Source organism: Pteropus medius, unplaced genomic scaffold (assembly GCF_902729225.1).
Source record: "Pteropus medius unplaced genomic scaffold, Ma_sr-lr_union100, whole genome shotgun sequence".
NCBI classification, from domain to species: domain Eukaryota; kingdom Metazoa; phylum Chordata; class Mammalia; order Chiroptera; family Pteropodidae; genus Pteropus; species Pteropus medius.
In genome coordinates, this window is record NW_024352786.1 from 70021 (window position 1) to 214199 (window position 144179).

General features: G+C 37.9%; 2 protein-coding genes, 1 non-coding gene and 1 pseudogene across 4 annotated transcripts; 3 read left to right on the forward strand and 1 right to left on the reverse strand.

The window, feature by feature from the left end:
- The first annotated feature begins 759 nt into the window (after positions 1-759).
- MTTP (microsomal triglyceride transfer protein) lies at positions 760-44909 on the forward strand. The gene is made up of 18 exons (XM_039848708.1): positions 760-922; positions 6231-6418; positions 7711-7854; positions 13541-13648; positions 14846-14962; positions 15284-15423; positions 17096-17246; positions 19628-19785; positions 22670-22838; positions 23689-23796; positions 28981-29193; positions 30704-30915; positions 33142-33239; positions 33345-33466; positions 34854-35081; positions 40585-40709; positions 42729-42899; positions 44286-44909. Exons 1-18 carry the CDS (start codon positions 862-864, stop codon positions 44455-44457), a joined length of 2685 nt encoding a protein of 894 aa, XP_039704642.1. The 5' UTR covers positions 760-861; the 3' UTR covers positions 44458-44909.
- A 7515-nt stretch (positions 44910-52424) lies between these two features.
- CUNH4orf54 (chromosome unknown C4orf54 homolog) lies at positions 52425-72784 on the reverse strand. 2 transcript variants are annotated; one of them, XM_039848703.1, is made up of 3 exons: positions 72358-72784; positions 64594-70039; positions 52425-57079 (listed from the first exon to the last, which is right to left on the reverse strand). In XM_039848703.1, the coding sequence occupies exon 2, from the start codon at positions 70006-70008 to the stop codon at positions 64630-64632; it is 5379 nt and encodes a 1792-aa protein (XP_039704637.1). In that variant the 5' UTR covers positions 70009-70039; positions 72358-72784; the 3' UTR covers positions 52425-57079; positions 64594-64629. The 2 variants fall into 2 exon arrangements, with proteins under 2 accessions (XP_039704637.1, XP_039704636.1); XM_039848702.1 differs by lacking the exon at positions 72358-72784 and adding an exon at positions 70695-71142.
- Positions 72785-130961: 58177 nt separating this feature from the next.
- Positions 130962-131077, forward strand: LOC120591277 (5S ribosomal RNA). Its single transcript, XR_005649873.1, has one exon. It is a non-coding gene; the product is annotated as a 5S ribosomal RNA (ribosomal RNA).
- Positions 131078-134235: 3158 nt separating this feature from the next.
- LOC120591393 (uncharacterized) lies at positions 134236-134354 on the forward strand (annotated as a pseudogene).
- The last annotated feature ends 9825 nt before the right edge of the window (positions 134355-144179 follow it).

The window sequence follows — 144179 nt, forward strand, 5'->3', positions numbered from 1 at the left end:
TTCCACCTTTGAATCTCTTCCTAGAAATGGGATTCAGAAAACACAGGGCACTCCATCCAGCCAGTTTGGGGAGTCTGACAAGTGTTTCTTGTCATTGACATAGCTAGACGTCTACTACGAGGTATATATATATATATATATATATATATATATATATATACACTCAATTGGCCTGCTAGCAGGTTAATAATAGACAGCGCTGATTTGCTACAAACTCACATAGTCTCACACATAAGGAGAATCATCTAGGTTTCAGAAATGAAAGTTCTATTCTAACATTAATTTGAACTGATTGGTGATGATACAACTTAAAATTTTTAAATTTAAGCCTGAAATTCACAGTGACTTTTTCTAATAGCATATACATAGTAAAAAAAAAATTTGAGGATGAGCGTTTAAGATATAGTGAAATTTAATTAATTTTAGCTGAGTTTGAGAATCCTCACCACCTCCCACATAAAGTGATAAAATATGAAGACAGGCATTTAATATCACAGACATGATTATTATTATTGAGCAAAAAACCATCACCACCAGTTTTCCTCAAATGTTCCTCAGTACTTCTGAATTTACAAGAAGGTAGATTGGTTTAGTTTTCCTCTCAAAGGTGAAAATTTTCTTGATTGAGTAAAAAAAAAAGTTAAAGACTGAAAATTACAGCCCACCTATGTTTAATCATTAATAAAGATCTCTTTGGTGAACTTAGTCCTGATTTTGGAGTTTGGAATCTGACCTTTCCTCAAAGATAAACATTACTGTAGCAGGTTCTAAGAAGGGTTATTCCCTCACTGCCATAAGAAGAGTCCACTTCTCAGTGACTCCTTGCTAGGAACTGGATGCGTTAGAGGGTGGTTAGTCAATATGATTCTTCTTGCTGTGCTTTTTCTCTGCTTTATTTCCTCATATTCAGCTTCTGTTAAAGGTAAGTTTGTATTGCCTTTTGCTAAACTTTAATTTTAATTGCTGTGGGAAAATTGCGTGTGTCTCTAGTGAAAAAGTTTCCAACTAAACCATCGTCAAAACCGTGTATATGAAGTGTTTGTGAAGGCATGACTTCACAAACGTTCCTTTTAGTTACAGTCCCTCAGACTAGTGTGCTTCCTGCTTCATTTTCTCATTCATGGTCTATTTTTCAAAGGGAGAAAAAAGATGCCGGTTATTGTTACCTGCTGCTATTGGTCACTCACTGAATGCAGCTCCTTCATTTGAATTGTAAAACAGGATAAAAAAAACAGCTCTTAAATTTCCTTCTAGTTGCTTAGCAATGTGACATCAAGAAGATTTAGACCCAATGAAAAAAGCATTTGATTTGCTAAAGAATTATGAATGAAATGGTAAAGCATGTATTTAATTCCATTACTATTTAAAAGTGATGGAATCATCACAGTTGGTGAATTACAGAAAATAAAACTATAGGTTTAAGAAAGAAGATTTATTATCTTTGGAAAAATAGTGTTGCTAGCTAAATGTTTCACCAGTAAAATTATCGCTTTTTAGAGTTTCTTAAAAGAGTGCACTATGAAAGCCAATCGATCAAACAGATAACTTAGCATGATAAGGTCCAATTTTAATAATGGTGTACTCTAAGTAATCGATATAAAACAATTCATTTGTAAACTTCTAAAAGTCTTTTTGAATAACTGTGACTTTTGATCATAAAGTGAAGTTTTTCTCAAGATTTTTTGCATGGAAAATTTTCACATGAGGGAAAAAGACAATCTTGGTTATTGGAACAATAAATGGAGGTTTAAAATTGTATTATTTCACCTAAGTAAATGGCACTTTAGGTTCTCAAACTAAAGACAGTATTTTTTTTTTTAACCAGTTTCTAAATTGTTTAGTATTTAAAGATATAGTCCCTACTTGGATGAAAAAACATTTTAATGAGAACAAAGTAAAGGTTTATAAATTATAGCTGACTGAGAATTATTATATAGAAAGCTTACCGTTTTGTTATCTGTCAAATAAACTGTTGTATATTTGAAATATGAGTGATTTGTACACCATAATATCAAACCAATACTGTGATTATTTTGAGAAAAATATTTGAAATGTAGTAGTTAATGTAGGTTTCTCTTTTTTCCCACCCTACAAATGAGAAAATTGGATAACTTGATATTTTCAACTACATGCACTTAGAAAGATTTAAAGATACACACTTGCACTTGCACTCACACCAATGACATACAGGTTTAGAAGATGACAGATAGCTACAGTTTGTTGTGTACAAGCTCAGTGGTAAATCCAGATATTGAGAACCCGAAGCTTATGCAATTTAGGGGCCATCTTTGAGAAAAGATTACAAAATATCTTACTTTTGCGAATATCATTGAAAAAAAGATATGGCATATGCCCACATTGCTAGGGCCCCTTCTAAACCTTGAAATGAGCCTGGGCAAGTGAGGGCCCCAAAGCTTAAGTGTCATTAGCTTCACAGTACAAGCTGTTTATACCAAATGTCATAAATAAAAAGTATAGGACTTGACAACTCTCTCTCTACTTAGATGCGATAACCTTTTGTATTATAATACCATGATGTAATTATAGATTCCTTGCCCTCTGTAATAATCGACATTTAACAAACAAACTACTTGTAAAAAGTTTACTTCAAAATCAGGCCATTATAAATTAGGGGATCCCGTGTATCACCTCAAAACTCATCTAAAATTTAATTGTCAATGCAATTTCTTAGAAAATTTTTGTTTTGGATGGATTTTGAGTGCAGGTTGGACTATGAAAAGAATGGAGGAGATTAGGAATAGTACAGAAGAGGTTCTATTTAGAAGAGATATGAGTGCGAACATTCTAAAGACTCAAGTATTCCCTGCTTTTTCTGAATTGTATTTTATGATGATGGATCTATTCTCATGGCCTTTTTAGGGTTTTCTTTATAGTAATTTTATTTTTGATAATCCACACTTAAAATTTCCATTTAATTTGTCACCTCTAAACTTGAACTGTTTCTTCACTTCCACTCTTTCTCTCAGTCCCTGGCCCTGCCCATATTTTTCAGTTCATTCATATTAATCATCTTTTTTTTTTTTTACATCCCTTATCCTTTATCCTACTCTTTTACTTCCAGCCTTATTGTTTTTTGTTGGAATCCTAAATTTAATTACGTATTATTCTTATCATGGTTACATGTTTTTTCAAACTTCACTTTTAATTTATCTTTGTCTTCTTGCTTAAGCCAATTAACTGTGCTATTGTACTCATCTAAGTTTGATAAATTAGTATTTTAAGATGTTTCTTAAATGGTTGGAAACTAAGAGTTTGTTGCTTTTCAGTCACTTAAAAATTCTGGATGCACTTGAAAGGGCACATTGAAGAGATACTTACTCCTTTTTCGGTTAAAATTGATCTCTCCTGCTTTTCTCTAATATCTACTTCAAAAAATATCATTCTGCCTACTCTAAAGAGTAACACCCTGAGAAAGAAAGTCAACAATGTCAATAGAACATGCCCCCATTGTCCATTGTTGCCAGATCTCTCAACACATAAACAAAGAAATATTTATCAAACAGGAAAGGATAGCAGGGAAAACACTACAGCATAATCCACTTATTTGAACCACTTTAGGCTTTATCTCCTGTTGAAAGTAGTAACAAAAAGTTTTAGGAGAACAAGGCTCATTCTTTCTTGTACTCTATCACTTGCAAGTCAATTAAAAACTGATCTACTCTTTTCACATTCTTATGACTACTAGTAAAGTGAAAGTAAGAAAAAAATGATCAACATGATAGTTTGGAAAGCTCTGAAATTTGAGAGCCTACCTTCCTACAAACTTTTCATAGTTATTTTAATCAGAAGACACATTTGTGTAGTCCACAAAATTTGGACCTCAATAAATTTAAATGTCAGATTCTGCATTATATCTGCTATGTTGAGTTGAACACAAAGTCAGCTTTTATCACATAATGCTTACCTTTTAGAATTACTATGAGGATTAGTTAAGAGAAGATGTATTTCCTTTATGCCTTGCGTGGAATTTGATAGGTGTCATTAAAAAAAGGCCTCTCTAGCCAAAATATCTTTCCTGGCTAGAAGGCCAATTTTTGAACCTGTAGCAGTGTCCCCAGTTAAAATGTGGAAGAGATAGAGGTAGAGAAAGCTAGAGGGAGTCACAGACTTCATCTCCTTCAAGGTTTTTCCTGACTTTTTCTGCCTTCTATATCTCATATCTGAAGTTCTACCTGACTTTGTGCTCAGACATAGTCTGTTTTTTTCTGTGTCTATGCACTTGGATACCTACTCCCACACTTTGTCAGATTATGTAATTTCACTACACATCTCACTCAGAATCAAATTCTAAGTCTATACAAAGGTCCCTCCAAGTCTTCATGCCATTCATAAGAACCTATTTGACCTTATCTCCTTCTGCTGTGTCTTTCACTTAATTTCAGCCTCTTTGGCCTCCCTGCTGTTCCTCCATTACACCTTCATGAACTCTCCTCAGGGCCTTTGAATCTGTTATTTCCTCTGTGGAGAGGATGTAGGGATAGTAGTGTGGGAGGGAATGCTCTTCCCACAGATATAAATGTGGCTAGCCTAAAGCCTTTGTCCAGAATATTACCTTTTCACAAAGGTCTTTATCCCCAATCCCTTTTCTGTTTCATTTTTCTTCATATATTTATATAATTTATAAGTATATATAAGCTTATTGCCCATCTCCTCCTCATTCAAATATAAACTCCACAAAGGTAGACATTTTGTCTGCTCATTAACTGGTATAGCCCCTGACCTAGAAAGGTGCCAACCACCTAGTGGGTGCTCAATACATCTCTATTGAATGAATGGATGAGTGAATGAATGAATGAATGAATGAATGTATTCCCTGCTCACGTCTTAGGAATGGAAACATGTTCAACCTAAAGATTTAGATGTGTATAGTATAGGTTAGAGCATGATCTCTAGAGCTTGACAGCCTGGGTTCACATTCTGATTCCACTACTATCTGAATGATCTTAGATAAAATGTATAATTTCCGTGTCTCTCGATTTCCTTATCTATGAAATGAGATTAATAATGGTACCCATCCCTTTAGGTTTTGGGGAGGATTAAATAAGGAAATGCACATAAAGCACTTAGTTTACTAGAGACACTGTGTTATGACCATTTTTCCTCAGGGCAGTAGGTGCCATAGTAGGTGGTAATGGAGACAATAGATGGTAAAGATTTTTCAAAGTTTTTCTTAATTTTTTGTCTTTGCAAAGTGATTTTACTCCCTTTCTCAGCTTCCTCACTTCTAGCTCAGTCATCTCAACCTCTTTTCCTGTCCTTCTGCTCATACGCATATTTCCTGAAGGGGGAAAAATGTTATAGTTCTCTGTTATAGTTAACTAGGCAATGCAATCTCATTAGCACTAAGGAAAAATGTATACTGAAAACTTTTTTTTACTACTTCCTGAGGGCTATAGGTAGAAAATATATTTTAAAAAGTTTGTATGACCATGAACTTCAAGTCATCTCTAGGAAATTCTTTGAATTAAGTCAAATTGAATTGAAAAGTGTGTGAACTATTCCATATATAATTTTTTTGGCTCACAATACTGACTTTTATACTATTTTAGCCTTTGCTAAAATTTTATGTAATGAAACATTTTATTTAGAAACAGCTGATTTAAATTTACATATGTATGGCCTTGAAATGTACTTTTGTACTAAAACTTTACTAATTAAATTAACAGAGTAAGTTACATTGGAGGGATATTTTTGAAATATTCAAAATATATGATTTAAGGAACTGCCTTTTAATTCCTAAAATTACTTTGGAATGATCCATTGCATTTAAATGATATGTTAATTACAAATGATTTTTATTAATTTTACAAAGCAATTCTAGGCTGAACCTCTTCTCAAAATCATATTCATTATACCATAATAAAGCTGGGGTAGGGGGAAGAAATAATATACTTAAAGGCAATAAAATGTTTCTTTAAAGAATATTTTGTAGTTCAACCAGAACACTATTTAGATAATCTGATTATTGATTAGGGATACAAACTAATGTTTCCAGAATAGAAGCTTATTTGTTTGTTTTTGTTGTTGCTCAAGCCAATTATTTTAGCACTTGGAGAAGTAGAACCATATTTTATTTAGCAAATATTTATTCAGCTCCCACTGGGCATCATTGAGCTGGATGAGGAATGCATTGATGGCAAGATAGCATAGTCCCTGGCCTTTTGTATGCCTTACAACTAAGACTTCACTTGTGTCATATTTTTATGTAGGTCACACAACTGGTCTCTCATTAAATAATGACCGACTGTACAAACTCACATACTCCACTGAAGTTTTTCTTAATCGGGGCAAAGAAAAACTTCAAGACAGTGTGGGTTACCGAATTTCATCCAATGTGGACGTCGTCCTACTGTGGAGAAATCCTGATGGTGATGATGACCAACTGATCCAAATCACGGTGGGCATTTTCTAACCAGAAATGCAAACATTAGATGTCAGCAAAGTCTCTGAGAAGTATACCATTCAACAGCACTCGTTTTGTATTCTTGGTTATATGTTCATTTAGTTTGTTATCTATCACAAAAATAAGTAGATCTATAGTCTTGAAGTTTTTGCTAAAGTGATCTGATCTTTCCAAATTGTTGAAACAGGCAAAAGAAGGCATATCCTGGTAAGTAACTGGAATATGATGTCCAGTTCTATATGTCATATTAATAGGCACATTTGCTAGAATCTCTTTGAAATGTTCTGGGTGTGAGGAGCCTAGAATCCATGTCATGTGAAAAATGATTGAGGCCACTCTAGCTGAAAGAAGATATAAATTGAGACCTCCCAATTTTCTTGAGTTCCTTAAAATAAAAGGTGAAATTGCCAGTGAAGGAGTAAACTTTTTCTGTATTCTTCCTCAGGAAAGAACCAGGTATTCCTCTACATGGCAATATTTGGTCAGTAATGATGCTTTAGATTTATGGATTGAGAAAGAAAGTCAAATTGGATGGTTTTTGTGGCCTCTTCCAGGTTTACTTTATAGTGTTTCATGTTTGTTTTTGAAGGATCTAAAAGCAATAGATTTCTTTAGTAAAGTTTTTCTTCTTCTACATGTCAGTGTGAAACAGGTATACAGGACCAAAATTTGCTCCACTGTAACTGAGAAATAGTTGCGGTTATACTTTATAATGAGGTGTCATTGAAATACATTTATCAAGTGATCCTTGCTTTTTTGGATGTCTCTAACAGGTGTTGTGTTTTCCAAGTTGAATCAAAATTTTATTTTCCACCTCTCTGAGCCATTTATCAATAGAACAGTATTCTGCAAAAAACATTATGTATCTGCAAAAAACATTATGAATTCTGCAGTATTCTGCAAAAAACATTATGAATCAGACTGTTCATCTTTAATTTTATATATACAGATAAAGTACAATGAGGCAGGATTTCTTTCAAACAAATTGTATGGAAAGTGAATATTATCAGGCAGATAGCAACAGCTATTTTCTACTCACAATTATTATAAACCTGAAGTCACAGATTCCTTTATCAGTATTTCAGCCTAATTCAGAAACCTAATTGTTGAATACCTTTTCCATTCTTTTAAAGTTAATAGCTAGATCCCATGAATTATGAATTGAAAAAACAGCAGAAGAAATTATGGCTAACACTGTTTATTGCTTTACCATTTTTTTTTCTAAGAAACTCTGATGGAAACAGATATAGACAGTTTTTCTAATAGATTTCTTTCCTCAATTCCAGATAAAGGATGTAAATGTTGAAAATGTGAATCTGAAGAGAGGAGAGAAGAGCATTTTCAAAGGAAAAAATCCATCCAAAATTATAAGAAAAAAAAATTTACAGGCTTTACAAAGACCTGTACTCCTTCATCTAATCCATGGAAAGGTAAAAGTAACTTTTTTCTCCAACTTCATATTTTTCTTTTCTTCAGGAGCTCTTATTTTTAGGTGATCATGGTATCACTACTTTTTTGGTAAATGGAATTTTTTCAAGAACTAATAAACAGAGGTCGCAAATTAAATGTTTCAGAAGTGAATCAAGGCATTGAATTCACATATTTTCTAACTATTTATGTTCCTTATTTTAATGAAAATCTTTATAGTACTTGTTTATTGTTGAGAGGAATTATTAAAAGGTTTATTTTTTATTAAATTAGGAAGGGTTACAAAGATATTGTAATGTAAACGTTCATCACAGATGATTGGATAAATTCAGGAAAGTAGACGAATTATGAGAATGAAATTATCTAACGTAGATAAGTGATATTAACTTGTTATGAGAATATCAATATCTGGCTAAAGTACAAAATTGAAGCTTTTGAAAGGATATGGCATTTTTAAAGTAGAGTTGATTTTTTAAAAAAGCATTTAGATATTATTTTAAAACTATGACTTTGAAAAGCATTTTATATATTAAAGTAATGAATAAATACAGTAATATCCATTTGAGAATTTGCTCAGACATTCCTATAAGTGCATTTCTTATGGTTTGATTCTAGTCTATTAAAATAGTCTTAATGTGTTTGGAATTGAGAAGCAATTGTGATCAGTGAATTATTTGGCATTATATATGTGGATTTATTAAAATCCACATATTGATATGAATAAAAATGCATTAGTAAAGGTGAATTTTAGGAACTAAAATAGAAATTTTAGAAACTAAAGTAGAAAAACAGAAAGGGACCCTTATAGTTAAAATTCCACATGTCTCAAATTTCTCTAGATTCAAAATAAAAGTGAAAACAAATAGTTTAAAATATAAATTTCAGACATGTAACATATTTCTCATCATTATGCATGTTTTTATGTAAAGTACTAAAAGAAGGATTATTGCGTAGTCACCTCTCCTACAACCAAATATGAAATTACCATCTCGAGAATGCTCCTCTTCCTTCTCCACTTGTCAAAATACTTACCATACTTCAGGTGTTGCTCACAGGCCTTTTCGTCTATGAAGTTCACACATTTCTAGAAATAGCTAGCCCTCTTTATAACCCTCTTAGCATTTTGTAGCTCACTCATAGCCTTATCATTTTCCTTTTGGTCATTTGTGTTCGTTGTTAGGTTATTGGTTTCAGTAGAGAAAATTCCCATTCCTTTTCATAGTCCAGCCCTCCACTCACCATCATGCCCTTCTGCTCTCTTTGTCCCCAAAGCACCCAGAACTATATCTTGCACTGACTGATTTGGTGTTGGAAGCCTTTTCCAACATTCTCTCATATTCCTGTGGACTTATTTCTATCTAAACATTTATCACAGTGTATTATAATCTTCTCTTTATTTGTCTGCCATCCACATTCAGAGTAAGCTTCTAATGAGCATCAGTGGTGTCTTTATCTCTATACATTCAGTGCCTTGCTCACAGTGTGAGCACAATAAATGTTTATAAACTAAAGGAATGAACAAATAAGGTTATATGTTAAAATGAGTTAGACTTTGAGAAAGGCTTTGCTTATTGTTTGCTTAATAATAACTAAATGGACTGAGTACTCAATGCCTGCATTGACTGAAAGCATTACATGAATTATCTCTTTTATCTTCAGGATAGGCCTAGGAAGCAGGTGTCGCTTAATCATCCTCTTGTGATAGATGTTGAAACAAAAGTTAAGAGAAGTAAAGAAATTGCCTAGGGTCTTACAACTGGCAAGTGGTAGAATTGGGATTTAAAACAGAGTCTAAATTCAGGGTCTTTGCTGGAAACCATTGTTATACTGTCTTCTATCTGGAAAGCATTTGGAAAAATATCACTTCAGTTGACTTTCAGCATGCCTATTTCATTCTTCACCATATCCATGAACTCATTTGATTTTCATATGTCACAACTTTGTGAACAACACGACATATTGCTATTTTCTCTGGCTTTCCAACGTGGCAAAATACTTGAGCCCGTAAAATATTAATTGCATTTGTAGTTTTAATGACAACCAGTCATTTTACAGCCTCTTAGATATCAGTTGAGTACAAAGTCTGTTACACACAGACAACAAAAGATTCAGTGTCCTCACTGTTCAAAGGCTGGGATGGAGCTGCCACATCATTATTTCAGTGACTCCAACAATTCTAAAGGAGCTATGACTTGTGATGGTTTACTGTAGCCTCAGGTTAAAGTACATTGTGCTACCTTTCAATTACACGATAGAGTTCTTGGAAAAACATGACCCTGGAGACTAAAAAACTATGTGGACTTTTCAGCCACATCACTCTTAGAAAAGATCATTATTGAAACCCTCACTTCAGTTTATTATGAGAGAAATTATGAAAGGAAAGACTGAACTTCTGATTGACAATTTTCTTAAAGAGTATTTTCTACTCTAGGCTCAAACCGAGTTTTATTCCCTGAAATTTCTGTGATTTCAGGTATGCTCATCAGCATGTATTTTTTCTTTCCTAAGCCCCTTGTTTTAAGCCCCCATATTTACATTATAAAAGAGAGTCCATTAAAATACTTAGATACATCTTTTTTCCATGTTCACTCATCTCCCCCACATAAGTGTTTGGGCATGACTCTAATTTTGTCTACAAATCATAAATGAAGTTGGAAACATAACAGATTTCTGGTTAAGTTGATTAACACTGACAAGCAAAAGATGCTTCAAGTTACACCCTGGGACGCTTTCTTGGCCTGAAATGCTAATCCAGTTAACTGGATAATTACTAGATTTCCATTTTTGGCTTTCATTGTCAGTATTGATAAAATTAACCATGTGGCTGCTGAGTTGGCCCTTTGTTTTGTGTTGTTTCTAGGCATTGATTTGCTCTGTCAGTCTGGCAGTATGGTTTCTGTACACACACTGAACCTTCAAAAGAAATGTGACACCTTAAAAATCTAATTCTTCATATATTTCTTTACTTGTCTGTTTTTTAATGCGCTGTTTCCCAGCTATGCTCTGACTTAAATACATACCAAAAACATATTGAAAAGGTATAACTCTAGCTAAGTAAATGAAATAAAATGACTAATCTCCGTTTGCTGGAATCCGTTTTGTTCATTTTTGCAGTTTGGCCAGTTAATGGAATTTTGCTTTCTGTTAATCTTAAAGAATGTATAAATTAAGGGAATCTATAGCAGCATTTTTTCCCTAAGGAAAAAATATGAATAATCCTTACCGGTTCCAAGGGGAAACTGACCTTCCAAATTTGGCCAGAAGAGGCCCTTCGTCTCCTTTCCACAATCTACCCATCTCTCTCTGTTTGTTTCCTCAGGTTAAAGGCTTAGTTTGTAACTAGGTTGTGCCACTGCTGCTCTCCAGAAGCTCTAGGGACTGTGAATTTAGTTAAGAGTTTTGTGCTCTCAGATGTTCAGAGCTCATTTTGAACTGAAAGAAGAAATCAGTTTTATGGCTTGAATGTAATAAAACTTACTCAGTTCCTGTTGTGAAATAATAAATTTAAGATTACTATTGTGACAGCCATATAGATGGAACCACAAAGTTCTGACTTAATTATTATTTTTTTAATTACCGAAAGTCTGCTCAATTCTAACAGCTTTGGCAGTTAGCTAATCTGGATACCAGTGCTGTATTCACTTTCGATCTCAGTGGTCTGCACTAAGGGGACAGAATTTAGGCCCCAAAGGCAGCAGTCATACAAAGGAAAAAGAGACTTGTCCAGTTTTCTGGTTCCGGGGAAATAATAAAAACTAATAGAAAGAATGAAAAAGAAATTCTCTGTATGTCTCACAGTTTACGTTGTTTAGCCTGCCAGGAAAAAAAAAAAAATCCCCAACCCCATTTTCTTACAGACCTAACTGTAAAGACCAAAACTTGATCTATGGAAGTGGACCAGAAAAAAATAGATGAGCACTTAGCCTTATGCATAGTCCAAAGATCAAATCTGAGAACTGGGTACTTGAAATTTTAGGTAAAACTTTATAAATAGTTCAGGCACATTTTGTAGCCTAGAAGGAAAGTGAGAATACCGAAGATAGTACAAGTAGTTTTCTCATTTAATGGTTCCCCTTGCTTTTTTAAGTATTTAAGACTCAGGCCAAAATAGTCACGGACCAGAGGCATGTAAGCATCACCACCAAGTGAGGCCTTCTGAATGTATCTGGGCTCAAGTCATCTAGTTATGAATTTCAGATAGTCATGATATCTTGAGATATCATACTCCCAAATATTCGAAAAGGAAGATACACTGTAATGCCTAAAAAGTAAGAAGACCCAGTTTACAAAATAGAACATCAGAAACTCAGCCTCGGATCTGAGAAATTTCCAGTGATTTGTTTGAGAATATGATACCACGAATTTTCAGACGCTGAGGTCACTATTTCAGTTCCCTCTTAACCTGGACAAACACAATTCCAACATTTATAGGTTTGTCCAATGTAATGACTGAAATTGATTGCAGGCCGGATAAAGTACCTAGTAAATCTGTCACTAGGCAGAGTATGTGTAGAAAATAAAAATAGGGATTTGAGGCACTCGTTTGGATAATTCAGGAAAAACATCTTTTTCTGAGGTACAAAATTTCATCTAGGCTGAATCATTCAGATTGATATTAATTGAATTCATTGCATAATTAATAAAATTTCTGTTTTACTTGAGAAGTCATGGTTGGCTTTAAAGAAAAATAGAAAGGCATTCAGGATATTTCTGGTAGACGTGCTCAGCTATAATTACCATAGATCTTGGGAAGTTGTACAGGGAAGCTCTGTCTGTCCGTCCCCTATTTCTAAGTCATGTGTTGTGTTTGAAGTTAATACAGGGCGAAAACGATAGACTGCTTTTCAGAAAATGCTCCCTGTATTTTTGTCCTTGTTTCTTAAATATGAGCTAAATTATCAGAATGGTATGAGACATTGTTATCACTACCGTACCTATAATATCAAGGATGAAATGAAACTAACATAAGCCATTTACTATTGCAGTCTAATTGCAGTCACTTTCCTCATTCCAGCCTCTTTTTCCTGCCTTCTAAAGGGAAGCTCAGAGTAGTGCCTGGAGCAGGCTATGCAATGGTAGCAGTCTCAACCTAAAACCTTCCAATCTTCTACATCTTTGTCTACTGAACACCAGCATGAACGCTCTGAGGGCCATAGAAAGTCCCTCCTGTGGAATTTTGTCCGTAGGAGTTACAGCCATGTTTGGGCCCTTATCATAGCCCTTGGTGGCTGTGCTATCTCAGTAGTCTCAAGAGTGTTGAGCCTTTCTCTTCCAAAAACTTATTTCTTTGCTGTTATTTTTAAATTTGGTTAGTTTTTATTTCAAGCAGTTATAGGTAGAGAAACATGTTGACATATTCAAAGAGAATGTTCCTGATTTTTCTTCTCTTCCTTGAGTAATCCTTGCTTTCACAGAAATCCCAGCCTGTTTCTTTTCTTCTTTATATTATGCCCATCATGTTCAGAGCCTTCATTATCAGTCTCCTGAAATATCATATTCTGATGGTCTAGTTTCTTAGAAATTTAGATAGCTTCTTATCACAACAAAAGGTATCCCAGCTTTGAAATAATAGATTTCTTTCTCCCAAAATTCATAGGGGCAATAATCTGATCTTTCCTGCCACTTATTCGACCAAATATGATGTGATCTATTTTTGCTCCATTTATGTCTGTTCTTTTTTCCCCCTAGGTCAAAAACTTCTACTCATATGAAAATGAGCCAGCGGCCATAGAAAATCTTAAGAGAGGCCTCGCCAGCCTATTTCAGATGCAGTTAAGCTCTGGAACCACCAATGAGGTACTTAGTAATATTATTAAAAATCCAAAGTCTTATTTGTCAATAGAGTTGTCAAAATTATTTGTATAGATTTCTATTTGTAGAAATTCAGTTAAAAAGTTACTACTACAGTAATGCTCAGAAAAGGTGGGTGGAGTAGTAAAATCTCATTTACATATGAAAATACTATTTATACCAATGCGTACTCAAATACTGGGTAAAGAGAATTTGACTTAGCTTTACTAAGGAGACCTATTGATAGAGATGCAGAAAATCTTGGGGAGTGTTCCAGTGGCTTCACTGTGTATGACTAGCCCAATGGAGTGCTTATTAAAAATATAGATTCTCAGGATTCACTGCAAAGATTCTGATTCAATATACTAGGGAGGACCTAATCATCTCTATTTTAACAGTTCTCTCAGATAATTTGAATGAGTTTTCAGTTTAGGGACCCATTGGTCAACACCAACCCCTTTTCTTTTTACAGACAAAGAAACTGGGGTTAAATTAGGGAAGTTCAGTGGCTCCCTCAGTACTACACCTGGAATCAAAGGCAGAGCTGAGTCTAAGTTTCTTAGTCTGAATTTAGATAGCCCAGGAGTGAGTGAGAAAATCTGATACAAGGGCTGGGCCAAGGGAATGTTAGTTAGCTTGCTAGAGTGGAGGCTGGGTGTGGTGCTGGCAGAGGCCCATAGAAAGGCTGAGGTAGCTAAACAGAGTCCATATTGGGGTACACTTGCTTACACTCAATTTGTTGATGTGACATAATGAGTTGAATTAATCCAACAGCTTTTTAAAGATTTATAATCATACTCAGCTAGTCAAAGTGCATGAGCGTGCACATACATACACACAGCCTAGATATAGCATTAAAAGTCAACTCCTTTTGCCACATAATTACCCATTTACCAGAAGTTTTGATTATGACCAGGCCATTGGTTCGATTATTCTTATTAGACATTAGAAAGAAGTAGGAAATCTTTTATTATTCCTTGGGCAATAAGAAGGCACTGGTAAGACTCAACCAAAGAGGATGGAAAAGAATCCACATGCTGCAGGCATCAATGAGTTAATCCTGTCTTCCTATTTTGTCAGCCTGGACAAAAAGAAGGCCTCCCATGATATATTAAGAGCCTCAATTTTTAAGCCATTTTCCACTGGAATTCTAGTGGTCCATGTGAGAATCCCCAAAATTATATTTTTTACTTTTATTTTTAGGTAGATATCTCCGGGGATTGTAAAGTGACCTACCAGGCTCATCAAGACAAAGTGACCAAAATTAAGGCCTTGGATTCATGCAAAATAGTAAGGTCTGGATTTACAACACCAAATCAGGTATGATTCATATCATTTTCTTTGAAGCATCCAAATAATTATTTTGTAGAGATTAGTTTAAATAATAGAAGAATAAGGTAAAGATATTTTTGAGAAACATTTATAATTTGTAGTTTAGGGTATAGTTTCACATCATATCAAATGATTAGATTTATTTTAATGTGCTATAGGGTTAAATGATGGGGGATGGTGTAAAGGGGAAGCTCCTTTGAAGATTAAAAGATAGTTTGATATTTGACTTAATTCAAAGATAGAAAGCTGATCGCATGTTACAACTACACATATTTATTTATTTATTTATTTATTTATTTATTTATTTAGGTCTTTGGTGTCACTTTGAAAGCCACCTCTGTCACTACCTATAAAATAGAAGACAGCTTTGTTATAGCTGTGCTCTCAGAAGAGACACATGCTTTTGGGGTGAATTTTCTACGAAACATTGCAGGCAAAATAGTATCAAAGTAAGACAATGCTGAAATTTTAATTTTTTTTATTCCTACATATTATATTTGATTTTTAAATATATATAGTTCTTCCTCATTTGACTGTGAGCTGCTTGAAAACAGTGACGATATCTTGTTCATCTTTTATTTTTCATATTATATACAATAATAGTGGCATATATTAAATACTTAGTGTTTTTTAATCAAATTTCATTAAAAATTGTTATTGAATAGAATTTAAATTTTAAAAAGACGATCAATTTGATTCATTTTGGTTTATTTTCTAATTTTTCTGTCAAACGTTTTCAATATTATGGTTAAAAGTTGTGGCATTTTCATGTTCTCTTCATGAGACTTTTTTGCTTTTGTTTTTGTTGTTAAGAAACACATACAAATTTTCACAGTAAATGCTTTGACAGATTTTTTATATGATTATAGTGCTTACATATTTGAGCTTGATATTTCAATTTGAAAAAGTTCTCTGATCAGAATAGTTCTCACAGGCTTAATAACTGGAATTTCAAATCTAATAATATGTGTTATTTTCAGATTTTAATTTAGAAGAACATCTTCTAGCATTAAATGTTTTATATCTTATGCCATTGTTTTGCAAACGTTTCCCCTGAAGTAATCATTATGTCGGAGGTGAAATGATGCAAAATCTCGGGAGAAGTGCCTCAAACCATAAATTCTTGAAATTTTATCGAAGTCTCATCTGGAGTAGAATTTCGTATTGTACTATTTTTTTCATATATTTTATATAAATTAATATTTTTAATTATTTATCAAGTTTATTAGGTTTCCGTTGCTCTTTAACAAACCATTCTAAATTTAGTGGTGTAAATAGCATTCCTTTCATAATTCTGGGGCTTGCCTTGGCCCACTAGGCATGCCTTGCTTGATGTCTATTATGCAGTTGCAGATAGTCACTGACCAGAGCTGATTCAAAGGTTCCGCCCTCACTTCTCTGGTGTCTGAGTTGAGAAGACGCCAACTACTGAGGCTCTTCATGTCTCTCTCTTTATCCCCATATGGCCTCTCAACATGGCAGCTTTAGGTAGCCAGACTTCTAACATGGCTATTCAAGTCTCCAAAGGTACACGTGCTTGAAAACACATGTACCCTTTCTTTTATGACTTAGCCTTAGAGGTCACATAGTGTCACTTCTGCCATTCGTTAGTCAGGACAGTCACAGAGTCCTGCCTGGGCTTAAGGAAAGGAATGTAGACTCTACTTGCTGGCGGGAGAGAGGCAAGTTTCTGAAAGAGCATATTAGACAAAAATATCATTGAGGCCATTTTTGGAAAATAAGATTTCCTAATTGTCTTAGCGAGTGACATGTGGTTGTATTAGAGATATCATTTTCAGAAAGCTGGGCTAAATTTAAAAAAGATGACATTACATACCTTGTTCAGCATCCAGCCAAATTTTCTTTTCTGTACTCTCTCATCATTATATTTTGAAAATCTAGACTCAAATTTTCAATCTTTAAATAAAATTGTTGCTTCAGAAAGATATCATAAATTACCTTGAGGTTTCCATTACTGCTGGAGATATAGCTTGAAACACATACAAAGACTAACACAACTTGAGTAAATTATTATCTTGTTTGCCAAAGAAATGGCAATTAGTAACTCTTTCACTCAACAGAATGCTGCTAATGTGATATTTCTCTTCCTTGGTTATACAGACAGAAATTAGAGCTGAAGACAACTGAAGCAGGCCCAAGACTGATGTCTGGAAAGCAAGTTGCAGCCATAATTAAAGCAGTTGATTCAAAGTACAAAGCTCTTTCCATCGTGGGGCAGGTCTTCCAGAGCGAGTGTAAAGGATGCCCTTCTGTATGTGTGAACAACTGCGTTGTGTGGCCAAATATGGGAATAATCGTGGCTTAAAATTCTGCTCTTTCTCTCTCCAAAGGAAGATTCGGTTAATTCTGTGAAGAAAGTTTTTAAAGAACTATTAGCCATCACCGAGTTAGGACAGTAGCCTAAAATATACACTCGAGAGGATGCATGACACGATAATGAACAAATAATTACCATCTATTCATCTCAGACCAAAAATGTTGTGACTTAAGGACAGCTTCTTAAAAGTAGTAGCTAGAATGCAGGGAGACAATGGCCTAATGAAATGAGCAGGAAATATACTATCAAGAGTATGGGCAGAGGTCTAAATCCTGAAAGTTCTGCCACTTAATAGCAATATGTCCTCTGGTGAAATGTATCATTGAGCTCAGTGTTCTGAGTATTGCTGTGAGGACTCAAAAAGGATACCAAGCTCTCTGCCTAAAGTAGGGAACACTTCCTTACCACATCCCAATCTTTCCTACAATTGTAGCCAGAAATGAGATAGCATGTCCCCTAAAGCAAAGGGTAGATCATCTTATAACATTTTTAATCCAACAAAGAGAAATTTCACTTTTGGCCTGAATCCGTTTTGATGTGTGACCACAGAAATGACTTCAGGGTCCAGCATTTACTAATAATTAACCCCTGTCAGGAGTGCAGACCCTTGGCTTCATGCTCAGTTTGTAACTACCAAGAAGGTGCTCTTCCCTTGGGTATTATTAGTGTTCAGAAAAGTGGAATCATTGAGAATGCAATAATTTGCTTAAAGTACAAGGCACTAATTCCATACTAGTTTCTCAAATATACTAAAACTGAATTAAGGGAAAACCAAAATGAAACATAAAATTATCACTCTCAAATTTTGTTTTTCCTTTTATTATTTATTTTTTTTCTATATATTATTTAATGTTCCAGTTAATTTTCTAATGTCATATGACATGGAAATTATTTAGGAAAATGACTAACGAAACCAATCATCTTTTCTTATATTGCGAACTATAATTCCTCTCCCCAGTTTTCAAATATTATGAACCATCTAAGATTTTGATAACTATTTCTTCATTATTGTAGGAAGGGTTTATGTCTTTGAAGAATTTGCTTTTCCAACTTCGGTGTAATATCATCATTACGAAGCTTTAAAGAAAAAAAAAAATCTGACTTTACATTGATGTGCTCTCTCAGAAATGACCCAGTAATTCTTTAGCTAAGTACAGTTGGAATTTTTCTTTGCAATATCCTCTTAAGATTAGATAACCAACAGGGATTTGAAAAAGAACAAGATATGTCTATTGCTTATTAGAAAGAATGAATAATTTAAAACCTGGTAGCATGCTGATTATCCCATAGTCAAAGAGTTGGAGGTCAATAACGGGATTTAATAAATTCTTTACAACCAGGGGAAAAGTGGCAAACTATGAAAAATAAGTTTTTTAACTTATTTCAAAACCAAATGGTGTCATTAATTAAAACTATTTACCATTTTTAAAACTATAGTAGCAAAACAATAGTGCATGTGAAAATTACCTTTATCTAAATACTGTTCTACTTAATATAGATATATATATATCTATATTATGAAAAGGTAATTTTCACATGCACTATTGTGCTTAAAGGTAATTTTCACATGCACTATTGTGCTTAAAGGTAATTTTCACATGCACTATTGCACTTAATATAGATATATATATATCTGTATTAAGTAGAATAGTCTTTAGATAAAGGTAATTTTCACATGCACTATTGTTATATATATATAGTTATATCTATCTATCTATATATATATCTATATTAAGTAGAATAGTATTTAGATAAAGGTAATTTATCTAAATACAGTTCAGACCTTGGCAATAGTAAAACATGGTATTTCATACAAACAATAAAATAGAGAGATAGATTAGGGAGGTCAAATTATTACGAAAGTTGATTTTTAGTGAGGTCCCAGTACATATGAAACCTACCACAATTCTTCAGCAGTTCTAATTTTATTCCCTCCAAAATATCCTGCTGTTAATGAAAATCCTGCATAATTTCACTATGGTAGTCAAAGCTTGGCCTCAGATATAATTTCCTTGGTGTAACCATAAAATAACCTATACGCCTAGAAGCCCAAGGTCTTTTGAGCTAAATACTAATAGACAAAATGGTCCTACTACAGAAGAGTCATACACAAGGTCAGCAGGCTCCTGTTTTTGCCTCTGAGAGGCACAGGAGTGTGATATGGGCAGGTGGTGATCAAGTATATTGAGGTAAGGCACCAAAAGTTTCTTTTGCCTGTCAGATACAAGGAAAAAATTATTTCTGGAGAGAGCATTCCTTGTAATTGTGGATGTTCAGCATTATAAATGGGGTATGAGCCTGCAGCTGTTTTGCAGCTCTCGGAGCACTGGCAGTCCATCAGAAAACACCTGCTGCCTGACAACCTCTCCAAGGCTGAGTCCACCAGGAGCTTCCTGGTCTTTATTCACCACCTCAGGACTGCGGAGAAAGAAGAGATCCTCCAAATCTTAAAGGCTGAAAACAAGGAAATTCTGTAAGTGCCTTGAACATTCTGTGAGGTTGTCTATAGGAAAGCATTTTGGTTATTTTTTTCGAGCAAGAAAGACCTACCTTTTTTTTTTTTTTTCAACTGCTCCTCCTCCAAATCAATTATTTTGTTGTCTCGCATTTTTATTGAACAGTTATACTGCAATGCAGTAATTTAATGATGACTTGGCCAGAAATGCAATAAAAAGTTTTCAGCAGTGTCTCAGAATGAACATTTTTTGAGCATTTATGAGTTTAAATAGGGTCTAGATTGGTGTACAGACAGAGGAGGGCAGGGCTTTATTATAATACAATGATACATGTGATGTCTCACTGTTTTAGAAAATGTATTCCAAGAGCTATTAATTTATACTTGAAAAGATTTCAGAGGTGATTATAAAAACAAAAAAAGTGTATGATTTTTTTTTCAATTGAAAAATGAGCTTCTATTAAAGATCCAGTGATCCTCCCCATCAAAGCCTTGTTTTACATAGAAAAGTGAGAACTGAGATAAATAGCCAAAAGAATCTAGAGAAAAGAAATATGTACACCATTTGGATATTTGATGAAAGAGTGATTTATTTTGCATGCATAATTAATAGAGTTGACTTAATTCTCAAATTTACTTTGTAAATACAAGCGTTTTTGGTCTGTAATACAGAAATTTATCTATAAATACAAATTCAGCTATATGATACTAATTATTCTAATTGATGAGGTAGAACATGACTCAATTAATTTGACATTGAAAACTAGCCATTAACATAATCAAAAGTGGAAATTGGCCACACACACACACACACATACACAGAGCAGCTGTAGTTACTGATTTCAAAGTACTCAGTTACCCAAAGAGAAGAGAATTCAGCACTTTTCTTCTGAGAAGTCTGTTTATTTTTGATTGTATATGTTATTTACATGCCTTGAGGACATTAAAAAATTGAAAAAAATTTAAAAATGACTAAAAATAACTATTTAAACATGAAGTTAAAAGATATACAAAATCATAAATTTTCAGACTCCATTTTAATTATAGAACTTTAAAATATATCCATTGGTAGGGTGACTTGTCTTTATATCAAAGATGAAAATACTAACAAGAAAAATGCAAAAACTAGCTATAATTTAGAATAGGGATTACACTAACCTTATTTGTATCCTAAAAATCTTAAGGTAGCAATAGTTTGGATGACTTCATTATTTATTTTCTAAGTCAGATTATTTACACAATATTGTACCATATCATATATAACATATATATAGCACAGTGTAGAAGAAAAGATATGAGGATGAACTGAAATCAAAAGACCTAGTTTTAAATTCTGACCCATCAGTGTATATAGCCTTCAAGCAAGTCATTTACATTTGGCCTCTCTGAGCCTCACTTTCAACATCTGTAAAATACAGAGAATAATTCCTTTTATTTATTGTACGAAAGGCAGGGTAGTAGAATGTAACATTTCCCAGAATGTTTGTGGTGTGTATGCTGTAATTTGTAGAATATTAACAATTATGGCAAGAGGAAACTGAGCAACTGAGTTTGCAAAACACTGGATAAAACCAAGCCAAATAGTTCTCTCCGCAGCTGAAATTTTTAACATCTTTAATATGATAATTCGTGTATAAATTTCCTTAAGCATTTTCTAAACTTACATGACCTTAAAATTACCTTTTCTTAAAGCATTTTGTAGGACTAGTGTTGTATGGAAAACACTTTGGGAAATATTGATGTAATTGAAAGACCGTAGACTCCAGAGTCAGAAAAACCTGAGTTCCAATCCTAGCTATACTCTTATCAGCTATGGGACCTTGAACAAATGATGACTCGATATCTTTGAGTCTGTTTCCTCATATGTAAGGGGGGATATTAGTATTTAGCTGACAAAGATGTTTAGTGAGGTGATCATATTAATAATGGCATATATTTATATAGCATTTATAATGTGCCAAACACTATTCTCAGTGTTTTACATACATTATGTAATTTAATCCTCTCACTAAGTCTAAAGTAACTACTATTTTTAGCCCCATGTTACAGATGAAGAAATTAAAGCAAAGAGAGTTTGCAAACCTAAAATTTCTAGCGCAGAGCTTCTATAATAGACACTTAAATATCTCTCAGCTTCTGCTTCATTCACGGGGTTTTTGTTAGGATCAAAATTACATAGTATAAGTATATCTTTTTTAAGTATAAAGCAGTAAATACATGTATGGTGTGTTTATGTGGATGTGGAATAAAATATTTACATACATAATATGTTCATTAGTATGAAAATTAGTTTCAGAAGTTTTAGCATCCCAGACTCAACCAATCAAAGATTCTTGATGAGTAGAATATGTAACTAGAACTTTCCTGTAGGAGTTCTGCTCTGCTCACACGTAATCGTGTGGTTGAACATTTTTTTTTTTTTTAAAAGAACAAAAACTCTCCCTTGGATATAAATTAATGTTAAGAGAATTTTCCATCTTTCCATTAAATAATACTGCCCTAGTTAAGCATTGTATATGCATATATTTGCAAAGCTAATTAGAAAAAGAGAATCAATTTTTGGAACCATAGTTTTTGCATTACTTATACAGAAAGGAATTTGAATCTAATTTATCATTTTATTTATATAATTTTTACTTACAAATCTCCAAATTATATTTGGCTTATGGTAATATATTAAAATTGGTTTGTATATTCTGAGTACACATTGAATGAGAGAAGTTTGAAATTAAACGAGGGGAGGATCTTTTTGAGAAAGTCATTCTTTTTTTGTTGTTCACACAAAAATGATTTCACCTCTTTAGAGAACTCAAACCAATGTAGAATCTGTAAATGGTAGAGATTTTAAATAATTCCTTAAGGACCCTAAATATTTCTATCCATTATTATGCCTTTTTTGTAGACCTCAGCTGGTGGATGCTGTCACCTCTGCTCAGACCCCAGACTCATTAGATGCTATTTTGGACTTTTTGGATTTCAAAAGTGACAGTAGCATTATCCTCCAGGAGAGGTTTCTCTATGCCTGTGGATTTGCCTCCCATCCCAATGAAGAACTCCTGAGAGCCCTCATTGTAAGTCGAATGGACACTGGGAATGTAAAGGCTCTCAGATGCTGAAAAGCTCTTAAGAATCTAGTAATTAGAAGTTGTTCATATCAGAATGAAGGCAGAACTAGAGCATTCCCATTATTCATATTCAAATTATATTGAACTATTTTCTATCCATTAATCATTAACTCTTCAGTAAATAGTCTTTGCAATTCCTCTAAATAACATAAACTCTACTCTGTAGAAATTTAAAGATTGTGTTCCCCTATCATATAATGTGATGTTGGATAAAATTTCAGAGGGAAAAGTCTTGGTTATGCTTCAAAATTTGATTTTAAAAGATTTGTTTTGACTTCAAAAATCTTCATGATATGTAATACACAATATGTTGAAAAGATACAATTCTTTCAATATTTAAAAATTTATGTTGGAAACACAAACTAGACTTCTCTAGGGTCCAAGATATTTTTTGAGTACATTAGTCCACTTATAATTTAGTCAAATAGTTCATAATCTTTTTGGAAAGAAAATGGGCCTATTTGAGAATCTGATAAAAGCAATGAAGCCCCTTTTTACCCATCCATAAAATTTTACAGACTATTTTTTTTTTGGTTCACTGACCCAGTGAATTCAATCCATAAACCTCTAGGGATTCTTACTTATGTTAAGAATATCTAGAAAGGGGATATTCTATTAACTGTTTCTTTCAGACTTATATAGTGAATTTGTAAGTGTCTCCAAAGCAAAATTCTGAGTTTGAAGTCTAGGAACATAACAACAGTTTTCTCAGGCATTGATTATTTCTTAACTAAAAATGTCCCTTGGAAATGTTTAAATGTTTTGTTAACCTATTTTCTCCCTGTTTGGCTAATAGAGTAAGTTCAAAGGTTCCTTTGCAAGCAATGACATCAGAGAAACTGTTATGATTGTCATTGGGGCCCTCGTCAGGAAGCTGTGTCAGAATGAAGGCTGCAAACTCAAAGTAAGTGTGATCCACCCTCATGTACTATATATAGAGTTGCAGATCATCCTATTTAACACTCACCATGCTGCCTACCACTGGCACTCCTAATCCCCCTTATCCTACTCTACTTTCCCTATTTGCATAGCCATTATTGCCATCCAACATACTTTATAATTCAGTTATTTATTATATTTTTTGTTTACTTCTGTCTCCCAATAACATGTAAGCTCCATCAAGTATTGGATCTTTCTTTGTTCAACACCAATTGCTTAAAATGGTGCCTGGTATATAGATAATGTTCAATTAATATTTGGTAAAAGTGAATAGTCCATTAATCCCCCATCAACATATACTTATTGAGTGCCCACTATGTATTCAGTTTGAATGGTATGTATGGTATAGTTCTTGCTCTTAGAAAAATACTAGACTCTAGAGCTACCTCCTAGAGCAGAACTTTATCTATAGTAATTGTGGTTTGCAGTTTTGAGTTCTGATGGTAGGAATTATTTACTTCTAATTACTTAAGACTTTACATTTTATTTCTAATTTTATTTTCTCAAAGCTTCTCTACTTTTCTGAGTGGACTATCAATTTTAACATCGTTCTCATTAAAACAAAACAAAAGAAAACTTCACTTTGTAAGCATTACTAAATATGGAAAATTCAAATGAGTTAATATACAACACAGCCCATCTTTCTATAATGCAAATAGATTAAAGATGTTGAATATATAAAGTTTTTTCTGTCTACATTTATCATATAGCCAGCTTCCAGTAGCATTTTTCTTCTATTTTAAAAAGACATCACTACATTGTTGTCCTTACTGAGTGCTTGCTGTTAAAAACTATAGAGAACATTCTTGAAACCAAATAGTTCTAAAAGAGGCAATTCCTATGTAGAATGTGAACTAAATATAAAAAAGATTAATCGCTAAAAAAACGAAGGCATCGAAAATTTTGAGTATCAGTTTATTAAGATCTGGCAGAAATCAAATGTGTATAATTTTATGATGTTCAAAAACTGACTTCTTATATTTTTCAATTTCCATGGTTATTTAAGTAGCTGGTTTATTTCAGCAATCATATATCAAATATCTTGGCTAAAGACAAAACTCACATATAAAAACATTCAGCAGTATTTGATGAGCATTTACTCTGTGCTAGGTATGATGCTAATACCTTAATATAAAGATACATAAAATATTCTACCATCCTCAATGAACTCCTAGTTTGTTTATCAAATGCAAACAGATAAATACAATAATATTAAAACATAAAAAGAGTGCTTTGAGAATACAGAATATGTAACAAATGATTCTGTTTGGGGTGCTGGGGAAGTTTTCACCAAAATGGTAATACTTGAGCTTAGTCTAGAAGAGCTTTGTAGGTGAAGAGATAGTGGTATAGAATGAAGAACAGTCTGTGAAAAGGATTAAAGTCAAAGTGTTCCTGGTATGCTTGGGAATAGTGAGAAATTCTGTGGGACTGGAGCACAAAATATATATGTTTGTGGGGCAGATAAGTGGGAGTGGAGATGTAGAAAAGGGGAGAAGAGAGGTAGACTGCATCTCTTTGAGCACAAGCTAGGGAGTTTGGCCTTCAATCTATATGGAAAAGGGAGAACAGTGTGATTTTTAGGCAGGTGAATGATGTGCTCAGGTGTTTTATTTAGAAAGAAGCAAAATGGTGTATTGCCTGGGTGTTGGCTAGATTAGAGCCAGTGATATCTGATTGGAAAATCCCTTGCAACAACCTGAGAAAGAATGAGTAAAGCTGTGATTAATGTAGGAACAGTAAGGTTAGAAAAGGAGGCAGATTCAAGAGCCATTTAGGAAGTAGAGTCAATATAGTATTTTATACTGACAGGATGTGGAGAATGAGAAGGAAATAAGAATCTAGATGACTATTAAGTTTTTATGTTAGAATAATAGATGTATGATGATGTCAACCACTTAAGCCAAGGTTATAGAACCTAGTTTGGGGGTGGGAAGAAGGTAGAGCTATTAATTTTGGGGGGCCATGTTAAACTTGAAATCCTTTGGGCTACCAGGTAGAGTTGTCCAACGGGCAGATTGCCCTACCCATCTGCAGCCCAGAGAACTGTTAACACCAAGAAAGGAGAGTGGCTGAAATTTGGGGAGAGAATAGGATTACTCAGAGGTGGCATATAGAATGAGGAGGAAACTAGCAAAGGATTAACTTTATTGTTATTTATTTATTTACTTAGTTGTTTTTATTTTTTAATTGTTATTTTTCAATTAGAGTTGACATTCAATATTATTTTATATTATTTTCAGTTATACAGCATAATGGTTAGACATTTATGTAATATATATTTCCCCTAGTACCTGCCTGGCACTCACTACACATAGTTATTATACTGTTACTGATTATATTCCCTATGCTATACTTCACACCTCTATGACTATTTTGTAACCACCAATTTGTATTTTTAACCCCTTCGCCTTTTCCACCCAGTTCCTCAATTGCTCTCGCATCTGGCAATCACCAGTCTGCTCTTTTTATCCATGAGTTTGTTTCTGTTCTGTTTGTTATTTTGTTCTTTAGATTCCACATATAAGTGAAATCATATGGTATTTTTCTTTCTCAATCTGACTTATTTCACTTAGCATAATACCCTCTAAGTCCATCCATGTTGTTGCAAATGGTAATATTTTATTATTTTTTTTTTTATGGCTGAGTAATATAACAAAGGATTAAATTTAAAGTTCTTTTGATAATGGGGCAGCCTAGTTCTCATCACATCTTTAAAGTTTCCTTGTAGGTAGCTGTAAACTATTTACTATCTCTGTCATTCAATTTTGTTGAAGTTTTTGAGCAACCTTTTTTTAAAATGTATCTTTGAAGATAATGAGACGTGGCCACAAGGTGGACTGTAATAGGTATTCAAATTTTCTTTTTAACTTTTTGCTGTGGAATACTCATCGACCTTTTGCCCAAATCAAAGACATAGAAAGAAAATGATGTATTCTATGTACAAATTTATGATATCTACTGAGCACGCAATACTCACACTGCCCAAAAGGTGCCTGCCATCTTGTCATGTGCTATAAAGCTTTTCAGCATTTACTAGCATGGAAGCTATTGCCCTATGACAGTCCGAATGGCAGCTAGACAAGTTCACAATGAGTACGAAGGCTCTGAGGTTTTTCTTACCTTTTTTTTTGCTTGCATTTTGATTTCCCTGCATCCTAATTTCCCACCTCCAAATTTGTATTTGGAAAAATTCAAACCTACAGAAAAGTTGTAAGAGTAGTGCAATTTCACGAAACCTGATTCATCTAGATTCACCAGTTGTTAACATACTACCATATTTGCATGATCTCATTCTGTTTCATTTCACTTTATTTTCTTTTCTTGGAACCATTTGAGAGTGAGTTGTAGACATCTGACATTTACTCCTAAATACTTTTACCTCTTACTACTTGAGTACCATTGCCTGTAGACTCTTACAATGGACAAAAATACTGCTACCTCTAATTCTGATCAAACATTGTAGGGTTCTCTCTCTGCTTCTCCCATTTCAAAATTATATCTTCCTTCTGCCAACAATGAGCTGGTTTTCAAGAACTTCAATCTATCATTCATTTGCTCAATCCTAAAACACACCTAAATTAGTTTTGGAATTGCTACACCAATATCATTATAAAAAATAAAGTTTAAAACTTCATCACTGTTATTTTTGCCCATAGAGTATATTCCAATAAAGCTATACAGTCAGAGTTCTGTATTCAAAAACTACTTGGATTAATTCTTTTTCATTCTCTCCTATTTAGTTATGTTGTAAATTTGATATACATTTATGTTCATTTGTTTCTGTTTGAATTCAGTTTTAGTAATCTTTCATCTCTGTTGATTTTAGTTTTTGAATATGTGAAACAGTAACATGGTTCAAAAGGCAAAACTCTATTTTAGAAGTATTCTCAAAGAAGTCTCATTCTCTTCCACATATTGTCACCTACCTCCTCTACATAAGCTTGGTCATTTGGTGGTTTCTATGATTTTGCTATTACAAATAAAACTGAAACTAATAAAAAAAACTAATTTTTTTTCTTATTGTTGGAGATGTAGCTTCAGGGCTAGGGTTGCTGGATCAAAATGCAGATTTGTTAGCTTTTGCTAAATTATCTTCCATAGGAATCATACAATTTTATGGTTCCACCAGCAGTGTATGAGAATACCTATTTCCCCATAACTTCAATAATAAAGCGCATTATCAAACTTTTGAATTTTCATATCAATCTGATAGTTGGCATAGATAATTGGCATAGTTAGAGAAAAAGACATTTGATTATACATGAAGGTTAGCATCTTTCCTTCTATTCGGAAGCCTTTTATATCTTCCTCAACCCTCATCCCTCCTTTCCTCCACCCCTACCCGCAACTGTGTGTGTGGGTTTGTATATGTATGCACCTGCAGCCTATTTTCAAATCCTATAGATAAATTGTATCTCAGGAATCTTTATTTTAAAGATAAAACTGAAGCCCCTGAAACATACATAGTGGCAAAGACCCGAACCTAATTGTCCTTATTTCTAATTTGTTTTTCCATTAGACTATGAACTTGTACTCAATTCTTATTTTTCTAGGCCAGGAAAAAAAGGCCTTTTCTGATTAAAAAGCATATTTGAAAAGTACTTAGCAAAGTATATGCTATATAGCAAGCATTCAGTAAATATTTTCTAACTATATGGCAGCATTAATAAAATTTGAAATCAAGTGGAAACAATCACTTTTTAAACATTTATTACAACAAGACCCTATGGTCAATTTGTAAGTACTTTCACCAGAGTTATTACTTTAGAAAAGATGTATGGTACCACTTAGACATCATCTAATTGTTGCTTTAGACATTCAATGAATGGGCAGTTTTATGAATAATCAACCACAAGAGAATTTTTAAAATGACTTTATATGTTCAGAATATATTCAAAAGTAAATATATCCACTATTATACTCATTGCTTAAGAACATGTTAATGTATGTATTTTTTTAAAAAAAGAAAATTACCTTTATCAAGCTTTATTTGTTCATTTCCACTGTGTGCCTCAGTCAAGCAACCAATGCAAAACTTTATAAAACTTTAGGTTGTTTTCTCGGTCCCAGGAGTGAAGCCAATCTTGCCCAAGACTTGTTTAATGTATCGCTATGAATATGTCTGAGGTAGTATGTGATTTTTTAGGCAGTGGTAGAAGCTGAGAAGTTAATCCTGGGAGGACTTGGGAAAGCAGAGAGAAAAGAGGACATCACGATGTACCTGCTGGCTCTGAAGAATGCCCTGATTCCGGAAGGCATCCCACTCCTCTTGAAGTATGCAGAGGCAGGAGAAGGGCCCATCAGCCACCTCGCCATCACCAGTCTCCAGAGATACGATGTCTCTTTCATAACAGATGAGGTAATTTCCCCAAGAATATTTGCAAAATTCCCAAAGGAAAAAAAGCATGCCTAAACTTGAGTCAAATGTAAACACCTTGGAAGTTATTCTCTCCCGCCACCTCCCCCTGCACACACACCAAACTATCAATCTCTCTTTCCTGTTTAAAAATAACTTTTAGATTGGATTTAAAGCTATTCTGAAGCAGACTCATCTTTTGAATAGAAGATATCCTATATCCTCAAGCATAAATATTAAGGCATATTCTCTTATTTTAAGAAACAAAGTATCTTCAGAAATACCTTATTTTCCCCATAAGTTTTAAGATGCTTTTAACACTGAAATATTCTGGCTTAAGTATTAATGTGTTGGTTCCAAAAGCTACATTTTCAGGAAGCTATCTATATTAAACTTATATTATGGTAGAGAATGTTTGCAAAACTCAAGAAAAACTGCCTGCTGAGAATGTTTTCGGTTTGCAGCTAAACACCTTCCACCAATTTTGTGTCAAAGCTGGTAGGCTGCAAAACACGATGGTTAGGGACATACAGATAAACCTACATATACATCCTGGCTTTGTTCATTCCTAGTTGTTTGTGCTTCAGTGAGTCACTTAACTCCTATACATCTGAAAACAAGGCCAACATTTAGGGGAGTAGAAAAAGGCAGAGGGAGGTAGAAATGAAAGAAATATTTATAAATGCTTAGTACAGAACACCACACACAACCTATTATTAGGCAATCTTAGTAACCAATGGAATTATTTGTTGCCACAAACTGCAGTTATTTCAACAAATTTTCTTTGGCATTAATGTTTTATTTTTTAAAAATCCCCTAATGTAACCTCTGGATTTTCAGTGATAATGATGTGCCAATATAGATTCATTGGATGCAACAAATGACCACTGTGATACAGGGTGTTGATAGAGGGGGAGGTTGTGTGTGTGTTTGTCAGGATGAGGAGCAGGGGTATATAGGAACTCTTTGTATCTTCAGCTCAATTTTGCTACGAATCTAAAATTGCTCTAAAAAGAAAGTCTATTAATTTAAAAAAGGAGAAGGGAAGATTCTGAAGTACTTCATTGTAAGAGTACAGTGGTTCATATAGCCATCTCTCTTCAGAACCCCATTGCCACATGGCAGTAGTGGCTTTAAAAATCTATATTAGTGAGGTAACGCCATGATATGCTATGATAACTAACAAGTGAACCTCAAAATTTCAGCTTATCAAAAATTTATTTCTCATTCATGCTATGTCTTATATAGGTAAAGAAAAATGTGACCCTAAGTTCACTACAGTAGTGGAAGAAAGAGACAGAGAAGGCATAGCATCTCTTAACTATCTCAGCTCAGAAATTACCTGAAGTGATTCTGTTCATAAGCCATTAGCGAGAACTTTGGCCCCAATCTAATTGCAAAGGAACCTGGGAAATGTAGGAATGCATGTGTATTTTAAGAGCACCACTATGCCTGCCACAATATCAGTTTAAAAAGTCTAGATATGCACTAAGTTTGAACGTCTTATGAACAGGTGAAGAAGACTTTAAACAGGATATACCATCAGAATCGTAAAGTTCATGAAAAAACTGTGCGCACGACTGCAGCTGCTATCATTTTAAATAACAACCCATCCTACATGGAAGTTAAAAACATCCTGCTCTCTATTGGGGAGCTTCCAAAAGAAATGAATAAGTATATGCTTGCCATTATTCAAGACATCATACGTTTTGAAATGCCTGCAAGGTATGATATAGTGCACCTTTCTCTCAGCTTATTTAAGCTTATTTGTGTATTTGTGTGGTACACATGTGGATAATAATAATGGCGTCATCATTATGCTGGGTTGTGTTGCATAGTCAGAGTTTGTCAAGTTTCTCATAAGAGAATTATTTAGTGGAATAGATGAAACAAGATCACTTTGGCACTGTGATTTGGAATTCTGGATATGGTTTTTACTCTAGGTCTCCTGTTTAGTCTGGTAAATATATATTACCAAATATTAGTCATGTTTTAAAATCCAACTACATTTTTAATACGACTATTTTTATAAATAGCACAACAAAATGATGTTAAGTTCTCACCTAATGGTCTGTTATCTTAACTTTCCAAATGTCAGTAATCTTTGAAGCCACATTTATCACAGCTCAAATGAACTTACCATTTAAGTTTAAAACCTTAGTCATGGCCCATGTTTAAGGACTAGTCGAGGTATGAAGAATGCAGACTTCATTGCTCTAAGTTACTCTCACTGGATTCATCTTCCTGGCAGTTCCCAAGTCTCTTCTGAATTCACTGATGTCCATCTTTGAAGTGGCTCTCCCAGAGCTCTCTTTACCTCCTCCCTGAAACAGAGGTCCAGAAAAGGAATTTTCATTTCCCCTGAGTTACAGGCAGAGCACTAACCCAGGAAAAATTAAATCTGAGCATTACCAATTGAAAAGGAAAACAGACATGGAGGAGGGTGGAAAATAAAGAGAAATGGAAAAAATAAAAAGACAGTAAAAGATTGAAAGAAAGAGCAACAAGGAATAAGAAGGATGAAGGAAAAAAGAAACTGGGAGAGCTAGTAGAAAAGAGAAAAGAGCAGGACAAAAGATAAAAATGGATGGAGCATGAGTGAGTGAGAAAAGAAGCAGAGTCCATCTGTAGCCATGTATTGCTAGTCAAGGATCTGACTTCTCTTTCTTTGTTTGCTCTTATAAGACTCTGTGAAGGAGATCTTGGGTGAATTTGCTGCCCTTGTCTTTGAACCTAGTGATTCAGGGGCAGTAAAGGGAAGGCAGTGGGGTAGAGAGCAGCCTAGGAAAGGCGTGGAAGCCATCACAAACGCTGCAGGTCAGATTCTCAGAACGAAAATTGTTAGAATTGGAAGGGACAGTAAGGGCCAGCCCACCTTCCATTGTGGGGGGTCTAGTCTCCTGGCAGGTGGTGTCCAGACTTTGCTTATATCTCTCCAGTGGCAGGAGGCTCACCTCTGAGGGAACTTGGGTCACTGTTTGGGCTCACCATTACTTCTTTGTATAACTGAAATCTTCCCATAGGTTCTGGTTTTATCCCTGGAGCAAAACAGAATAAGGCTAATCATTGATCCACATGCAGGCCCTTTGAATATTTGAGGACAGCTGTCATAGCCCTCCTCTTTTCTTCTCCAGGCTAAAATCTTATAACGTAGTGATACTAGGGGGGTGGAAACTGTAAGGTAACCATTCCCTCCTCTCGATAATTTTCTACTTCAGACCTAAGTCTGATTTCTTTGGTTGATTTAAAAAATGTTTTTGGTGCACTAGTATAATTTTATAATTACTGGTATGATTAGTGTTAAGTAGGAATGGAAAGATCTCAACACTGATTAGATAGGAAGACAAGCTAGAGGCATGGGTTAAAGTTCAAGATTTACTTTAGAGGACATGGTTTACATATGGGTGTAATTGAGATGTTTCTTTAATTGAAAACTGCATAAACATAGAAGAAATTTCTGGAAATCTACTGTCATGTATCATTAGCCAGCGATAACATTAGAGGTTGTAGGAAAATGTTTAAAGAAATATTGGCAACTTCCCCTGTTTGGTACAGCTTTTCTTAAAAGTATATCCTATTTAAGAGTAGAACCATGATGATTCGAAGAACATATGTTTTCTACTCCTGAGGTGTTTCCATCAGCCAACTTATGCCATCTCACAGCTGGGCATCCTCACCTCGCTGTCATTTTGATACCAAACTAAATTTCAAATATCTGAGGAATGAAGGGGGAAGCCCTAATCCTGATGTTGGCACTCCAGCTGACACCTCCCTAGTCTTGGGGCAGCATGAGGAAAATTGAGCTTCCTCTTTTCTTCCACTGAGGATTTGGGTGTTTTGTTTTGTTTTGTTTTGTTTTGTTTTGTTTTGTTTTGTTTTGTTTTCTCCAAATCTAACTTGGGAAACAACAATTACAATGAATGTGCAGCTTTTTCCTTTTACATGTTTCAGCAAAATGGTCCGTCGAGTTCTGAAGGAAATGGTTGCTCATAATTATGACCGTTTCGCCAAGACTGGATCCTCTTCTGCCTATACTGGCTACATAGAACGTATGTAACTCAAAAACGGGTTCCCCTCCGCGCCCCTCCCCGGTGTGGTATTGCTGAAACTATTATTAAATTACAGGGTTGTTTTGTGTGTGTGTGTGTCATTAGGTAGTCCCCATTCGGCATCTACTTACAGCCTTGACATTCTTTACTCTGGTTCTGGCATTCTAAGGAGAAGCAACCTGAACATCTTTCAGTACATTGGGAACGCTCATGTTCATGGTAGCCAGGTAATTCATTTTCTATTAATTTTTCTGAATAAAGTATATAAGAAATTAGTCCGAGGTAAAATAAAATATATAGTGATGGTAACACTATAGAATGTGTAAGTTAACAGTGGCTTCTGTCATACATCACCCATGATTCCATCACCTGCAAGAGACTATATGGTTTAGTCACAGAGACAGTTCCAAATATGAACTTGAAACCTAATTAATTTGATTCACTGGACTTGCCAAACATCTATCGGTCTTTTCAAAGATATACATATTCAAAAAATTGAAATCTTGTCAGTATTTCTCACATATTTAAAAAAATATTTTATTTTTATTCTCAGAGCTCCAGATATTTAATTCTGGAATCTGTTTCCCTTCTCTTGGTGTTTCTATGAAGAGATTGAGTCCCCATAATAAAAACTTTCATAATAGAATATGGCTCTCTAAAGAGTCAATCTATGTTTTTCCAGTACCGCTAGGAGAGAAAAGAATAAAGTGCAGGCATTTGACAGTTGGCTGACTTTCATTCCTTTCATTTTATCTAAAATTTGTGACACTCTTTAAAGGCTTCCTAATTTGAAATATGCTTTCTTTTTAGGTTTTATGTATATCAAATTATAACCTTCTAAATAAACTCATTTAAGCTTTAGAAATTATCCAGTGCTACATAAACTTTAGTTTCTATCAATATTATATTTACTACACCCTTTGATAGGACTCTAGTCAGAATATCATGCCCTTCTCTCCTGAGGAATCACCATCTGTTTTCTGATATGCACTCTGAAATGCCACACGCCCAGTGGTTAAGAGGCTGGGTATAGAGGACAAAGCGTATGTAGGATTCCTATGTATAGTAGAAAGCAGGCTGAGAGTCACCTCATGGTGTTGATCGTCTTTTCAGGGAAAGGTGTGAGTCATGGCTTAGAGAGTTCTACACCTTCTCATAGCAGCAGCCTTAGTGTGACTTTCCCTGAACCTCTCCATCTCCTTTTAGGGGTTCTACACAATAACTGATGCATTATGTATGACAACCTGGAGAGACTCAGAGTCTCTAGGATAATACCATGAAATGGAAAGTTCGTGGCCTTTGTATTTAGACAGAGAGATTTGAATCCTGCCTCTGCCATTTGAGCTTTTTTTTTTTTTTTTTTGCCTCACATACAAAATATATAAAATCACATGTACCTCAGAGTGTGGTTGTGGGGATTAAATGAAGAAAACTAACTCAGGCATATGTATTCAGGTATAGGGTTGTTCTTTTTTTGTTTTGTTTTTGCCTAGACTTTCTACACTACAGACTTTCAAGTTTTTGATCCCTAGGAAAGTTCTGGCTGTGGCTCCACATGTCTTACAGAACAGGCAGGGAGCTTATATCATGAATGTTATATCCTTTTCTCCCTAGGTGGTCATTGAAGCCCAAGGACTAGAGGCCTTAATTGCCGCCACTCCCGATGAGGGGGAGGAGAACCTTGACTCCTATGGTGGGCTGTCCGCCATCCTCTTTGATGTTCAGCTCAGACCTGTCACTTTTTTCAGCGGATACAGTGATTTGATGTCCAAAATGCTGTCGGCATCTAGTGACCCTGTTAGTGTGGTGAAAGGACTTATTCTACTAATAGACCACTCTCAGGTAATTCATTCATTCTGCAAGTATTTATAGAACTCTTAAAATGTGCCATCCACATTTTAAATATGCTCTGTGCTTGGAGGCTGTAAGACAAAGTTCCAGCCATCTTGGAGCTCACATTCTAAGCATTCAGCTTCTTGTTTGGTATTGTCGCCCTGTCCCCCTTTCTCTCTTGCTATAGGTAAGCAGGGAATTTCTTTTGCTCTAGAAATTTTTACACAGACACACATATGCAGATACTCATGCATTTACGCCAGCCTGGATGTCCACACACACACACACACACACACACACACAAACACACACACATGGGTTCCAAGTACACTCAGTCAGTTGCTCCTTTGAACTCAGTGTCTCAGACACTTAGAAACATGGCATAGCTACACAACACCCACAGCAGATAGTAGATAATAAAGCCAACTCCTCACTGTTGAAGCAAAAGAGAAAATATTCAATATAATATGACTATAATATAATCTCAATTATATCTCAGTACAACTGGAAAAAAAAGAATACTAATACTAACATAAACAAGAGATTATGGAGAAAATAACCTAAGATACAACAGAGCAGAGATGACATTTCCTGTTCACTTGGCCTTCCGGGGCAAAAGGTCCTAGATAATATTTATTCTGAAGGCAAGAGCTAAACCACATGGCTTAATTAGTTACTGATGACAATTATCATGACAATGATGATGAAGATCCATATAGTATATCAATTTGGCCCTGTCAAATTAGTAGAGGTACACACAACCACTGACACCAACTACATGTTTCATGGAGACATTTTGCCCCAAACTCACGTTCACAGAATCTTAGAAAGGTCCATTCGTTAGTGGAGAATAGGAGAATTTTGATTCACTTGAACTTTATTCTTTAGAATGGCTTTCAATTTTCCTCACCCTTAAATCTTACTATACTAAAGTATGACAATGCTATCTTCTGTGTAGTAAGATTTAGGTGACCAAGATACAATAGGATGGGAGTCCCAATGTATCTGCCTCAGTGGATTTTCTGAGAAACAGAAGAAGGTCAATCTGAATAATCTTTGAGTCTGAATACTTGAAGCTTAAAAAATTTTTAATGGCTTGACTTATTTCCTGCTTTACTAAGCAAAACAATATAAAAATGAAATTTTTGCTAGATAAGGATCCTAAAGGGAAATCCTTAAAGTGATCACTGTATACTCCAATTCATACTTGTGATATTAGAGATATATGAGAAGATTGGATTAAAATTTACAGACTATAGGACTCACTTTGGAACTTTGACTTTATGGTTTAATAAATTCATGAGTAATAATCTAGGCTTGAATTTTGCCCCCACTAGTTACTTTCTATATGCTCTTCGTCGGTTACTAAATAGCTTTAAACCAAGATTTCCTACTAACGAAGTGAGACATTTGGAAGAGGTGATCCAAAGTCTTTATCAGCTTTGTTCCTTGCCACATAATTTGAGGATTTGGATTTGTTGAGTTCTGGTTATGACAGCATAGATTTTAAGAGCTGGGAGAGAACTTAAATATCAGATTTTACTAAAACTCCTCCAAAAACATCATTGGTTGGAACCAAATGCTAATTCCTTATCTTTATGATTCTTCATAACAAACAATTCAGGATTGTTACTATATATAATAACTATATATAATAACTATAACAAAAAACCAAATAGTTTGACTCTTATCGTGTAATAAATATTCAGAAATAGGTAATCTAGTATTTATGTAGAAATCCTAAGATATTGTCAGGCTCTTTTTCTGTCAGCCTAGACATTTTCCCTTGTGGCTTTAACCTCATGCTTGTCGCCTCCTGATGGCTGCTGCACTTTCAGCACTAATTCCTCATTCTAAGAAGGAACAAGGGAAGGGTCAGGGGCAGGAGAGTCTAGCTCTTTTTCAAGGATGTCCCTGGAAGCCCTATCTATTCCTACTAAAGTAAGCATCTACAAAAGGAAGCTATTTGGTTATTGACCAATACTGTATCATATGGATATCTCTAGCTACAAGAGAAACTGGTAAATATAATTTTTCAATGGTTGAATTGACACTCTAGAAAAAACTGTGTTTCTGTTAATATGAATGAAAAGAAGGACACTGAGCAGTGTCTCTCATATCCCTTAATCCTCAAGGTCACATGTGGAAAAAAAAAACAGTTTTCAAATTATATCAGAATTATACATTGTACATTTCTTTTGCTGTGTTACCTTTGGGGAGGTTCATTCTTAATGAGAGAATCTCTGAAGGCATGAGAATGCTGAGGATGTAGTTCACATTTTAAGACACAGGAATAATAAAAGTTCAGTATCATCTGTATATGCTCAATTGTCTATCAATAATGCCTTAATGGCATGAATCCAGCTATAAAACTTGATGGAAACATAAGTAGTAATCTAGATGATGGCTGGCAAACTTTTTATGTCAAGGGCAGAAAGTAAGTATTTTAGGCTTTGTAGCACACATAGTCTCTATTGCAGCTATTAAACTCTGCAATTATAGAATGAAAATAGCCATGAGCAAGATATTAACAAATGAGTGTGGCACTGTTCCAAAAAAAATTTATTTACAAAAATGGCCAGTGGGATAGATTTGCCTGCAGGCCATAACTTGCCAATCTCTGATCTAGCTTATCTTACAAGATTTTTCTATTCATTAAGCTAGGGCACCTGAGGCATAGTCTAAGAAGATTGTCTCCAAGCTATTAAATATAACAATGTCCATATATTTCATATTGGAGTACTTGGCAGATCTTGGGTTATTATACAAATAAGCTGTTTGAGGCTCTCAGCTCTGCAGAGCACTCCAGTAATGTCGTCTCAGCTTCAGAGGCAAATACCACTCTAGGTCAAGTGCTGACGTTGAAGGAAATTTTGGCAGTGGGTGGCCTGTCACAGCCACCAGTGCAGATGGAATTACTCTGTGCTTACTCTCTCTGTGTTTTCAGCTAATTGTATTACTCTTCAGAGAAGGATGTCCAATAAAGTCAGCTTAATAGGGGGATCCTCGTTAGTCAGCAAAGAACATATTTTCCTGAATGGAAACGATGGGATGAGTTATGAAAATAGCAGTGTCTGAGTTGTAAGAAACACCTTTGGGACCAAAACTAAAAGGTCAAAGGGGTCACATTAGCTACAAATATAAAGCTCCAGTTTCTTATTCCTCTAATTCATAGGCAAGAATTTAAATAAATATGCACTCTGGGTCAAACAAAGACATAAACCTATGCTCTATCTTTGTTGCACTATTTCTCAGAACAGTATTCCTTGCACACCAAGAGACAAAAGACAGTTATGATTTTGTGATAGTCATGGATGGAAGTAGCATAGTCTCTCTCCCCCACTGGAGACAGTCTGCGTGCTCATTCTGACTCCACATGTAGCCTCCCATTTGATTTTTCTTTTGATTTTTCTTTTCAATTTTCAGATATAATGCCTACCATGGAAGATTAGCATGAAAATTACATGAGATATCAAATGTAGAGCTTTTAGGATGCAGTTGGTGCTCAGAAACTGTTAGCTTCATTTATTTTATACCCGTCAAAAGTTAGAACCACTGCACTATGTAGTTTAGTTCTGTTCACGAAGTAAAGTGTGGTTTGTGCTTCTACAGGAGTCAGTGGTCTCTCTGTCTTTGGGGGTCCAGAAAATCCTTCTGTGACTACACATGGAGTTCTTCCATGATCCCTTTGCATGAAGGAAATGGAATCTTCCCCGAAAGCCAAGGCACTCCTTAACACCCACACTGCAATGGAAAATGCTCCTTCCACAAAAGGCTCTTCATCTAGTCACCATGAAATGTTCCTTTCCATGGCACTTGGTGTGTTTTGACATCCACCTAGTATGTGGTCAGCAGGAAGGCCAAAGTCCACACCACAGATCTCTGCTGGGTTGGGTGGACTAACAATTAGATTATTATAATTTTTCAATTTGAGAACAGAGAAGATACAAAGAAAGAAATACTTTTAAGGCAGGGCACACAGTAGGGCTCATTTGGGAACAATCACAATTACAATGCAAATGTGAAGCTCTGATATCTCAGTTCTACAGTTCATAAGCATAGGTTAAAATTTCGACAAGATTATTGTAGTTTTCCTGGGATAATTTGTGTTCCTTCATATTAGCTATGATGCATGGGACAAACCCTGCGTGACATCACAACCACACTTGTTCTAGACTGAATGTAGCTGTAAATATCCTTAGGGCTCTCACCTAATGTGTCTTGAGCTCTGTGTCAAGAATCTCATGCTTTCCTTTAACTGTCTTTCAGACAGAAGGAGCTTCAGACCACAACCAGACTTTTTTTAGTATACCTGGTTGTAACTCAAGTCTTTTGACTGACATCCTTTGCCACATTTTTTGGAAAGTAGAGATAATTCATGAAGATCAACAATATCCTTTCTAGAAATTAAAATCATGACATTTATAGTTGGCAAAAACATGGCTTGTTTGGTCTGAGTAGAGCAGTTACATAAAGTTAGTCATGCTGCCAGGGCCATGAACCTAAGATCTTTGAAAAAATTTCAAAATTAAGGATACAGAGCCTTTCTCCCCAAACCATTATCATTTCCAACACTGTCCCCAGGCAATTTGATTCCAATCCAGCTGAAGAAGTTTTCAGCCAACAATACCAGAGCTAATGTACATAGAAACTTCAAGGCTTAAAGGTGAAATGCTGGCAAACAGCACAAAACAATGAATTTCAGACAACTATAAAATTGCTTAGGAGGGACTATGTTTGTAAATGAGTACTGTCCCTCTGGAATATGCTGTCAAGTTCATGCTGGACTCAACATGTTAACTCGATGTCATTCCAAATGTCAAACAGCAAGGTGGTGAGAGTTGGATTGCCTTGCCTTCCTTTCCGAGCTTGGTCTGGGCAGTTCCTGGAACTTTCATAGTGCACTGGCAGTTTTTATCACGCATTTCATTTGCCAGAAGGATGCAGTTGTCTATATTGGACACTACATATAACTGGAAAAGTGTGAAAGCATTTCAAGAAGTCATCATGCCCAACCCCTCACTCTCATCCCAAAGCCACAGTTGGATTCCTGATGAAGATGCTTTCATTTTTCCTAGTCTAATGGTTCTCAAATTTGAGTGCATCAGCATCACAAAAGGGCTTATTACAACGCAGATTGCTGGACCCCGCCTCACAGTTTCTAATTCAGTAGGTATGAGACTTGCATTTCTAACAAGTTTCCAGGATGATGATGTTATTTATCAGGGGACAACACTGAGAACCATTTCCCCTCCCAAAGTGAGGCAAAGATTGAAAGAAAACACCTTCTTAGTTGTCACTGACTTTTCTAGTATTTTAACTGGCTATATAATTTAGCAAATCAATAATCTTCCAGTGATTAAGATTAGGATGTGTTTCTGAGCCTAGAGAAAGACTTCAACATTAACACAACTCAAATGGCGTTATTTACAGTAGGAAGTTGAGTGTATCTTTGGAAATGAGTTGGCTGATTGTGATTATTATTACTATTATTATATATTTTTGCTTCTAGGAGCTTCAGTTGCAATCAGGACTGAAGGCCAATATAGAGATCCAGGGTGCTCTGGCCATTGATATTTCTGGTGCAATGGAGTTTAGTCTGTGGTATCGTGAATCAAAAACCCGAGTGAAAAATCGGTAAGCATATGTATAATACTTTATGCAAATAACTATAGACATATGTTTTTGGAATTGTTTAACCTTCTGACTTTTCAAAATCTATGCTTCCTATTTGTAATCATTAAGTAATAGAGTAGGAAGTAACCACAAGAAGTCATTCTTTCCATAGCTTCTTTTGAACTGGTCATACCTAATACAACTCAGGCAAAAATCTTGCTTTTAAAGACATCAATTGACAGCTTTCCTAGTAGATGAAAGGTTCATCTTCTCTTGGTATGTTACTTTAGCAGTTGACAATGCTATCAGGAAGTTTTACTTAGAAGCAAACTTTTTTAGCTTAACCCTCTTGTTGGGATTTCAAATCTTTCCTCTTTTGCTGTCTTCAGCGGATAAAAAAAAAAAAAGAGGATCACTTTCATTCAGAATCTAAGTATTAAACATTAAGAGTCTTTAAGGTTTTTTTTGTTAGTATTTATTTTTCTAAAAAATAATATCTCAAGTCCTTTAGTTTTTCTAATCTACTTATCAGATCAAATGAAAGTATCTTATTTTGAACCTTAAACAATGTTTCTGGACCAATGCAATAATCAAAAGAATTATTCTTTTGTTTGTTATAACATTGAAGAAAAGGAAATGGAAGTACAATTGATTTTTGCTCTTCGGATATTTAAAAAAATGTATGTTGAGGCAGAAGTGACATAGGAGTGATAAAATTATATTTTTAATTTTGAACTACAGTTGAAGGAGTTAAGAACAGTCAAAAGGTGGCACATATAATGTGAAAAGTGGCCCATGTTGTTACTAAAGGAACTGTAGGATGAGAAGTGGAGCAGGCCATAAGAGGGATCAGCGTACAATTTCGGGCTTCTCATTGAATCAGTCATCTGTTTCCTCTTTCTGAAGTTTTTTTCTGGATAAAAGTATCCCCAAATTAAACTGAACTGAACTCTTTGCAGAAAGAAATCAGCAACAGCAACAACGACCAAAATCTGGATTTTTAAAAAGGACACAGTATCCCTAAGAATCTCCCAGCATCTGCATTGTAGCCCATTTATCTTCAATTTTCCATTTGTTTATTTAAAAAACACCTCTTAAGCCTTTGTTGAGTGTAAGGTATGAGAAGGTACAATGAGATATTCAGGGAGTTAAACAATACCACCTCTGACCTTCGTTTACAGTGACAACAGTAGCTGATGTCCTTTAAGTTGCACAACAAAAATGAGTACCCCTATCAAAAAAGCACGGACATACAACTCTGATTTAATTGTGGGAGTAACTTCCCACAATTTCATTTAAAGTCTACAATTAAACTAGAGTGGTCCTAGAGGTAAGCCTTCCACTGGGATTGTTTATCCTCTTCATTTTCATCCATTTCAATCTCCCTAGTCAATTCAATCCGTCTATCTGGTCCTCTGAGCAATTGTTGGAGAATCCACCATATCTGTTGTTCCTGGAGCACCCATGTACATGTGTCACTGTAGGAATGGTTCTTCGTGACACAATATTTTTTCAAATATCTTGGCAACCATAGAGTTACGTCTCTAGAGACCATATGGAGAAAGTAATAAAATGGAATTGAAATAGCTACATAGAAGCCCACAGAGTAACCAAGAAACTAAGAAAATGGTTATAAACATCAGCTGTCTTCTTGTGGAGTTTAGACTTCTCTTTAAGATAACTCAGGTATTTCTGACTTCATGAAAAGGTCTGGCTATAGGTATATCTTCATCTTGGCCCTTGGTATGCCCATTCCAAACAGTAATACCTGATAGACTTTCATTCCCGCATCTAGAATTGAAGGCTGGGCGAGGGTTCAGGGGAAAAAACAAACCGTCATTGCCCAAACCCTGAGGCTAACCTAGCCCTAATTAACAAAAGAACTCTAAGCACATTTAGGTCATATATTAGTCATTTAAGTATTTCCTTCTAATCATCAGCATCATGAGTTCAGATCCTATGAAATTATAGCTGTTAGTCTAGTTCAGTTAAATGTGATATTAATAGGTTTTCCACCCCCCCCGCCCCAAAAATCTTTAGGTTGGCTGTGGTAATAACTGGTGACATCACTGTGGACTCTTCCTTTGTGAAAGCTGGCCTGGAAATCAGTACAGAAACAGAAGCAGGCATGGAGTTTATCTCCACAGTGCAATTTTCTCAGTACCCATTCTTTGTTTGCCTGCAGATGGACAAAGATGAAGCACCACTCAGGTAAGAAGCAATGCTCATGTAATGTTCCATGGCCATCCCCAGTTCACCAGGAACTCGCACCCAATTTGAGCATTCACTTTTCAGAATTAAAAGAGTGGTTGATTTGATTCAGGAGATAATATCATATTCTTTCTAGAAGTAATTTATCAAGAAAAAAAAAAGATTTGATTTACTATAAGAGTTGCCGTGTAGTTTCAGCAAAAATACTGAATGCATATTTACTATTGGCTATCTTCACAATTGTCTCCTGGACAGAAAGTTCAAAACAAAACATCTTCCAATCATTTACCATGGTTTAAGAGCCCAGATAAATTCACAGCTTCTAGGTAATTCATACAACAGCAACTTGACCTTATTTGAGTTTTGGCTCAAACTTGAGAGTTTGGGATTTTTAATTAAAAAAAAAAAAATGTTTTCAGTAGAATTCTTAGTGTCTCAAAAACCAAATATATAATTGTCCATGTAACTTTCCCAATACCTCCTCTACTCCAGAACATCTCATTTAGACCATGTCCTCTGAGTCTTGTAACCATATTTATAACAATACGATCATGTGGAGGTAGAATGCTTTTGGTCTAGCTAGTGCTGACTCTCCTGTTAGATGTAAAGGTTTTCTTGACACACTATTAACCATGAATGCAATTCGTATACTTAAAACAGCAAGCCATATCTTACATCATCTCCTTTGATAAGCAGGCCAGAGTTGAGTGTCTTCTTTACATTACTGACATTTCATGATCCACATAAAGATTATATAAATGATATAAGTACAAATATGAGTTGGTTATATTTTTACAGAATAAAATATAGTAAATTATAATCAGAATGTTAAGCCGTTTCTAATTTATATTAATTTATGTGTAGAACAAATCTCCATTAATGCATTTTAAAAATCAACCTTCCAATGGTCAAAATGCAGTGACCACCAACCTAAGCACATGGCTAATTGTTTGCCTTCACATTTCACGTGGGCCAGAGCTCTGGGAATGTTTCCTTGTCAGCATTCTCATCTTAAATACAGCTGGACTTGCTGCTTACTCAAAACGGGTGTGTGCCCCAGGTGGGGCTCCTGGAATGATGAGTGGGTAACATAGCAAGGCTTGCAAGGCTTAATAGCATCTCCAAAAAGCTGAGAGGAATTTAGTTCATTCCAGAAACATGTATAGCACACTTCCATATTCCAAGCATTTGAAGTATATCTGTTGTATAAAAAGAGGAAAATTAAAAAATCACCCCATTCATGAGAATGGAAGCTGAGGCACTCATATCCTACCTCAAATTGCTTGGAAACAGAGGCTTTGAGTATACACTAATAACTTGGCTCTGACGGGCGTGAAACGACTCTAATATGCGTGTAATTTTGTTATCGTTGTTGTTGTTATGCAGGCAATTTGAGACAAAGTATGAAAGACTGTCCACTGGCAGAGGATATGTCTTACGGAAAAGAAAAGAAAAGCTGGTGGCAGGATCTGAATTCCCTCTCCACCAAGAGAACTCTGAGATGTGCAAGATGGTGTTCGCCCCGCAACCTGAGAGCACTTCCGGTGGTTGGTTTTGAAACTGGTGTAGTTTCACTTGAATTCGTCTCCTCAGAAGGGATACGATGTGACATGTCTAAGTCCTTGCTCTCTGAGAGCACAGTGTTTACATATTTACCTGTATTTAAGATTTTTGTAAAAAGCTACGAGAAAACCTCAAATGATCAAATTTGGGCCCATTCAGTATATTGCCCACAGTGTCAGTTTTGAGCCAAAATATGTGGCACTTTTAGCAACATTCTTAGTTTTCTAATACTTCTCTCAAATCCCCTTTGATACAGTGAGGATAGTTCTTCCCTAAGAAGAAACTATTATTTATAAACACACACACAAACGCACGCACGCACGCACACACGCACTCAGAAGAACCCAATTTTGTTTCAATAATTTTCGATCTGTGTGTACGTAGCCCTTGACAGAACCTTAAACATGGATTGTTTCTAACAAACATGTTTCCCAATCAGGAAAAAAACAGACCTTTTTGTGGGGTGGGTAGACAAGGTGGTAGGGGACAAGGTGGTAAGATTTTCTAGACTTGTAAGCCAGCTCCAAGAATTAATATTTATCTCTTCTGTTCTTAGTTTTACTAAGCATTGGAGTAGAAGGCACACAAAATTACAACATACCATCTCATCTTTCTGTTGACTACATAGTCAGTCCTCTGCCTTCTGCCCTACAAAAATATTGAACTTAGCACATAAAAGTTAGAAATATTAATTTCAGAAACTCTCGATTTTTCTAGTGCTGTGTCTCTTTGAGACTGCAGTGTGGTGTACTGTCCTTTATAAGGGACGTCTTCATATATTCATCATTTTATCTTTCATTCAGTTGTTTTGCAGTGGAAGTTCCAGTCTGTTTGACTACAATCTGTACAAAAGTTAGAATGGCTGAAAGAATTTAATCCTGCTTTGAGAAACTGATGGATTTGGACTTCGAAATATGAAATCAAAAAAAGATTGTCTTTATACAAATTAAAAGAGGCATGTTAAACATTTTAAAACATTTATTAGTAAAACAGATGCACATGTTTATAATGATGAATCCAAAATAGGTAACAGATGTTCATTTGTCCATTAAACATATATATATTACGTTTATGCGTCTGCACACACACACACACACACACACACAATGGAAGTTTAGCTAGCCCATCACTGGTTGTAAATTTAAAATGATGAGTGATGAAATAAATATGTGGAAATCCTATCAAATTACTTTTGTCTTCTGTTACTTCGAACACCATATTTCTCTGTTCATGCCAGTTTCTGAGCTCCGACATATACACTAAGCCTCTGCAGCTCTAAAGGACAACACAGATAATCAAGTAGGAGGTCAGAACCCTTTGGAAAAATAGGTCATTGAAATTAATAGCAATATGAACCTCTTAAAGACTTGTAAACCTGAAAACAAGTTCTAAGCCAAGTTTTTATAAAGCTCTGAACTGGCACCCTTACTGTTATGTTACTGAGAAGAGAGAAAGGAATCAGAAATTGGCTGGGGGGGCAGGGCGGTGTGTCATTGATGGTAGCATTGGCTTTGGAGGAAGCCTCTGTAAATATACTTATGCTGCAGCAAAAGCAAGTTGATTTAGGACAGTAAGCCGAAGATGTCATGGGCTAAGGAACCTCAGCCTTGTAATGTTTAACAAATCACAGCTGCTTCTTTAAAAAAAAAAGTAAGATAGGTTCCTTACTTTAAGAGGTGAGAGAAACAATAAAGCAGAAAATAATTTGAGTGCAATGATATAAATGTTCCAAAAGAACTGTGTTCATAATCTTAAGAGGGCACAAAACTTCTTTACTTCTATCTAAGCTACTACTTAACCAAAACTGGCCTCTTCCTTTGGCTGTATATCGGATTCCTTCACTATCCTTGATTTCTAACACCTCAGAGTGGAGTGCACTCTGTTTGCCTTCAGCTTGAGTGTGCAGACAAATAAGTGTCCCCCCTCAGAGACTACTGAACAATTGGGTGTGCTATTTGATAAGATTATAAAATAATACAAAAATTTAGATTGATGAAAAGTTCACCATCAGAGGTATATTAGTTAATTATTTATCTTCCATCATGGAACTGCAATTACTTTAGAATGAATTAGTAATCCTTTGCAACTCTTCTACTTAAAAAGTTTAATTTATTCACAGTTGACTTGGAACATCACATAGACCTGAAAGCTATTTTCATCCTTCTATTTTTACTAGAAATATTCCTGCCATAATCTTCTAGGATTACGTGTAAAAGTTTGGACGTTCTCTTTCCAGAATAGGCTTCAGGCTTAAATTATCTGATTCCTCTTGTTAGTAAAAAGTGAGTCATCACAATCTATTTTGGGGTACTGGCTCCATTTTCTTATACTTCTCCCACTCAATTTGCCTAAAGATTAAACATGTAAACACAGTCATGGAGAAAGATTTCAGTGTGAGATGAATCTTTCAGATTATTGAGATATGAAGAGATGCAGCAGAGATAGTCTAACATATTCCTCAATTAAGTTCTTTATTAGACCTAATTCATTAGCTCTGTAATGAAATCTAAAGGGGGCGTGGTAACTACAAATCACTTATTAGATGAAAAGACAATTCCTAAGTGACAATTATTTATGCCTAACTAAAGTCTTCCATAGCCTCCTCTACTTTTATTACTTATCAAACACTTTATATTGCACTTGTTAGGTTCAGTGAACTTGCTCTAGGCATCTCTCAGGTATCAAGTCATTTCCTCCTCAGAACAACCCTATAAGGTAGGAATTATTATTCACTCTTGGTATAGGGAGAACAGAAACACAGAGAGATTCAGTGTCTTGTCCAACCAAGATCTCACAACTCAAGAAGGGCAGAGTCAGGATTTAACCCAGGAATCTCCCTTGAGAGTTCAAGCACGCAACCATTGTACAGTAAGTCCTCAGTTAACTTTGGGACATAGGTTCCTAGAAACTACAACTTTAAGTGAAAGGATGTATAATGGAGCCAATTTTACCATAGTGTAATTGATATAAACAAGAGCTATGTTCCTAAGGTATATTTCTGGTCACAAAAACATCACCAAACTTCTAATAAAGACCCCAGACACTTCTAATATTAAATATTGAAATAAATTTGAACTATACATAAATTCAAGAAAGATTAATAAGCACAAGTAAGATCATTCTTTTCCAACCCAGTTATTCCAGCTCAGGGACATGGGTAGCTGGAGCCTCTCCCAGCAACTAAGACATAAGGCAGGACCCAACCTGGACAGGATGTCCCTCCGTTGCAGGGCCTCTCACGCACACCCACACTCACTCAGATTGGGACAATCTAGACATGCCACTTGCCTCACATGCACATTTCTGGGATGTGGGAGGAAACCTATGCAGACATGGGAAGAATATCCAAACTCCACCCAGGCAGTGGCCCCAGACAAAAACTGATTTTTTCTCAACATTATAATGAATTGACTTTGAACAAAAAGACATTATTCAAGGACCAGCTGTACTCTGCTACCTACTTACCCAGGATTCAGTCTGAGTTTCTAAACCTGGAAGTCAATCCCTTCTCCACATTTAGTTTCAACATTTCACCCGGCCTTTTATGAGCCCCTCCTGTTCTTGCAAGGTGCACTCTCCAAACAAACCAATGTTTGGCTGTCCCAGTTCCTCTGCTCTCATCCTTTCTCCAGCCCTTCAGCCCAGATGAGTCTCATCAATTCCAGTTCCCATTACATTTGCTGTGCATAGAAGCTGTCAGCTACTAAGATGCCTGTTTCTTCTATTACATATACCACCCACTTGAAAATTAACTATACCAAGTTGGGTGACAACCCTTCTCTATTGCCTCATGTTATTAAAAATTATTTTTAAGGTGCAAATACCTCATCTTCCCAAATACAGTGTGAGCTTCTCAAGCTCAGGACCATGTATACAGTCCGCAGTATCCTCTGCACAGTGCATAGTTGGTGTTCAGTAACTACTAAACTATTCCCTATGGACGTCAGTGCAGTCTTCACTTTCAGGATGTTCACAATGCTTTCAGGATGGCCAAGGAGCCATCTGAACCAGACAGATTTCTGTCTGAGCCTCCATAGCAAAGCAGTCTACTCTTCCTTCATGGCCCAGTGCTCCTATATCCCCTCAAAAGAAAAAAAATAAAGGAGCAAAAAATAAAAACCAGATTAACTTTGCCAAAAAGGAAGAAAAGCAATATTTCTTAAGCATTATCTTTTTTGAAATGCTTACAAAAACCCTGAAACAAGAATTTGTTGTCTCCATTAAAAAAATTATTGAGGAAAATGAGGATCGAAAAGATAAGTATCTCACTGTATGCTAACATCATAGATCAAGAGCAGAGTTCTCAGGAGCATCAGCCTTCTTGCTTCCCTCCAAGAAAGTGGCCAGCTTGTGGTTGCCAGTGCCCTGTGGTCCAGAACAATGGTTCTCAAAACTGTAACCATGAGAATCTCCTGGAGGGCTTGTTAAACTAGATTGCTCCCACTCTCCTCCACTTCAAATTCTACTGTGCCAAGGATTTGCACCGAAAACAGAAGTTTCCTAAGTGAAGCACTTGCTGTTGGTATAGGGACCACACTTTGAGAGTTTTGCCCTAGAGGGAAATGAAGACATTTAAAATCATAAGACCATTGGTCTCTCCTGATATTTGTAAAGTGTGTGTGTATGCGTGTGTGATAACTTTATCCTAAAATTATCTTTAGGATAATTTTAAACAAGTGAAGTGCTAAAATATGAAGTTTCTAAATAGGGTGTTTGCATGTTTGGGAGTGGCAGAGTTGGGATATGAGCGGTAGAGAGACATCTCCAAATCTTATATGTCAAAAGTTTAAAGGATGTTCATGTCCTTTTATTCAGTAATTCTAGTTAAAGGACTTCATCTCAAAGAAATAATTAGAGATGCTTGGAAAGATCTGTGTTCAAAGATGTCCGTTGCATCGTTATTTTCATAGACCCAAAGTATAAAAACTAAGCACTTAAAATATTACATTGATTAAACATGTTATAATACAGCCATATGAAGAAATAAGGTTCACCTGTTAAAAAACCCTTTCTCTAAGAATACTGAAAGATAAGAAGATAGGTTTAAAATTTTATGAAACAAATAAGTAGACTACAAAATAACATGAGAAGTATCAAATACACTTAAAAATATTAATTCCTAGAGGCAATTCGTGTGGTAGTTCCCTCTGAGTGATTAAGGATTTTCTATATTTTTCAGTTTTCAGAATATTTTAAGATTTTCTAAATTTCCTTCAAAAAACATTTTTATACATAGAAGATACATAGAAGATCTCAATAAATGGTTTGACTATTTTTAGCAACCTGTAGAGCAGTGAATTTAAATTTTTTCAGAAGCAGAAATTCTATAATGGAGAAGTGTATTATAGTAGTTAATACTTCTTGAATGCTAACTACAGGCCAAGGGTAATATGTTCTCTCTTTGTAATTTTCACATTACAATCATCTATATAATATAATAATGTTATCCTGTAATACTATATGTAATGTTTTTGTGTATATATACATATGCATATAATAAAACCTGTTCTTACTCTCTATCCAGAAGTACTGAAGGCATATAAGGCTTCAGAGAACACTTCACTCAAGGGACAATCTCTTGATCAGGTTGTAACTTCAAGGGGCAGAAGGAAATATTCATTTTTGCTATGTCTTTAATGACTATCTCTTCACACCACTTCTGTTGGATACACTCCTATCAAAGAGCTTTCGCCACGCTACTTCTCCCTACACTCCTCCCTTATTGCTCCTTCAGTAGCTCCTCTGCCCGGGCACAGCTAAACAGCTTCTTTATGTTTGGTCTCTTGCTATTGTTCTGGTTTTCCCAGTTCTTTTCACACTAAGCCCTCTTTGCTCCCTGCTTGCCCCATGCTGGGTCCTGGGCATGGATCTCTTCTTTGTGGCTCCTAGCCAGTTTCCTCTTTCAATCTCCATGTCTTTGACAAGGCTTAGGCCAGCTAGCTTCACCAGCATATCAGGCATTCTCACCATATTTAAAGGCTTCCTGAAACCCTAACCTCTTCATGAATCAGAGCACTTGGCATGAAGTAGGCTTTTTTTCATTCCTGAAGAACATTAATTCCCTCCACACTGGAAATACAACAGTGATTTCTGCTCTGTGGAACTCCAACATGTGCCCAACACACAAAAAACATGCCCATCAAACCTTGTATACACTACTCTTATTCTAGATTTTTTTTCTAGAATATTTGACAGAGCCTACAGTAATCTAAGAATTGACTTTAAAATTCCTTTTTAAAAAATATCTGTTTAAAAATATCCCTTAATGAGAATAGAGGTTTTAGAACACATTCCCAAATTATTTGACAGTCTTCCATTGAATCTGGGTTCTATGATTATTTGTCAAACAGAGAATGGTGAAAGTGATGTTGTGTCACTTTCTGAACTAGGCTTTAAGAAACGAAACTGGCAGCATCTGCTTCCTATCTCTTGGGACACTCATTGTTGCAACGTGGCCACCATGTTTTGAGGAAGCCCAAGCAGCCCATGGAGAGGCTAGGCTGAAGAGGAATTGAGGCCCCTGACCGGCACAGCTGAACTCTAGCTGATAGCTAGCATCTACTTTCCAGTCATGCGAGCAAGCCGTATTGGCAGTAGATTCTCCAGCCCCTAGTTGTGCACCTGTGTGAAGCAGAGCCAAATCTTCCATGCTGAGCCTTGCCCAAACTACAGATTCATGAGCTAAACAAACTATTTTTTGGTTTTTAAGCCACTAAGTTTTGGGGTGAATCATTACTCAACGATACATAAGTAGAACATGGCCATGCCTGGTTATGAAGATGAGTTCTTCTGGACATAGTGTAGTAGATCTGCATTAGTAGGATTGCAATAGATGGCTAAATTGCTCTATGTCAGCTATAACAGGAAATGAGAGGCTTCTGAGCCAGCAAGCTAAAGAACAGAAGAAGCAGAGGATGAAGAGAGGAAGAGAGCTTCAGTAATAGGGTGTGTGGCTAAAGCATGAATGGACTCAGTGACCTCTAAAAATTATCTTGTGCCAGAGATGGCATGGTGCTAATTAAGAACAAGTATGTAAGTAGTTCAGGCTTAAGGTGTTTGCTAATGCAACGAGCCACCATATGATGGAGCACCTGCTCGTCTCCATCCCATGTACCCTAAACCTTTGGCAAACTCCTGCCATGCATATAATCTTGAGTCAGGAATACTCAGGATCGAATGAGTGTACTGCAGTACAGTCTAGTGAGGTAACGCAATGCAGAGTAGAACAGTGCACACTTGAGTCAAGATGGAGAATGGAATTTGAAAATTCTGGAAACAAGAAAAAAGAGCTGGAAGCCAGAAGTGACTCAGGAAAGTAAAAGGCCTAGAACTGCTCTCAACCTTCTTTCTTGCCCTATCACCACCAACCATGGACGTATGTGAGGAATTCTAGATGTCCCTCTTTGTGGAATGTGGGTTCAAGTCTCTTTAGGGTTTCAATCTTAAGATTTACAATGACTCCAGCTGACTCATGGTTGACTTAAGGGATCTGTGATGGTATTGATCCTCGCTGTGCAGTAGGTCCCCCAAAATGTGTGCCTCTTATATTTAGATTTCAAAGGGGATAACCTCGATGACTTTCCTGGGCCTTGGTGTAGATCCTCAGGGACACTGTCATCTAGATTCCTCTTTGGTGTCAGTGGAGTACCACATACCTTGGTTGATGCTTCTCACAATGCAATTAGATTCATTTGGTTGGTCAGGTAACATAATGTGGGTTCAGGGAAAGACCCATCCCAGACTTCTGACCTCCAGAACTGTAAGATAACAAATTGGAGTCATCTTAAGCCACTGAGTGCAGTTACTGACTGCAACAGTCGAAAACTAATAAGACCTGGATGTGAAATATTAGAGTATTTTAGTTAAATGAAGGATTCGAGTTAGAAAACTGAAGGAGATGAAAATGTCCAAAGCTAGTTAAACTAGCTTTTTTCTAGTTAAAATAAAGACAAACAATGCACATTTTCTTTGGAGTTACTTTTACTGGAAAAAAAAAAAACAAACAACGAAACATTTTTGTTTTCAAAAGAGTCGAAATAAAAGACCATTACACAAGATTGCATGATCTCTTACAAATACTGGCAATTAAGGCACATAAGCTAGTCTCACAGAATCCTCATCTAAGTAGTTTTCTCCATACGTAGTACACTGACAATGTAATTCTCAGAGCTGTTGGGCTGGATTTGCAGTCCCACTGGCCAAGCTCACTGCATTCCATAATTGAGTCACATCAGACCTCAGGTAGGAACTCTTCTACCAAAATTTCTGTCTTGAAAACAGTTCAAATTTTCACATTCTTTTCATTTACCACTGGCTTATTTCGTAGTCAGGGGTATAATTCAGCATTATCCAATGTCTTTCTCCATCATCACACAATTTCCTCTGTTTGGGACATAACTTAGTCAGTCTTCACATTCTTTTCAACCACCACTGTCTTCACTGTATAATAATATGATTTAAATGTAAATATAGAAACCTATATCTTCAAAGGGAGAGGCAAAAAGGACAACCTGTTAAAAAATAGATTCAAAGACTATAGGTAATTCAGGGAGCCCTTGAAAGGACTTTCTGCCATTAACACTAGCTTGTAAAAAGCAATTATGAAACTTTTTTAAAAAAGCTATCAAATTAGACGTGTGTGTTTTATTCTGCACCATTATGAATTAAATAGAAATAAATCTAATAATATATTCTAGTTGCAACATGAAACAAGAATGTTAACAGCTTACAAATACTTCTGTGAATGTTCAGTTCTCTTTGGAGACACGAGACATACAAGCAAGTCCAATTTGCAGAATCCTCCCCTGGGTCTTGTAATCACATGTGCCACAAATAAACATGATTTTTCCCCCCTAGAGGACCAGAGTATGCAATTTTGATTAGATTCAAGCTCAAGGTACAATTTAGCAAATGCTACATGCTTTATTAATGATTTTATGCACCTGTGAGGTCTACTTAGGACCAAGAAGTTAATTAAGAATATAGAAACAGTCTCTTGAAAATATATATCATATCTATATGTATATCTCCTTAGAAATTATGTTAAAACCTAACAGATTTTATAAATTTGACTTTTATAAGTAGTTTTCTAAAACAAACCTACACATAATTTTCCCCCTCAACAGTACTGATAAGATACAGGGCACCTTTTTTCTTTCAAGTATTTGGGTAAAATAACATACCCTGAGAATTTGGGGTGCAAATCTACACCTTGTAAACTGTAGAATGAAACTCTTCAAGCACCACATAGGAAAATGTATACCATGGTAGTTTTTTAAACACAGAGACTATAATTGAATGTGTTTTCTCATGCACATATATATACTTATCATGAGAGTACAGTCAATCTACTTAGGAATCAATACTGTCCTGCAGTCCAAAGTATTATTTCAGGTAGCATGAGCATTCAATTCATAGCAAACACATAAAGTATGAAAATAATTAAAATGCATTAAATCTCTTTAAGAGGCAAGGATGATAGAGTCAAATCTGAAATTAAGAAAAAGAAATTTATATCATTGGGCATTTTCTAGTGATATAGGATGATTTTGAAATGTGTATTGACATTTGATATTTATCAGAGATGTCAAAATATAATTTGTTTTAACTTTTTTACTCAATGATACATAGAAAGCCATATACACACAGACAGATAGAGACATATACAGACAACAGAGAGCCTGTAAGTTAAATCACTAACTGCATATCTGGGCTTTATTTAATCCTGAGGGCAATTTTAGTGAGTGTTTCAAAGAAAATATATCCTGGTGAATTAAATTTTCATACTGGTTACAAGTGTATTCAGTTTTCCAAAAACAATTCAAATAAAGCATATTTCAACCTGAGCATTTAATCAACAGGGAAAAGGGAGTCTAGATTTCTACACACAGTGCCCTGTGGTTCCTCTGGAAAACTGAGTCACATATGTAACCCTGAGAGAAAACGGCAAAAGCCAGACTCTGCCAGTCTAATTAGATTCAAGCTCAAGGCATTATTTAGGAAATGCTACATGCTTTACAAATAGTTTTGTGTAGTAAAACATAAAAGGATAGTTCACTAGCTAAAGGGAAATTGTTAGGGTAATAGTTTTATGGATTGGAAGGTTCATAGACTCTTCTCCCACTTAACTTTGAAGAGCACGACCTTCATTCAAATATCAATGTGACCTCAAGACATAATAAAATAATGACAATGAGGATTTAGATTTACCTCATGTCTTTAAAAATGTTCCTCCCATCACTTGAGGTAATAAATGGCCTAGCAGCTTTGTATGGTTTGAGGAAACAAGCCATAAAATTATCAATAGATGATGTCATGTTCATAGAATATTATTTTAAGGTCATATATTCAATCACTTAGACGTTTACTACACCCTTGACAGCTCCTCAGAAAATGTAGCCTCTCTGATAAAACCAACAAATAAAAAGTTCTCCTTTCTTTCCTAGTTGCTGTCCTAGTTTACCTCAATGTGAGAATGCAAGGCTCAGATCTGCTGGAAATAAATAACAACAAACAGCTTATGGAGCCCCCGGACCATTGGTAGGTAAAAACATTACCACATTTTCTAGGAAAGAAATGTCTCTCTTTTTGAAGAGCTGGCAAGCAGTTGACTATTCAACACGACCACTGGGTTTTCCTAAAAGTCACACATGGTTTTAAAACAGTGTTGGTAATTCTGGTACTACCCACCCAAATGCTATACAAGTTTCACCAGATATGTTCAAATCCTTGAGAATTCATGGTACTATTTTTGAGTATTATAGGTTTGAGACCTTTGAAATTGATTCTACTCTATTATTTTTATATTAAGTGACCTCATACCCAGCCAATCTCTACTGAAAACGAGGATGAGCTGATGCTGTAAGTAGTTCCCCAGTGGTGGAAAACTAAGTAAGTTCTGGGGTGAAGCTGTTGATGTCCCTGGGTAAGAAGACCTCTGTGACAAAGGAATAATACTTTCACTAATACAATACAAGGTCATCTCTTCCATACATAGAGGTTGCTTCATATTTCATGTCTCATAGAGGTTATCATTTCATTTCATAGCTCATGAGCCCAATGATTGACTAAATTGTGACCAGAGCTGACTATTTCTCTCTCAAACCTTTCCTATTTTCCAATAGTTTTTTTTTTAAGGAAGTCCCCCAAAGTGAAATTGAGTTATTTTTCTAAAGAGTCTGAGATAGTAAGCATAACTACAAAGTAATTTGATTACATAAATCAGATAAAAATCAATCTCATAGTTTTTTACCCACACCTTCAGTCATGAATAGGATAAAATTCTGTGGCTTCAAGAAGCAGATCTTAATTAGAAACCAATTATTTATGACCATTAAAATCAAAATAAGCCTTTTTAAAAAATGACCAGAATGTTTTATCTTTGAACAAATGAGTAACTAAGAGAGTCCTTAAATAGGAAAGCCTGAAAGAATCTTCAAGGTATTCTTTTTTAGAGTAAGAAATAATCCAATGTAACATTTGTCAAATATATTGACACACATTAATTCTGACGAGCTAAATATTTATCTATAGGACTATTTAACTCTTCGAGACTCACTGTGAACACTCACTGAAATAACCTTCAGAACTGGGTTACAACTGAGTCAGTTTTGAATGTACATGCAAGATTCTGTGATTTGGATTCTCAGTATCACTTAAAACCATAGGGAGCAAGCGATGTACTCCTAGGTTACTGTTATTGGTATAGCTAGGGCTGGAGAAAATCAGAGCCACTGAATCGGAGCTTACATTCTACTCTATCACTCCAAACGCGTCACTCTTCAGATTGCAAACAATCTGTGAGAGACAGGAGTATGCAACTGTGGTGGGAATCATTGAAGAAGACAAAAAAAAAAAAAATGCTATACACTCATAACAAAGTTTGGGAAATAAATACATTATACATTTCTGAGACTAAGAACTTAATTTTAAATGCAGTTATGGGCTCTTTGGTATTTTAAGCCATTCTATTTTAAGACAACAAATAGTGTCATGATGTTGTACAAGTGGGAAAATTAAAGCACAAAAGTTAAAACCACTATTTTCACAATCAAATCTGAAATCATGCTAAATCCAATAAAAGAACATGTAGAATATAACCAAGAGAATGACTAGGCTTGGCTAGCATATGATTCAAAGTGCAGATTCATTATATTTAAAATCCAGGCACATGCTATAATTCTGTCAGCTAGTCCTCATATTCCAAGAAACTATAAGGAGATTTTTGATCCAAATTATTGATTTGCTCGCTTGGTTTATAAAAGAACCAATCCCATTCTGTTGTATGGTTTGATTGAACTATGAAAATACTTAAGGGATTGTTTGTCTAGTTAAAAGAAGGGAAAGATGAATAGAAAGCTTATATACTGTATTAAAGTATAAAAAGAAAGTTGTACAGAGGAAAAAGATGCAACCATTCAATCAGCCTAGTAAAACTAAAATAACATGAAGTGTCTTAACAGAGTTGTTCAGGAAAATACAGAAACTTACACACTTGATTTATAAGAAGCAAAAACTAAGAATAATACATGTAGAGGAAGTTTTTCAGATGAATTCTTAGTGCTGTTATAATGCAGTCTTCAGATTAAAGAAGAGTAGTCCATCTTTCTGTCTTGCTCCTATAAACAAACATAGTCAAAAAACAGATTGTTAGTGCTAAAGTAAATATCACTTTTAAAGAAACAAGAACAATGTCAAACACATTTTATTTAACTATTTGGCAGATTTCAATATTAATGATGATGACATTCACATTTTAAAAAGTGTTTGCAAATATTTCTGAACTTACTAAACATTATACTGACTTTCAGGAAAGTGCCCAAAGTGGAGCTTCTCTTTGAAACTTGAATCTAATCAACTATACAAAAATGATTTGAGTTAAATATTTAGTTTCATTGAAATCATCCACAGCAGAGTTAAAACGGTATAATAGATATATTCCTGAAATATCACGCAGAAATGAAACTTAGTTTGAGTTAGTAATCTAGTTAAATGAGTGAACTCTATACTGAGAATTCTTGTAAAGTGAATGATCACTATCTAAACTACGTGGACTTTCAAGTAGTGCATTTCATTTAAAATGAGATATACTGGTTAGAACCTAAAACTTAGTTAAATCCATTCTAAGACAAGCATTGACATGTTCAAAAGCTTACTGAAAATTAGCTTTTTCTGTAGATATCTCTCTATGTGTAGTATTGCTACTAAAATTGCCTAAGGAATATTTTTTTTTTTTTAACATTTAAGAGTTGATACTTGAACTTAATATTATGAAGACAGAAATAGAGTGGCCTACAGGTAATATTTGTGAGAGATTAAGAAGACTGTCATGTGAAAAATAACCTTCAAGAAGTATCAAATAACAGTTATCTAATCAATTATATGCAGAATAGCCAGCAAGGGATATTTTAATCTTGTCATCTAGAAATTGAACTGTTAAATATATGATTAAAAAAAGAAGTCTATAAGAATAATTATGGTTCATATGTATATATTTTGTGTTTATTTATTTTATTCTTTTGTATTTTATATTAAGGAATGACCTTTGAGATGAAAGGGACAGTTGTGGGTTTAGAGACTCCTCATTTGCTAACTTTAAGTTTCCTACCTGAGGACATATAAAGTAACAACAGGAAAAGAAAATATAATTACAAGGGGAAGAGAAGAAAATAGAAGACAATGAAGAATCATTTCAATGCAATCCAGGGACGTGCAACAACTCAGGTTGAGTCCCATCATGAGGCAAGATTTGCAGACTCCCTGGGCAAAGTAAGAAGATCCAGAGGGGAGGGAGGAAAGACAAGAGGAAGTGGGGGGCAAGGGAGTGCGGGGAGAGAAAGAGAGTGAAAAACAGTGAGGGGGCCGAGGGCACCTCATGACAGAGAGAATAGTCTGAGAAACAAAGGAGAAATCTGTTTATACTACCTACTGGGTCACTTCAAGGATCCATGGTCTAGACATTGCCTTTTCATTCATTCACAGGATATTGCTTCTGCTTATGTTACCTTGAGGGAATTTTATTTGAAATCTTGAAAGTAATAAAGTTGCTCCAATTTCTATTAAGGATAAAATAACAAAATCACCAGTTTAACCAATCGGAGGATCGTGAAGGAGTCAGTTAAAGATGAGAAGGGTAACTACACTGTGTCACCAGGCAGTTTGGCCTAGGTGACTTCCCATGATTATAGGACCAGAACACATGACAATTCAGCAGGGATGCTGGGTCATATTTTGCCTTGCTCCACACAGGACTGTACCCAGACAGAGAGGAAAATCACCACATGTAGCTGGCAGTCTAAGCCCAGAGTTGTATAACATTCTGGAAAGCCTTAGGGGATACTAGAGTACTCTGACCCATGGCCAACTGACCTGCCCCAAGAGATCAGACAGCTCAAAGGGGACTGCAGAACTGTGGACATTGCCTCCAGTTTGGGGACGTATAAAGCAATCCTGGATTCAGGCCCCTGCCCCTGCCCTAGGAGTCTGCAAAGAGAAGGGCCAATTTTCTGCTCTGGTGAGGGCCTCTCGGAGATGAAGGGCTCTGAGACATTTATGAGGTTATTGTCTGAGGCAGAGTGAACTCTTATTATATGCCATGAACTATTTGATATGTCTTTTGTAACGGTTTTATAATTCAGTCTTCACAACACTCCTGCAAGGTGTTTTCATTTTATAGTTGAGAAAACTGAGGCCCAGAGAGGGCAAGTCACTTGTCCAGAGTAGTAAGAGTATTAGAATTTGGGCCAGATCTGCCTGACTTCAAGGTACACACACTTGGGCTTTTGTAAACCACCCGGCTCTCCTCCAACTAAATTGCATGAACCTGTTGGCATCCAGAGGGGATCCCACTCTCAGGAAGACATCCCACACCCATCCCTCCCCACATACACACAAAATTACCCCACCACTGGGAGCCCCTAGAAGTGCTGACACTGGCTTGGATTTCTCTTTGGGGCATCAATTGTTCTGATAACTAAGGACAGCTAATTTTTTAATCAAAAGAAAAACACGCATGGAGGCTTAGTATATGCTAGACATTACTAGATCCCGGGTCAATTTCTTAACTTATTCCTTTCTCTTTTTCCCAAATGAGGGGAGGGGACAATTCACAACAAAGAATTGAGACCTGGAGGGCAGAGAGTAAGAGAAGGGCAAACAAGGGGCCATCTATAAGAGCACTGCCAGGGAGCCCAAAGGGCCATGATTTCAGTTGATATGTTGATTTAGGACAAGTTATTTCTCCATTCATCAAAAAAGAATAGGTGGCATAATGATAAGTCTTGGTATATAATAAATAATTAACACATTAGCTATCCTGGATTCAGGCCCCTGCCCCTGCCCTAGGAGTCTGCAAGGAGAAGGGCCAATTTTCTGCTCTGGTGAGGGCCTCTCGGAGATGAGGGGGTCTGAGACATTTATGAGGTTATTGTCTGAGGCAGAGTGAATTAGCTACTACTTTTCTGCTTTATTAATTTTATAGAGGGCAGAGAAGAAAATAATAAAGGCAATGAAATTGTGGAGAAAGGCACAAAATTAGGAGCTAGAGGAAAGCTATAATCCAAGAAGACAGAAAAGGAGAAAAGAAAAGGATAAAAAAAAATAGACATTAAGAAGATAAAATAAAACAGCAACCATATATAAAAATTGGGAGAGGAAGTCACAACAAAAGGAAGTTAGAAAAAAAAATAAAAATAAACTAATTATTCAGGGATGTAACTATGGAACGAAGTGAAAATGAAATGTCTCCAGTCTTGGCCTCTCACACAAAGCTGCAAAGCCCATGCGGGTGAAGGAACTGGCAAGGAGGACCAGCTCTTTAAGTTGTCCAGGGTGTGATAAAACAAACAAACAAAAAGGTGAGGAGAAGGGAAGAAGCAAGATGGGGTATTAAACTAAATTAGCAAAAGTGAATGGGAAAGGAGAAACCACAATAAGGAATAAAATCAAACAAAAAAAAAAAAAAAAAGCAAAAAGCAGAAAGTAAATAATCAAAGAGTAAGAGAAGGAAGGAAGGGAAGTGAACTAGTGGGACAGACTCCAGGGAAGAGGACAACCAAAGAAGAGTGGCCCTGAGGACAAAAATAGAAGGGGACTGGCGAGCAATGCGACAGAAGCAAACTGAGAAAAGACTAATATGAGGTGATTTGGGGTTTGGGTCTCCACTCTGCCCCAAAGGGACACTGACAGAAGAATGGCCACTTAATCTCTCTGAGCTCTAATTTCCTTCTTCAATTTTAACACAAGAAGATGGAGTTTGATGATCTAAGGACCTGACTAGAGTCTCCCTGGAACACTCTACAAAAATAGAGTGTTAAATCCAGCCTCTTAAATCCAGCCTCCCCTCTCTTTCCACTTCAGTTGCTGGCTTACAGGGCTCTATCCAAGGGCTAGAAATAATTCCAAAGAGGTATAGAGAAAAGGAAGACCAACATGTAGAAGCAACGTAAAGCACACTCAGAAGTAAAGAAACAAATGAATAAAGTCTTACAGAAAAGAAAAAAAAGGACATCCAAATGAAACAAAATATTGTAATACCCACTGCATAGCAGGCATAGTGGTAATTAAAGTTTTCTTTTGTTATTATTACATATTTATTTCATCTTTATGCCCTTGTTAATATTCCTTAGTATCAATTCTCAGTTAAAATTTTAAAACACAACTATGGCATCCAATTGGGTGGGCAGAGAAAACATGAGAGTGAATATGTCAGAGAAGGAAAAATATAGCTACATGCCTGCAATGACAGAAAACTAAAAGAAAAATAATCTGATTGGAAAAGGCCTCAAAGATCCTATGGAGCTGGGACCTTTCAAAACAAAAATCAACAAACAATAAAGGTCTAAAACAGAAAAGTGTTAACAAAAAAGTTTTGCAACTGGTGTGCCTAGCCCGCTGGTGTGTCACATTTGGGTTCCTGTTGTGACTATCTGGCCACTGGGCTACTGGTTGTAAACTGCCTCATCCATTTATCACAATTTGCTATGTCATTACTAAACAATAATAAAATAAATAATGCTAATTATCTACTTAAAAGTAAAAAAAGACCTACCTATAAAAGCAAAACTAAAGAGAAGTTCATAACAAAAATTAGAGAGAACGGCAGCTGGTTATGCTCAAATACATACAGGAGGAGAAAGCAAATCTCCCTGTTACAAAGTGCAGCTAAAAATAGATGATGAAATACTTATTATTTGAGCTGGAAGGAATCTTAAAGGTTAAGATAGGACTTGAAAACTGGTTTTGCAGTTCTGTGTGTCCGATGTGTGTCCTTTTGCTGGAGCGTAGGCTCCTGGCCGATGGGATCGTACCAGGTCACGTGGGGGTTTATAATCACTGCAGAGGACACTGCAGCTGGTAGAGTGTAAACATGTAATTCATGTTTGTTGAATGAATGAGGGAATTAGTGCATTTCATTCAACCATTCATTTTACAAATGTCTGGAGAGGCAGAGAGTGTCCTGGCTGTCAGTTCAGATCTCACGGCACTCTTCTGCCATCCTTCATTTGCTCCATGCCTCCTATCAAGGAACACACAGAGTGGCCCTCAGGGAGCATGGTGTGGCCCAGGAGCTAAGAGCCAGCTCCACAAGTCCTGGCTCTCTCACTCACTGGGGTCCTCAGCAAAACCCTTTTTTCCAAGCCTGTTTTCCTCTCTGTGAAATGCTGTGATTGAATTAAGTCATTTATATGATTTAGTTCTAAGAAGGAAATAAAACCCTATCTTACTTCAAGGAAAATCTCTGAGACAAGTCTGGTTTTCAAAGGAAATCTTGAACTGAAAGCAGCTTCCAAGACTTCTCAGAAGGACCATTCAGTTGGGCATCAGTTGATGAACGAGTGTGTACAATGTAATTTTTGGATATATATGAACAATCTTTAAAATTTTTTTCATACAAGGAAAAGAACTACACAATTCTTTCTGTATCTGACTTTTCTTTGGAAAGTGGCATAGAACTTTCAGAAAGGTGAATTTCAAAGAATTTTTATTAGTTATCTGAATTTTGATCATTAGATTTTTTGCCTGTATACAGAAAACTAATCTTTGGTTCCTCACTAGTCTCCTTAAATTGTGAAGCCGGCTTTTGCCTTCTATCTTTAGGGCTGTGGACTAAAATAAAGGTTGTGCTTTTTTTAAAAAAAAAAAAAAACAACTTTCAAAATAATCACTGTTCAAATCTCGAACACTAAAAACTCTGATTTCCATTTGCGTCTGATGGGAACAACTTCAGGCTCAGCAGACAGGAGAAAGGCCAAAGGCAGCTGCAAAGGGCACACTACGGGAGCTTGTGCCTGGTTCCTCCCTCCTCTGCACTCTGTCCTCCCTTCCCCTTGCTTCTGCACCTCCACAGCTCACACAAAGGCCTCACAGGATTAGCCGCTCCCAAATAACCTTAGGTAAAGATATCACCTGTCCAGAAGATTAAAACATTTTTGTCCAGAAGCTACTCTTTTCCTTCTGCAAAACTAATTATCTGAGTCTCTTCCATATGCATACTGATTTTTTTCCTTATTTTCTTTATCAGACAAAAGATACATTATTTCTTTTTAATCCTCCCACTCCTCTCCTTATCTGTGATTATATACACTGTGCCTGTTACAAATTCTTGAAGAAAAATCATTCAAATCATCTATTACTAGACTGTAAGTAAAACGAGGCTTGTGCTTTCACCTGAATTCTTAGAGAAAGACCCAAGGATTTTTGAACAGTGGCCTAATGTTGTCTTGCAGTCCAATAAGTGTAAAGCATCATAACAATCCCTTAGTTTAAAAGGGGTTTTGTAAGTTGCAATATACTGTTATGTCACCTGATGTTCAGATACATTTTGAGTAGATATTATCGACATGTAAGTGTCATGAGTGCTACAGAGTGAGTAGCCTAAGAACACGTAGCCGTAGCCGCAGCTGGTGAGAAGCTGTTACTCTAATCAAATGATCCTACTTCCTAATTTAAGGCTCTTTCATTGCACAATGAAACAATGTTCTGTTCTTTTTCAGTTCAGAAAATAAAGAAATAGCTTATTTCTTCTATATATGCATAGAAAAGTTTTCTCTCCTTTGATAAGGGATAATCTTACCAAAGAGTGAAAGTCCAAGAAATATTTACGATGTCAACCCTTCCTAATCAGAAGAGAACAGAAGAATTTGGCCCCAGAGCGCTGTCATCTTCGTGCTTATATCTGAAGTTTGCCTGTCTTACGTGTGTGACCTGACGTGTCCTGGTTCACTTTTCCTATCAAGTTCCATGGACTGTATTTACAGCAAGGATTCCTGTTGTCAATTTGGATTAACTCAGGTATTACAAATCTACTTTATCTGATCTCCTTTAAAGAGGGACAAGTGGAAGTTGCTTCTTTTCTGAAAGGAGAGAATGCAGATATGAAAGTGAGTGCCTTGTAAGGGCTGCAGGCTGAGAGTAGTGGATTCAGTCTGAATGGACTAAATCAAACACAGCAACCCCTCTAGTAGATGTCAAGCCCGTATGTGTGTGTGTGTGTGTGTGTGTGTGTATGCGGCAAGGCGTGTGCTACCATCTTAAAGACCTTAGACTCATCTAAGAAAAAGTATTTGGATCATCCGAAAACAAAAACGAGAGCTTAAAAAATACAGCCTTTTTGTTTAAGAAACTTCAAGAGGAAAATGTGGAGGAGGGAGATAAGCTTTTCTACAGATTTTAGAAAACCCCCATAACACGAAAATGTCAGGTTTTGACTCTCCTTACTCCTGAGGAGTTAACAGTGTTCCCAGTGCTGTCTCAGGATGTTCTGCCTTCTGTCCCTGAGGCTGCCAGGAATAGAGTGAGGCTCACTCCATGAAATCCAGACCGGGTTTTTGTTTCTCTCCCATACCAACCATCACCAAAGGCTAATCTGACAGATACATGGTTCAGTTCCCTCCCACTCACAGGTGAGGAAAACAACAGGCAATTCAAAAGAGTCAAAGGGAGAAAAGCCACAGAGGCTGAGGAGTGAGGAAGCTAGGCAAGAAAATTAGCTCCTTAATAATTTGGATAGGATTTTGTTCTAATCTTCCAAAATGCCCATTTCTAGACAGTGTTCTCTGCTATAAATCTGCCACTTCAAACACAAAGAAATAGGATTGCTCTTAATCCCTTAAATAATTGAAGTCATACTCACCAGCAGCTGTTCTGTCCTACTTCCTGTGACTGCTCATCATCTGTGTTCCACCACAAAACTCATGGTGGTGCCGTCAAAAGAAGGGGGGGCAATGATCCTTGGCCCCAGGGGCTGCGAAGTGATGCTGATGACAGGCTTGCCATGCAGCTGGGCGAAGCCTTTGGCTCCCACGAGCTGGGATGTGGCTGCTGGGGCAGAGGAGGAAGAGGAGGCGGGAGACTGACCAGAGGCTGTGAAGTATGGGGCCTCAGTGAATGTCGAAGCTGCCTCTTTGCTGGGGGGCTCTGTGGCCATCTGAGAGAGCTCACTGCTCCCTGTAGTGTGAGCAATTGGTGTGGGCTGCAGGGCGTTGGCGGGCAGCACTGTGGGCAGAAATCCAGGGTAGATCATGTAGGTGGGTCCATAGGCACCGGGACTCAGGGCTAAGGGGGGCACAGGGAGAGACATGGGAGCCACAGCCTGCTGCTGGGAGGTCATGGGTACATCCACATACTGCCCTGTCTCAGGGTCAAACAGTCTCCGGGTCATGGGCTGTACTGGAGTGTCCACCAGATAGTACTGGCCAGTCGTCACATCCAGGAGCATCTTGCGCTGGGTCTGCTGAGGCTGTGGCTGCTGGAAGGGATCTGTGGGGACAGGAGCTGCGCCTGCAGGCGCCGGGGCAGGCATGCCAGGTGGAGAGAAGCAGAGGACCTGGGGCTGGGCCCCCTGCAGGGTGAAGGGCAGTGGCTGTTGGTGGTAGATGGCAGTGGGAGGATGCTCTGGGCTCTGCGGCCCTGGAGGGGCAGTTACCGGCTCTCGTGGGTTGTCAGGTTTGGTACGCCACGCTGGACGGCTGGTTCCACTGACCTGGGAGCCTTTGGAGCTGCTAGGGACCTGACTGCGGGCGCTCAGCGGGGGCAAGCTGCAGAGAGTGGTCACTGAGGAGGCCGGGGCCCCCTCCCTCCCAGCCCCAGGCCTGCCTGGAAGCTCCCCAGCTGCAGAGCTTCCTTTAAGGGGGATAGTCAGATAATTCTCACAGTCACTATTGTTCTTATCCAAACTGCTGCCATTTTTCCTGTTGGTCACCTCATCGAGAGGTGCCCTGGTGGCTGGAGAGATCTTGAGGGACCGTAGTCCCTGAGACTTGATGCCCTTTGCTGCTGAAGGACTTTCTGGAGAAAGCCCCTGTGGGAACTTGCCAGCGACACCCCCAGTTTTCTGGGTGCTGCTGGCACTAACTGTGAAGACATTCCGGTTGCTGGGGAGTGGTGGGAGGGGCTGCAGGGGCTGGGTTCTCTCCACATCCTTGTGGACTGGGGGGATATAGAGGGAACGGGGCCTTTCCCTGGCCAGGTTCTCAAAAGCAGCGGCTCGAGCAGACACACTCTCCATGCTCGGATTGGAGTTTCTCCGCTGCAGACGCTCCATGGGCGCCCCTCGCAGGACCACTCCGCCCTTGTTTCCTGTGCCGCGCTCTCCTGCCTCACCCAGGCGTTTGGCCAGCTTGTCCGGGTCCCTCTCGGCAACCCCGGAGCCTTCCCTCTCCTCGCTGGCAATGAGCGACAGGACGTGGCTGTCGGTCATGATGGGCAAGGGGTCGCTTTTGCGCTTCCACTCGTTCCTGTCGAAGCTGTACAGCTCCTCCATGGACCTTACAGCTGCAGTCAGCTTCTCCAGGGCATTCCGAGATGGCTTGGGGCCTTTCCCTTCCTCCTTGACCTCCTCGTCCTTGGCCTTCTCTGGGGTCTTCTGAGCAGAAGCCTTGGAGACAATCTTGAGCACAGGCAGGTATGAGCCCTGCTCAGGCTTATTGGGAGCAATGGTGGCCACGGGCAGCCTGCCAGATGCCCTGTGAACCAAGACTGTCCCTTCCAGAGAGGAGGAATTCAAGCCACTGCTGCAGCCACCTTTGCCCAGGCTCTCCCTCAGCTCTCGGTCCATGCTGTCTTCTCTCTGGTTCACCACAGCCTGGCATGTAATCACCATGGGGGAGAGGGATCTGGACCCACCAGCTGCAGGAGCCAGCTGCCTGGGTTTGGGCCCCGTCAGCCCCTGCTCCGGGGTCACACTGCCCTTGTCACTGCTATCTGCTGACCCTTTGATTAGTTTCCTGACATCTCTCACTTGGTGGAGGGGTCCCTGAGCCTTGGATTTGTCTCTGACGTCTCTCACCTGGAACTGGGGCACTTTTTCCAGGTTGTCCCCCCGGAAGAGTTTCTGCTGCACCCTGCTGTTGTCCTCAATGGTCCTGAGGAGGTTAGAGGCGCTGCCACTGGCCAGTTTGGGCGTGAGCAGCTTGGCAATGTTGAAGTCGGAACTTGGCTGCTGCACACTCCCCAGCCGGATCTTGATTTCCGGAGCCTTGGGCCTGATGGGGGCAGTGGAGGTGGCCTGGGCAGCTGGGTACTTGGTGGCCTGTTTCCCTGGCTGCTTGTCTTTGGATGTCTGCTGGATGTTGGGGACAAAGAGACGAGACATGATGGTGGACTTGCTGGCAGAGATCTCCCCGAGATCAGCCCTCCAGTCGCCCCCTTTGGGGAGTTTCAGCTTCCCAATGGGGGCTTTTTCTTCTCGCTTCTCGGCCTCTTTCTCTTTCCACGATCGGAATGCACTGTTCTGACTCCGGAGGAAGATGCCCTTGACAGTCTCTGATGCATTCTTTTTAATTTCACACACTTCTTCTGTGTGCCCATCGGCGAAATTTCGGCTGGAGCCTGCATTGCTCTCCCGAGGAGCACTGGCTTTGAAAATTGGGGATTTAGACCCGGCTATAGACCCCTCCCCACCAGGGTCTGACACGCTGAGCACCGTGTACTCGGAGCTGGCCTCCGAGTGGCGAGAGCTCTGCCTCTGCAGGCACCTCTCCCGCTGCTTCTCAGCCCCAGGGGGGCCCTCTAGCTCCTTGGAAGTACTGGAGAGGCTGTGGTGAGATGTGTCAGTGACTTCTCCCCTCTCCATTTTGAACTCATGTTCCCGCTGCATCTTCTTGGAGATGACATTTTTGAGCAGACTGGAAGCAAACTTGGACTTCTTCTGGGCGCCCTCCACACGGGAGACAGGTTTGCTGCTCTCAGAGGTCTCTGAGCCATCGTCTGTGTACACTGACCCGGGACCTTTGTTGGAGCCTTTGGTGGTCTTGCAGGGCCCAGTGGCTGAGCTGGCTTTGCTCTCACTGCGAAAATTCAGAGGCTCCAGAAGGGTGACCACGCGGGAGCCGGTCTGGACCTGCTTCTGGAAACACAGAGGTGTCTCCACGTGTTTGATTTCCCCCTCAACTTTGCTGACCACGAACTCCAAGGCCTTGGTCTGGGACTTCCTGGAGTGGATGTAGAGCTGGTCTGCAGTCGTCCTGGCTCCACCGCCCTTCCTCAGACCTGCGGCCACGGAGGCCGCACTGCTCCTGAGCAGGCTCTGTTCCACCCTGGCTCCAACACCTCCACATTTTAGGTCCAGGAAGGTTGACCAGCGTCCGAAGCCGACTTCGGAGAGCGTGGAGGACTCCCGAGAGCTGATGTTCAAAGCCTCAAAGTAGGGGTAAGCGAGGCTCCGGAAGGCACGGGAGGTCAGGTTACGCACCTCTTTGTCCGCATCGTCCAGTTCACTCACGGCACTGGAGGCCCCGCTCGAATAGTCCACCAGCTCCTTCGCCCGGATGGCCCCGCATCGGGTTTGCAGGCGAGCAGGAACAGCGATGAATTTCTTTGCATGGTCCTGAGCCACCGCTGCAGCCGGGTCTTGCTTCAGTGAACTTGAATTGTGTTCAGCAGCTGTAGAGACGCGGAGGCTCATGTCGCCTTCATGCTTGGCAGCATAAATAATGTTTTGCTTTGCACGCACGTTGCTAGGCTCATTTATAGCCCGGGAAGTCGGTTTGATTGATAGGAGGATCTGGCTCGCTGCATTCCCACAGCTGCTTGCGGCGGCTGCTACCCCTGAAGCTGCCTCCGGGGGCTGTGGCAAGGGCTCAGGCAGAGTGGCAGTGCCAGGGCCAGTGGGTGGGGGAGTGGGGCCACTGTCAGAAGGGCCACTGCCCACTTCTGTGCTGCTGGTGTTGCGACCACTGCTGCCTGCGCTGGGGCGGGCGGGATCACTGCTGGTGGGGCTGGGCGTCCGGGTGGCATTGGTGCTGGGAGTGGTGCTGAGGTAGCAGCTGTTATCCTCTTCAGTGGGGGTAGTGACGTCCCCTGGGGTCTCATCGCTGCCACCAAAGGAAGCATAGTCCACGAATGAATAGATCACGTTGTTGTCCTCGAAATCCCAGCGGGAGGCCAGCCCTACGTCGAAATCCATGTCCTGTTCAACCTCACTCAGCTGGATCTCGTGGGTGGTGATATAATGAGGCTCCTCATTTGGTGGGGGGCCCCTGCTGCCCTGAGACTTGGCAATAATGTCTCTGCACTCTGTTCCATCTTCTCCGATACCTGCATCCGCGCCCCCTCCTGCTTTTTTCCCTCCCACTCCTCCCCGGGGCTGGCAGCTCACTGCACTCTCACCACTGTCACTCTCAAAGCCTAAAGATGAAGACGAGGTGGCCAGAGCCCCTGCCGATGTGGTGGTTTCATCCAACTTGGAAAGGCCACTTTCTGCTTTGTCCCCCAGGGAGGAGGAGGAGGAAGAGGAGGAGAAGGACAAGTTACTGCACTCGTCATTGGAGGAGAGTTGGGGTCTGGAGAGCTCCGAGGAAGCAGGATTCTCCTGGGGGGTTGGAGCCTTGCACTCTTGACCACTGGGTTCATCCTGGGCTTTCTCTTTGGGACTCCTGGAGGGCCTTTGATCCCCAGATGAGCGCTCCAGTGTTAGTGTCACGGTCCGGGGACTCTCCTTCTTGACTCCAGCTGAAGCACACATCTCTACATATTGCGCTTCTCCCTGGGAGCAGGCTGATGGCTTGGGCAGTGGCTGCAGCTGCTGCTTTAGCTCCTGGCTATCTTGAGCTCCGCTCACCCGGTCCCCCACCTCCCTCAGTCTGGCCTGTGGATCCAGCTCAGGAGTGGCCGCTTCCATTCTGAGCCCTCGCCTAGGTATCGGCAACAGGAGGAAACAGTGGTGAGCGCTCGGGCTGTCCTGGATCCCTCCCCGGCAATGGAGGGGCTGCAGAGTTGCCCGAAGCAGGGTCCCACGTGCCTGGACTGGCCCCAAGGCTGCAGGCACCACTGCCACTGCCGCCACCACCTCCCAGTTCTTCAGCCCCTGTGGCGAGGCCGGGACAAGCCTGACGGAGGTGGGAAGGCTTCTGGATGGGGTAGCAGAGGTGGTCTGTGGCCAGGGGGCTGCTCCTCTGGCCGAGACTGTGGCCACCTTCCTGTAGCTGAGCTGTTCTGTCCAGTTGTTGGCCTGGCACCGTCGGCAGCTAGGAGTTTGAATGCCATCAGCCACGGAAGGAGCAGCATCTGTAGGTCGACCCCGAGACTCCCAGAAATGAAAGGAAAGCATGTGCTGTTTCTCGTGAAGCCTTGTCCCTTTCCTGGATGGGGCAAGAGTGGGTCACGTCATTCCAGAAATATTTTTAGTGTCTATTTCCTAGTTATAGTGAAACCATACTTGAGGGTAGAGAGGAGGCTCTAAGATGAAAAGAGAAGGTTGGGGGCGTAGGAGGCATGTGGGTTCTAATTTAAACCAACCAAATGTCCTATGTAATCTATTATAGTGTTGTCTAGCAAGTATGAAAGTATTCTTCACTGACTGCCACTTTTACTCCCAAGTCTGATTAAATGTTATTTTTTTCCCTCTTGTTCTTAAATGAAATCCAAATTCTGCATTGCATTTCAAATCAATTAAGGACAATCCAGAACAATTTCGAAATCTCCCTTCTAGAATCCTCACTGTGCAGACTCAAAGTACAAAAGGGCATTTTAAAGACTTAAAACATAATACTTTAAATAAACTTTTTATTATAGTGACTAAAAAGGAGAGTGTGGGGTCAAAACTGACACTACTTCAACTCCCAACACTATCCAATCAACCTCAAAATAGTTCCCTAAACTAAAACTGTGACAAGACAATAAACCTCCAATTAAATATAGCCTGAGCTGCAGCCTCCCGATTCGGTTACACTGGCTGAACTCCAGACCTGCAGGGCACCAAGTCAATAGGCACGAAAGAACAACGAACACACTTACCCTTCATGAGTACAGTGTAGCTTGGAGGGAGGTTCAGAGAGGAAATGTGACCCGCTGGCATGCCCCATGGAAACAAAGCCAGAATCCCAGGTCACTGGCTCTGAGGTACATCCATTTCAGACAATTCAGTAGTTGTGAATTTGCCAAGCAACCCAGATGGGGGTTCTATGCTTGCTATCCTCAGGGCAGATCACTTGGGTTATAAGTGGAGAACCACAACTCTTGGTTTTGGTGAGATCTGGCCCTCATCACTGCCAGGCCCAGTTCCACCACTATACATAGCCTATGTGTCACTTATACCGATTGAATAAAGCACTATTTTAAACATCCACGTTTGTGAAGAACAAAAATAACACCATCGACCATCCCCTTCCAACATGAAAGCCACCCCCGCACAGAAAAATGTTCCTTCCTCTGGTTAGGCGTGGGGGTAGGTATGGAGTGGGGGCCTCAGACAACTGAAGCATTTACCTTCCCATACTGAGATGTGGACAACACAGCCCTGCCACTCTTCCCACAACAACTTGCTTCTGCCTATATCATTGATATTAAAAACACAACACAGGGAAAAACTGGAAATATCAAGTCTCACGATGTGTAAATGAAGCCAGAGGAGCATAAGGTGAAGAGAGTAAAAGAGAAAAGGAAAGGGAAAGAAACAGAGAGAGGGAGAGAGGAAGAGAAGGAAGAAGAATTTGCCAATTTGCTCTCAGCTTTGTGATAATGGGGACCATGCTCAATGGTACAAAATCCTAGATTCTTAATGATAATAGAAAATTTTAAATAATGATGACTATAACTAAAACTTATAAGTGCTTACTATGAGCAAAGCACTATTTGGAGAATTTTTAAATGTGTATATATTAATTTTTTTAATCCTCATAACCACCTGAGTTAGGTATAATGACTATAGTGACTTTATAGATGGGAAAGCTGAGTCACAGAGATGGTAAAGAATTACAGAGCAGAATTCAAACCCAGGCCGTCTGGCTCCAGAGCTTGAATGTTTACCACAATGCTACAGCGCTTTGCTGATTTCCATGCTCAAATATTCTCCATGGCATGTTGATGCTCAGCTGGAAGGAATTTCATCTGCATGACCACAGATAAACCATATAACCATTTCTTGGTTTTCTTCTCTCTTTCTTTCTTTCTTTCTTTTTTTTTTTTTTTAAATATCATCAACCTGTGTATACATTATATACTCAGGGATTAAGGAAACTGACACTATAAATAAAATGAAGTAAAATATAATTGGCTCCTTCAGGCAAACAGAGTATTTTAAATCTTCCATTTTATCTTTGCTTTGAGGCCTTGAACAATAAATCCCGAACATTGTCTCAAGCACTATGAGCCATACACACTTCATAACTGAATAGAGGACAGAGTTTCTGCCCACCAAGACAATTATAATCTAAGGAGGAATTTTCCATCACTTTCCATATGGCCCTGTCTGTCATGACAACTTGATAGATTTCAGTAGTTCCCCCTGCAGCTGGCAAACAGCACTGGAAGGTCAGATGCCCTGGGTACAGTGCGTAATTGCTTAATGCCTGAAGTTCTGGAAACCGACTTCCAGAGTCTTGCTTCCTCCAGTGAGCACAGTCCTAGCCGAAGCTCCTCAAGAGACAAAGGGAGAGGTTATCCTAGAAGAGGTACTTACCTCCAAAATATCTGTGTGGCACCTTTTCTCTTTTCTATATGAATGGATGCAAGCGTAGGAAAATTTTTGTAGGAAAATCTTTTTCAAATAAAGTCAATTTCCAAAAAGTAGAATTTAATTCAAACCACAAATTCTAGTTAAAAATCAAACAAACAGAGAATTTGGAGGACAAATTGAAAGATTAAAAAAAAAAAAAGAAAGAAACTCATAAATGAAAAACAATGACCAATTGAAGGGTAAAATGGAACGATTACCCCAAATTCCTGCCCTCTGGCATTTTCAGAGTTCCAGGCAGTATATGTTACTATGAGATAGGCTCAATTCTGTTGAAATAATTTGCAGGCATTTGGTAGGCATGGAGCCTTTTATTCCTTAATATGACTACAGTCATTTTTTTTACAGATGAACTCAGTGATTGCCTACCTGATCTCAACTCTTGAGCAATTAACAGTGACTAATGTCACAAGCATCAGCCCATGTTAAGCAGGCACACTTGCCAGACTAGGCAAGGTATATTTGGTAGATAACTTTATATGGGAATTCAAAGAGCAATAAAGGAAATGACTCAGTGTCATTATTTTTACCTCTACAGAGAAAGTTTCTCAACATCCCCTGAAAGTCTTGTGAGATGTATCATAGTATGGAAAACTTTAACATGATTAAAGAAATTAAGAATGAAGGCCAGTCTATTCACCAGCTGGTAAAAGGGTATGGTTATACTTCAGGTCTCTGACAGTGGCACAATATGATAGACAAGTAAATCATTCGAAAGGAAGAAAAGTTTATCAGAGGCAGATCACTAGACTAGAAATGAAAAGATAGATTTAAACTCTGACTCAAAGTAGGAACCAAAGGGTGATACCAAACACAGACATTCTCAGGATTCTCTGAGTTAACAGGAGAGAGGTATTCTCTGATTACTTTAAGGCTTTCCATCAACGCGTGCACACCTTTTCCTGCACGCCTATTCCAGCACACTTATGTGAAGGAGGCTTTTCTGTTGGCCACTGTTTAACACCCAGAGTGTGGCCCAAGTAGGCATACCTAAGAATTACATCCAAAGGAAAAGCACCATATTATTTATATTTTGCTTGGGGGGACCAAAGAGTGTCTATTTCTTTAGTTATTGAAGTAAATGCTTTACATATTTTAGCTTGTTTAATCGTCTCAAAAAACACTGTGAGAGAGAAATTGTTATTCCCATTTTATAGATAAAAAATTGGAGTTGAGCGAAGACATGTAGTCTGCATGACTTTTCACAATTATTAAGGGCTGGAGCCCTGACTGACCAGCTGTGAGTGACTCAAGTCCACACTCAGTTGGTGATTGAGCACTCGGCCCATGAGATGGAGGTTGCAGGCTCATTCCTACTGCTGGCCAATTAGCTGTTCTACAGCTTCAACCAGCTGCCTGCAAAAGGGACCAGCTGGTCACCATTGAGTCCAAGGAAATGGAGTGGCACGATTTGTGTAAAACTATCCTAGCAAATAGAATACAACATGTACCACCAGGACGAATAAGTAGCGCTATCTTCTTGTGCAAAGAAGAGCACATTATTGTAGACTCATGCCACGTACATTGCAGACACAACCCCTCAACTATGCCCTTGAAACTTGGAAGGACAAGAAGGAACAGTTCACCACCAGAAATAAAACTTTAACAGACACACAAGCCTGCACGCAGAGGGCAGATGTGATGCAAAAAAGGTTCTTTATTTTTCCCCTGTGAGTCAGGGTGTGTATCAAGCGGTTGCTCTCTCTGGTCTCCTTTCCTCCTCCCTCTTCTCTCAGTGATCTCATAGACATTTTGCCTTCCTTTTCCTCACCCCCATTCCCCATCTCCTTCCTCTTGGCCCCTGATGATAGTTTTCATCTGATTTTCTTTTGAGAGGTTGAGGTTTTGGTGTTTCAGAGCTTACTGGATAAAGGAAAATTATACCTTCCAGACCAATGTCAAAGTGAAACATGGACATAACAAATAAATCTTCCTCTATGTAATACTGCACTTTGGAGAATCTAACTGTAAATGTTTGCTCGTCTCTCTGTTATCCCAGCCTGCAGGAGGCAGGGTCCTGAGAGGGGAGATGTGGAGTGTGCCTCCCTGGTCTGGGACAGCAGCTCAGAGAAGATGCCTCAAGGCTTTACTAAGTCACTGTAACTTTTTCCAGTTGGTGATGAAACAGAATTTAAATAACCAGTCAACTCAGCTGCCTATCTGCAGTATAACATAAATGAATGATTTCTATGATTTTAGAAAGAAATGTTTTCTTTGCCCTTTAATTGCATTTCGGGAACTAGAATCATGGTTTTGTTTTGTGTGACTTGGGAAAATATTTCTTCCTTTCTACATTTCTGATTTCAGACTTCAGCTATTTCAAACATGAGCCCTTAAAGATTTACTCAATATTTTATTTTTCGGCTTTTTATTTTCTATGAATACTTTGAATAACTACGAAAAGATTTTAAGATCTCATTTCTTGATTTGAATCTCATATTTAAATCTGCTGAAAACTCAAGTATTAAGATGTATGTTAAGCAACTTTTTAGAAAACAATCTGATAGTTTCTATCATACAGAATAAGAACACTAGGGTTTAATAATATATGTACAGAGTCCGACCATGCTACTCTGAACAAGCCTGATCCCATCTGATCTTGAAAGCTAAGCAGGGTCGGGCCTTGTTAGTACTTGGATGAGAGACGACCTAGGAAGACCAGGTGCTGTAGGCTTACAATAACCATGTTTTTTTCTTTTATAATAGAAATAATTTTATTTTGGGAAATTTTAATTTCTTTTCTATAAACTTTCCTTAAGCTCATTCAGCTTAGAATTGAAGCAAAAATAACTCACACAGAGGCAGATCAAAGAAAACTTGCAGCTGTTTTATTATTTTATTAATGTAAGAAATGAAGTTGAGAGAATTTAAGTAACTTACCAAAGGTCACACAGCTATGAGAAGCAGAGGAGGACTAGAATCCATGTCTCCCGACCCCAAATTCAGTGCTTGTTACTGTGAAGCTCAAACTTTGCCATCAAAGTGACCAAAGGGAAACAGAGACTAAATTGCTTTCTCAAAAATGTTTATGTTCTCTAAAAAGGCAAATAATTTCATTGTGTGTTGCGGAGACGGTTTGGAAGAAGAGTCGGAGTCTGGAAATGTGTAACTTACATGGATACGGAGAGGAAGAAGGACAATAGTGGCCACCCTACTCCTATCTCCATGGCCTTTTATTAAGTTTCAGCTGGCTTTGTAATTTAGTAATAGTTATTATCAGGTTAGTAGATACGAGCTACAGCCAACTCCCAGATTCAGCCTCAAAGCCACCTCCGTGTTCTCAGCTACTTCCTCTCAAGTATCTTTTTCTTATCCTCTTAAGTATCTTTTTCTAGGCCCTAGAGCAAGAAGTCTCGGAATTGGTCAGGCATATGCGCCCTCCCTTGCGTGCAAGTCCACATTTGCTTCCATTGTTCTTATAGCTCCAAGCACCAGACATCCTGCCAGGACCGCAGGCATCTCTTACAACAGTTGTGGTATTATGTTTTACCTTATAAACTAATGTGAGCCAAGTAAACAAACTACTGCCACATGCAACAATATAGGTGAATCTCACAAACGTTATATTAGGAAAAAGATGCCAGCTGCAAAGAGACCATACTAAATGATTCTATTTATGTAAAAATCTAAAGCAGGCCAAACTAATCCCTGGTGTCAGAAGTTAGGATAGTGGTGACACTTGGTGATGGTGTCAGAGAAAGGGCAAAAGAACCTCTGCAGTGCTCTTGTGCACAGTGAATCCACAATAAAATTGTGTTGACTGTCCCCTTCTCATCTACAGTCTTCCCTCGGGTGATCATCTCCTGGTCTCTGGTTTTAAACGCTTTACATTTGCTAATGGCTGCCAACATTATGCTTTTTGCCTAGACATTGTCCCTCAATTGCTGATTTATATATTCTGCAGTCTACTTGATGCTTTCATGTATATGACAATAGGCATCACAGATGTAACACGTCAAGAAGGGAACTCTTGGTTATTCACATCACCCTCCCCTCTCCCCAGCCAACCTTATTTCTATCCTAGTCATTTCTATCCTAGTCTTTTCTATCTCGATATGTGGCCCTTTCATCATTTGAGACCTGGTTCCTCCTTTTGCTCATACGCACACCAGTTTTTAATAAGTCCTCTTAAATCAGCCTCCAAAACATGTCCCAAATCATTCTCTACTCTCCATTTCCTGAGTCACCATCATGGTCCAAACCTTTTCCATCTTACACAGCCTCCGAGCTGCTCTCTCTGCTCTCTATTTGCCCTTCTGCCATCCATTCTCCAGTTGTCAGGATGATTTTTTTTTGCAAATGCAAATCAGCTCTGCCACTCCCTCTCTGAAAACGCTTTCCTTTGCGCTTGGGATAAAATCTAAACTACGCTAGACCTAGCTCCCACGTGTGTTTCCAGAGTTTATTGTGAGCAGTCACAACAAACGCTGGTCACAGCAGTTTTCTTTCTCCCTGTGTTACTCTTCCCTGCCTTGGGCTGTCAAACTGTTTGAAAACTCTTCCTCCTTTCCCCTGGTTCTTTAATACCTGGCTTCTTCTTATTCTTCCTGTTTTAGCTTAGTCTTCATTTCCTCAGATCTTCCCTGACCATTCTGTCTAAAGTGGCTCTCAGAATGACCAGGTGTCCCATCACACCATACTGTCGCATCACATTACATGACAATTACCTTTATAAAATTGTTGTCCTGGTTTCTTGCCTATTACGCTAGGTCATGTCTAACTTGTTTATTGCTTTAATCTCAACATCTAGGAAAATATAAGCTTCACAAAGGCAGAGATTTTCTTTTCTTTCTTTTTTACTGATATTGTGCCCAGTGCCTACAAAAGGGCTACACAATAGGCACACAACAAATTTTTGTTGACTGTTGAATGAAGGGTAGAGACCCAGTAAATGCTGTTTTGTCTATATTATTTAATCAATCCATTAGTCAATAAATAGTTTAATTATTACTTTTGGATAACTGGAGAGAAGTTAGCAAAATTATTTAGGGAGAATTCTCCTTAAATGAATAGCTAAAAATGATTTAGAACCATGCATCAAACCATTAAGATCTATGGGTATTATTAATATATTATTTATAAACAGTCACAGCCAAAGTCCTTAGAAAACAGCACTCAAAAGTTAGCAAACTAGTCCCTCGTTATCTTCTTTACCTTATAAATTTGCTTGGTAACAAATTTTTAAAAATAATGCAAAGATAGACTTCCAAATACAGTGTTATCAAATAATACAAATTCAGAATGAATAAATTTTAAAATAATGACTTTTGTTTACAATTCAACTCAACAGTTGATGCAGTAAATTCAGAGTCGGCCCCTTTGGCATATGCCACAGTACTTCATCAAACTAGTCACTGCCTCCAACACAACTCTTTGCTGTCAGTTGGCCCATTATATCACGCAAGAGCCTCCTGGGCTAAAAGAAATCTCTGAATATATAGTCTTTAAAAGGTCAGAGGTCATTAATCAAGAAAGACTCATTACTTTAAGTTCAGAAAGCTAACCATTTTCTTCCAGCAGCCACCGGTGATGAAGGGTGCAAGGAGATCTTTCACTGCTGAGCTTCTAGGCTTAGTGGGATTATTAAGGAAGGAGAAATCAGGCAGATGCATTTCAGGCCCGCAGACCCTTCTTATATTTATAACAAGATGTTTTCCTAGTAACAGTTTATTTTGCTGAAAACATTTAAATAAAAACTTCTAGAGCTTCTTTTGAAAAGATGAGTTCACATTCCTGGTCAAGCACCTGCCTGACTTTAATGTGCTCCTATTTTAGTCCCTGTAAACATATATCCCCTTCCTTAAGACTTGAGTTAGTCTCTGTATAATTACCACACACACACAGCCTCTAAAAAGAGATTAAGTACAGAGGATCTTTCTGACTCTGTGAACTGTCCTCTCTGTATGCCCTTAGCAGCTAGAGAAGCAAACTCATGGGTATGGAAACCATTCTAACTCAACACTACACACTTCTAATATGATTGCTCACAAAACGCTCTTACTGACTCTGGAGTATGTTCTCCTAGTTTTGAAAAGTCTTCTCACCTGAGTTTTCTCCAATGTCTTAGTGTGACTAAACCAATCTTTGTACAATTCTGGATAAGAACCAACATACAGCTGAAAAACTCTCCTGTGTCACTCTGACCTTGTCTCCTTCTCTATTCCTGCTGAATTTCAGACTCCACCTTAACAACAACAGATCTGGCTTAGTACTTAGGACTCGAGGACATCCATTCCTTGGGCTTTCTCACTCTCTGAAAGGCCATTTTAATTCCCATTGGAGTAACAGGCTGCTTGGGCTTCTAAGATGGTACTCAAAGCAAAATGCAAGTAAAGTCAAAATTAACCTTGGAAATTTCTTATATTGCCCATAAAGTCTTATTTCAGAGTTTTGAGTATACAGCCCTCTATAATATAATATTGGAAGTGCATAATTATGTACAATATATGCACTCCCACAGAAAGAATGGTTGAATTTGCATAAGTCAATTGCACTTGAATTCAAGGTTCACTACTTCAGATGTGAGAGCTGACTTTTAGCCTACAAGTTCTATCTTAAAGCCTTGCTTTCTGTTCTATGCTTAAAACAAGCCCATTGGAAACAGTGTACACCTTAGATACTGTTTCCATGGAAAGAAATTTTAATGAATACCCACAACCTTAATTAAATAAATCAAATAGTCATAAGAAACCCATATCTTGGCACCCATAAATCATCTGATTATCTAGAAAGACAGGCAGTTTTTTTCTTTCCTAGCAGAGCCTTTATCTTTTCAAATTTCTATTTGTTATTTACTACCTTTCTTCTATAAAATGATTCATTCACCTGATTGACTTTTAGTGTGGGACTTGAGTTTTTTAAAATATTCTATTTCTAATATTGTGATATGCAATCAAATTTAAGTTATTTTAAATGGCTGAAGCAAATGCCTTGTATATGTGTGAAGGGTGGGGAGGACTAGATTTTACAGATTCTAAGCAAAGTGTTATACCTCTCAGAATGGACTTCTAGACCACATGTTTACCCGTTTGCTAAAAAGGATGTGTCTTACTCAGTTCTCCCCTTGAAGAACTGCACTTTTTAAAGTTTAGCTCCCACTGTTACTGGCCAGAAGACTATATTAATGACTCAGTGGAGAGAGTAAGAATGCTCTCCTCTGAGTCTGGTGAGTGGAGAAAGCCCTTCATGAGATACCAGGCAACTCTGGAAACTTAGAATAACAATAGCTAATAGAGTCAGGGGGAGAATTAAAGGAGTAAAACATGTGAGAAGCTTAAAATGTTTCCCAGCATACAGGGAGCCCTCCATCAGTTTTGGTACTGCTTCTAGTGCTGGTCTCATGACCACAGGCATCCTGGGAATGAGTTTAGATCTTTTTGAACCATCTGGTGAAGCTTTTATAACTTACTGACCCAAGGTACTCCAAAGATATATAAAAGGCAGGTAGAGTTCAGCTGTAAGACTAGTCACTTAGAAACAAAGATTTAGCCAAGCCTTTCATCTTTTGTAGTAGCCCTTGGTGGACAAGAAGCGAGCTTGTGATTTCTCTGTTGGGGAATAAGCAGAAATCTGGAGGAAGAAAGACTCCATAGGCCATTTAGTTCAATCCAATTATTTTATTTATTTGTTTATTTAGGAAGAACTATGACTTTTTTTTTTTTTTTTAAAAATCTTTGTATTTTTTAAATTTTTAAATAATTTTTATTGTTCAATTAGAGTTGACATTCAGTATTTTTTAATATTAGTTTCAGGTGTACAGCATAGTGGTTAGACATTTATATAATTTATGGAATGATCCCCTTGATCAGTCTAGTATCCACCCGGCACTGTACAGTTATTACAATATTATTGACTATATTCTCTATGCTGTACATCATACTCCCATGACTGTTCTGTAGCTAACAAGTCATACTTCTTAATCCCATCACCTTTTCATCCAACCCACCAACCCTCTGCCATCTGGCAATCACCAGTTTGTTCTCTGTATCTGTGAGTCAATCCAATTACTTTAAACTTGATAAAATTGAAAACAAGAGAGACATCAAGGTAACAGCCACAAGGTCACCATCAGTAGGTCTATGCTACAAGTAGATCTTCTTCCCTACTTGTCGAATTCCACGAGGAAAGGAAAACCAAAGTCACATTTAACCATAAGATGGAAGCATAGCCTAACTTTCTTTAAATAAAGCAAAATCTACGTAATTTAAAAATTAATCCTACTACAGAGATTTAACTCACCCTACAAAGTCTTCGGATACTTGACCAAAGTTACAATTCTATATCTCTACTAAGAATTGAATGGTTGAATAATTTATGCATTTCATTATAGGTTTAACAATAGGTCACTATTGTTATATAGTGACCTATTGTTAAACCTATAATGAAATGCATATCTATACAATTCTATATCTCTACTAAGAATTGAATGGTTGAATAATTTATGCATTTCATTATAGGTTTAACAATAGGTCACTTACCTATAAAAAAGGGAATCAATAGAAATATAATCATCAAAATTAAATTTATTGCTAAAATTGTGCCTTAACTGGCTCAGTAGTATGTGCTTCTATCATGAGAATACCTGCAACATGCTTGCTTTATTGTGGGCTATAGAAAAGGGAGTAAAGAAGTTAGAGAAATAGACATGTTGCAAAATTAAATAATGATTATTATAGATATAATTACATACGTTCGGGAAGAAGTACAGGGTAATAGCTGAGACCACTGTAGAGAATTGCAAAGGCTCTTTTACCTCACAAAGAATTTACCTGCAAATTGAAAACAAGGAGATTTTTATTTTCTCCATCATCATCATATCATTCCTATCCTTCTCCTCATCATCATTGATAGTTTGTGTGAGCCAGCAATGCGTCAAGCGTTCTACATACGATATTTAATTAATCTTTACATTAGTCTTTTGCCTTAGGTTTTTATTATAATCATTATGCTGACAAAAAAACTGAGGCACATCTCTCTTAAAGTCATATTGCTAATGGGTGGTGGCAAGACGGTGATTTAACTAACATCTATTAACTTCAAAGCCCGACTTCTGAATCACTAAGCTAAATGTTGGTAAATATCAAGGTAAAGGGGTCAAATGTTTAGAACTCTGGAAACATTTTCAAATGGAAATTAAATCATGCTTTGAGAGATCAGGTAAATGAAGTTGATTTTATTAGCACTCTAGGATTTGAGAGATATTTCCATATGACACTATATTTAATATCAATTGCTTTGTAAAATATGCCACAACTCAGTGACTTAAAACAATGAATGTTTATTATCTCACATGATTTCTGTGGCTCAGGAATTTAGAAGCTGATTAGCTGAAGGGTTCTGGCTCAGGAACTCTCGAGACGTTTCCGTGAAGGAGTTGAAGAGGGCTGAAGATGTAAAGGCTTAGTGGGGCTGGAGAACCCACTTCCAAAGTGGCTTACTCACACGTTGGCAAGAGAATTCAGTTTCTTACTGGAAGTTGGTAGGGGGCCTTGGTTCCTCACCGTGTAGGCCTCTCCATAAGCAGAAGCCTGGATGCCTTTTATAAGCTAGCTTTGGAAGTCACACACCATCATTTCTGCTTCACTCTATTGATCACAGTGTTGGAGGGGACTATAGAGGAGGGTGACTACTAGAAGGGCGAGATCCCTGGGGGCTATCTTAGAGGCTGGCTACCACAGACACCTTCCAAAATTTTCCATCACTGTAAACCTAAATGGTAAGTCTTACACACAGTTTTTATTAGGATGCCTAACCTAGTCACTGTGGCCATTCTAAGGTATTATAAACTAAATATTTAGTTTAAATATTTCACAAAATATTTAAACTAAAGAACATAGACAAAGAACATCAATTTGAATTTTCTCTGAGGATGGTGTCCTCTAGCAGACATTATTTAACAATCTTCCATTGCCATCACATCATTCCCTTATTTTTCAAGGGAATTTAAGAATGTATTTCTGTCATCATTATTAGGTTTCCATCCTGGTTTAAATGGAGCCATAACAAACATAAGAGCCAACATAAGCCTCTGAAGAATACTTCCTTATCGTGTTTCTTTGGATGACAAATATCTATTAGGAATCCTCCTGACCTTTTTTTCATCTGTGTGTCACTAGTATTCAGCATATAGTGATGCAAATAAGATGAGTATTAATGCTCTAGTTAGTGACAAGAACTTAGTGGAAGTTCTTATATGGGCTGATATTCGAAAGAGAAAGTTCCAAAATAGCTCAAAGGAATTCAGAGGAAGACAGGCTACTAGGAATATAGAACTCTCCATGAAAACTTCATGGCTACTAAGAGAAAATAGGCCTTATGGCTAGCTCAAGACATGAAGAGTCCCAGCCTCATGGAAGGGTAGATCTAAAAGTTACATCCAGTTTGGTGAGTTTGCCTCAGGAAAAATGAAACAAACCAGGTTGACAGGAAGAAAAAAACTTGGTAGGTTCTATGCACCGAGAAAGCTTTGCCAACAACCGAATCTACAGTAGGCTCTTTGACATTTATATCTGGTTCTCTCTAAAGCCAGAACCCCGTAACAGTAAACCACGAGGATAAAGTCATAATAGAAAGGGTCAGAGTCCCAGAGAGCTGGGAAGCGTATTTGAGACACTTGGAGGCAATGTGACTGGGACATAGTCATTATTTAAAGGAGTCAAAGTTATAACCGTAGCATTAGGGTCAAATCAAAACCTGATATGAAGACAGAAATGAGAAAACAGCAAGGTAAATAGGCAGGAGAATAAGATGCAGGGCAGAAACAGGACTAAGTTGGGGACCATGGTTCTGAAACACATACTGCAACTGATTTACTCCAATCAAGCGTTACCCCCACCACTCCATTAGAACTGCTCTGGTAAGAGTTACCAATGAGTCCTTGAATTTAAGAATAAGTTGTACATTGTTAAATACAAAGGCCAGTTCTGCGCTTATGTTCAGCACCATCGGACACAGTTAACCATTCTCTCTTCTTTTGTGGTAACTTTCTTCATGAGGCTTCCAGGAAACTCCATTGCCTGGTGTTTCTCCTACCTCAGTGATTGCTCATTCTCATCTTTTGTACTTGTTTTTTATTTCTTTTCTCACTACATGGTCTTCTTTTCTTCTCCAAATACACACATTCACTTTGTGATTTCATCCAGTACGATTCAGTAATTTCAGTACAAATTACATACCAAAAATTTCCAAATGAGTCTCTCCATCCTAATCTCGCTCGTGAACTCAGATTCATGTCTCTGCTGGAGATCTAATAGACATCTCATACTCCCTATGTCCAAGATCAAATTTCTTATCTTATTCCCAAATCTGTTTCACCTGCAACCTTTCCCATTTTAACCAATGGAAAATTTATTCTGACAGATACTTAGGCCAAAATCCTTGGTGTCATCTTTGAATCCTCCCATTCTTCACCTCATGGCTAATCCAACTGCAAATCTTATTGACTTTGGCCTCAAAATATATCCAGAATCCTCTTCTTTTCATCACTTCCTCTGCTATTCACTTACTCTTAGCCCCCGTCTTCTTCTTCCTGGGTTACTGTGCAGCCTTCCAAGCTTTCTTCCTGTTTCAACTTTTCTCCCTACTACCAATACCCCACACAATGGCCAGATTGTTTCTTTTTGAAGTATAAGTCAGAACATGTCATTTCTCTGTCCCAAACCCATTTCCCACAGAGCAAAAAGCAGATCCCTTACAATACCCAAACAGACCCTTCAAGAGATGACCTTCTGTTACTTCTCTGACTCATCCTTACTTCTCTCTCTCTTGCTCTTTGCTGCAGCTACAACTGACTCTTTGCTGTTCTATATCTGCTGTTTACAATGGCTGTTCTCTCTGCCTGTAACACTCTTTCCCAATGATCTACATGACTAACTCTTTCCCCTTCTTTAAATTTTTGCTTAAATGTGAATTTCTCAGTGAGGTCTGTCCTGGCCACCCTATTTAAAGTTTCAACCTGCTCCCACTCCACTACTTGTGATACCCTTTCTCTACTTAATTAACATCTTATTTCTTTCTAATATATTCTAAAACTAACTTATTTATATTTATTGTGTGACTATCTCCCACTACTAAAAAGTAAGCTTAACAAGGACAAGGGTATCTGTTTTGTTTACTCACATATTCCAAATGTCTAGCAGAGTGCCTGACACATAGCAGGTGCTCTGTAAATACGTGTTAAAGAAAGAGTCATAATATTAAAAGGATGTAACTTGATGTTCTAAGAAGAAAAGACATCTATACAAGGGTGAGAGGTGACGCAGGAAGACCAGTTAGGAGCCTAGCATTTCAATCCAGGTGAGAGCTGATGGGGGCTTAGCCTAGGTGGCAGCAGCTGAGGAATTCTGTCTCTGGCCCAACTGCCTTGTCTAAACAGAGCAGGCCTAACTGTTTGAGAGTGCTGTGCAATATGTACCCATTTAGCCCTGTCCTTACTTCTAAATTTTGCTGGATAGTATCTCTTTAAAGACCAACTTAAAGTTAATATTCATGTGAAGCCGTAACAAACTTCTGCCCCACCCCAGGCCAAATTCATTGCCACTTCTTGTTTCCATAACATTTTGCCCATACTTTTGTATAATACTTACCACACTGTATGAAAATTAAAAAATATAGCTTTACATAGTCATAAATCTGTTTTTCTCCTAATAGATTGTGAGTCCCTGAGAACAGTGAATATGTTTTATTGGTCTTTATCTTTGTAACTAAACCAAGATTAATTCCTGCCCATAGTAAATGGTTAGCAAATAAGTAACAATGATTTTAGATCCAGTTCGATGAATTTCATTTTAAAGAGGGATATATTTTTGCCTTAAACAGTTTTAATTTAATCATATAGTAACAACAGGTGCAAAATGATACTTTCTTTGAGAAGTTATGCATTTTAATAATTAAAAATTTTTTTAAATAAAGGAGAAAGACCATCAAGCAGAATAGTTCAAGCATAACTTGTTTTTGGTTTAGTTTTTCACCAGAAAAAATCACTAATTAAGTCCCAAGTTATTGGCCTTGAAAGTTAAGCATGCCTTCAGCTCTAAAGAAGCAGATTAAACCAGTTGTGCTGTCAGCTTGAAGCATTTGGAAACTGTCCAGACTACCTAAGAATTTTTTTCCCCCTTCTTATTTTCTTCCTTTCTGCCAGGCTCACTCAGTGAGTTTATTTGCAGAATCAAATGAAAATCAATCCCTTTATGCGAACCTTCCTGAAGCAGCAAGACTATGTTTGGTCACAAGAGCAGAGATTCGTGCAGTGAAAGCTCTACTGGTGATTTCTTCCCACCCAGGGCTGCCAAGGTCCTCTCCACCACGTAGCAATGAAAGGGAGGATCAAACAGCTCTCTCAAAGCCAAGCTTCATCAGACTTGCCTTTTCTAAATATAGTACACTTCAGTAAACACCATTGTGAATTTGCCGTTTGCTTGCTAGGGAATATAGTGCCACCTCCACCAAATTTTATGCGTGTGTGTATATATATTTAGATCTTATTGGACCCCTTTTTATCAACTAAAATACTAAGCAAATTCCTTTTTTATTTTAAAATTTGACATTCAGTCAGTTTCTGCTCAGCACTTTAGAAAAGGGCTCTGACACGGGTAAGGTTAAATGAATAATTTTAATGAAAAACAAAGTTGAGGTCTTGGAAATTCTTGAAAATATCACCTTAGGCCAGGCTGCTGAGGTCCACTACCCTGTGTCTGCAATGTGACACTTCCGCCAGCCAAACTGGGACTAGGTTGATCAAATTAAGACAATGCATTGCTTTAGACAACTTTTTCTGAGCAGCGTCGCTAATATAATGGTAAAAAAATGTGTTCTGTTTTATTGTCTGACAGACCCTGATGGTGAAGGTATGGACTATCCTTACTTTTGATTTATGCTCACCTTTGATCTTGATGGAAACTAGACATCTCTGTTCTGCAGCCAACACCTGATCCTCGGGCTTCTGTTCACCCTCACCTAAAAAAAGACCAGGAGAGAAAGCACACCAAGTGTGCAAAGCTCAACAATGATTTAGGACAGGAACCAAGAACATGATCTCCAGCGGGAGCCATGGGGATCACCACCGGAGGATGTGAAGTTTTGAGCTGACTTTGGTCCAAGAGGCCCTTGTGCAGGTGGGAAAGACATGGAAATCTGAGTAACCCACATGGGCAGAGCCCACTCTCAGTGGTACATCTGAGAGATGAGACTTTCTGAGATCACTCCCCTTACCAGTTTTGCACAGAAGAAATCTGGGAGCCTTAAAGATCATAACTCTTTCCACCTATGGTTTTCCATACTTGTGATTATGGGGGGAGTTTTTTCATCCCTCTACAGACCAATTTTTACTTCATTGATTTATCAAGTCAACCCAACAAATGAGAGTCCCAAATTTGGAAAATAAATCTTTCAGTCTCAAATCAGACCGAATAAAGAAGTAAAACATTATATAATGCTAGTTAAAAATGAGAGAGTAGATTCTAATATATAGAACAAAAAGAGAAATTAAGAAATCTAATAATTTATTTTTTTGACTTCTGCTTTTTTTCTTTTTTATTCTTGTTGTGGCCACCAGCCATTTGTCTATCTTTTATGAGCTTCGCATACTCCATTTTCAAAATGAGTGAAAACTAAGGATTTATGCATTTACAAGATGACAGCCTCACTCTAGGAAAATCCAGGGGGAAAAAAATGACTTGCAAAATATACATTAAGCATGGTTTTCTCATTTATGAGAAGATTCTTCAGTAGGTTTCTTTAAAGCATAATTATGCCTAATGAAGCTTTTACAAGCAGCTACTGAGTGATGGAAAGAATGAAAGATCTCAATTCATGTACCAGCTACATTATTTATTAGCTATGTGACCTTGAGCACTTAAGTCAGTTAACCTTTTTGAGCTTCTGTTTTCTCTTCTATAAAACAAAGATAATGACACCTCCTTCACAGATCTGTTAAGATCAAATGAGATCATTTGTATAGAAGTAAGCACTTGGTTAACTAACCCATTAAAATGTGAATTCAAACTCTCCAATATTACTAACAGTAATGTCTTTTAGGCTTTATCTCTTCAAGCAAGGGAAACAAAAGAAAAAATAAACAAATGGGATTACATCAAACTAAAAGATTTTGCACAGCAAAGGAAACCATCAACAAAACAAAAAGACAACCAACTGATTGGGAGAAGATATTCACTAATGATACATCTGATAAGAGGTTAATATCCAAAATATATAAAGAACTCATACAACTCAACAACAACAACAACAAAATCCAATTTAAAAAAATGGATACTTCTCTAAAGAGAAAATACGGATGGCTAATAGACATATGAAAAGATGCTCAAGGTTGCTAATCATCAGAGAAATGCAAATTAAAACCACAATGAGATATCACCTCACATCTGTCAGAATGTCTATCATCAATAAATCAAAAGCCAACAAGTATTGGTGAGGATGCCGAGAAAAGGGAACCCTCATACATTGTTGATGGGATTGCAAATTGGTACAGCTGCTATGGAAAATGATATAGAGGTTTCTCAAAAAATTAAAAATAGATATACCTTTTGACCCAGCAATTGCACTTCTGGGTATTTATCCAAAGAAAACCAAAACAATAATTTGTAAAGATCTATGCACTCCAATATTCATGGCAGCACAATTTACAATAGCCAAGATACAGAAGCAACCTAAATGCCTATTAACAGATGATTAGATAGAGAAATTATGGTTCATATATACAATGGAACAATACTCAGCCATTAAAAAAATGAAATCTTACCATTTGCAATGACATGGATGGACCTAGAGGTTATTATGCTGAGTGAAATGTCAGACAGAGAAAGATAAATGCCACATGATTTCACTTATATGCAGAATCTAAGGAACAAAAAGAACAAACTAATCAAAAACACACTCACAAATATAGTGGACAATTTGGTGATGAACAGAGGGGAGGGTGGTTTGGGGGGCTGGGAGAATGGGGTGAAAAGTTAAGGAAGTACAAATTAGTAGTTGATCGATTGTCACAGTGATGGGGAGCACGGCATAGGAAATGCAGTCAGCATTCATATGTTGGCTAGGTGAGGGCCCGGGGGAGGGAGGAAGCGATTGGGGGGATTGTTTTATGAACTATATAGATATTTAACCAATATACTGTATACTTGAAATTAATTAAAATAAATAAATAATTTTTTATTAAATGTGAATTCAATGAATGTTTGTGGAGCATCTACTATGTGCTAGACTCTGTTGGGCACTGAGAGTATGATCTACATGACATGCGTCATTTTCATTTGCAATTTTCATCTCTTAGAGCCTTTCAATTTGTGTTAAAATTTGGCTTGTCTGAAGTACAGTGTATAGTGAAAAATTATACATATTCATTTACTTCTTCACGTAGTTCACATGCACCATGAATTGCAAACAAAGGGCCTACTTCTAGAAGACTTACCATTCTTATTGGCTAATGTTAAGCAAAGTAAGGTGCACGACCCTCAGCCTTTTCCAAACAGAATGGAAAGGAAATGCCTCTTGGTATGTGGGTGCAGATGCTACCGACGGGCTTGCCATTGTGGATGCTCTTCCAAGTTCCTCAGTCCATCCCTGGAGCCCTTGAATTGGACGTCATGGCCAGTGTCCTTGGTTAGGCTGGTTATTATATTCCAGAGGCAAACCATAATAGTGGAAGTTCTGCCTTGGTCTATTCTGATGCTAAGTGTTTTGCATGATCCCCTTGTGTCATTCCCCAACTGACTGACAGCCTCCTGCCATCTGCACTCCTCTCCTCTCTCATTACCTGTGTGGAGCAAGGACAGTGTCAGTCTTGCATTAAACCCTAAAAGCTACCATTATTAATCTCACCTCACCCTACCTCTTCTACTTAGTAGATTTCATAAACCCCACATAACATTTCTCCAGAATATATGCAGACTATTTCTAGAAAGTTTTGTTCACACAGTCATAGGGAACAGAATTCTGGCGTTGCAGACTTGAAGGGATTTTAAATACATTGCAGCCTATGTCGGTAGCATCTTCTGGAGTTGTGCATTGTACAGCCAGTACAGCCACTTGGTAGCCCTGATAAGAAAACTAGAAGCTCTGGTATATTCTATGAAATTAAATCTGAAGCTTGATCACATGTGAAATCTACACTCTCTTTCATGCCCCTGAAAATTCTTTTGGCCACTTTGACTTTCCAGTCAGCATTTGAAAGTATTCTAAGCACAGACAGGCTTATGCTTTGGTATCTATCTCCTTCTCTCCAAAATGCCACTCCTTTAGTTCAGGTCTCTATCGTCTTTCCCCTGATCACCATCTGGTCTCCTATCTGGTCTCCATACTTTCAGTCTACCTCCCACCATCCATTTTCTAATGTTGACAGGATGACCCAACTAAATCATAAATCTGGTCATGTCACGATCCTGCTTGTAATCCTTTAGTAACTTTTCATTGTCTTCAGGATAAAATCAAAATTCTTTAGCATGGAAACAAGGCCCTTCATGATTCTGGCCCTTGCTCTCATGTTCTTCTAAAACTCTGTACTGGCTCAAGTCAAGTCAAGGTCTTCGCGTTTGATAGTCACTCTGCTTAGAATGCCTTCCACTCTTCTCCCCCTTCCCCTGACCAAGCCCAGTTCAGACGTTACCTCCCCTGAGAACAATCCGAAGGCCAATGCAGGGACCTATGTAGTTAGCAGTGAAAATACTTCTATAGCCCACAAAGTGTTGAAAAGTAAATCTTGAAGAAAGGTCAGAAAGAAAGTCATTATTGGCTAACCATACACTGATTCACAGGGGTTAGATGCTGGTGTATAGAATTTCAGGGAGCTATACAGAGAGTAAGGGCCACACTGAGCTCATTCCACCATGTTCTTTCCTGACCTCTGGGTAGTCACACAGAGATAATCAGATGACAGAAAAGCCCCAGAGGGACAGCCTCAAGTTGCCTGGGAAATAAAAGAAAATCTAGCGAAAAAAAGTGTAAGCTTAGGAACCAGAGAAACTGAGTTCTGGTTACAATATCTTTAGATCTCAGTTTATCATTTAATTATGCAAGGATTGGATTCTGTCAGAGATTTTCATATTGCACATCACACAGCCCTAGGCATTCCAGATATTCCTCAAGTGCCACCTCAGGGGAATAAGAGGAATATCGAGGGAATGAAGGCATCCCCTAGAACACTTCTGCTCTTGTCAGATATTCTGCTCTTCGGTGTAAGATTTCATCTGACAAAAAGGTTATGCTGTTTAAAATATATTTTTTTAAAAGCCTAAAAGAGATGTTCCATGAACTGATCTATGCTTCACCTTCTCCTAGAATTAAGACCCTTTGACCAATGCCCTCCAGTGGCTAATTGATTGTTATGGCTGCTCCCTTAATCATCTATCTCTCTTCTCTCTCTAGCTAGTCTTCTCACTGTTCAAAGATCAGATGGACTTTGTCCCCAAACCAGTCGATGCCAGTCGTACTTGTTATTTTGATTATTTTTAAAGTTATATACTATGTAGACCAGTGAAATACAGCTCAATGAGAATCTTTTTTTCTATGAATACACTGAGAATGCTTTGGAAAGATTTAATAAAAACAGGTCACTAAAAATATTGCTATAGAATTAGGTACAGATGAGTTAAATTTGGGGGAAAGATTCTAAAAATCCAAACCGAATCTACTCTTGGATTGTTTCTGAAGTATTTTGAGTTCTAATTCCACTTTAAAGGAATCCAATCTGGAAATTATACATGGTCAGAAAGTGTGGTTCATCCAAAAGGGCAACAACACAACTCCAAACAGTGTGTCTACACTCAAATCAAACCTTGGTCTTACGTGAGACATTGGAAAATAAATAGACATCTGTGTTTTAAGATAAAACAAAATATTTAAATGTATATGTGTTATTTTTATAATTCCCAACTTTGACTTTTTCAACTAACTGCTTGTCCAACCATCGATGTGTGTCTGTGTGTGTATGTACAATGAGACAGACCAGAAAATATTCTTTGGAGACAACAAAGAAGCAAATAAACAAAAAAACTCACAGCAACAGCCCAGCAATAGGATCTGAGGTTCTCTTTGCATTTTTTTTCTAACCAGAGAAGACAGTTCTATTGAAGTGGACCCTGACTGGTCTTGCATTTGTGCAGCTGTCAGGCTCAGTAGCCACTATAACACAGACAACATAGTCATTTCCAACTACAACAGGTGTCTTGATTTTTAGTCTTTCTTAAATTTCAGCAGAGACTGCAGTATGATCATGGAAAAGAAGTTGGACGACAAGAAGAAAGATAGTTGGGGATGCAGAGTGAATGGTGTGACCTGGAGGCTCTCTCTCTAACTAGTCAGTATGTGTGTAGTGCCAGGGAGCTCTGCTTGGCAAGCTCAACATTACAAAGATTTACTAGCTTCTTGCAACTGTGATCACTAGATGACTTATCTCGTTTTTGTAGGGTAGCGACAGGGCACTGACCATACAAAGCCATCTTTGCCCAATGATAGTTGTAACTGTTTACGGAAAAATCAGCATTGTCAGGAGTCAGCTAGATGGTCATAAACCTTAAATGAGTAATAATACATTAATGCATGGAAGATGCATTACGCTCCTCATTGAAAGGTATAATTATTTTGATATCTGAGTGTGGATCCTTGGTGTGTCAAGTGGTTTTGTGAACGAATAAAAATTTATTTATTAGGAGACTTTATGACCTGTAATTAAAATACAACCTTAAGTAAATAAATAAGGAGCTTAGTGCCTTAAATTATAGATAAAGCATGAGCCTCCTAAGTGACATCTTGTCATCTTAGGATTCCACCTGGATTGAATAGGTCTTAGAAACCCCCAAAAAGCAAACATCTTCTACATCTCACCAATCTCTGACATCTTCTGCCCCTCTTCCTTCTGATAAGCATTGTCTCAGTCTAGACATATTTTATGCATATTGAAATATGTTTTCCTTTCATAACACAGTTCAAATCACATTCTATATGCTGTTCTGCAACTGGTTTTATGCATCTTATTTTTTAAGCTGTACCATATCATACAATTCTATGTATTTACTAAAGATTATTTACCTAGCTAGCTCATGTTTTGATTTATACAAGGAATGTGGGCATCCTGAGGAAAAACATTAAGACAATAGATGGATAAATATTTTTTTTAAAACTGCTGACACTCTGGGAGATACAGGAGATACTCTGAGGGGTGAGGAAGTGGCTGGCATCTGAGGATTAATAATTTTTTTGAAAACAGGAATAGTCCTGCTGGTGATGAGACTTCCATCTTCTGTGAAATTCAAGGCTGACCTCAGGTTCACTGAGAATTTGTTTAATTTCCAAGGGAGAAATCTGTAGAACAGAGCTTGAGTAATATCAAGAAAAGTCCTCAACATCTTTATTATCCCTAACTGATGCCTGCTAGAATATAGCACTTCGACTAAGATACTGATTAATTAGGAGTCAAATTTTCAAAACCCAGCCTTTCTGATGGAATGAGAGTCAAGCCATTATGAGAGCTCTCTATTCCCTTGGTTAATATTTTTCCTTTTATCTGGGACTATGCTTACTTCTTTGAGGGGAAGTCGAGTGAGTTTAATAGAGTTTCCCAAATTACAAGAACCAACTGGAGCACAGTTCTTAATGAGATGAAGAGTTGTAATGCTCAGCTGCCATCAGTTGAAAGCGAGGCATGGAGTTTCACAAGAAGGGCATTGGCTTTGGGGTCAGACTATGTACTCGGGTTCAAATCCAGGGTCTACTACAGACTATCTGACCTGTGCATGACTCATCCCTCCAAGCCTCTATTTACTCGTGCTTAAGATGAAGTATATTAATCTCTTTATTATAAAGCTATTATTGGGAGAAGTAAATGAAATAATGTATGTACTCATGGGACTGGGTCAGGCATGGGGCTGGATTTCCAGAGAATGAACATGTGTTAAGCACATGGTAGGTAGTCATTAAAGACTTGTCGAGTCAACAACTTCATAAAGTAATGGGAAACTCAAAAAATAAACAAAACAAATAAAAGACTGAAGTCGAAAGAGCTTCGGAACTGGGCTATGAGATAGGAGAATAAGTAACTCTTTCCACATAAGCTCCCCATGCCTCTTCACCAGAAATAAAAATAAAGAGAAGAAGCAGGAAGAAGAAAAATAAGATATTTCTCGAGACTAAAACAGATTCATGAAAACGATGTACATATGTTCATTGCAACATGATTATTAATGGAAAATTCTGTTGTGAAAGATCATGGCCTGAACCTTAGCCCCACTCACTTCCAGTACGTAGATATTTAAGGTAGTCTTTCTTAACCTTAGCTTTATTGATACTTTAGGATAGATAATGCTTTGTCGTGGAGGGCTGTCTTATACATTTCAGTGTGTTTAGCAGCATCCTTGACCTCTTCCTACTAGATGCCAGTAGCACCCTCCATCAAGTTATAATAACCAAAAATGTCTCCAGATCCCCCCAAAATTGTTAGAATTGATACATGCATTCAGTAAAGTCAAAGGATACAAACTCAATATATAGAACTCTGTGGTATTTTTATACACTAATAATAAACTATCAAAAAGAAAATTGAGAAAACAATCCCATTTACAATTGCCCCTAAAAGAATAAAATACCTAGGAATAAATTTCATGAGAGGTAAATATGAACTAGTTATAATTCATATGTCCATTCCCCCCTTTCTAATCTTTGTCATTGAATAATAGTCCTCCTTGTTCATGCTGATTCTAAGTGTTCAATATTTGAAGTTATAAAATACATGTATTATAATAAATAAATTTTTAAAAATTAAAAAAAATCTCCATACTTCAGATTTCATCTCAATCGGGAACTTCCTCAGAGACCTTCCCTGAGCCCCCCTCCAGGTTAAGTCCTTTTGCCGTTGTCCTCAGTGCACTCTACTGTTTCTTCACAGGACTTGACAAAGCTTGTGTTTGATTCCCTGGGTGATTATTTGATTGAGGTCTCCCACTGGATTGGAAATGCCAAGAGAGCAGCAGCTGTATCTATTTTTTCTCACGATTGCATCCCCAGTGCACTGCCTGATACATAATATGTGTTCAATATCTGTTGATTGAATGAACAAATGAATCTCTTGGGAACTTTTAGAAATGAAGGGTGGAGTCCTTGAAGAGAGACTGAAGCCCAGCACAAGAAAGTTGGAACAATCAAAGAAATATATTTTATTACTGTTAACATGACCTCAGTTTCCCTGGACAGCTGGATCATAACAGAGAACATAAAGTTGACAATATAAATAGTCAAACAGATTATAGTACATACATACGATGGAATATAATACAGTCATGAGAAATCTTGTTTGCAATCCAAATATCTCATAATGTGGCATAGTCTTAGAAACAAACACTATGTAGTCATTGCAATTATATTGCAGATTTATGTTTCTTAGCATATAAAAATGATCCTGATAAAAACTATTCATAATTTCTTTTGGTGAAAAAAGTAGGTTATAAACAATTTATAAAAGTTCATTTTTCTTTGTTCAAAATTAGTATAAAATTATGGGTTTATAATATGCAAGTAACTGTGAAAAACATTTTACATGTGTATGTGTTATAACAACCTTATAAGGAAGATATTATTATTATCTCCATCTTGAAGATAAGAAAAATGAAGACTTTAGAGGCAAAACATGCCTGTGACTCAGGGCTCACTATATTAATAGTGATCTCCAATTAGTTAAGACTATTTACTTTCTCTATATTTTTAAATTTTCTGCAATGAACATGGGTTAATTTAATAATAAAACATAATTAATTTAAAAATACATGTAAAAAATAAAAATACATGTAAATGTTTTTCATGATAAAAAAAGTTCTTTCGCAATGTTTTCAAAAAACACTAAGATAAATTTTTATACTGTAAAATTGCAATTATTTTTTCTAAAAGGTAGAATATACTGGAAAGAAATGGGTACAAGTGTTATAAGTCAGTCCTTTTTCTCTTTATTAAGGTACTCTTGCATTTCCAAATTTCTTGTAATGACCTTGTATTTGCTTTCATTATTAAGCAATTTGTCAAAGTTGCTTATCGTAGAGCAGTTGGCATGAGATACTTTAATTTCAGATGAAATCCTCAAATATCTAAGGCAATTTCAACTCATAATACAATGTCAGGTGAAAAAATGAGACTGAAATTTTTTTCTGTAACAAAATGAATTTTTATCTCAAATCTTCATTCTTCAAGAATGGAAAATCTTGATCTCAATACATTTCACTTCCCCTTGTTCTCGAACCCGCCTCCAGCTTCGCCCTGGCCTTTATTCCCTTTCAAGGGATTATCGCCACCCTGTTTCACTGCATCTCAAAATCACAGAGAAAAAGCCACACGTTAATATTTCAGAACTATTATCTTTCCTCACATCAGTGGTTCTGAAACACTGAAACAATCAGATCCCAGACCAGACCAACCTTGACTGACCCGTCTGAGTGATCAACACATTGGCCTTTGTGAGGTAGGACTAAGTTGTAAAACTTCCACCCTCCTGTGACTTAAAGTCAGCCAGGATGACATGACCTTTCTTTCATCAGGTTGAGGATTTATTGTCAAATGGAGATAGAATCCTCTTTACCTAGAAAGGGTGGTCATATCAGGTCATCGGGGAGGGAATGAAAAGAGTACATTGAAGCATAAGCTGGCAGCTGCTCTTGCCTATTAAGTAGTCATTCTGCTCTAGAGCAGATGGTATTGGCAGTGCCACATAAGCCACCCTGGAGAGACACAAACATTTAAAAGTTGGCTTTGACTTTCCACATTACATATATAATTTCACTAGCATTTATGGTTTTTTTGCAGGCTGGTTTGTCAGTGTATTTTCAATGCCTACCACACTCAGTGCTTGGTACACATTAGGCACTCAATATCAGTTGGTTGTATCAATGATAAACAAATGGCACATGAATTTACATTTTTATTAAAGGTGAATTTCCACAGATAATATGCACATAGCTATGACACAATTCAAATGTATATTATCCATAAAATTACACATGGAGAGTCTTAAGAGAAAAAGAGCGTAACTGGCTGCTTTTCCCAGAGCTCCAGAGTAGAAGCAGGGATCCATCTGGAGTAGGAAATACTTAGAACTGTGCTGTAAGGAGCCTGGGGAGGAGAGAGCTTGCTTTGTCCTTTGGTGTTCTAGGTTCACACCATAGTGGCCCTTCTAAGTGGAAGCATGACAGGAGACACAGAGCCACTGTGGGGAGAGCCTCAAGCTCGGTTTATCTCTCAACTCAGGAAAGCCTCAGGTAGAATTGCATTCCCTAGATATCCAGGACCGCCGGCCAGAGGTACCCAGGTAGGAAGACCGTAACTCCTCCTGGTGGCTACAGAGCATTCAGGATCTTCTCAACCGGGTATTCACTCAGCCAAGAATCCAATTGCAGGTATAAATGTCATAATGAGTTTGGGAATTTGGAACTCAGTGCCTGGTGATAATCTGTTTCCATTATCGTCGTCATGATCATTAACTTTGCAATTACATTTCTTTGAACACCTACACACCAGGCACTATGCCAAGTACTTTTTTTCTAATCGTTCCAAACTCTCCGAAAGGTATTCTTATCTCCTTATTACACCGGAGAAAATGAGCCCCAGAGAAGCTAAATAACATTGTCAAGGCTCAGGAAAAGTCTTGCCTTCTCAGCTTAGATATTCATTAATGACTCCCCATTACCTAAAATTGCCATTTGTATTTATGTTTCAAAGAATGGTGCAGAGTGCCACAGAGGGAGCTCAGGAGCCGTCAAAAGGAGAATATCAATTGTGGCAAGTTTCAGGGTTCCTCTGAGTTGTGCACATTTTGATGAAGCTTCTCTGATTTAATCTATTTTCAATACTAGTCAGCCATGTAAAATTCAATTTGATTTCTTCAGGGCTCTGCTCTGATAGTTGAAAAAAAATAAATAAATAAGAGGAAGATAGAAAGGAAGAGATTGAAGTAGGAAGGGAAGTGTTGGGGAGGGGGGAGGAAAAAAATCTAAACTTCTTAATTTTGGTATTTCTGAACCTTCAGAAACTTTCCCCAAGATACTATCCCTTATGTAACCACAATCCATGATTTTGAACACGTTGGCTCCCATCATACTGGCCAAATTGTTTCTTGAGCACTTCTCTTGCCTATTTGCCTCTTTGTTTCATTCCTTCAGTCTCCTAAGCATACGCTGTTTTTAATACTCATTTTCAGCTGTCTCACAGCTTCTGCTTCCTGAAGACTTTACTAGACTCCCTTGCTGGAAGTTACCTAGAGGGACAGAGAACTGAGGGAGGGCGTTGTGACGGGTACCTAGAAGGTAGAGGCCAAAGATGCTGCTAAAATAAACATTTTACAACGCACAGGACAGGCCCAAATTGTCAGTGGTGCCAAGGATGGGAAACCCTCTAACAAGGCATGGAAACTAAATAAAATACCATGAAAAATGGAAAGTGAAAAGCAAAACCATCTTTATTCTCAGATCACGTGATTGTTAATGTAGAAATTCCTAAGGAATCTAAATAACACTACTAGGACTAGTAAGTGAATTTATAAAGGCCATAGGATAAAAGGGTAATATACCAAAAAATAATTTTATTTTTATGCACTTTAAAAAAGATTAGAAAATAATTTTTAAATTGTAATTTTAAATTAACACATAAAATATTTCAGAATAAATTTTATAAAAGACATGCAAGACCTCTACACTGAAAACTACAAACATTATTGGAAGAAATTTTAAAAGTTCTAAATAAATGGAGAGAGATAGAATGTTCATGAATCAGCAGACACAATTTTGTTGATGTCAATTTTCCCCAAATCGATCTATACATTAAAATCAATCTATACATTAAATATATTGCTAATCAAAACACTAAGATTTTTTTTTTTAAGAAATTGACTCCAGTATGAATCCAGCATGATTTCACAAACATTTGGAAGACTCACAAATTTTAAGGTGGTTTTAAGACTTATTATAAAGCTACAGTAATTAATATAATGTGAAATTATCATATGTATAGCCAAATAAGCTGATGGAACACATTAGAGAGTTGGGAAATAGACCCATAAAGAGAGAATCAATTGATTTTCTACAAAGGTATCAAGATAACTTAATAGGTAAAGAAAAGTTTTTTAAACAAATGGAGCTGCAATAACTAAAATAAATATTTGGTAAAAAAATGAACCTCAATCTCTACCTCGCACCTTATATAAAAATTAATTCAAGATGGGTCATAGACCTAAATAGAAAAGATAAAATTATAATGCTCTAGAAGAAAGTGTAGAAAAACATCTTTGGAAAACATAGAAGAATATCTTTGGAAGGTTGATAGGCAAAGATTTCTTAGAGATGATACAAAAAGTATTAATCATGTAAGAAAAGTAGATAAATTCAATCTTATCAAAATTTAAAGACTCATTGAAAGACACTATTAAGAAAATTTATAAAACAGAAATTTTTCATTTATATCTATATCTATCTGCCTGTCTGTCTGTCTGTCTGCTTAAAAAAGGATTTGTATCCAGGCTTTAGATACTAAAAAGAAAAAAGCAACCTAATTTAAAAATAGGCAAAATGAACACAACCCAACATGAGCTTTAATCTGCAAGGGAAATTAGCACACACAAAAATGATATTTATACTCCTCACCTCTATGACCGTTACCACCAGCCGGGAAGTGTACAATTTTATGGTCAAAGAAAGATGGGCTGTAATATTTGTTGACATCAATTTTCCCCAAATCAATCTATACATTAAAATCAATCTATACATTAAATATATTGCTAATCAAAACACTAAGTTGTTTTTTTTAGAAATTGACTCCAATATGAATCCAGCATGATTTCACAAACATTTGGAGGACTCACAAACAACAGTAAAAGAATATAAATATTCTAAAATCACAAGAAAAGAAATAGATGACAGGAGGTGAGGAATGTCAAATTTGGGGAAAATGAAAAGATGATAGATAAGTGATAACTGAGGCAGAGTAGAGAAAGCTGAAACTTAAGTGTCTAAGACACAGAAGGAGATGTTGAGAAGTAGGCCATTTCATTTAGCAGAACCATGAAGAGTCTTGGGAACTGCATTCAGCAATTACTATGGAAAGTGAGGGTGAGAACTGAGAAAAGTAATAGTAAAAGTATATGTAAGGAGTGTGTGGACTCCCAGGTAGCTCTCCATGTCCCATCATAGCTGATGAGTGCTCTACTCCACCGTAGCAAGGGCTGGGAAGTTTATTCTCTAGAGAAGTTGCTTCAAAGAGTTTATGAGCTCAAGATCAGCCATAGCTGAGGATGAAAGATGGTGTAGATGACACCTGCATCAAAATCAACTAGGATAGAAACTTAAGATGCATTAAAAGGGTAAGGAGATAATGTTTTTTAAAATCTAATGTCCTTCGCTCTTTACTAAATATAACCTTTGCCCTTTGCCCTACTGTATACCAGGCAGTATTTATTGTCAATGATAAAATTCAATTTCAAGCAAAATTCAGAATTTTGGAAAACTTGCATCTGCACATAAAAAGAGACAGCTTCCAAATACTTAGAGTTTTCTAATTAGATTGATGATATAATAATAATGTGTTTATTTGATAGTGTATAATGAAAAATGTCAACATTTGGAAAATTTGCGTATCTCAGTGAACAAATATTTTCCAGATGACCAATTTAAGGTGTTACAAAACTATCAGTGGGTATAAGGTCCATTTCAAGCCCAAGATAGACCAATAACTTTTAATGTAATAGAGTAAGAAGACTTCAATGATATAATTTTAGGTTCCACATTACAACAGATCTTTAGGAAACTGCCACCTGTCAAGTTTGGGTAAAATGTCAAAGAATATCACAATTATATGAAAAGCCTATTAAAGTACTCTTTCCTTTTCCAAATTCATGTTTTTTTCAGGCCAGACTTTCTTCATAGACTTGAAACAAAATAACATAAAGCAATTGTTTGAAAGTAGAAGCAGATAATCTAGGGGTCTTCTAAGCCAAACACTTTTTAAAAATTCTAAAAGTTTAATATACCACTAATTTTTTTTGGTTTGGAAAACATAACTATTTTTCATTAAAATGTTATTTATGCTAACATACGATGGGTTTATTATTGTCACTATAAATTAATTAATAAAATATTTTAAATTTCTGTTAGGATTTTTAGTACTATAAACATCAATAATATTAAAACCAAAAGCTCTTTGGGGTCCTCAATTATTTTGAAGGCAAAAAGTTTGAGAATGCTTCTCTAGGAGATCTCTTAAATATCCTAGAAGTGATAAGTATACTAAGATAAGTGATCCTAGAACTGATTATGTGCTCTTCTCTTTGCATCCTGTTAGTTGGTACATGATTTTAATTTGTCCCATTCCTGGCTATGCTAACTTCGATCACTTGATTAAGCTGATGTCTACCAGCTTTCTCTGCTGTAAATTTACTCTTTTTCTTTGGTATTCAATAAGTATTTTCTAGAAAGATATTTGGAAGCTATGTAAATATCCTGTTCTTCATCAAACTTTTACTTCCATTACAACTTGTTGCTTGAATTATTACTGTGATATTTGTTAAAGAATACTTTAATTTCATCTTTTCTCTTGTATTAGTTAGCTGGCATAGTATTATTATAAGAAACAATATAAGAAATTTTCTCGTCTCTTAATTTATTCATCCACTTATTTATTTATATGAGTATGTACTCATGGACTCCACTTCAAATCAGTAAACTACAATTAATTACTATTGTTACTTATTAGAGCTTAAGTTGTCACAGATTTGGCCAATAGAAAACCCTTTAATCCACCTTCTTTGTCTTTTTTACATGTCTTTATCATTCTTTGAGTATTTCCTTACTTTCGGGCACAATATAACTAACATTGTAATTTCCCTGAGCCAGCCCTGAAATCAGTCATTTCTCCAAGGATCCTCAGTTCTTTTTAATAGTGGGCGATATTTATAAACCAAGATCTGGATTTTGGGTGTGCCTATTGATATTGTGGTGTGACTGCTCCTAAGCCTTCTCAGCAGTCAGACCTAGGAAATATATGTATGCATACAGAGAAAGACACATGCACACATCTACATGCACTTAAATATATGTATATCTTCTTATGGTCTTCTCTCTATATTGAAAACTATGAGGTTTATTTTAGCTTTCCCCGTTTCTATACTTGTAACTTCTTTCTCTAATTTTGAGAAATCTAGCTCCCATTTTCAAATACTTAATTATATATTCAGTCCTTTTTTGAAAATAATCTGCTGACCTTGCCAAGCTGCCACATGACTAAGATGCACTTTTCTCACAAGAGCCCCCAACACACCTCCGAGATGCTACCATCTCTGCAAGATAGGCCTTCCTATCTAAGGCTTCTGATCCTAACAACTTTTGGAGTGCTTTATTATGCAAGAGAGCGATGGAAAGGGGGAGAGAGGGAAAATTCCTGTATTTAAAGTAGTTGAATTTACCAATCTTTTCCTCCCTGGTTTGCATTTTTTTCATTGAAGAGATCCTTCCCTACTCCAACTTTGTAAAGATATAATATATATTTTTCTAAAAATTTGATAGTTTTGCCTTCCTCATTTAAATCTTTAGTCTACTTGGGATTTATTTTTGTGGTATGTGTTAAGGATCTAATTTCTTTCTTCTGTTTCTTTTCCTCTTCTTTTTCTTTTTATTATTATTATTTTTAATAATGAAAACAGTTGTTCCAATACCACTTATTGAAGTGTATTTCTTCCTCATAAAATATAGTTTTTAAATTATAAAGTGAAAGTAATTAGTTTGAAGAACAGAAAAGAGAATTTGAACTCTGTCGTGTCTGAGCTTCAACAGATCATGTGCCTTTATCTTCAGTTACAATTAGTTTGGTGTACACCATAATGTTTCCTGAGGAGAAAATTCAAATGCTAATCCAAGGTAAGGAGTAGAACTAAAAGATTATTACCACTTCCCCTAGAAGAAATAAAAATTATTCTGATTGTATTGCCAAGCAGGTATAATATATTAAAGCAAAAATAAGAGAACTACTCATGTAATTTATTATTAAAATCATACCCTAACCATTTGCATGCCTCACATTTCCTTTGATTTATATTGTGCCCCACAAATGCTCATCGTTGTCCTTTGACATGAAAACTTGTTGCTGCTGACACTGATGGAACAGAATCATTCTGACTGACCAAATGGCTATACCAATCCATCAGAACATGGATCTTATAATCTTTGTTAAGAAAATAATGTAGCAATACAAATGTTCCTTGATGAAAACAATCAAAAAAACATAAGAAATCATAGAACTAAATGTTTCGATAGTAAATACATCTTAGAATTTATAGAGTACACTTGTGGGTAAATTAAAGCTTGTTCATTTAATGAACTGAAGTATCCAAATAATCCCCAAAATGTGTGCCAGAGCTCTAATCTATTCTAAAGTAACTTCTTCCTTTCCATGAATCATGATGTGATGATTTGAATTGTTTATTTCTCTGAACTACAGTTTACATGTAGTCAATAATTTTTAAAACACCCTATGGAGGCCACGCTTATGTGTTTTGTGAAACAAGAAAGCCACATTTAAAATTGAGACTATCAGCTCTTTCCAATATTAATCTTAGGGATAATTGATACTTTAGATATTTCAGTTACTATCTCTTCTTTTCCCTTGATGGAAACCATATCTGCTGCATTTATAATCAGTATAAAATAGTTTTACTATTGTAAAACAAGTGGAGAGTATAGATCCCAGGAAAATGACATCTCAGAGTTTCCTCATAGTTGAGTCACCCAGCAGAACTTAGGCAATGAGTGGAGCTGCATACGTGAGTTTGGTTACTCATTAAGAGCCATCCTATTCTGAAGATAAGGTAAGATTTAAAGGCCTCTTTTAGAGAGGAAATAGTAACTTACTAGGAGACCCAGATAAAAATGGGTACTTTCTAAAAGAAAAGACAGAGATTCTTTTTCTCATAGTTAGAAGTAATGGATAGAGATTAGAAACGTGGATAGATGGGATCTGTCATCAAAGATAGATAAATAATGATAAGATTAAAACCTTATGCTAACTTGGAATAGTAGGTACGGGAGCTAAGCTTATTTTGTGGTTGAAATTAACCTTAGTATTTCACTGGCTACTAAACACGTGTCAAGTTAATCACACATGTTGGGCAGAAATGGATGAGGTCTTCAGGATGAATATCCAGAGCCCCCGTGTCAGAGAGGTCCCCAGTAATTGAGTTAATGAGGTGATGATGGCTCAAAATAGAAAGACTGAGGACACACAGACACATTGAGAAATGGCTTTCTCCCTAGGGGCCAATGATGGGGCACAGAGCTCAGGACTCAGCAACTGAGCAGCCAGGGGCCCAGATCTGGAGATGATATTTAGAATCTATTTTGAGTGAGACTGTTACCATATTTTTAAACAGTGTTTATCCAAATCTACTTAGTTTAGTCTAGCAAACACAAAGTGGGATCAATAACAAGGAACCAAGCTGAGGTATCTCACTAAAATACATGTGATTAGGTTTAGTTAGATTAGGCCAAGAAATCAATGCTTTCTGTGTCAGGCAGTTCTACAGTCAAAGACTAACCTTGCCTCAGATAAACTAAGAGATGAAGTAATTTTCCTAACTTGGTGACAGTAAGGATGGGGTGAGGGGAGCAATGTGTGGCTGAGGATGCTGTGTGAAGATAGATGACAAGGGTCATCCTAGCTCGGGATGTTGGAATAGACAGTAGAATAGCAAAGTAAAATGTGAAATACAGGAGGGAAAGAATCAGGTAGCTTGAGGATTATTAACTTCATCCAATCTGAAATTTTCCCTTGTAGATATGTTTGTACACTTGGTATAGTCATTCAGCAGCTGGTGGGAAATTTTAAAGCTCACAGAGTTATCAGTGGTTACTTCTACTATCACTTAGCAATGATGGAAAGAGAATTTATGTAAGCTGCAGCTTTACAAACACAGCAGTGATCCTCAATAATACTCTGCTCCTTAGCCCGACACCAAGGCTCATAAAAGATGTAAGACTTGATTTAATTTATGGTAGAAATCTTGAAATTGTACAGTATCTTGTACAGAATGGTAAGTGATACAGAGTTAGAACAGCAAGTCCTTTTAACTACCTGCTAAGGCCTCTTTCCCAGCCCTTTATACTTGAAGACATAAAATGTTTTTCCTGGGCTAGTATTCTGAACCCAATCTCTGGATTTTGACTTTTGAAAATGAAACTTCCTTTCCCCATCTTCCAATCACTCCTCATTCCTTTTCTCATATCCTACGCCCATAAACTTCTCCACAACTCCAACACACATAGGCCCTTACCTGCCCCACGCTTCTAACTGAGTGTGTGTCCCATATTGGTTCTCACAGCAGTGCCTCAGCTCAGTCTCTGTTCCTAGACCTGCTTTATCTGGGTCTATCTAGAATAAATTCATAATACCTACGGTTTTCAGAAATGAGTTTCTGACAACTTTAATTTATATTTACTACATGTGCCAACATGTATACTCAGCACCACAGAAATACATAAAAGGAATGTGTATCCCATGCTGGATGGTCTCATCTCTGATCACAGAGGACTTTTAGGCTGATTAAGTTACTTTTCTTCAAATTTGAGAAGATCTTCGTACAAGCAAATCCCACCCAAGAAATACAGATTTATATGCCACATTACCAGTTATCATCTCACTAGAGAAACACTGCTGACAAGAAAACTAACTGTTTATGTCGCCTGGTTGGCAAGGTGTATTTCCCATTAGAAAAACTCAAAAATTAGGGAACTAGATGGCTTTTGAGGAATATTCTGTGAGATTAAGACATAACCTAATGACTTTTTTCGGTTCTAGGATTCATCTTTCTAGTAATTTGGATTAGTCATTTGCTGCAAACTAGGAGTTCCATAGACAAGGAAGATTAGATCCTAAAACGGCTGCTGTTGAGCCTAGTGATATTTTTATGTTAAAATTATGTTTCTCTGAGTACTCATCTACTGGTGTATCTACAGTAAAGTAATTTGGGTATTGAAGTATAACAATTTTTCTTGGGAAATCAGACTATACAAGATAGGTAATCCTACCATGTCTGAAAGATGATAGGTGTTCAGAAAATAAGAGAAATAAATGATGAATGAATACAAGTAATTCAAGATTACTTAAACATTCTTGAAGAACTTTAAGAAAAATGAACTCAAAAGTAGCCAGTCTTTGTTTCAAATTCTTTTAAGAAGAAATTACATGTGAATAACAACTTGTAAATCAATTACTGAAATGCTTCATATGCAAGGGACCATTCAATAAAGTGGGAGAATGCCACATTTTGGAATCTAATTTACAAGAATTTCTGTTCAGGAAAGCCTAGTAGTAAAATGATTTGAAGAAAAAAAAAAGCAGATTGAGAACTTACTCAAAGTTTCTCTTTCTTCCAGCTATAAAGGATGAAAGAGCTCTTGGAAACAAGAAAAGTAGAGGATAATATATAAGGTGGTTTGCCATATGTGCTTCACATGTTCAAACATAAGTGTATCTTTTTAGTAAAGATCAGATGTCTTTTTCAGACGAAACCCTTGTTAAGGGTATTACTATTAGCCAGTTTTTCTCTCCAAGTGAAGCCATAACCATGGGCAGGCTCTTGAGCCAAAGGCAGCCATCCATATTCTGGCCAGCAGGTTTTGAGTTGGCTAGAGCCATAACAATGTATAATAAGGATGCTCCCTAGGCACTCCATGCATATTGCAGTCAGATTCTCTCTCTCAGAGAATTAAACTCAAAGAGAGATGAAACTGGTGATCAAGAAGAACCTGAAAAGAGAAGAATCTGGAAGATGCAAAAGTAAAGCAGTATATAAAAACCTGAGACTGGACAGTGATAGAGGCTGTTTTCAGTGGCAGCAGGGAAGTAAGAGCAATAGAGACCAAATACTGAGTCCTCAAAATAGTGAAACACTGCAGTAAAGAAAGAATAATGTGCACCAACCATTGAGAGCAAGAAAAAGCTATTTATTCTAAGCTAGCTATAGCAAGGGAATCTGCCATTGTCATGAACATTTTGACAGAGATTCAAAGGCAGGCAGACATTCTGATCAATAAAACACCTTAAACTGGAAAAAAAGGGAGAGGGGGAGGGAAGGCTTCGGGTATGCTGTGATTGGAAGCTGTTGGCAGGTGGATGCTGTAGGTAGGCCAGCTAGAAGCAGGGCATCCTAAGTGATTGGTTAAGGGTGTATATTTGACTTTCTCCAGTTGGTCCTAAGCTGGAAGGAGGGACAAAAATTAGGGATGTTGTCAGTTATTAAGTCCTGTCTATTTGGGGCTGATTGTTTCAGAAGTTATTGTTCAGCTTCCTGGATTGCCACGAGAGTAGTAATCTGGTTCGCAAGTGTGATTTATAGCAGAATGGCTTCCTGGGTTGTATATTACAGATAAGAGGTTGATTTCCTGGGCAGGTTGCTGCAGGTTGTGGATCAAGGTCTACTTTTACGTGGTCTGGCCTTTGTACATTTGTATGTTCAGTATCTCAAAAGTCTCTAGCCATTGTGTCTCAATTGATAATCGTGTACTCTATAGGGCCTAATTCTGTGGTTGCTGAGACTGTTTCCTATATTTACTGCTTCCATTTCTAAAACTAGCATTGTATCAGGTTTAACACAAAAACTCCCATAACCTTGGAAAGCTCTCAGTTTTAACCTTGGCAAACCAGGATGATTGGTCACTCTACCTGTATCTATCCTTTCAATAGTCCAAATTAACAAGCAAAGCACTGACAGTTTTTTATAATGAGATCTTGTTCAATATTCCTTACACCTTGATTAAAACAGCTTAACTAACACTAGGCAAAATGATGTCTTCCTTTTTAATAAGCAGAGTAGTGAAAATGATATTAGTTTAATATCAGTGCAATAGAATGCTACATTGGGATTTAGGAGGCCTCCATCTGCTGCTGCCAACCAGCTCTGTGACCTTTGATAAGCAGAAGAGCATATGTGATAATGGGTGCACTTTCTGAAGTCAGTGTACAGACCTGGTTTTGTTTTCTTAGCTTTGGGAAAGTTACTTAACTTTTGAACCCAAATTTCCTTATTTGTAAAATAGAAATTCTAATAATCTAGATTTTAGGATCCATGTAAGAAGTATATGAAATAATGTATGTAAAACAATTATCCCGTTGCCTGGCAGGTTATATGCATCAATAAATTCATGTACTCTGTCAATATATTGTTCTTGCTAATACCTCCTCTAATTGGCTGAGTTGTCCCTCCACCCAAAAATTTATATGTTGAAGTCCTGAACCCTAGTAACTGAGAATGGGACTGTTTGATGATAGGGCCTTTAAAGAGATGATTAAGTTAAAATAAAGTCTCTAGGGCGGGGCTTTATTCAGTATGACTAGTGTCCTTATAAAAAGAGGAAATTGGGACACACAGGTACAGAGGGAAGATGATGTGAAGACACAGTTAGAAGACAGCCATCTACAAGTCAAAGAGAGTGGCCTCAGAAGAAACCAACACTGCTGATCTCATACTTCTAACCTTTAGAATCATGTCCTTTAAGCCATCTATTCTGTGGTACTTCATTATGACACTTCAAGCAACCTAATATACCCCCTAAAGATGACAGCATCTTCATTTAAGTAAACAACTTGAAATAGAGTAGCAACATACTACAATCTGCTTATTGCTTGATTATTATTTGATTTAATCTATATCTGATTCTCATACATAAACAAGAAAATATCGTGCATAATGTTTCTATTCAAGAGATCTCCCCTTTAGCAAGAAAATGTTCGAATGTCTCAGATTAGTGGGTTTCTAAAGATGCGACTGATATTACGTTTTTTGAGCTACATAAATCTTAAAATCATCTACTGCAAGCAGATTTCTATTTTTTCATAAGTACCTGATTTTTAATTTCAACAAAGAAAATAGCTTTTTCAGAGAACTGCCTAAACACTCCATAAGAAAACGTTCTCATGGCCAGCTAAGCAGGAAAATGCCTCTTAGAAGAAATGGCTGTTGTCAAGGATTCTCTCTTCCCCATGTGTCACCCTCAGTTCTGGCACTATATTCCGGACCTTGGTAAAGCTGAGAATCTTCAGGCACTGATGAGCTTTAGCACATTAATGTCCACACGGTAGGTTTCTTCATGCAGGGGACTGCTAGAGAGGGCCAGCAAAGGCCGTGGTTCTGACTGTCATCCTTGTGATAGGTTAGCTTTTGATAAAAGCACCCGGTTAAGGGAGGGCAATTAAAAGAAAAAGACCTCATAGTGTAATGAGTTGAAGTTGCAGGCTTGACCTTTTAACTGGAATCACGGAAATGTCCTGCCTCCCTTAACAGGCACAGGTTATCTGCCAAGGCCTGGCTGGTTTTGAAAGAGACTGAGGTTGCTCCATTTCCCACAGTCCCAGAGGACAGTATGAGCTGACTCTCACTCAAGTGCCAACAATCACCCTGGCTTAGGTATAAATTTCCCCCCAAAAGAAAGGAGCAGCGCAAGAGAAAAAATAAGTAATTAAATGAAATAAAAATAAAAATAGGCAATCTTGTCATAGTAAGCTGCAGTCACAACTCAAGGTAACACCACAGCAAATATGCTGTAAACATAGTGAGTACCCTCTATCGAGAAAAAAATCAAGATAAGTTCTGATGCCTCTCATGTGGAATACACACCAGAGCTTTGAAAAACAAAAAAACTGAAGACTTGCAAACTAATGTAGGTTTTAAAAAACCCAGCAACATGAAGTATCCAAGAAGGAATAAAATACTCTTGATCCAGTGTACACGAGCAACAAAACCTATCTCGATGTTATCATTTTAAGCCCAAATTTAGTCAGTTATCTACAAACCTACCACATGCTTTGATTGACCAGAATTTTGGATATAAGGGTCTCCTGTCACATCAACCCCCATATGACTTCTGAGCTCAATTCTCTTCTGCTCCCCTGATTTAGCTGAGGGAAAGGGATGAGAATGGAGGTTGGATGGGGCATGAATTGCTTCTCAGGCTGTCAGAGAAGCAGAGGTTCTCTCTTAACAGGGATTGAATTTTAACATGGAGATTTTTGTCACAATGCTTTTTACCTCCATGCCTTGTCTTACCATTTTAGGATCTGACCATAGCTTCTCTTAACATTTTAGGATTTGCCCATGCCTTGTCTTAAAATTGTAGGGCCTTATTCAACAAATATGTTTCACTTACAGTGTTAGTGCAGGGATTATAGCAGTCACTACTGTTTTCCTACCCAAAGTCCAATCCCCACCCCACCACCACTTCCTTATTAATTTTGTTCAAGGCAACAAGGTGCCTGACTGAAAATCTCAACTTCTTAGACTCTCTCAGAGTTGGGGGTGGCAAAGACACATGGTTACAGAGAATAAAATACAAACTGAGGGTTTGGGGGAAATCGTCCTTATGAATTTAAGCCATTCTTGGGAAAGTGCTCTGTTACCTGTAGCTGAATGAATTTCTGAAAATGCAGCAAAGTCGGACCCGAGTACTGTTGAAGTGTGGTGGTTGTCGGCCAGAGGAATAACAGGGCTCCGGTGTTGACATCTCATATCCTGAGCCTTTTGTTTCTAGACCAATCTGAAATCTTTCCAGTGGGTGGATGAATGAGAAGAATTGAGGACATATGCCTTCTCCTGTTTTAGAAAAGAAAGAGGTTTACGCGTCCATGTTATCACCATTAGACCTAACATAAAGTGCGGGTGTCGGTTGTTATGGCAGCGAGCATGCTAATTAATCCATTTGGAGCTTGTGTTCTGTAGAGGGATAAAGAAGCGAAGTTATAAGTGAAGGGTCAGTTCCCACAGGGCTATGAAACTCCTCCTGGGCAATAATTTGGCCCTTCCAGGGGAGGCAAAGTGATCATTATAGGAGGACATAGAAGGTATTTTCTATTTCTCTAAATCAAGACACTGCTACTTTATGTCCCTGAAGAGGCAGTTCAGGACAAGAATTTCCTTATTAGAAAACAAATTATGGCCCAAAGCCATAACAATCAGCAGAGGAATATTTGGTTTAGGTGGAGGGGGCGATGAATTGAAATGAAGATGTATTACTGCATTTTCTGCCTCTCTTTCGCTGTCACCTCAGTCCTTAGATCATCTTTCGTAATAATCATTCACCTTTGGCTGGAGAAGCAAAGTCACTCCCACTGGTCATGGGTAAATATAGTAAGACACTGAAATGCAATGCCTTTGAGAAGCCAGGCTCTGCTATAGGGAGAGACCTCATCTCGATAACAAAGAGATAATAAAGGGACCTCCAGCTGGCCTGATGGGTGTTCTGGAACTCAAACAGCTGCTTCCGGATGTAACATTCCCACTTTTCTCAGCCTTTCAGCGGAAATATTTACTGGCTCACTCATGGGATAGAAAATCTTTCCAATTAAGCAAGTTGCTGTAAAGGCACAGGGAGGGAGCTAGCAGTTTCCTGGAGGAGCCCGCCTCAAATGGCAGCCTGAGTCCGCGCTGGACGAGGGTGGTTCTGTGTACATTGGATTCCTTCAGTGGCGGGATAGGATCCCAGACATAGGATCTGGGTGCCTAGGATAAGATCCTAACCACTTTCTCTGTATTATCTCATTTCTGATGTTAGGTTCTTTGATTTCTCCAAGCCGTGACCATAAATTCTCCCCAGGCAGTTGAGTGTGAGTGTGAGTGTCCATGTGCCTCATATGTTTGAACAGAAGTGAAAGCGAGAGGGGAGAAAGAGTCTCTTTCCTCCTGAAGACTGATATATTTGCAATTACTCGAGACATTTATGAGTAAATATACTTATAGTACTGTCTGAATGGCTCAAATATAAGAAACAAAGGTAAGGGATTGGACTAAAATAAGATATTGAACTAAAATAAAAAATGAGTCTTAGAAAAGAGACTTTTTGTTTAGTTTAAAGAGAAGGTTTGTTTCTCCCTCTGTCACCTGCCTGCCAGGTCCCAGCCAACTCATCCTGCCAAGGCCAGTGACTCAGCAGAGTGTGCATGAGGCAGCTACTAAATGACACTCTCGGAGCCATCCCTGTGGGTCTCTCCACTCTTATGAGCAGCAATATAGTGACCGATGAGGCCTTACATCTTTGTTCCTGCTGTTTTGATCTTGAAGTGCATGCCCACCATTTTGTGCATTTTGTGCATTTTCTACATTGCCTCAGCATTATAAAGTAATGCAGTAAAGGGCTGCTAGAGAGGCCTCCTGCAGGCTTCAGTCTCAAGCCGGCAATTTTCTTATCTGACTTGACCTTTAGAACAGCTGGATGGCTCCAACCCCTGCCAAATGTTCCTTAGAGCTGTGCACCGGGAGTATGTCGCTTTGGGATATGATTAAGTGAAAGCATATACTTTCTCTTTTGTTGACTTTCTTTATGCTCAGGACTGAAATCAATCTAATCAGTAAAATCCTGATGCAGCAAGAGATAAACCCCAAAGCTTACTACTGTTACTGAGAAAAGCCCAAACTCAGCTCCCTGGATGTCCCTGGGGGAGTTTGCCCTTTACCTGGACATCATGAATTTCCTTACCTTTTGAAAAGCCGGGAATTGCCATTAGATGGAGTTCAATGAAGAAAAGAATAGAGGATGGGCTTCTTCTGAGTTAGAAAGAGGTTTTTCCTGGAAAGCCTATTGGAACTGTTAAAGATGCCAGTTTTATTCTGGTATATGATTTTATAGAATAAGCTTCTATATAAATCCAGCAGACATCTCTCTGACATTGATGTTATTAGTGCAAACCCTTAAGCATGCACATGAGTGAGAAAACTGGTAAATATGAAATATAAAGCCCTAGGAAATGATACCAAAATCAAATAGAATAATCTAGTTTCATGTTAGAGTTTAGAGTACAAAATCAAACCCACATTTCCTTATACTTTGTAAAGTGAGATCTATCTTGTTTCCATTTCTCTGCTCCTCAGTCTGCCATCACCAGGAGATTTTTAGTGTTCAGACATGGAGAAAGCTAGAGTCAAAGAGATGCATGGCCTGGGATGAAAAAGGCAGCTTAGCGTTTATGGTTAAAGGGAAGTTTCCTGTCTGGCTTTGGGTGATGGTGGGCATGATGGGCAAACCAACGGCTATAGCCAGGCAAGATTGTTCTTTTTTGCTTTATGGGTAGGGGTCAAATCAGAAGATGCATGATCCTGCGCAATAGGGGGGAAATGTATGTGTCATGGGAAAAAATACAACTCTCTGAGTATCACAGGGGGTAAAATAATAAAGTTTTTGTTAACACCCAGCCAGTAGTATAATTTAATTGTATCATAATATTTCCTATTCCTTTGAGTGACACTGGGAATTTGTGAAGGATGTTTCATTTAAGAACATCTTCATGCTGAGGTTTTATATTACCATAGAATTCAAAACATCGAGGGAAAGAAAATATAAATAAATCATTTCACTGTATTTATTTACATCCACATTAAAACATAGTACAAGATTTGTGTACTATATAAGTAGTAAAGATTCTATGGATTTAAAAAGTGAATTTGGTTCTATGAACTGATCTGTACCAATGAGTTTTTAAAAGAAATCATTTTCTTTCTCTTTTCCTTCTTTACTCTAATTATACTATATAATTCTTCCATCAATACAAGGATTGCCCATGTGTCCTTTTCTTTCCACCCAGTATACCTCACTTAACGTGTCGGAAGAAATGTGCCTTTAGAACTTTTGTTTGCAAGTAAAAATATGTTTTAATTGCACTGGAAGAATATTTATTACACTATTAGTAATAATTTCACAGATGAAACATATTTTAGAGAGTGCAAAGTAAACCATAGTAAATTTTTACATAAACAGGAGTTAATATACTAAGCGTGCATAATCAAAATATTCTATGCAAAGTAGTACATTGTGGTACCCTCTACATATATGGCAGGGTTTCCCATTTTGACCATGCTTTCCAGAAAGATGTCCCAGAGATCCTCAAAGACTCCAAAGATCTGAGCTCCTCCACTGGACCTCAAATAATGACCTCACACCCCTTCACTTACATCCTGATTTCCATTCTGAAAATGACTATCCATTTGGTCTTGAGTCTATTTCTTTCCATAAACAAAGGTGGCAAGACATGAAGAAACAATAAACTTGTTACTGAGTCTCCAGGAAGATATTTCTTCCCAAATAATGAAGAAATATCGAGGGGTTGGAGGGCAGAAGGCAAGAAGAAGCAGAGGACACACAGCATAATTAAACAGTGTGGCGACATCAGTCTGTGATTCAACAGTAGATTCATCAGTGAATGCCTGAGTGGAATATTAATTTGGATTTGTATTCTTGCATTTACTCCTTTAAAAAAAGAAAATAAGTAGATTCTCCAGGATTCAGTAACTGGTTGAGGAGTAGAGAAAGAAAAGGATCCAGGAGGATGTGGGGTTCCTAACTCAAATTGCCAGTGGATGATGATGTTGTTCACTGAGATCAGAGTGGACACTTCTACAAGAAGCTCAGTGTTAGGCTGATAAAATGCAGAACACGTCTGTCTGTATTTTGTGAAAGATGGTGTTATAAAGAATAGCAGAACTACACTTTATATTTATATAATGCTTTACAGTTCTCAAAACACTATTTCCTTTGATTCTCACAGCAGCCCAATAAAATGTGTGGATTAGTTATCAATAACCTTGTTTCAGAAATAAGGAAACTGAGACCCCAAATGCTTAAATGATTTTCCAAAGGTCACAGGGGAAATAAATGGCAAGATGGGGCTTGAACTTTTGTCTTCTGAATCTAAATCTTTAAACCATTGAGTTTAATATTTAATTATTCTTCCTAACTTCACGAATGTTAGTTAGGTTGCTGTTTTGAACCAGAAGTTGCCCTGTGCATTGTAGGGTGTTTAGGAGCATACCTGGCCACTCCCCATTAAATGCCAGTAGCATGCCCCAAGTTGTGACATGCAAATATGCTTTCGATCATTGCCAATGATTTCCTGAAAGACAAAATTATCCCTGGTTGAAAATCACTGATTTAGTCACTTCACAATCTGGGGCATGTAGAAACCCTGTAAATTCCTAGTGACTGATTGAAAAATAATATGCATTCTGAAGTGTTTTGAATAGAAACTCATCAAAAGATGAAGTTAAATTGCAGTATTAGGTCTAGGACTTTGCCTTTTTAGTGTTTGGAACAGTGTCTGACAAACTGGGAAGATTGTGATGGTGGCTGTATTTGTCCTGATTTGAAGAATAGTTTTATAGGGATCAATTTGGGAAAAGAAGAAGGACACGGTTTCTTTCAAAAGTAGGTATGTGTGCACTTCTGCATCTCCCTCCACACTGAAACAGCGAGTCTTGAGTAGAGGACACTCTCATGTCTATTTCACTTGTTTAGAAATCACAGCCACTGGAGGAGAGCTCATTACAGACTATGAGAAGAAGCCCGGGACTTGAGCACCTGGGGACTGGAGTCTATTTCTATCTCTGCTACTAACCGAGTAGTAAGACCTTTGGCAGGTTACTGCACCTCTCAGGACTCAGCGTCCCCATTCATAAAACGAGGAAGTTGGAATATGTATATTATCTCAGGTAACTGCCAATTTAAACATTTATTTTTGATTCTGTGAGACAGGTCCTCAATTGCCCATTTGAAAACCTTGTTTTACTGACTTCATGTTTCACACTTTCAAAGGTAATAAAGTACATAAACTATTTTTTATAATACTTTCAATGTTGGCTGAGGCAACCCCCCAAAGCAAACACATTAGTATTCTTGCAGTAAAATGTATGGCTGTTCACACTCAGTGAAATAAATAAAGATAATCAACAGCCTTGCATCATTGGTTCAGGTTAGATTTTGTTGCCAAATGAGTTTGTCACATATGCAAATAAACAAAAACTCTCTTGGTTTTCAGACCACTTTAGACTTCAGAATTGTGAATATGCAACTGTGTATGTATACGCAATTCTGATTGTTGATAATTCATTCATAAATCTTGCTATAAGTAAAGTTTGCTAAATAAGCCTAGAGTATATTTTTTAATGCTTTGGGGATAGTTTTATTAAAAATAGAAAAGATCTTTTCTTAATATTTATTTTCTTGATTTCCAAATTTCCAAAAGATAACACAATAAGCAGTCTCTCAGGGCTTGACTTTTATTCTAATATATCATTACTATGTAAAAAAAAATTATCTTAAGTAATATATGTGTATGGAAAAATATGAATATAAAAGCATATAATAAATTTCAGGAAAATAGTAACAATATTAAAACTTATCAGAATAAATATAACACAAAACAATTTAACAATTAAAGTATTATTTTTGTTTTATTTATACTAATTAGGGTCCTGTTGCCCTGTAGTTTGGTAAAATAAAAAGGGGGGGGAAATTCCATAAATATTGTTAATAAGGCAAAGCTACCAGAAAACTCTGCTCATTCCAGGCTAGCACAGGCATCAAGTTCTCGGGTTGGACTTGAGTCCTGCTCCAGCAGGTCTCAGTTTCCCAAATTACTATTAATAGTGCTGCCAACCATAGCACTTTTCTTTACTTCCTCAACACTTTCTGTCACATGTTACTAATAACCCTCAACAGAAACAAAAACAAAAACAAAAACAAAACTATTGAGCTAGTATATTAAAAACTCTTTACCAAATAGAAAATGCACGCTCACTATACTGAAAGGGAAACTAAGGTAGATAGTGAATCAGCAGTTAAACTCATACGCTCTTTCAGTCATGAGCTTAGGACACAATATAACTGTCTTATACTCTCTGTGAGCAGCAAAGTATATTTTAAGCCATAGAGAAATCAAGAGAGAGATGACATTAGGAGAGGGACAGGAGGAGGAAAAGAAAGAAGGAAGGGAGAGTCTGTGAAGTGGTGTTGGGTATGAAAAATTTCCATGAACTATCCAGCAGTTCAATTGTCTCTTTGGTCTCATTCAATATGATGATGATGATGATGATGATGATGATGATGATGAAAATAACAATGTCAGTCACTGTGCTAGGTATTTGGACTACAGTGATCAACAAGACATTTGCAATTTATGGATTAGTGACATAAAGTAATAAATAAGTAAGAAAACTATATAATTTCCAATAATGATAAATGCTGTGAAGGGAAGCAACCATGTAATCAAATAACAAGTAACTTGTGTAGCTCACTTCTGATGAGATTGTCAGTAAAGGTCTTTCTAGGAGGTGAGAGTTAGATTGAAACCTGAAGGAAGAGAATGAGTCAGCCACAGGAGACACTCCCAGTGCCAGAGCCAGAGACAGAAAAGGGCTTGGAAGATTGTTGCAAGAGAAAAAACACGGAAGAGTGACATCATTAGAGAAGAGGCTGGATCCAGGCGGCAGGGCCTGATAAGTCACAGTAAGGAGGCTGTACCTGACAGCAAGGACAATGAGAAGGCCCTGAAGACCTTAAGTAAAAGAGAGATTAGCTGTTTTATATTTAAGAATGAACATGCCAACTGCCTTGTGGAGAATGAATTGCAAAAGGGCATAAGTAAAAGGGAGAGTGCTAGTTAGAAGGCTGATGTGGATGAAGATACTGCAAGAATTTAAGAATGCCCTGATACACTAAGACTAAGGGCTAATTAATGAGAAGATGGGATATTATCTTTTCATGTCTTCTTCAAAGCCTATAATTTTTAGTCTTTAAATGTATCTGTTTATATTTCAACCTACAACTTCTGCATGAATACATATGTTTGTTCCCTAGAGTGGATCCTATTTTTATAATCCCAATATAGACCAGACATCTAAAAATACCATATTGCTAGAGACCTAAGCATTCACACTGACATCAAATGAACAATTCCACTTCAATTTGTCCACATCCTGTAGGATATTAAAGACTTTATAGTTCCTTTCAAACTTTATTTTCCTATACTGAAAATATCTGCCTCATGCAGTCCCCTTGCTTATTATTATCTATTTTAGGTCCTCCTACCACTCTTTTTTTCAAGTTGACCCATGGATTTTCTTGAGCTATAAAATTAGCACTGCATCTGAAAAGCCAAACATGGATACTATGTTTTATTTTGTTTCCTTCAGAGCAAAAATTTGCCTTGTTTTGTTATCTGCATCATGCTTAAACTGATCAGCAATTAGTTTCAACTAAGAACTGTGAAATGAAATGGGACACCAGTGTGTGAGTGCGTGCATGTGTGCGTGTGCATGTGCGTGTGCGTGTGCATGTGTGTGTGTGTGTGTGTGTGTGTCTGTGTGTGTTCTGGCTTTAATTATGCGGTCAGACAGGAGATCCAATTAGTTACATGTTGCTGCATAACAAATTTTCATATCTAGCAACTTATAACAACAATAAATATTTATTATCTCACAATTTCTATAGTTCAAGAGTTCAGGAGCATCCTAGCTGGCTGGTTCTGGCTCTGGATCTTTCATGAAGCTGCAGTCGAGATGTCTGCCAGAGTGGCAGTCATCTGAAAGCCTGAATGGAACTAACGAGTCTGCCTCTAAGGATGGCTCATTCACATGTTTGCAAATTAAAGCTGGCTCTTATCAGGAGGCCTCGTTTTCATGAGGCTACTTTTGTGCCCTCATGACATGGCAGCTAGCTCCACCCCCAGAGCCAAGACTCCAAGAGAAAATGAAGTAGAAGCCATAATATCTTTTATGATAAACCTTATAAGTCAAATTACATCATTTTTGCCACATCCCATTGGTTACACAGGCTAGTTCTATTCAGTGCACACACAGGCATGAATACCAGGAGCTGAGAATCATTGGGGGCCATTGTGGAGGCCGCCTGCCACAGGATGTAAACTGGAATAGGGAAGGGTAGATTGGGAAGGAGCAGGCCATGGAAATAAACACACACCATGTCGGGGAAACCAACTGTTGGTCATCTGAGGAAGTCCCACCGACCAGATATAGTATCTGTAAAGTATAGTAACAAATGCCACTGCTGGAAGATAGAGGGCTGGGCAAAGTTTATAGCAGTCCGGTTCAGGCACCAGAACATGTTGAAGCAGAAGGTATTCTGATTCAGATAGGCACTTAGCTAGCATCTGGAAAAATATTTATTAGCTAATTTATGACTATTTCCGGAACAACTACTGGGTACTGGGCACTAAGGACGCAATGGGAAGATGGACTTCCTGTCATCATAAAGCTGAGAATCCGAGAAGGATTACATGTGAATCAAAAGGTAATGTCACTCTAATGTAATGCATTCTGTGATGGGAGGAGTACAGGATGGTGAAGATTTCATATGAGGAACATTTGACCAAGAACTAAAAGGTCAAGAGAGGCTGGGGGAGGAAGTGACATTGGAACCAAAGATTTAAAAAGAGTTGCTAGGTAATAGAAAGGACAACAGAGAGTATTCTAGACCGAGAGGATAGCACATGGAGTAAGAATAACCCTGGAGCAAGAAAAAACGAGTCCCCCTGTAACAACTGAAAGTGTGTCTTAAGCTAAGCATGCAGCACTGAGGACAGCAAGAAGAGAGGCTGGAGTGACAATCCAGTGGCAGGATTTCAGATGGTGTTAAGAGGCAGGACCACAATCCCTGAGGGGAGGGGAAGCTCAAGGCCCAGCCCCTGGGCACACTGATCCTTGGGGGTTCTCCAGACAGGAACCGTGAGGCTGGAACAGACATCGGGTGGGAGGTTCCATCAATTCAAGTGGTGTCTAAGATGGGAGGTCTCTCGCGATTGTTCATAGTGGTCACCCTCATGAATCTGTTGGGACAGGGAGGACAAGAAGTATACAAGGGAGGGACCCTGAGATGAAGAATGGTACATGAACTGAAAGGATGAGCCTGTGGATGCACACAGGAGTCCTCAGAAAAGTGTCGAGAGAACGACGTAGATGTGGAGATATAGGGCAGACAAGAGTTAAGAGCTACATCGACGTTCCTTTCTGCCAAGCCATGAGCTTCTTGCCAGCAGAAGAGTAGCTCCTGAGAAAGCTGCCCGAGACCAGACAAGATGAGTAAGGGGGAACTAATTTTTCAATGCCAAGTGCTAACCATACCCACTCTACACTGCTGCTTAGGTAGTAGACACAGTGACAAGGCCCTGACCTCTGAGTTGCTACAGGGAAGACAGGGACGATGGCAACTTCCATTTCTGTAATTCTCCGCTATTCTCTCTGTAGGGATATAAGGCAGATTTACACTGTTCCCATTTTTATAAATGAGGAAACTGGAGCCCCAAAAGTTTACATGGCTAATAAAATAAAGAATGTCAGGATTCAAACCCAGGTCTTCAAATGCAGTCTAGTCTCTTTTTTTCCCACCTTACTACACTGTGTTTTTATACAATAAAAGGAGAGGCTACTAAAAATAACATTCTAGCTAAAGGTTTGAGTAGGACTCAAAAAAAAAAAAAAAGAAAGAAGGAAGGAAAATAATATACTAATTATGTACATGAGTAATGGTAAGCTTGTGATATCCAAGTCTAAATGCTGAGGTACCCTCATTTGGGGAATATCTGTATGACACATTTAAGACCTATATATATAAAACCTACACATCTAAAATGACTGAGCTGTACAGATATGCAGAAGTAAACTTTATGCAGTTTATTAAATTAATAGAGTAACATTATATTAGCAGGGTTATTTAATGGTTGTAAGGAGACATTGACAAAAGGTATTTTTATAACCGCTTTTGAGAATATGTAGAACCATAGTTAGTACTATTTATTAGGCACCTACTCTGTACTAGGAATTTTAAAGAGATTATCTCATGTGGCTCTGAAAACAACCAGGAGAGGTAGGAATTGGTTCTCACATTAACAGAAGAGTAACTGAGACTTAGAGTAGTTTGTTCCATGGGGCAGGACTTATAAGTGATGGAGAGTTGCTACTTGAACCCAGGTCTGTCTCACTCCAATCCACGTGCTCTCGTTCCTACACCAGCTGCTGCAAGTTAGTGGAACCAAAGGAATTCTCATTTCTTTCTCTCCTATTTTTGACGTTCCTCTCAAATCTGCTTCTCCTCGTGTTTTCTCTCTGAGACTCCTTTGACAATCATCCCAACCATCCAGGCTTGACGCCTTTATTCTACTCATCACTCCCCCACCCTGCATCCAATCTGTTTGAAAATCCTGGCAATACTAATCTTGTCTTCATTTTCACACCATTCCCCTGTCTTTGCCAGACAGGAACCACCTATTGCAATGCCTCCCTACTTTCAGCTTACTAGGGTGAAATAACCTCCAAAATACCTGGTGATCCCACCTGCAGGTATTCACACCTTTGAGTAATCTCCTTTCCTTCCATGTTGACTGGGCTTGGCAACTCACTTTGAATGAATAGAATAAGGCACAATGAATAAAATACAGCACATGTGATGGGATGTCACTTCTGAGATTAAGTTACAAAAAGCCTCTTGTTTCCATATTGGTTGCCCTTTCTTGTCTCTCACTTGCTGACTCTGATGGAAGCGGCTGCCATGTTATGAGCTGCCTTACAGAAAGGCTCAGGCGGAGAGGAAGTGCAAGAGGCCTCTGACTGATGGTCATGGAGAAACCAAGGTTCCCAGTACAATAGCCCATGAGGAGCTAAATCCTGCTGATAACTATGTCCACATTACTGACCTACAGAAACTGAGATAATAATACTTGATGTTGTAAGATGCTAAATTTGGGGATCATTTATTATGTAGCAATGGATAATTAACATACTTCCTAATGGGTATTCCCAAAGAGAAATAGCATTGTTAATTTTTCTGCTGCAAATTAAACATCTATAAATATACTTCTGATTATGTCATTCCCATAGTCAAAAACCTTCAATGACTCTTCGTTTACCTTTAGAAAATATCTAAGCTTCTCAGCTTGGCCATGATGATATTTTATCACCCAGTCCCAGCATACCAGTGAATGATTAATTAAGGATTATTTCATAGTTGAAGGCAATAATGTGTAATTCTGATATCTATTGAGTTTACTCTTCCTTCAAGGCTAAATAAAATTGCCTCTCACCACCACTACATGTTTTATGGAAAATTCAACACTGTTCTCAAAATTTCTATCAATTCCTGATGGATTTAAGTTCTCACAATCACCTCTGGCTTCATTTTGCTTCTGCTGAATTAATTCAGAGTATGGATTCTCTCTTCATCCCACACATGTTACTGTTCCTTCCACATCATGTCAACCCAGGTGTGGAACTCCATCTTGTCTCTTGACACACACACAGACACACACAGCTACACATATGCATACTTCATATGACTTGTGTGAAGGAGATTTACTAAATTTTGAAGATCTGTCTCACATCTCAAATAAACTGAATGTTGGATATCACTATTAAAATATTTTTGGAAGGTGGAAAGTAAAAATATAAATTAATTTTGGTTTGTATTCGCACAAACATTGGAAAGATAACCTAGAAACTAAAAAAGAAGTTACTTGGGGTAGGAGAGTGATAGGTATAAAGTTAGACTGAGACATTTCATTGTATTCCTCTGTTATTTAAATTTATGAATCATGCAAATTTTTTCAGAAAATTAAAAATTAAATTAAATTTGAAAATCATTTAGACCCCTTAAATGGGAATTTCTCAGTGACTATGCCATCCTGCTAGATTCTGAATTCCCCTCTCCCCTCCCATTTCTCTTCCTTATACAGTCCCTCCAGGGCTGAGTGAGTCCCTTTCTGCTCCGATCTAGATTTTTCTCATTCCTGATTCAATTAAACTCTCTTTGGTCCCTGCTCTCAAATTTAGCTCCCTTCCTAAGTAGGGCAGCAGGGATGTGGCAGAAGAGCTGACTCTATTTGTCACACATTGGTTTTCTTTCCTTCTCTGGCCTCCTGGGTGTAACAGATGCAAAAGAAAGGCTTTACACAATTATAGCTAAGCCAGGAGAACCATCTCCAAAGAGTGTTTGGTTAACCTTCATTAGTTGCTAACTATCTTTTGCAGGTTGTTTCTAAATTAAGTTCTGTAGATTAGTGGCTTTCAGACTTTCCATGTGTGAGGCTGACTGTTCTTGCTCCTGTGTGTAATCCCTAAGGAAGTCATCACGGTGATGATCCATGTGGGGGTGAGAGCTAAACTCAAGACCGGAGAGTTTTCAGAGTAATAGCTTTGTGCATGTGCACGTGTGTGTGCGTGTATGTGCACGCATGTGCTCATATGTGTGAGTGATATTCGGTTAGGAATGTGACATAATAAAATAGAATGCTAGCCAATGAAAATGCAGGTATTTTTCAAACAACAGCCTTTACAAAATGATTTACAAAGAGAAGATAGGTATGTTTGCTGTACTGTAAGGAAATTATGATACTTGGCAACCAGCCATAAAGACCAGGGCGTTAAATTGAAAACCTCCTTCTATGCTTCTCCCAGATTTTACTCTATCTGGAAAGATAAATGTCAGACCTCATGTTCCAGGCAGTTTCTCAGATTCGTAGCAGAATTTTATCCTGCTATGAATCATAGTTATGTTGTTGAGGATGAAGAAGGATATGTAGTTGGATGTTTTGCTGAATTTGTTAAAAGCCATCTCAGTTTTGAGGTCAGCCTTACTAGAAAGCTATCTGAAAATAGATATGTTTTCTAAGTTTTAAAATGTGCCTATTTTTTAACCAAGAAATTGCTCTTTTGGAAATTTAACCTAAAGAAACAAGTAAGGATTTGTTCCAAATCTGTACTTCTAAGAATATTTGTATGAGGTCTATTTGTAACAGTGAGCAGGCAGAAATAACCTAAATGACCAACAGTAAAGGACCAGTTAAATCAATTATGGCCCAGACGTAGGCTTGAGTATTATTGAACTCTTTAGAGTGATGTTTTAGAAAAAGTATCTATTGAAATAAAAAGATGTTCACTACATGTTTACCTTAAAAATAACATGTAAGTTACATCTCCATTAAAAAAAATTAAGCGGTTAAAATGCGTTGAATGCTTATTATGTTCTGGCTTTCTACGTATCTTCATATTTAATTCTAAAACAGTCCTATGAAGTAAATATTACTATTACTTTCATTTTACAAATGATGAATGTTCTCAAGATCATATGAATAGTAAATGTCAGTCACACACACACAACACACACACACATATATCTATCTATATATATATAGAGAGAGAGAGAGAGAGAGAGAAAATGAATGAGATAGATAAGGGAATTACATTGAAAAGAATCTGCTTTCAAAAGCTGTTATCTCTGATTGTATGGTATTGTGAGTATTGTTGTTTTCTTCTTTTTTAGATAGGTAGATAGATAGATAGATAGATAGATAGATAGATAGATAGATATGATAGATAGGGTGTGTGTGTGTGTGTGTGTGTTTTCTATAATGAGCCTGAGTTGGTTTCATAATGAGAATTGCTTAGTTTCTCAAATGTCTTTTCTTCTTGATCCTTTTCAAGAGGCCTCTATAAATGGGCGAGAGCTCTGGGTCCACAACCTCACGGTTAGGGGGATGGTGGGGAAGACATGAATCCATGAGGAGTTCTCTAGATCTTGTCAAACTCTAATGCAGAGTGGCTGGTCTCAGATGCCTCTTGGACTGGCGAATACTGAGGTGCAGTGAGTATTGTCTGACTTTTTAGATAAAGTGTTTCACTGCTAATGACTTCATGGCTCCCCATCCTCAGAGGCTCCCTCTCCCCAACTCCAGACTCTGCACACCAATGTGCAGAGAACAGATAACATGAGATCTACCCACTTAGAAAATTTTAAAGTGTACAATACAGTATTGTTCACCATAAACACAATGTTGTATAGCAGATTTCTAGAACTTATTCATCTTGCATAACTGAAACTTTATACCCATTGAGCAGGAATGCCCTATTTCCCCCTCTCCCTAAGTCATGGCAATCACTGTTCTGCTTTCTGCTTCTATGAGTTTGACTCTATCAGATAAAAAAAAGTATTATCCCTTAAAGTCGTTCCTGCTGGTACCTCTCCACCATCTCTCTGAAGTTTATTGGAAGTGCTCCCCATTAAAACCAAGTCCGGTTTTTCCTTAGAGCCTTCCATCCTTTCTCCAGCACACTCAGGCAAGTAGGATTCCTCTGTGTGGTTCTTCCATCATCACCATCTGAAGTTCTTCTTCCACCACATTAGAAGGAGGAAGGCTTTCCTCCCTTATTCGTCCCATCAGATCAGGACTTTCCTTAAATCAGTCTTTAAGAACAAGCACACCAAGCCTGGTCCTTGATAAACAAAGGTGAGGATGAAGGAATTTATAATTTTATCTCTCCAAAATGCCTAGCTTTCAAAACTATCATTACAAATCACAATTTGCAGAAGAGGAATATTAACTCTTTATATATCTTGACATTCTTGCAGCAATTTGAATTTTTCCCTAGTGAATCAGTCAGAGGTATCAAATGGACTCCTTTGGAAGACATAGGTGAAGTTAATGCAAGAAAATTAAAAACATAATATTTATTTTTCCCTAGTAAATTGCTATAGAAAAGATTAAAATTTCACATAAAGATTGTGTAATTAGGGGACAGGACAAATTATAAGGGCTTTCAGAGTTATGAAAAAGATCTAAATTAGTAAAGTCTGGAGAAAAATTATAAAATATTTTGTCTTCCTATGAATCTCTGGGAAAAATATTCTGAGAACATTTTTTGAGAAAACTAGGTAGCGATGTACTCTGAATATGAGTTGGAACAGAAAGGCAAGTTTTGAAACGGCCCCATAAAAGTACTAGTGAAACATGTAGGATACTTTGAGAGAAAAGTCAATGAAGCCAACTCAGGAGTAAAAGAAACTGATACAGATGACAGTGGAGAGCTACATGCAACCACTTGCAACAAAAGTTGTCCAATAGAAGGAGCCTGAGCTTTGAGGTCAAACAGAACACAAATTAAATGCAGCATTGCTACTAACTGACTACATGTCAACTGGAAGCGATAAAACATTTCTCTCACTATTAATTTCTTCATCTAAAAGATGGAGATGATAATATCTACTCAATTAGTTATATGAAGAATAAAAATTGGATAATGAGTATAAATAACATATGTAAATTCCTCGCAGTAGTGTGTGGCATATACTAGATATTTAGTAAACAATGGCTAAACAACACACACCATCCTCATCTTCATCATCATTTGAAAAGGTAGAGAGTATATAAAAACAATTAGATAAGAAATCGTGGCCCAGGCCTAGAGGAAACCATTAGAGATCCTCACAAGAATGATGGGTGACAGCCACAAAAGAAAATGGGGATACATCAGACACTTAAGGAACTCTGCGTGAAGGCAAAAGGAAATGGGGAGTTTATATGGGTTCCTTATGGATATAGAAACAGGTATGGTAGTAAAATCAGACTCCATGCAACTGAGTTAAGAAAGGTCATCTTGTTTTCTCTGATGAGACACACAACTCTGAAATAAGAGGGAAAGGGTAAAAGAAGAAGAGAAAAACAGCATTCACTATATGTAGATTTTACCCTGATCATGATAAGAGCTTCAAAATCCTGTACACATCCTCCATGCACATAGCTTCAATAATCAAGGTATAAAGCCCTTTCTGAGCACAGGATATGTTGCAACCAGGGTGTTCTCATGTAACTTCTGCACATGGCCTCCTTCACCCCTCTTTGTCTTCATTCTCCCTTTTCATGGGCAAGGATGTTTTAACTACAGCATGCCCCCTTATCCATGGCTTCTCTTTCTATGGTTTCAGTTACACGCAGTCAGCCAAGTTTGAAAATATTAAATGAAAAAATCCAGAAATAAGCAATTCATGAGTTCTAAATTGTGCTCCATTCTGAGTAGCATAATGAAATCTCATGCCATCCCTCTCTGTCCTGCCTAGGATACGAATCACCCCTTTGTCCAGCGTGTCCACACTGCATACACTCCCCACCAGTTAGTCACTAGCAGCCATCTCGGTTACCAAATCAACTGTCATGGTATCACAGTGCTTGTGTTCAAATAGCCCTTAATTTACTTAACGATGGCCCCAAAGCACAAGTGTAGTAAGGCTGACAGTTCGGATATGCCAAAGAGAAGCCAGAAAGTGTTCCCTTTAAGTGAAAAGTTGAATATAGTACAATAAGATATTTTGAGAGAGAGAGACCACATTCAAATACTTTTATTACAGTATATTGTTATAATTGCTCTACTTTATTATTAGTTATTGCTGTTAATCTCTTACTGTGCCTAAAGTAGAAATTAAACTTTATCATAGGTATGTATGTATAGATAAAACAGTACATATAAAATTCAATACTATTCAAGCTTTCAGGCATCCACTGGGAGTGTGGGAACATATCCTCAAGGATAAGGAGAGGTCACTGTATCAAAAAAAAAAATCCCTTTACTAATTGTTGTGCCTGGTGCCGTGTTGGAGACAAGGCTCCTGATACATATGAGTGAGCAAGATTGTTTAAGGCTTGGGATTGGCATTTCAAGGAAAAGAAAGGTGCCACAAAGAGGCTTTTTCTGTGAAAACCCTCCACTGGGCACAGTATCTAGGAGAGGTGCTCATTATGTGCCCCTGCTTAAGCTTGCTATTTCTTGTTGTTTCACTAAAGTTCCTTAAATCTGTGGAGTTGTCGCCTGGTTCTAGCCTAGAATGTGGCAGGCTCTAGCCCCCAAGATAAATGTGCTGATGAATCCTGCCTTCCTCTTTGGTCTCTCTTCCATATGAGCCCTACACAACTAGGTGACCGATGAACAGATGTTGTCTGCAGAGAGGCTTGTTATCTACATCTCCTCCAGGCAGGATTGTTGTGTTTGGAAACATTCTTTCTCGGCATTAAAAAGTTTGCTTGCCTCCCCCACACCCAAAGCCCTAAAATGCGTCTGTTCCCACACCCTATATAGTTTCACAGCTGGGTTGCTATAATTATGATTGTGAATTATTTTTACCTAAAGTAATATTACTATTTGTCTGCGATGTTCTCAGTATGTTATTTTAGGAGAAGAAGGCTGACGCACATCATCTTCATCTATGCAGATCTCTATGTAAAGAGGAGATTCAAGAAAATGCAATTTTGCACATTCAGAGAACTTAAAAATGAAAGTTTGTGTTATTTATATTATAAAAATGATTTTTTTCTCCCACAATACAACTCCAAAAATTCTTTATTTGAATCCTTACCTGTGATATAAATATTGTGGATAAAAATACTAGCTTTTGACTTATCTATACTTCAATTCTCAAAGCTAATCGTTCATTTAATTGACACTTCATGCTTCAAATTGCTTCTGTTAGCAGATGAAAACACTAGCCGCTCAAATCCCGCAAAGACTTCTAAACCTCAAACACAACTATGAAATGCAGTTAGTTTCATTGATTAGTGATTGTTAATTGCTAAGAAACCACTAGTTTTGTTCCATTCCATTCAGTTCAGTTCAACAAAGGAACTGCATCGGGCCAGACAGAGGGGAGACAAAGATGCCCTCACAATGGGGACTGCAGCACAAATGGGTCACTTGGTAATTTCAACCTGCTGACCTTGGTGGTGGTTGCTATGGAAACAGAGAGGAAACATTTTACCAGTTGGCAGTTTGGAGACGATTTGGAGGAACTGTCCCCGAGAAGATGTGAAAGATGTAGAAATTGATCAGTCCAGTGAGGGAATGACAGTTGAGCAGACCAGAGATGTTTTAGGCCAACCAGACAACACTACTGTATTCAACCATTTGGACCTACAGACAAATGGTTTTACCTAATCAGTGGGAGTCAATTACAGACAACTTTATATTAATTCCAAATTGAAGAACCTGTACTTTACCTTGCATGGGGTGAGAAACTAATAAAGAATTTTAAGGAGGTAAGTTTCTAACTCAGATCTGTATTACAGATAAACCATTCTCCCAGGTGAGAGAGGTGGCTAAGGCCTGCATATCCCTCATCTCTGGTTTCTCTCTCTAATTTTCCTCATCTAAGAGCCCAGATGAGAGCTAGTGGAGGCCTAAGCTAGGACTGAAGAACTAAAGCAGAAGAGGGAACGGTTAGAACTTGTAATCACAAGATAAAACCTGTCTGACTCTATGACTGATGTTCAGTGGAGAGGAGTGAAAAGAAAGGCTCAGGTTTCTGGTTTGTGTCACTAGAGGGAATTTGGAGCCATTAACTCAAATGAAAAAAGAAATGAGAAGCAGGTTTGGGGATAAAAATGAGTTACATTTTGGATGTATTGATTGTGAGGTATCTATGGAACATTCCAACAAAGATACTTATCCAAAAGGAGATTGAATATAAGAGTCTCATCCAGAGAGGATTCTGAACTGGAAACAAAGATCTGAAAATCATCAGATCATCAGGGAGGGGGGGAGGGGAGAGAGGGAGAGGGGCTGGTGGTCCAGCGCATGAGAGTGGTCGGCATTACTTAGATGCATACAATTTTCAAGGGGACTTTAGAGATCCAGTGTTTTCTTTACACGCTTTATAACTAAAGAAACTTTAAAAATAATTTGGAAGTCCATAACATAAAAAGAGTCGCTCTGTTTAAAATGGTGACAAGAGCCACAGAACTCATCCTGCTCAGGTTCCCTGCTCCTTTTTCTTCCCTTAAGGCAACAGTAGACATCTCGGGAGCCGCTGGGAAATGAGTGGTTCTGTACCAGGGGTCAGAAAACTACATCCCTTGGGCCAAATCTGGCCCGCTGCCTGTTTTTGTAAATAAAGTTATATCTGCAAACAGCTACACACGTCCATTTTCCTATTGTCTGTGTTCATGCTTGAGTTGAGTGGTGGCAGGTAATTTGTAGACCACAGAGCCTAAAATATTTATTCTCTGGCCCTTTACAGAAAGAGTTTGCCAACTCCTGATCTAGACTAACCTTGTATTTCACCAATGAGAAAGCTGAGGTCTAGAGAATTTAAATAACATCTGAGAAACTACTCATGCTAGAACACAAGTCTTGGCATACGGCTCTCACTGTCCTTCTGAAAAGGAGAATTAGCAATCAGTTTGCCAAAGAACGAACTGGCTACATGGCCTACCACAATATTTCTCAAAGGAACAGTGAACTAATAGCTCTGAACTTCCTTTCACTGTTCAACAAAATATAGTTTTTAGTATTTCGTTGTTACTATTATCTCTGAAATAAACTCTCTTTTTCCTATATTACTAATTAATTCTTCCCTAATTGAAAGACCAATTTTATGTTAAAATGTGAAGTGCTGTATATCCTCTCTCCTACAGCAAATAACATGGATTGAAAAATCAGTTCGAGGTAGAGTCACCTTGATGGTTCACAGAGGTGTCACATCTGTTGTTCCAGGTCACACTGTAGGCACTCTCATTACACCACCTCTACATGCCTGCACCTGATCCCGCCCTCGCTCTCACCCCTTCCCTCATCTGGCCCCCTTCATACATTGCTCCTATTAGTAGACACCATGTAAGAACTGGGGCCAGAAACAAGCTAGAGAAGACGACTACAGAGCCTGCATAGCTAAAGAGCTAAACGTGAGGACTGAGGGGCAGGGAAGGACACACAGGGACCTGCCATTCCAACAGGTGCAGGCGTGGCAGTCTGGCCGCTGTGTCTCCCCCTCCCTTCAATCCAACTTTTCCACATTTGGGCAGAGAGAAGAAACACAAGGCAAGAGGCACACACTGCAGAGTTCTAAATGTGGTTCAGGCAGTACCAACTGGGAAGAGAGAAATTTCCGTAGTTCTCCAGAAGAATTTTAATGTAGTAAATTAGAGATCTGGACTTGAGGAGACATGAATTCGGGACTGGTCCATCTGCCAATAAAACAATATTAAAAAACACAGTTTATTTTCTTCAATCCATATCATTTTTTTCTAGAGCAATAAAGTAAATAAAGAAATATGAATAATAAACACTTATTTGTCACGTTTCTTTTAAGGATGGCAAGAGGGTTTGTGCTCAGTTACAAATGAAAAGGAAAAGGTTATTTTTATAGACAAATAAGAGCTAAACATTTAAAAATGTCAGAATAAAATTCCCATCATGTTTAGTTAAGACTTTTTATAGATCACATGAAGTAGGGAAGAGAAATGTGAGGGAGGAGCATAGAATAAAGAAGATCTTTATAAGAAAATGGGACATTTAATCTTTTTTTATAAATGTACCAACCCACTTAACATATCCATTTCCACCGCTTTTGTATATCATTAGTTCTATTTCATATCATTGGCCATTTTGATTTCAAGTATAATAAAGAAAAACATATGTAAGGTTAAATTAAAATCTTGAGGGTGGACATTTTAGTATCGTGCACTGACTTATCAAGTATTTGTATAGTTCTTACTATGTGCCAGGAACTGTTTTAAGAGCATGATAAATATTAACTCTTTCTTTAGTAGTTATGACGTATATCTGAGAAAGAACTCAACACTAAAGTATAAAAGTTGGTACAGGTGGAAAAAAAAGGAAAATATTATTGGAAGCAAGATTTAAGGGGGAAAATGCAAGCAATATGCATGACGGCTGGTCCTTTCTTTTACTCTATTTTTCTTTTGCAGAGCTGCCCCTTTCCTGAACATTTCATTGCTTTACCTAGAGTATTTCTGTGGGGGGAAAAAAAATTCCATGCCTAAAGGCTCAGCTGGCAAGGGTACTTCATCTCCCCCAAGGAAATGTACCTATTGCTAATTGAAAAAATAAAAATAAAAAAAGACGTGGTTCCATAGTGTAGTGATTAGCACGTCTGCTTTACATGAAGAAGGTCCTGGGTTCACTCCCCATGGAGCCACGGTCCATGGTCTACAGCCATGCCACCCTGAACACACCTGATATCTGATCTCAGAAGCTAAGCAGGGTTGGGCCTGGTTAGTACTTGGATGGAAGACCACCTGGGAAGACCAGGTGCTGTAGGCATAAATAATAAAAAAAAAAAAGAAAGAAAAAAGGTTGATTTTCCTTATTGCTAGGATTTAAAAAAAATAATAATGGCTAACATTTACATAATGCTTTTTAAGTTATTTTATGTGCTTTTACATATTTAAATAGGTATTTAAATGTGTAATTGTCATACCCAAAATTTTATTTAATAACAATATTTGTATTTTCCAAATACCAAGAACTTTCCATACCTGTGTGATAGCCATTTCCCAGAACTGTAGTATCGAGTTTTATTACTTTCTTTTCATCTATTAGAATCTTCTCTTTTCAAGAACATGTCCTATCCTTCCAGTTGGCTCTTCTGGGTCTTTCACGTGTCGCTAACACACATTTCAGTTAGATCCATAACTTCATCTGCGCGAATGTGACTGTGTTTCCTTTCTTCCTTCAATTTGCCCACAACTAACCAACTTTTATTCAAAGAATTCAGAGATCTAGCATTTTTGTCTTTCTTCCAGCCTCCCGTGTCTTTTGATCAGAAGTGTGCTATTGGCCCTGAATGCTTCATTGCTTGTAGCCAGCAGTGGTCTATGTGAGGTTTTCATGTGTTACTACTGTCTGAGCCCATCTATTCCCTGAGCTCATGCCTCATTCTCAGATCCACTTCTTTCTAAAGCTCTTCTTTATATTATATAAAACAGGTGTATGGATCGCCTTTCATCCATTCATCTGACAAACACTGTGTTTACTGAGCTTCTAGTATGTGTGAGGCACAGGTGTATCCAATGATGAACTAAACAGACAATATCCCAGTTCTCGTGGAGCAACAAAGAAGTAGACAAACATTCTTTCAATTGTGCTAAGTACCAGAAAGGAAATATTCAAGGTCACTGAGGGGAATAAAAAAGTGGTCGAGAAAGGCTCCTTTAGTCAAGCGTCATTGTAGCTGAGATTCTAAAGATTTTTATGATACATTTCCCTGATTTTCTCTTTGGCAACCTTTACCCTCATCCTTCAGCCATTTCTGAGCATCCTTTTACAGAGCTGCCTTTCTCTGTTAGCAAAACTCCTAGGTTAACACACCCTTCCCCTCACCTTTACTTAGAACTGGAAAGACTTGCTTTCTTTGTTGCCATCTCTTGCCTTAGAAATAGAAGAGCTCTTTCTCCTGGTGGCCTGTACACAGGGACATGAGCCACTAACTGAAGAAAAAGGAAACTGAGGCACAGACAGATTAGTAACTCACCTAAGATTACACAGCTAGTAAGAGATGGAACTAAAATTCATACTCCAAAATCCATCATCTTAAGTATTTTGTTATGTTGCTACTCATATTTTTATAGTTCTAATATTTTTCTTAATTATGATAATTTTTTTCATCTCTCATTTGCTCTGCTCAAATTATCATTTTTTGATAAATTAATTTCTTCTATCGGCATAGCAGGATTAGAAAAGAAAGTACAGCATCTCTCAATCTCTGTTCTTCTAGGCACATAAATATCATGAATGCTATTGGCGGTTACTCTTTTTTTGGAAGAATATACCTGACTGCTTGCTTTTCTCTATACCCCACTGGGACGCCACCTTGACTCCAACTTCTATTGGAGAATCTGTTACTCTTATGTTCTTTAACATAAAGAACATAGTTTCTCTTCATGAATTTCTCTAAATTAGAGTAAATTCAAAATGTCTACAAAACCCAAGCAGGTAATAAAAGGGAGAGAGATGAGCCATGTGTCAGAAACACAATGGTGTGAGACACGGAAGTGGCAACTGATTCTAGACCTCAATCTCCCAAAGGAGACACGGATAGAATCGATTGTGAGGTTGTGTCCATGTACAAAATAAGATTAAGAAACGTCATGCAGGAGTGACCGAGACCAACTGTCTGAGGCTCAGGGGCTGTGGAGCCTCTGTGTATCATTTCCATGAGGGAATGCCAACTCGCATTCTAGATCTTCAGATTTTCCCAGACAAGGGAGAGAGTTATATTTTTAAATTACAGGTGCTAATTTTTCAATGACGGCCATCAATTCAGTTTTTCACTCTTTGGCCCCCAGTTCGGGACCTCTGCTCTGAATGTTCTCTTGTTCCATCTTGTTCACATTATCTTTACTTCCCTCCTTTTTTCTCCCTAATTTCATGGCATTCCTTTTCCTCATTTCCTAAATCACTTTTTAAACAAATAATTCATTTCCAACTTTTTATATTACCTTTATTACACAGGAAGAAGACAGGAAAGAGCTAAGGAAAGGTTTGAACGGATCCCTTCCTCACAGCTCTCAGAAGGAAACAACCATGCTGTCAACTTAATCTCAGACCCCTAACCTCCAAAACTGTGAGAAATCAAATTTCCGTAGTCTCAGGCATCCAGTCTGTGGTACATTGTTCCTGCAGCCCGAGTGGACTAATACACCCTCCTTCACTCTATGTTCAACTCAGCAGCCAGAGTGACCCTGTTAAAACCTGAGTCAAATCATACCTGTTCTCTGTTAATGACCCCCAAAGCCGAAGTCCCTTCACAGACCCTCAGTGACCTTCCCTCCCTGCGCCTCTTCTGCAGCTCTTCCCTCACTCCTGCTCTAGCCACACCAGCCTGTCTGGCCCCTCGGCCGGCCGCCAGGCTCTGCTCCTGCCTCCGGGCCTTGCCCTGCTGGGCCGCCGGCAGGAATGTCCTTGCCAGGATGCTCACCTGGTTCTGTCTCCTCGCTTCAATCAGGTCTTTGCTCAGGTACGACCTTGGCTATTTTAGCTAAAATTACAATGCCCCACAGCCCACTTTCTATGCCCCTTGCCTGCATTCTTATTCCCTTTTGCCCATATTACTATCTAACATAAGGTATATTTTACTTATTGTTTAATTTTATCTATCATCCTGCTAGAATATAAATTCCACTGGGGACAAGGATTTCTGACTGTTTTATTTACTCGTTTATCTGCAGTGCCTGACACATAATCAATGCTTAGCAAATAGTTCTTGAATGAATAAATGACTTAATGAATGGAGAAATTCCCTGTTCCAATTAGAACTCTTTTTTTCTTCCTAAATGAAAAGCCTTGGTGATATTATTAAATTCATCCTTTACTTTTCACAAATATATAACACGCTGTAACATAAAACTTTGATAGTTTTTCTGGTGCTATTAAGTTATCACACCATGTTTAATCACAACATAATATTATTTAAAACTCCTGTCAATGGCCATGCCACCCTGAACAAGCCCGAGCCTGTCTGATCTCGGAAGCTAAGCAGGGTCGGGCCTGGTTAGTACTTGGATGGGAGACCACCTAGGAAGACCAGGTGCTGTAGGTGTAAAAAATAAAAAAAATAAGGGATTATAAGATAACAAGGTCCTTGCAATCTGTGAGGTCAACCAAGAGTTGACCTAAAAGTAAATAAAAAATAAAACTCCTAATCAACTCTGAAAGAGAACGAGAAATCTGTCTTCTTTGTAACTGCCAATAGCTCTTTTTATCATCTTCTTTCCCTGGTAAAATAAATCTAATCAAAAATAAATCTAATTTATTTGTAGTTTCAAAGTTCCACTCACACCCACTCAACAAAATTTCTTCTGTCATTTCGTACACCTATTCTTCATAGAATTTGAACTGCCACAGCCGTAGTTTTCGGTTTTATCTCTGTGGAATTAATAAGCAAAGTTCTCAGTGCCTTATGTAGCAAATGTACAGTGCTTTCCTGGTAAAAGTATAGATTCATGCTTTCTACATGAAAAAGGAATTCCAGACAATACCAAAACCATTATAGCTTTAATAGGATGCTAAAGATAAAGAGTAATATATTTCCTGATTTCCAAAAGTTAAACCATATTCTAAATTTGACAAGAGAGAGTTAGAAACCTTGTGTTTTTAAAAATGTGGCCTGGAAAAGTCTCAGAATGATTTTAAGCATCCAATGGGGGCAAATTGTAGCTTCCAGTCCCTTCTGTTTTGGTTTGTCCCCAGGAAGCCCTTGAGCTAATTCCGTCCTTTTTGAAGAACTTCTCTAACTGCTGCTTTCCTCTCCACCACGTGATGCATAAGATTAAAAATCATGCCTTCCCTAAAGCCCCCTCCATCAAGATTCCGTGAACACTATTCATGTTGGACAAGGAACTGCTCACAAATGATTTAACCTGTCATTGGTGTACGATTCCTTGTTGGACTATTTCCGGTCTTTAAGAAAACTATGTTTTTAAGCAACAATTCAGTCTGCCTTTTAGCTTCTAAAGGATTTCTAGGGAACCAGGTTACCAAAAGTGCTCTAGCAGTTGAAGCTTCAATTACATTATATCCTTCAACTTCATTTCAATGGCTTCCAAAAAGTATTTGCCAAGTGAGGCCAAGGTGGGAAGCAGAAGAGATGCATAATCTCAGCCCCAAAAATGTTTGCCTTCTGGCAGAGAAGATCAAATTAACATCTTTAGAACATTAAGAGGCCAAAATATGCAAAAGTACAGATCAGAAATGCAGGAGCAGTTCAGAGCGATTTGGTCAGCATACTCAGGGAAGGCCTCAGGGAAAGAGGGCAATGTTTTAACTGAAATTAAGGATGAGTAGGATTAAGATTGATAGGTTAGAAAGGAGGGCACTTGTAGTCAAGAGAAATAACATAGGCAAAAGCATGGACACCTTTTCTGAAGATTCCAAATGTGAGATAAAAATCTTCAGCCTCTAGCCTTACATCCCTTCCTCCAAAATGCATGGTTGCCCAGCCCCGGGGACTTCTGAAAGATCCCCCAAGACTGAAGCCTATGCTTATCAGGTGAGAGAGCATGTGGAAGTCTGTCCCTGGAATAGTAGTGAGCCGTCTTTTGATGTTCCCACTATATTTTGAAGAAAATAAATAAGCAAATGTCAGATTCAAATAGATCCCTCAAAGGATAATTTTAGTTGACTGTTTGGGACTGGAAGCCTGTCTGGGCACGTACGAGCACACAGATATCAGTTACCTTCGCTTACTGGGGAGGAGCAGGTGTCTAAACAAAGCTGCTGCTCGCCAAACTGATTTCAAATGACACTGCGCTCCTCCACAGCCCCAGGGACTAGCGAGCGTGCAGCAGGCCCAAGATCACCTTCTTTACAGACGACTTTTGAGGACACCTGTATTTAATTAACTGTCACAGTCAACAGCTACATCTGAGCCTGATATTTTGTTATAACAATGAAGCACGAATTTATAATAATATAATATTATTAAGCTTAAAACCTGGAGAAAGTGACTCTAGGCTATTTGTAAAAGTTCAGTGACTTTTGGAATCTTACTGGATTTCTCTCTGAGCTCCCATTTAACTCTAAGTTAAACAAAGGTGCAACACATTATTCTTTCTTATTTCTGTTCTATTACTCTTACCATTTGTTAAAGCATGTTTACTGAGTATTTACTCTGTGCAAAGCTTTCTGCCAAATGTTTGAGGGAAGAAGAGAAACATGAAGATGAATAAGGCAATTTATGCCTTCAAATAGTATAAAATTTTCTCTGATAACAAAAGAGGGTCAAGTAAGACTAAGGCTATACGAGTTATAGAATATGCCAAAGGGAGGCCGGGGGCAGAGCGGTCGATTTTGAGAGAAGCTTTCTGCAATGACTGAGAGGCACTTTCTGAGTCGTGTTTGGAAGAACAGACACGAGGAAGAACATTCTGACTGGGGAGAGAAATATTCCATGATAACAGAAAAGTGTAAACAAAGAAGACGACGATGCATGACGTATGCAGAAAATGATCAGGAGCCCAGTGTGGTTGGAGGAAATATAATGAAAAATATGTTTTTAAAGGTAGGTTGAAGATAGATGATGGGGCAGTTGAATGCCAGGTTAAGGAGATATCATTTTTTCTGTATAGAAATAATAGAGTTACTCAAATTTTTGAGCAGAAAGCTATAGCATGATCATATGTAAGTATTAGTACGTGAAGGGTGGCAGAATAAGCCACCCCAAAATATGTCACTTTGGCACATGGATTATTTTGAAATAAAGGCAACTGAGAAGAAGCAGATAACAAGAAAAACTCTCTGCCTTCCTCCTGTTTGCCTGAAAACAAGGCACACGTTTGTAAAGGTGTCTCCCTCCCCACTCTACCAGGAAGGAGAGAAGTTAATCCCTGGAGACAACTCTAGACCCTTCTCAGCCCAGATATGGAACCAAGTGCCTACATAACAAATTTTGCTAAAACTCACCCTTAAGTACCATTAGTTTCTTCGTATACCTGCCTTCCCACAATTTACCCATATCTAGAAGCTCAAAGTCTCTTTCCTTTGTCTTGTACTTCTCTAAAAGTTTATTGTTCTTTTGCTAAGATGCTATATAAGCCCAAGGTCTAACCACTCCTTTGAGATACTCATCACCAGGTACTCTCATATGTATGTATGATACACAGGTCAATAAACTTCCATTTGTTTTTCTCTCATTAATCTGACTATAGTCAGTCTGATATACAAGATCCCAGCCAACGAACCTAAGATGGTAGAAGGAAAATAATGTTTTCCCTCCCCTATATATGCTACCAGGAATGTGAATGAGGAACTGGAGAGAGAGATATATATTTTTATTTTCCAACTACAGTTGACATTCAATATTGTTTTATATTAGTTTCAGGTGTACAGCTTAGTATTTAGACATTTATATAATTTACGAAGTGATTCCCCCAATAAGTCTAGTACCCACCTGGCACCATACATAGTCATTGCAATATCATTGACTACATTCCTTGTGCTGTACTTTACATCCTATGACTATTTTGTAACTGCCAATTTGTACTTCTTAATCCCTTCACCTTTTTTCACCCAGTCCCCAATCCCCTCCCATCTGGCAACCTTCGGTTTGTTCTATGGGTCTGTCCCTATTTTGTTTGTTTATTTTGTTCTTTAGATTCCACATATAAGTGAGATCATATGTTATTTGTCTTTCTCTGTCTGACTTATTTCACTTAGCTCCAGGTCCAATCAAGTTGTCACAAATGGTAAGATTTCATTCTTTTTTATGGCTGAGTAGTATTCCATTGTACTTATTACCACAACTTCTTCATCCAATTGTTCATTAATAGGCACTTAGGTTGCTTCCATATCTTGGCTATTGTAAATGATGCTTCAGTGAACATAGGAGTGCATACATCTTGTTGAATTAGTGTTGTGGATTTCTTCAGATAAATACCCAGAAGTAGAATTGCTGGATCATAAGTTCTATTTTTAATTTTTTGAGGAACTGAACTAGAGATTTTTTTTAAGGCCAGTTAGGAACAGCAATCACCATATTCCTAAATTGAGATGATGAAGGCCTGATCTGGTCCAGAGAGAGTAAAAATGAACAAAAAGAGGTAAATTCGAAATGTGGACCATGATACAGGATGGCTCCGAATTTTTTAATTTGAGTTGAGGTTTGCCTGCCATCTTCTACCATACTTTTCATGAGCATCCCACCTCATGGAATAGGACCTCAACCTATTTCTATTTCACAAATAAACTTAAACTTTCACAAATAAACTGAAGATTTTCTAGATCTTCCCAGACCACAATTAGCTATTATGAGACTAAAACTGTCAAAGGCTCTGACTTCAAATCCAGTAAGTGAAAAGGCAGAGATACTTTCACATGAGGAAGGGGAAACAACAAAAAACAGTTTATGAGGAAAGCCACTGGGGGACACATTTGATCTTAAGCTGCCTGGTGGCCATCAACGTAGGCTCATCCAATGGTAATTAGAAATGCTCGCTTGATGTTCTCTCATAGCATTTGACACAGGCGATGACTGTTGTTTCAGATACTCATGAACATTCAGGGTGATTTTTTTGTTTTTTGTATTTTGTTTTTAAGTTTATTGGGGTAACATTGGTTAATACGATTATATAATTTTCGGGTGTACATTATAATTTGACATCTACATATTCTATTGTGTGATTACCACCCAAAGTCCAGTTTCCTTCAGCTACCATATATTTGATCCCCTTTACTCACTTCACCCTTCCCCAACCTCCCTATATTTGACTCCCTTTACCCTGTCTCTTTTGTTTGTTTTTATTCATGTATTTGTTTGAAAAGTTATCTGTCAGAGAAATGTAAGCTTCAGTTCCAGTGAATCTTCCAAACTGAAGACAAGAAGATGGAAAATATTCTCAGAGATCAAATCTCATCTAGAAAACTTCAGCAGAGAACTGAGGAAAACATTACAGGAAATCTTGTAACAGAGCTATGAAGGACACAATCACTTGTCTTTTAAGAGTGAGACCAAGCCTTCGGCCTGATGGCAAGGATGACATTTATATATTTTAATTTTGTTTAAAGCTTTTATTTACCTAAGCAATTACCTTTGGCCTATAATAATAAATTATGCTTCCTTGACTCCAATCCTCAAATATCCTCTTTCTCAAAGATTCTGAGGAGGGGGGGTTTCACTTGTGATTTTGGGGAGTTCCAAAGGAATGGCACTCCAAGATCACATCTCCTCTGAGCAGTCAGCATGCCTTGCCTCAAGAACAGAAGGGACAGCCAGCTTTGACCAAACAGCTTATTCAAGAGTAACTGGAAGTAAAACAGTTAGATGGAAAATGTGCTGAAGAATTTCAAATTCCTCTGGAAATAAAACTAATGCCTTCATGTACTTCTAGAGTAATTGCTAAAATTTTTATTGGTTAAAACTTTAAAAAGATTCAGATCATTGGAATACCTTTAAATGATCTTGCCTAGCATCTAGATTATCATCTGAAATAATTTAGGTAATAACATTTGCTTTTATTGCTTGTAAAAAACTTTGTAAAATATAATTTTGAAAAATATATTCTTGAATGGCAAAAATGAAAATATAAAGCAAATTTTATACCCCAGATGTGGGAATTTTGATGAGATCATTCGCTGTTATACTTCAGCAGTATGTTGACCCAAGTGACATTTTATGATACATATTCCCTGCAAAGAAGCATTCACAGCCTAGGATTCCTGAGCAATTATAAGTATGTGTATGCACATATGTGTACATGTATATACACATGTGCATATACCCTTGTGTGTGTTTGAGGTTTGCCTCTACTTACAAGAGAACACTTGCACAAACCTGACATGTAAGAGACAACCTTTATCATAAAGAGTTCCCGATTCCTATATTACATAATTGCCTTACAGTTTAAGGAAGATAAAAACACCATCTAAAAGGGAAAAATACGCTTAGGAAATTCACTATACCACTCTTTGATTTTTAAGTGGTTTCCACAAAACTGACATGGGATTTGAGTGTGTGTGTGTGTGGCTGTTTCTCTTACAAAATAAATGAACAAATATATAACAAAGAAGATGTTTTAACGAGACTTAGTTTTATCCCTGTATTGGTCCTAAAACCAAACATTCTCAGGATACAAAATTTCCAAGCAAGGGAAAACAAACAATAGCACTCTTTGTAAAAATGCCTTCTTGCTGCCAATGAGAATGACTTTAGGTAGTTACAGCTTAATGTGATGCAAAGTCTCAAGATGTAGGGTCAGTGTGGCTTTAGGAATGGAAAGTCCAGCCCCTTTCTCAGGGTCTTGGAACACCGTCTCGAATTCAGTCCTGTCTGTCCAGGCCTCCTCATTCCCAATCTGTGCCTCTCATGCAGAATCTCGTCTAAATCTGACAGCTCCACCAGGTCCTATACTCGGTGGAAAAATACCTTCTGCACATGTTACTTCCCATCCACCACGGCTGGAAGACACTGATGACACGTAGTGCTCCAGACTTCCAGAGTCCTTTCCAGTAATTAACTATTTTTCATAGCAGGTGTCCATGAATCACTCCATCCTATAATAGGTGGTCAGGCCGAGTCCCAGGGATTCAATGAGTTAGTCCTCTGAAAATTCATAACAGAGGAATGGCAGAGCCAGGTTCAGAAGGTGCAGTCCCCAAGAGATGGGTTGCCCCACATGTGAACTCACAAGAGAGTAAAAAATGGCCTCAGGTTCAACCACAGGAGAAAATTTTTTTATCAGCTAAATATAGTGACCCAAACTGGATGATAGCCATGCTCAGGGTGCCAGCTCCAGGGGCTTACACAAGAGCTCTCGAGGACCCTTAATTACCACAGGTGGGTCGCATAGTTCTCTTAAATCTCTCCTAAAAATAGACCTTTAATGAGTTGAACTCCAAGTGTAGATTGTCTTGTCATTTTAAAATTCAGGATGAAATGAGGTAGTGGGGAGGGGAAGGAAGAAGAGCTGGTTATATTTGGGAAATCAGACATACATTCAGTGAGTTGCTGGGGAGTGATTTCGAAAGTTGACTTTCTTTCTTCTTAAAATTCCAACAGACACCTATTTAATTTTTTTCTTTACAGTCATCTCTGTTTTGTAAAAGCTTGAGAAATGTATTTGGCAATCTGTAATTCCTCTCCGCCCTAGGTCTTCAGAGCTGTGTGTTTGCAGCATGGAAGCCCCAGTCCCACACAAGGTGAATGAAGTGAGCCCAGCATATAGGCCAGCAAGGTCCCTTCTCCATTCCCCAGGGAGTCTGATCTCCTTGGGTGCAGTGGGGGAGGGGTGATAATACACAGTGGGTATGAGCAGGGGCTTTGAAGCCAGATAGACCCATAGTTTGAATCAGGGGTTCATTCCTTACTTCTGTTTCCATACGAAAGCCTCAAGTCATATGTTTCTACCTCAGAAATAATAATACCAAACCCTCTTTATACAGATGCTGCGAGATCAAATGAGTGAACAGTGTAGAGTGGCTATCAAAGGACCTGGCTCGTGATACCATCAGTACAACATTAGGGGATCTGGCCTAGCATCTCAGTAATCATCTGGAACAATTCAGGTCATCGCAGTTGCTTTTACTGCATCTAAACCACTTTTGTAAAGCATGGTTTGGTACGGGGTACAGAGTACCGGGGATAGCATTCGTTTTGTTAGGTAGCTCGTCAGACATGAGTGGCAGAGGAAACAAAGGAACAGGGACCCAGCCTAGAGATTGAGCAAAGAACATCCCAATGGTGGTAGAATGCTGGGTACGCACATGCGCACTAGGCAGAGTCATATAGCAGCCTGGTGTCAATCAAAATGACCTCAGATGTCAATCACCTAGGAATGCCTTTGGAACCACCCATCATGGCCCGAATATAAGGCAGACATTCCCACTCCTGGGCCTTTTTTGTGGCCCTGGTGGCCTTTTTGTGGCCACTTAGTGTTGTATATTGTGGTTACCGTGCTCCGTTACAGCTCTTCACTGGGACCATGTGCCTCCTTGGGGCATTCTTTGTCTTTCTAATATATACTTTTCATAAACCTTTTCTAAATCTCATTGACCTGTGATTCTTCACTGTGTCTATGAGGAAGAACCAAGGAAAGACGCTCACTAGTTTCTGCATCATTATCCCTCTCCCTCCGAACTCCGATTGGCCCCAGTGGTAACAGCTTTACAAATGGCGGAGGTTCCATGGAATAATCCACAGAGAGTAACTTATTTTATGACTACCAGAAATACACAGGGAAGATTCTCTTCTTCATTGACATTTCAAACATCCCCTGATTTTTAAATTTGACTCCCAATTTAAAGGCTTATGAGTTTTCTTCCTTGCTAGAAGCTGAGTCTCGCTTAAGGCAGCACATCATTAAAGGAGCCGGGCTGTGGCGAATGGGCTCCTTGTTTATACGTTCACCATTTGTGGTCTTACATATTTTCATGTGCCTATTCCTCTTCCTCAAAAGCAGAAGCCATATTGACAGCTCCCTCATTCCCTGCTTCCCCAGTCTAGCAACTACCCAATGTTCACTGAACTCTTAGTCGATTAGCTATTGGACGCATGTGGACCAGTCTACTGCTAAAAGATTTGTCCTGCGAAACACAACCTACAAGGTGAGTTTCCCAGCTCATCAAAGCCACTCCGGCCACCCAAATTCCTGCATTTAAATATAATCCTCAACAAACAAAGAGCTTTATTTTTTGCCACCAGTGGGCCCTATTTTGTTTGACTGTTTTCGTTTTAATCCATTTCTACTCCTTTGCTTTTTGTTCCTATAAACTCTTTTACAAAGAGATTTTTCTCTGAGACATTTTGCTTTCCTGAGGCCTGGCGGGTAAGCTTGTGTGGCTTGAATTTTGTTTATGTGCTTTTAAAATTCTAATTATAACTCTTTGGGGAGCTGCTCTGCAAAAGGCTGTATAAAAGAAGAGCTGGATGGGTAGATTGACACGCTGGCAGGGATTAAACATACATGTCACTTTGGGGCTGGGTGCAGCTGCCACAGCTAATGCCACAACAAACACCCTGGGGCAAAGGTTTGCTGTGATATCTTGTTATATGTTCCTGGATGCTTAGAAGGAGACCTGGATAAAGGAAAGAGCGTGCAGCACTGCCTCTTCAAGCTGACTTAGGGGCACCAAGGAGTCCCCCAAAATAATCTCCCTACCTCATTTCCTGCAAACAGTCTAAGCCTTTCATTCTATTATTAAAAGGTCAAGTGTGGAATCTAAAAATCCCTGCTAAAGTCATGGTGAGCCACTTCATAAGAGACAGTCACTGACTGGTGAGGGACAGCAATAAGGAGACAAAATGAAGTCAAGCCTCTAAGGAGGACAAGCTTCGGAGTAGGGAATTATTTATGCATTTTGTTCCTGGCCCAGTCCAATGAGTATAAAAGATTTTCTCCTTCAGGACATCCACGTAGAAGCCTGAGGACTGCCACCCCACGTCCCTCCCACCACCCCTGCTTTAACTTAGATCCTATAATCTACCATGAACATTCAGCCTTTGGGGCTAAGAATAGTCTTTTTCCCTGAGTGACTATTTTTTGTCATTGTTTGTAAGTGTAGGGACTGGAGGGAAGGCAAGGAGAATGGCAGGTTGCTTACACCCTTGCTTCTCAAACTGCACCGCAGACCAGCATTATCACACCTGGGTATTTTTTATAAACGAAGCTTCCCAGGCCCCACCCCAGACCTGTATTTTAACAAGGTGCCTAGATGATGTGTGTGAACAGTAAAGTTTTAGAGGCACCCGATCTCAGCTTTGTATAGGTTGATTTATTTTGGGTTTAGATGTTGGACAGACAATGGATTGCTTCTGGATGTTGAAAGAGGATACAAGGACACCAGAGACTGCACCCCATTCTATTTCTTGGTGGATTTACCTGAATGTTCCCAACAGCTTGTCAGCCCTAGGCAAAGTCACTTTGCCAGTTTGTCC

Bases quoted from the DNA above. Each gene is read 5' to 3' on its own strand.
- MTTP (XM_039848708.1), top strand. From the start codon at position 862: ATGATTCTTCTTGCTGTGCTTTTTCTCTGCTTTATTTCCTCATATTCA. The intron at 923-6,230 runs GTAAGTTTGTAT...ATTTTTATGTAG, and splicing joins ATATTCAGCTTCTGTTAAAG to GTCACACAACTGGTCTCTCA. The intron at 30,916-33,141 runs GTATGATATAGT...TACATGTTTCAG, and splicing joins CGTTTTGAAATGCCTGCAAG to CAAAATGGTCCGTCGAGTTC.
- CUNH4orf54 (XM_039848702.1), bottom strand. From the start codon at position 70,762: ATGGGGCATGCCAGCGGGTCACATTTCCTCTCTGAACCTCCCTCCAAG. The intron at 70,040-70,694 runs GTAAGTGTGTTC...TGCCCCATCCAG, and splicing joins CTACACTGTACTCATGAAGG to GAAAGGGACAAGGCTTCACG.